This window comes from Eulemur rufifrons, chromosome 5, assembly GCF_041146395.1.
Source record: "Eulemur rufifrons isolate Redbay chromosome 5, OSU_ERuf_1, whole genome shotgun sequence".
In the NCBI taxonomy this organism is placed as follows: Eukaryota; Metazoa; Chordata; class Mammalia; order Primates; family Lemuridae; genus Eulemur; species Eulemur rufifrons.
In genome coordinates, this window is record NC_090987.1 from 38,078,177 (window position 1) to 38,222,355 (window position 144,179).

At 37.3% G+C, this 144,179-nt stretch overlaps 1 protein-coding gene across 2 annotated transcripts; it reads left to right on the forward strand.

Moving 5' to 3' along the window:
* Positions 1-6,549: 6,549 nt before the first annotated feature.
* Positions 6,550-73,503, forward strand: SS18 (SS18 subunit of BAF chromatin remodeling complex). 2 transcript variants are annotated; one of them, XM_069468169.1, is made up of 11 exons: positions 6,550-6,639; positions 9,494-9,570; positions 17,892-17,976; positions 36,633-36,786; positions 42,884-43,105; positions 57,845-58,012; positions 58,676-58,780; positions 61,900-61,992; positions 62,701-62,823; positions 65,014-65,147; positions 73,001-73,503. In XM_069468169.1, the coding sequence occupies exons 1-11, from the start codon at positions 6,571-6,573 to the stop codon at positions 73,025-73,027; spliced, it is 1,257 nt and encodes a 418-aa protein (XP_069324270.1). In that variant the 5' UTR covers positions 6,550-6,570; the 3' UTR covers positions 73,028-73,503. The 2 variants fall into 2 exon arrangements, with proteins under 2 accessions (XP_069324270.1, XP_069324271.1); XM_069468170.1 differs by lacking the exon at positions 61,900-61,992.
* Positions 73,504-144,179: the final 70,676 nt, after the last annotated feature.

Sequence of the window (144,179 nt, forward strand, 5' to 3'; positions counted from 1 at the left end):
GTTGCTTTGTTGCCCTGGCTAGAGTGAGTGCTGTGGCGTTAGCCTAGCTCACAGCAACCTCAAACTCCTGGGCTTAAGCGATCCTCCTGCCTCAGCCTCCCGAGTAGCTGGGACTACAGGAATGCACCACTATGCCCGGCTAATTTTTTCTATATAGATTTTTAGTTGGCCATATAATTTCTTTCTATTTTTAGTAGAGACGGGGTCTTGCTCTTGCTCAGGCTGGTCTCGAACTCCTGACCTTGAGCGATCCACCCGCCTCGGCCTCCCAGAGTGCTAGGATTACAGGCATGAGCCACCGTGCCCGGCCCAAGTTTTAATTTTTAATTAGGTAAATATTGAGAGCTGTAACTCACTTATACAAAGGGTCTTTGAGATACACCATAATTTTTTAGAGTGCAAAGAGTTTCTGAGACATGTTTGACAACCAAAGCTCTTGGGATTTGTAATATGCAGTATTTATCTCATCGTAGTATATTTATAAATAACATTCTACCAATTCATTTAAGATATAAGAACCTTACAATAGTGGAATTTTTCCTTAGTCCTTTGTGCTGGTTTTATCATATATTTTATCTCTATATAATCTGTTATAATCTCTAAAATATTGTGGTATTATTTTTCTTTTAAAGAAAACATGTAATAAATGTGATTGTTAGGTTATTTTTAATATTATTATGTATGTATAGTAGGTTTGTAATTTATTTAATAATTTTATCACTATTTTATTGCATATTGTCTAATTCAAACATAAATGTTATATTAGAGAACAACATTATATTCATTTCCTATTGCTCTTCTAACAAATTACCACAAATTTAGTGGCTTGTAAGAACAAATATTTATTGTCTTATAGTTTTGGAGGTTAAAAGTCTGAAATAGGTCTCACTGGGCTAAAATCAAGGTGTTAGCAAAGCTAGCAATGGCTGCTGGTCGAGTCTTTCTCAAGATGCTATTTTTCTGATTTCTGACTCTTTTAGCCGTACTATTTCCCATTTAAGGACACTTGTGATTTCACTGGGCCCATCTGGATAATTCAGGTTAATGTTCATATCTTAAAGTTAGTTGATTAACCACCTTAGTTCCATATAAAACCTTAATTCCACTTTGCCAGTGTAACCTAACATAATCAGAGGTTCCAGTGATTAGGAAGTGGGTTATCTTGGTGAGGATGAAAACATTCTGCCTACCACACCCATTCCTGAGGAAATTATTTAACAGATAGTGTATTATAATCCTCTCTATAAATTGTGAAATAGTTCAAAATCAGTTATATTCTTTTACCAAGGGCAGAGTAACTACACATCATGGACAAGGGCAGAGAACATGCTAAATGGGAAAAAAGAATATTTGATATCTGAATTATGGCCAGAAATTTTCCCAAGAGTAGGCTGCACTATCTAGTACTTTTGATCATTTCCAGTCTTGAAATGTGCATTTTTCTCCTTATTATATTATTATACACAAATCTTATCCTTGTTTAGTAATTTATAATATCCCATGTGTTTTAAAATATTTTATCTGTTAAAATTAGGGCAATCTTAATTAAAGAATCTAATGTAAGATAATCACTAGCACAGTGGCTGGTGCATAATAAATACTAAATAAATAATTAAACATCTTATTACTTCTAATAGCTTTTTAGATAGGGCAGCTGTTTTTCAGGAAGGCAAGCAAGGTATAGAAATGACCTGTCTAGTGTTATGCTATCAATAGGTAGAAGAATTGGGAGCTCCAAACCTGTGCATTTTTCACAGTGAGGTAAGTTTGGATAGCGCTTTCTCCATAGCAACTAATTTTTTTTCTACAACCTCCAAGTCACACATAAGAAACTAATTTTTTCAAAAAAGCAATACTTTTCTATATCACTAAACCCCAAAATATAACTCATTTAGTTCATTCTTACTCAATGTTTGATACTATAAGAAGAGATGAAAATGCCTTAGATAGGCTTTGATATACTCTATTTTGAATATAATACTTTAGAGTATCAAAAATAAAAGTCTTTTATGGAGAATTGGCAAAGGTGATTTGTTTTTGCCTAGAATGATGATTATATAAATATATAGATGTATGCTGCTGTCTTTATAGTCTTGAAATCTGTGGAAGCCACAATTCAAATAGACTCATCAAATGCCACAGAGACCGTGAGCAGAAATATTTTGAAAGATATTACCTGAGGGGTTTTGCTTTGAGCCCAATTATGAGCCGACAGACTTGGTCTCTGCCTTACCAATGTATTCTAAGAATTTATGGCAGTACAGGGGCTTAAAATATCAGTAGGCTTGGTAGTAAAGATATTTTATTAATTATAAAACAATAAGTTTTAAAGAATTGCTTGTATGAAAGCAGAGTTATCTCAGTTATCTATACATGCATGATATATATCTGTGGATTAAGAGAATTTTTAATGCCATGGTTACATAGTTTCACTAAATATTTAACATGCAAGGGTCATCCGGAAAGTATCCAGCCATTGTTAATATGATGATGACGGTTACATGGCTGGATACTTTCCGGAGGGCCCTGGTATTTCAGAAGCATTTCAATTTATCAGTTCATTAATATATATTTAAAGAATACAAACAAATTACTATGAAACAATTTAAAAATGAAAGCATTTGGAAATCAAACATGGGTAACTTTCTTATTTTATTTTTTAACCTTTTATTTTTGGTTAGATCTACCTACTTTATATTTAATAGTGTGACTAATCAAAAATTAACTGTTCACACAGATTATTTTACTTATTCTGAGCCACTGTATATATTCTATTAGGATTATTCCAGAAAACCTTCCACCTCTTGTTTGTGTGACCTCAGTTTCTTATTTAGATGTCTCAATCCAAGAGCAGTGTAAATAATGGGAGTGATTTTTCTGGTTGGAGAGATGGTTGCCTGAGTAGCTTAGTTTTAAATCCCAGAGTCATTTCACAGACTTAGGCCAACTTTCCGTATTCATTCTCCATTTCTTCCTTAACCAAATGCTGGGGACTCTGTTCTCCTTTCCTCCCAACTCTGCTGCCATTCAACCTACCTTGGGATTCCTCTCGAAACTAATGGTGAAGTCAGACAGAATTTATTATGTTCCTCTAAATACCACCTAGCTTAGGATTCTTAAAGTTACAAAGGCTCCAAGATTTTAAGAAAGTTCTTCCAGGCTTCATTCTTCCCTCTGAATTTTCTACTTTTCCAGATCAGGCTAAGTGAGTTTTAGCAAGTGCTATAGTTTGGATATTTGTTCCCCCTGCAGACCTCATGTTGAAATTTGATCCTCAGTGTTGGAGGTGGGGCCTAATTGGAGCTGTTTGGGGTCTTTGGTAGATTAATGCCCTCCCTGATGGTGAGGAAGAGTGAGTTCTTATTAGTTCCCTGCAGAGCCAGTTCTTAGAAAGAGCTTAGCACTTCCCCTCTGGTGCTCTCTTCCCTTCCTCTCTCACCATGTGACCTGTGCACATGGTAGCTTTCCTTTGCCTTCTGCTGTGAGTGGAAGCAGCCTGAAGCCCTCACCAGATACAGGTGCCAGTGTCATGCTTCTTGTACTGTCTGCAGAACTGTGAGCTAAATAAACTTTTTTTCTTTATAAATTATATAGCCTCGGGTATTCTTTCATAGAAACACAAATGGACTAAGGCAGCAAGGAAGCTTGAGGGTGAGGTAGGGTTCTTTTTAAGTGTTTTCTCTCAGAGAAATCATTTGTATTTCTGGCTGGTCTTTTAGATCAGTGCTTTCTTTTTTTTTTTGAGACAGAGTCTTACTCTGTTGCCCGGGCTAGGGTGCCGTGGTATCAGCCTAGCTCACGGCAACCTCAAACTCCTGGGCTCAAGCAATCCTACTGCCTCAGCCTCCCAAGTAGCTGGGACTACAGGCATATGCCACCATGCCCGGCTAATTTTTTTCTGTAGATTTTTAGTTGTCCAGCTAATTTCTTTCTATTTTTAGTAGAGATGGGGTCTCGGTCTTGCTCAGGCTGGTTTCGAACTCCTGAGCTCAAATGATCCGCCCGCCTCGGCCTCCCAAGTGTAAGATCAGTGCTTTCTAACTGATTTTATGTGATGGAAAACAGATACATAGAAAATAATAGTATTTTTATGGTGTGCATGGTATTACAGAAAGACTGGTTATCCATGCCTGTTGGCTGTGGCTACCTTAGGCCCCCCACCATGCTACTCTGAAGGAATAAACATCTCAGGCAGACCTGTAACCTATTCTCAGTGGATTTCCCTTTCCCACTACTGGGAAGCTGCAATTTAAACAAAGGGAGCTATCTTCTGGTGCTTTCCTGGAATGGGAGTCCCCTTAGACTACTTTTGTTTTTTTTCCCCTGGGATATGGAAATTCAAACAACTATTCCTACCGGTTCATGTTGCTCTTTAAGATTTCTGTACTGTCTGCCAAGTGGAAAAGAACTGGAGCAGTAGGACTAAAGATTCATTTTTCACACTGAAGTATTTTTCTTAACTGCTGAATACTAAGGTACTTTTGTATAAACATCAAGACATGGCTGTGCATGCCAGGTGTTGGATACATAGTTTTAGTGGGCAAGAATTGGTTTCTGTTCTGAATTCAATAGAAGTTTTTCCAATTTGATGCAATTACATTAAGTCCACATATACCAGAGTGTTTTCTTTTAGGCTTAGGATAGTGAAAGACAAATGCCTAAGAATAACTACTATTAGTAGAAGTATTAACTGTCTTCCTTTATTCTTTGGATGGCTTGAGTCTTTTTATCCTTTTTTTTTTTTTTTTTTTTAGACAGAGTCTCACTCTGTTGCCCAGGCTAGAGTGAGTGCCGTGGCGTCAGCCTAGCTCACAGCAACCTCAAACTCCTGAGCTCAAGCGATCCTCCTGTCTCAGCCTCCCGAGTAGCTGGGACTACAGGCATGCGCCACCATGCCCGGCTAATTTTTTCTATATATATTTTTAGCTGTCCATATAATTCTTTTCTATTTTTAGTAGAGATGGGGTCTCGCTCTTGCTCAGGCTGGTCTCGAACTCCTGAGCTCAAACGATCCGCCCACCTCGGCCTCCCAGAGTGCTAGGATTACAGGCGTGAGCCACCGCGCCCGGCCTTTTTATCCTTTAGGTCTCAGTTTAAATATAATTGAGACTTTCCGTGCTAACTCATGTAAGTGCCCTTATCGTCCTCTTAGTTCCTTGCTTGCTAGTCTTTCTTAGGACTTTACATACATACATATTTGTTTCTGGTATGTAAACCCTATTAGAATATAAGCTACTTGAGAGCAGGTTCCATGTCCAGCTTGTTGCCTAACACAAAGAATGTATCCAAATTTGCTAAATGAATGAAACTCATGACCTTTTTGTGAAAATCATTTATTTGAAACAAATTTTAAAAATATGTATCTTTCTTTTTTTAATTTATTTTATATCTAAACTGAAGTATTCATTTTTGAGTCTCATTAATGTTGAGTAACATTTTATATAAACTTTCCCTTTGTGTTATATGGAAGTCTAAATTTACGTAATCATTAAAAACCCCAGAGCAGCACCTTACCTACATTTCCCCGTGTTCCTTTCATAATTTTGAAACTTTGGCTTTTTCCCTTACTTGAAGTCTGGCAGCTTGGGCCTAATTTACATGCCACCAAGTATATAACTGGAAAAGAAGAAAATGAGGGTGCGGTGTATCAAAACTTAATTCCGAAGATCCAAATCGAAGAAATCGACCCACTTTTCTGCTAAGGGTTTGTCCTAAGAGGCGAGCTCTTCTCCTCTGGCCGCTCTGGCCAAGTTGGCCGAGTGCCCCTGAGTACTGGACACAGCCTGCGTGTCCCGAATTTTGGTCACAGTTACTTTCCGATTGTGAGGCACGATTTAGTGTGCGTTCGAGACCGTAGACTCGGAGGTGCGCATTTGGGGCGTAGCCGAGCCATTTAAACCAGCGAATCCGCGTTCATCCTTCACCTCTTGCCTTATCTCGGCAGATGCTCCACGGATTTGCACGAACTCCCGAGTCTTGACCTTCCTCCTCCCCTCTCCAGGCTGCTCGGACAACTCGGGGCAGCCACTTCCCAGGGGGAGTGAGGATGAAGTTGGAAAAACTGAACTAGGTGGACGACAGAGCGCCGAAACTCAGCTCCAGGGACGCCCCCGAGCGCCGGAGAGGGAGGCAAGTTGCACCCGCGCGGAGGGGGCGGGCCGGCTCGGGCCGCTCGCATTTCCTGTGACAGGGGCTGCCCCAGCCTCTCCCTCTCCCGCGGCGGCGGGACCATTTCCTGAATCGCTGAAGCGGAGGGAGGACTGGGGCGCGGCTCTACCATTAGCGCAAAGGGACGGGGGGGTGCAGATAAGGAAAGCGGGAGGGTCCTGGGACAGACGAGCAGGAGGAAGTTCAACCGGGGCTGGGCTTCCCCCCACACAGGCAGAAACGAGACTTCTGTGGGCCAGAATTCCTCCTTTAGGCCAGGCCAGCCGACTGTTCGCCCGGCCCTGGAGCATCCCCCCTCCCCGCATTCCCGAGGTGGTGCAGCCCGAGAGGCCGGCGTCTTTCCCCCAGTTCGCCGTTCACCCGGAGCGCTCGGGACTTGCCCATAGTGCTGACGGCGGCAACATGTCTGTGGCGTTCGCAGCCCCGAGGCAGCGAGGCAAGGGGGAGATCACTCCCGCTGCGATCCAGAAGGTGAACCCTCGCGGGGTCGGGGATGCCAGGCCCATCCCGCCTCTGGGAGAGACTCCGGGGGCAGGGCCGGGCGCGGAGGCGGAGGCGGGCCTGCTGGGAAGCGGCCGTGTGGGAACCCAAGCCGCGGGCTGTGCCTGAGTGGGTGGCGGAAGAGGACGAACCGGTTTTTTCACGGAGTCCTTCGTGCGTTTAGGCTTTTTCCTAATAGGCACAAAAGCCCCAACAACTGCCGCCTGATTTCTCTGGGGTTAGGGCGGCGTTCGGGCGGCGGGGCGCGTGCGCCCGGCGGCGGCCGCGCGGGGAAGGGCCGTGTGTCGGGGCCCGGGGCCCCGCGCGTTGCTCCGGAGTTACTTTGGCGGCGCCCCGCCCCACCCCGCGCGCGGCGGCTGCATGGTGCAGTCCCGACCTCGCGTCCTGGCGGACGGAGGGAAGTCCCAGTGCTGGTCGCCGCCCCGAAAACTCTGGCCGAGTTGGGGAGCTCTCGGGAGAACTTGGGGGACGCTACAGGGAACCTTAGTAGAGTCTGAGGGGCCGGTGAGGAAGAACCCCATGGACTTAGCGGTTCCACCCGGACCCCGCTGCAGCATCACTCCTTACTCATTTACATCTGCAGCAAGCATTTATTGAGCACCTATTCTAGGCGCTGAGGCTACTGTGATGAGCCATGGCCCCGCCTTCCTGTAGCTTACAGTCTAGTGGTGGAGACAGTCGTGACCAATTCTGTAAGTCGTGATACACAGGGCGCAGCCGCCTTTTTAGAGGGTAGTGCTGCCGCGGTCGTTGCCGTGTTACTGCCATTGGGAACACAAAGGTTCTTTATTGGCCTCTACCCCTCCTTGTTGCCTATGAGCAAGGCAGTATTCTAAAAGTTAAATTTAGCAATTTAAGTATTTTTGCTTTGTTTCACGCACAGGAGCAAAGATGAAGATAGAAAAAAAAAAAGTCAACTTTTAGTACCACTCAGGGCACCTAGATTATGTTAATCGGTTTCTGTTTGCCGTTAGGTTCTTTGGAGTGTGGCATTTGACATTTGCCCAACTGTTGCTTTATTTTATGAACAAATGGGCTTGGCAGTGCCTGGAAATGCAGTGTTTTCATGTAGTGCGCTGGACTAAGTCTGCAGCCTGGCAAACGGTTCCTAGTACACACGAACACAAAACATGTTTCTGGAGGGGTTCACTGTTTTTATTTCTGAGCTAGAGAAAAGTCCTGAGTTTTTCTTTTTTTCTATAAAGTTTTTCTTACATAAGTCCTAAAATATTTATCATGGGTGATTAATTCAGAGAATGCTGATCAGTTATTTTTCATCCTCAAGATGAGAAAAGAAAAATGGATTCCAAATTAAGGGCCTCATTCTATAGTGTGAGAGATTGGTATTAGATATGAGACATATTCTAATGGCGAATTTCGTTAGGTTGAGAAGATGCGTTGTGAAATCTTTAGGTTGGAGATTGGATTAATGCATTTTAAGGACAATTTCTTTTTGTCCTCTGATGACTCTATTTAAGAAATAAGTGCACCAATTAGAAGGGCATGTTAATATTTTTTCCCAGCAAGTGAGAATTGTGATTCATGTGCAGAAAAAAAGTCATAGTTAATGTTAAGTGGATCTTCGTTTTTTATTAAGAATTAACTAAATTTATTAGGATAGGATGATTATGGTATTGTGCCCAATACTTTTATTGAATACTGGTAGGGTAGGGCAGGTTCAGGAGGAGCATCTCCTGTCCTTTGATCTTACGGCCAAATCTGAGCCCCTGAAAACTTTAAGTGGTTTGCTCAGGCTAGCAAAGCTGGCACTAAGACTAACTGACCTTTTAATTGCTACAATCAGTATTCTTTCCTCAGTGCCACTTTACTTAGATGAATTATTTAACCCTTAAAGCCAAGATTGCTTTGAAGTATTATAAGATGATAGAATGATCAATGTTTTTATTTTTAAACTTTTGAGACAATTGTGAGGTAAACTCAATGTCTGTGATAAATATTATACATGCATAGAAATTATCATATTTTATTATTATGCCATATTTGTAGAACCACAAAACCATACTGTTGGAAACTGGTCAGCCACCTCATCAAGCCTCCTGGGCTGCAATTTTCATGTATTTACTGGATAAGGACAGAATTTTTCTTTACTACTACAAAGTGTTAGAATGATGCACACAACTTAGACTCTTTTAGTCTTAACTGGCTTAAGCATCTATTTCAGATAGCAGAGGTAATTATATGTTTGAATATAAAAGACATTCAAATTTTCCCTTCTGGGTTTCACATAATAATTCAGAGAAAGAATAAATGGAATAGAGATATTATAAGATTATTGATTAAACATGATATCATTTCAAAGGTATAAAATAAGATTTTTCCATGGTAAGCTATAGTATGTATAAAAAAGACCCAAGTAGATTGAGTTTCTGTGTAGCTGAAACGTTTCTAGAAATGTGAAGGAAAAATGTTAATTATTGAAAGTATGGTCCACATGAGCTGTGCGTGGCATAGTTTTATAATATAAGAGATTTAAACAGTTGAGTATGTAATGAAGTTTTTTGTGAGAGAACTAAGTCACTAATCTTCCTTTAAATTATGTTTGTTATTAAAGTGAATTTAAATGTATTTTGTAGCAGGTAGCAACATTAACAAATAATTTTAAGGGAATTTTGTTTTTTATGTTTCTGTGTTTGTGTAATGATTTTATAATATGCAATGATTGGTTTGGGGTAACAGTATTTTGTTAGGGGATCCACTTTAGGGTTCTTCTACAAGCAGCATTTACTAATGCCGTTCCTCCTTGTTTTCTAGTTTTGTATTTGATAAATTAGATTTATAATAAACTTTTTCTAATTTTTTTCAGATGTTGGATGAAAATAACCATCTTATTCAGTGTATAATGGACTATCAGAATAAAGGAAAGACCTCAGAGTGTTCTCAGTAAGACTGATACGAAATTTTTTTTTGTATTCATTTTTTCTGTATTGCTTAATTTTTTTATTTTTTAATAACAGCTTTATTAAGATATAATATATATACCATACAATTCATCTCTTTTAAAGTATACAATTCAGTGTTTTTAGTATATTCATAGAGTTGTGCTACTATCAACTTAATCAATTTTAGAACATTTTTTATCATCCTAAAAAGAAACCATATCCATTAGCAGTCACTCCTCACCCCTTCATCCCTCACCCCCTGACAACCACTAATCTACTTTCTGTGTAGATTTGCCTATCGTGATGTTTCATATAAATAGATTCATACAGTATGTGGTCTGTTTTGACTGACTTTTTTTTCCACTTAGCATAATGTTTCCAAGGTTCATACGTGTTGAAGCGTGTGTTAGTACTGCATTCCTTTTTATTGCCAAGTAATCTGCCATTGTACAGCTATACCACATTTTATTTATCCATCAGTTACGGACATTTGGGTTGTTTGTATGTCTCGGGTATTATGGATAATACTTCTATGAACATTTGTATACAAGTTTTTGTATGACTTTTCTCGATTTTCAAATTTTCAAAAGAAAAATTGGGAGGGAGGTGGGTGTCATTTTTTTTCTTACACTTCTTACCTTGCATTGTAAAATAATGATTTCAAATTTGTGTATAATCTGATCTGTGGAAAAGTTAGCTTTTCATATATGTAGGATATTTAGTTGCATTCATATATGTGGTTGAGAGAGCAAAGTTTATATTTAATACATGGAGAATTGATTATCATTCTTAGGGACCAGACTTTCTTATTTTGAAGTGATGTGTCTGATGTGGTAGAATAAGTTGACTATTTTATCAAAAGTCTTTAGGACAGCACTGTCCAGTAGAAATACAAATGTGAGCCACATATGTAATTTTAAATTTTCTAGTAGACACAGTAAACAAGTAAAAAGAAACAGATGAAATTAATGTTGTGTTTTATTTAACCCATTATTTCCAAAACAGTATCATTTCAGTATATAATAAATATAAAAATATTAATGAGATATTCTGCATTTCTTTTTTTCATACTAAGTCTTCAAAATCTATTGTGTGTCTTACTATGATAACACGTCTCATTTTGGATTAGCCACATTTCATTGCGTCCAGTGGCTGCTGTTTGGGCAATGCAGCTCTAGAATATAGTCATGTCTTGGTATCCATGGGAGATTGGTTCTGGAACCCACCTGAGTATACCAAAATCCACAGATGCTCAAGTTCCTGATATACAATGGTATAGTATTTGCATATCACCTATGTACATCCTTCTGTATACTCTCTATCATCTTTGGATTACTTGTATTACCAAATACAATGTCAATACTATGTAAATAGTTGTTACACTGTATTGTTGAGGGAATTATGACAAGAGAAAAGTGTACATGTTCAGTACAGATTGCAACCACCCTTTTTTTGTTTTTTAGTGTTTTTGATTAGTGGTTGGTTGAACCTATGGATAGGGAGGGCCAGCTGCATTTTATCCTCACTGTTGTTTTGGGCACATCTATCTTTCCTAGAGATCTCACTGGGTCTATTCTCAGGCAGATAATTCCCAGCAACCCTGGCTTAGTTTTCATGCCGTGCTGGTCTCTTGCTATCATTTGATTTACCCTTTATTTAACTTCAAGTCTCCATTACTTTTTCTTTTTTCCTTTATTAAAAATTATTTTTTTAAATTAAAACAATCATATGGTCATTGTAAAAAAAAAAAGTTATAAAGTATAAAAGTTTGTAGAGATAAGTCACTTACATCCCACTATCTTATATCCCTTCCCTTCACAGGGGTAACTGCTTTTAATGCTTTAAGTATGTATCCTTTCAAACATTTTTTTGGTACATTTACATATATACATTCATATCTTTGTAAATACATATATATAGATATTGTTTTTAATATTTATGTAGGTTACAGTTTTATATATCGAATTAATGGGTCAGCAATCATGCTCAATTGCCAAATTATCCTGCAGGAAGATTGCATTGGTTTGCTTTCCCCCAACCAACCAGATTTTCAGAGTCCTGGTTTTCAACCACTTCTGCCATAGTAGCCATCTTTAAAAAATTTTTGCACATCTTATTGGTGAAAAGTGGTATCTTTTTAAAAAATTTTTTGTTTTGAAATAATGTCACACTTAACAAAAAAGTTTCAAAGATAGTATAAGAAATTGCTGTGTGCCCGTCATTGAAATTTCTCAAATGAAAATCATATTAGCCCACTTGCTTTATCATTCATTTCTCTCCCATATTGTTTTTCTAAAACTAATTGTTTTTCTGAGAATAATTGTAGATACGATTCCCTCTTACTTGTAATAAGCTCGGTGTGTATTTCCTAAAAACAAGCACATATTCTTAAATTACCAGAGTATTATTGTTAAAATCAAGAATGCACAACTATTATCTAATCTTTAGAGTGTTTTGAATGTTGCCAATTGTCCTGTTAGTGTGTGTTTTCTGGTCCAGGGTCCAATGCAGAATCTAATGTTGCATTTAGTTGTCATGTCTCTTCAGTATAATTTAATCTGGAACTGTTCCTCGATATTTTGTTCCTTTTGTTTTTTATTTTTCACCTTTCATGATGTTGACATTGTTGAAGAGTATAGACCAGTTATTTTGTGGAATGTCCCTCATTTAGAATTTGACTGGCATTTCCCCATGATTAAGTTCATGTAATGCACTTTTGGCAGGAGTACCACAGATGTGATGTATCCTTCTCAATGCTTCCTTAGTAGGCATACAATAGCAGTTTGTCCCAATTTTGGTGATAACTTTGATCACTTAAAGTGGTGTCTGCCAGTTTGTTCACCATAAAGTTACTTTTTTTTTTTTTTTTTGAGGCAGAGTCTCACTCTGTTGCCCGGGCTAGAGTGCCATGGCGTCAGCCTAGCTCACAGCAACCTCAAACTCCTGGGCTCAAGCAATCCTCCTGCCTGAGCCTCCCGAGTAGCTGGGACTACAGGCATGCACCACCATGCCTAGCTAATTTTTCTATATATATTTTTAGCTGTCCATATAATTTCTTTCTATTTTTAGTAGAGACAGGGTCTCGCTCTTGCTCAAGCTGGTCTCGAACTCCTGAGCTCAAACGATCCACCGGCCTTGGTCTCCCAGAGTGCTAGGATTACAGGTGTGAGCTACCGCGCCTGGCCCATAAAGTTACTTTTTTTCCCCTTTATAATTCATATGTATCTTATAGGGAAGATACCTTGAAACACACATAGGCTGTTTCTCACACTTCAACACATTAGTTTAACATCCACCAATGATTTTTGCATGAAATAATTATTACTGTGGTGGTTGCCAAATGGTGACTAAATCCATCATTCCTTTACTTTAGTTTGAGTCCTACTGTAAGGAAGAAATTTCTCCTTCTCTCCCCCCATTCATTCTTTCATTCATTTTTATATCTGAATGGACTTACACATTCTTACTATATTCTCTGGGTTACAATGTTACCCTATTACTTATTTTCTTTCTCTAATTGACCTAGATTTGGCCACTGAGAGCCCCTCAAGCTGGCTTCTTAATATGTCTTCATTATTTTTGAACATTTTCTTATTTTCTTGTACCACAAAATGTTCCAGGTTCATTTTGACTTTTTCCTGTGCAAGTCTGGAATCGCCCATGTCTCCAAGCCCTAGTTCTTTTTTTGGGGAGAAAAAATATATAGAGAGAGATATATTTAGAAACTATATCTGAGTGTTAGGTTCTTATTGTCTAATCTCTCTTATGTTTGCATTTTATATGACCATTTCCATTTATGTATATTGTTTCTTTGATGAATCTTGTCTATGTATTTGGAAATATTCTTTAAAAAAGTAACTAGCTGGTCTGTTTCTTCAGTTTAATTATAAATAATTGTCAGTGATAGGGAAATCATTACCACAAGTCAGCCATGGAATGACAGAACTGATTATTATAGAATACAGTCATTTACCACATAACAACCTTTTGGTCAACGGTGGACTGCAGTGGTGGTCCCATAAGATTATAATACCATATTTTTACTGTACCTTTTCTGTGTTTAGATAATTTTAGATACACAAATACTTACCATTGTATTATAGTTGCCAACAATATCCCGTACAGTAATAAACTGTGCAGGTTTGTAGCTTAGGAGCAGTAGACTATACCATATAGCTTAGGTGTTTAGTGGGCTATCCCATCTAGGTTTGTGTGAGTACTCTTACACAATGCACGATGAGAATGATGTGCCTGATGATGCATTTCTCAGAATGTATCCCCATCATTAAGCAACATGACTGTCAGTTATTTTCACCTATGGATAGAGCGAAGGTGTTATATAGCATAGGACAGATTCAGTTTCTTATAGCACCCAGTAAGCAGTACATGTCACGGACAGTAGATGTTCAACTCTGGAACCAACTTTTCCAACTTGAATCAGCAAAAGTTTATATTCTTTTGTTCTTTATATTTTCAACTTTTTAATATATATATGATCATTTCCCCCATTCTCTGCATATTGAATCTGCATAGATCTCATTTTCTCTTATATTTGATACAAATGAGGCTTAAATTGACTTAGGTAGAATCTTAAATTTTACCCTTTATGATGGATTTAATTTCATTCTTAATGTTTTTCAGATATCTTTTCTTTCTCAAGTTATCAGGATTTGTTTGCGAGTAAAGAGAAAAATATTCCTCCTCTCAATCTTAATGGTCTTGTTTCTCATAGTAGGAGAAGCAAAAGAAAAACAGAGAAACATTAGTAAATGACAGCAATCTGGGAATTGATAGACTAATATTGATTAAACAATACCTTAAGATGTGATAACTTTGCCTGCAACAGTGTTTTTTAAATTAAAAGTAATTTTACATTCTATATGAAAGCAGTATGTGCATTGTAGAAAATTAGAAAACATAAATATGTAAAAAGTAAGAGAATTAGTACTATTTTCTTACCACCCAAAGACTTTTCACTGGTAATACTTTTGTGTATATTGCTCTTTCTGCAGACACACCCTAACGCACTCATATATTACACTGATAAAGTCAGTGGTCTGAAACACTTGTAGAGCCCGTGTGCCCAGATCCTGGCTCTTTCCTTTAAATTCTGGTACGATACTTGTGAGAATGTTATTGCTCTGCTGTGGTGTTTGGTTTGAGCATTTTCTGAATCAATCTATGTTTGCTTAAATCAGCCCTTATCTTTTTTATTTTAAGGTGGGTCCAACTATTTCAGAGTGTTTTATACATAATTCGCAAGCAAAAAAATCAGTGTTCATTGTAATTTAAGGGAATTTAGGATTAAATTTCTAGTTAGGAAGGTAATTTTGTTCTATAAAAAGTTGTTCCTAATGTGTAACAAATGTACTCTTCATAGCCTCTGAGTAAAGATTTCTTTTTAAAAATGAAATCTGACTTTTTCAGATTAATTGTGTAATTATGTCAATAAATTTAATAGAGGTTATTTGACCTTATTCAAAGTAATTGATGTCGTGACTCCTAGTGAAATCTTTGGGAGGTGAACTGTTTCTTATATTATAGTTTAATAATGATGGGTGTTTGGGAATATATGTCAGTAGTTATTAGGACAGTACCATCATCAAGCATAAAATATTGAATATATTTTATATCTGCTGCTAGCTTGTAAGACAGTTACCATCATCAAACATAAGATGTTGAGTATGTTTTAATATCTGCCCTTAGGTTATATACTCTTCTTTAATTAAGATATACTATTTTAGAAATAGTAATACATTAAGAAAGTAAACTATTTCAGTGACAAATGTAACAATATTTATGGAATGAAACAAGTTTCTCAGGAAATAACATTTTTATTTCAGTAGGCTCAGTTTAGTCTAGGTTCTTCTGGAATATTTGCTGATAGCTTTTTAGGTGACCTATGTACACAAACATAAGAGAATATGAATATTTACTACTTTTTTTAATTAATGTTCATTTTTGAGCCTGGAATCATCTTAGAATAAGCTTATATGATGAATGCTGTAAACAAATGCAATTTTATGAAAAAGAATACCTATTGAAATTAGAAAAGACCAATTATAATTTTTCATTTTTTACCTACCCTTTTTATATTAGGGAAAATGATTTGGAGGTATTAGGACACTTGGAGAAATTTGAATGGGTTCTGTGGATTAGATAGTATTGTATCAATGGTAATTTTCTTATTTTGATGGTTGTACTCTTGTTATATAAGGGAATAGGCTTGTTTTGGGGAAATCAACACTGAAGTATTAGGAGTAATGCGGTATTATGTCTGCAACTGATTCTCAAATGGTTTTGGAAAAAAATAAGTGTGTATGTGTTGGTGTGGTTAGAGTCAGAATGGTAAGACAAATGTAGTAAAACGCTAACAATTAGGGAATCTGGAAGAAATATATGGGACTTATTTAGTATTCTTGAAACTTTTCTGTAAGTTTAAATTTATTTCAAAATTAAAAATTAAAAAAAGATTTGATGGGAGAAGACTGAACCAAATGTCTTAAAATTAAACCTCATAAAAGATACTGCATTTATAGATACTTAAAGCTGCAAGGGACTTTAGAGATCTGTTCTAATTCCATTAGACCTTAAGAGTGTGGCAAATTAGATTTCATAGTAGTTTACCACTGGTTTATCAAGTATTAATCAGCATGATACTAAAATTTTTTCTTAAGGGGTCATAGATAAACCATGTCTCTTAGTATGGTTTGGTATTTTGATTTTTGGTGGGGTGGTTAGTGGTTCTCCATGAATCTCATATCTGAGTATAGTAATTAATACTCAGAAGAAAAGGAAAACTTAAAGGAGTAGACTTTGAAATGGGTATATATTCTAATTAAACATGGCTGGTTGGTTTTTAAAAAATGGGAAGATATGGAACTCTATCTTAAGTTCCATTCAGGATCTCTACAGGATAATGAAATAGTTGCAGCTAGTGGTCCCTGTTAGTGCTGTTTGAAGAATTTCAATAACATAATTTACTATTATGAATGATTCTATACAATGTAATAATTATTACTTTGTCCTATTTATATAAGGATCACTATCAAAAATGTATTAGGTCTGATTGGGCAACATATTGTACATGTGAGGAGGAACATTCAAAGTATTATTAGTGAGGAAACTTTATTTTAAGGTCAGTGAGAAATTTTTTTTTTTTACCTAAGAAAAAAGCTGTGAAACTAGTTGTTTGTAACAGGAAAGAAATAAGTAGCAAAGAACAGAATTTCTTTTATGGTGTCTATTTACTTCATTTGGGATCTGAATTAGAGCACTTTATTCAGCTGAATAAAGTTCTCTTTACTTATTTTTATTGTCTTAATTTGTATTTAGTATTTTTAGTAAATGAATTTTTAAGGCAGCCTAACAATTTGATGCAGGTTTTAAAGTTTGTATTTAAAGGGCTTACTGTATGCATACACTGAGACCCAGTACTAGTAATAGGATCACTACTTATTTTAATGTTTTTTCTGAGTTAATTTTTAAAATTATGAAGAGAGGCTTAGCTAAACTAATTCATAAATAAGATTACAGTAAGCATACATCATGCTAATAATGAGAATTTATTTTCTTCAAGTTATTCTTTAGCAATGTTGGTGTCCTATCATTTCTTCAATCTCTGTGTTTTAGCATATCTTTTTTTTTTTCTGTAGTTGGAGATTACCTGTTCATTGTCTTTGGTATATAATGAGTCCTTATAGATAGGTAGTATAAACACAGCAGGCATGAGTTGTTGGTCATTGTTGCAGAAATGAGAAGGGAAAAATGTGTGGTTCTTACCTCCATTTGCTACATTTTAGCAGAACATGTTGAGTGTGTTTGAGGTTTTTAACAAAATGAAAATGGCAGAAGGAAAGGGATAAACATATTTCATTGAATTCCTTTATTTTAGTTCCTTTTTAACAAAAACTAAATGTACCGGTATGGAGCTATTATATATATCAGTTATTCCATGTACTGTCTATGCAATCTTGTACAAATTATCAACCTCTCTCAACCTTAGTTTCCTCATCTGTAAAATGGAAAAAAGAGCTCCTACCTCATAGTGTTGGTTTGAGAATTAAATGAGTTATGTAAGCATATAAAACAATTATAACAACATCTAGCACATGGTAAGATCTGTGTGTTCGTTATTATCTTTAAATGTATTATTTATTATTTGGAATTATTTTGCAGAGAATATAGGAAAAATTGAAGTGCTATTGATGTTCAGGTAACAAATCTTTTATTAAACTTTAGAAATGATTAGAATGTTGTTTGTATTTAGGTATATAGGAAGAAAATTATTTTTTAATATTGATATTTGTTTTGTTTTAATAGGTATCAGCAGATGTTGCATACAAACTTGGTATACCTTGCTACAATAGCAGATTCTAATCAAAATATGCAGTCTCTTTTACCAGCAGTAAGTACCTTTAAAATAGTGTAAAGTAGACAGTATTTGCAGTTATATATGGTATAACGCATTTTTGTTGAATGATTTTTGAGTTTTGTCTAGTAAATCCTGCCTTACTGTGAGAACATGAAAGTATTCTATATTATCTTTTTAAAAAGCTTTGTTTTGCTTTCATATTTAATTTGAATTAATTCACGTAGAATTGATTCCTATCCTGAGGAGGTTATTAATATATTCATTTACCCATCCACTCACCTATTTATTTTAATTTTTATTTGCACAAGAAATTTGTTAATAAATCTGGAGTATTTCACAGTAAGTCTCAGACTTCAATTTCACCACTAAATACTATACTTCAATGTGCATCTCTAGCAATAGGACTATTATCCCACTCAGTGAGGTTAACTGTAATTTTGTAATGTCTTTCAATACCCAAGCTGTTTTCAATTTTTATTAATTATCTAAAAAACCTGAACGTTTTAAAAGTTTTTTGCCTCAGAATCTGAACAAGGTCCACATATTGCATATGTGTCTTAAGTCTCTTTTAATCTGTATCAGTTTATCCATTTAGATCTCCATTTATTTGTTGAACAAACTGGGTCATATGTTGTGTAGAATTTTTCACATTCTTGATTTGGCTGATTATATCCTTATGGTCCTTTAATATGTTCTCTCTCTCTTATTTCATTAAACTGATAATTAGACTGAATTAGAGTTAGGTTGAATTTTTTTGTTAAGAGTATTTCATTGGTGATGCTTTTTATTTCCTATTGTATTACATCAGTTTGGTGGTTCCATTTTTAGTAATGTTAAGATTGATCTGTGGATACAGTTGATACCAGCATCAGTACATTTTAAAGTTCCTATCTACCTTTCACTTAATGGTTTTTGTAGTCATTGATGCTTGTTGACCAGATCCTTTATTTCATAGAATGGGGAATTTCTAATTTTACAATTCCTCCTACATTTGTTAGCCATAATTCTTTAAAAAAAAAACCAACAAAAAACTTCTTTTCACCAAATGTTTGGTTATCCTGAAATTGGAGAGTCCGTATAGGAAAGTCATGATAAAGGCTTGATTCTCTTTGTCAATTTTCGGAATAGCTAGTTGGTCACTAACAACTTATGAAGGTGACCAGCGGTTTTTTTTTTTGTTTTTAATCTGAACTTACAAATTTTTATATCTTTAATGTGTTTAAATCCTTTGCAATAATTCTTTATGGTGTTCAAATTTTGTTTCTTTGATCAGCGTAAGCCTCTTCATTTGGCTCCTGTGTCCTTCTGATGTGACTCTACTATTCTTTTATAGCTTCTTGGCTTTCAGGATTTGAGAGAGATGCTAGGCTAATTATATTTTCTGCCTTAGAACAAGAATCAGCTATATTTTAAGGAGGTTTTTTTTTTTTTTTTTTTTTTTAAATTTAATGAGAATTGGTATTTAGAGACCATAATTTCGGTACTTGGGGCATTCATTACTACCAAGTTTTCATTGTTTTCAGGCCTTTTTAGTGTGCAGAATTAGTAACACATCTTTAAAGTAAACACATCTTCAAAAACAGAAAGAAAATATTGAGTTCTTAGTGATATTTCCACTTCAGGAAAGGATTTTTACTTAGTTTTGCTTTTATATACTAGTATCTCCTCCCTCTAATAATCTTGGTTACTTATTGACATTACTGTAGTTGCTCATTTGCTTTATATTGTTATACTATATGTAAAAAATACTTTCAATATAACAGTACCAAAATTACCACTAACAATAAGATGCTTGTCCCTAAGATACATCCCACTCAGGATATTTAATCAGTAAGATTTTTTTTGTACTTGAAATAGTTCTCCATGAGGATATTGTCATGAACTTGATTACCAGCTAGGAATAGGTTCCATTTCATTTGTTCCCATATGGATAGTTCTCTGTCCCATCTTTATTTATTGGAAAAACAAAAGAAAATATCTTTTCTCTGTTTTGTCATGCCACCTGTGTCACACCCGGTATCTGTATATGTTTGCTTCTTTGTCCGGTCTCTTTATTCTGTTCCATTGATCTGTTTTTATAAATTCCACTATCTCGTCACGCTTGATATATATTAGAGAAGTTCTTATTTGTTATTTTTTTCAAGACTATCTTGGCTAATGGTCCTTTGCATTTCCATATACACTTAAACATCAGTATGTCAAGTTATAGATACACATTGATAATCTTGTTGGGATGTTTATTGTGATTACCTTGACTCTAAATCTGTTTGGGGTGAATTGATATCTTTACAAAATTGAGTTCCAGATAATGAAAATTGCATAAATTTTCATTTATTTAGTCCTTTAATGTCTGTCAGTGAAGTTTTATGATTTTCTGTGTAAAGGATTTACACATCTCTCATTGGACTTATTACTAGATACTTCATACTTTTTGAGGCCATTTTACATGATGTCTTTGTCTTTATTTTCTCAATGCATTTGCTATTTACATGAAAATGCAATTGATTTTGAATCTCATAATCTTTTTCAACACTTATTTCTAACAATTTTTCTGTAGATACTTTCAGTTTTCTATATTCACGATCGTATCATTTATGAATGAGTTTTGTTTCTTTCTTGCCAATCCTTATACCTTTTATTTCTTTTTCTTGCCTTACTTTTTCTGGCTAGGACCTCCATCCAGTACATTCCTGAATAGAAGTGATGATAGAGGACATCCTTGTCTTGTTCCTGATCTCAAAGGGAAAGCTTTCACTGTTTGGCCATTAAGTATGATGTTTGCTGTAGTGTTTTGTAGATAACTTTTATCAGATTAAGGAAGTTCCCTTCTGTTTCTGGTGTTCTAAGTAAGAATTTTTATCTTGAATGGATGTTAAATTTTATCAGATACTTTGATTGCATCAAATGAGATGACCATAAGTTTTTTCTTCTTTAATCTCTTAATGTAAAATACACTGATTTACTTTTTAATGCTCAATCTTGCATTCTTGTAATTAACCTACTTGTTCATGACCCACTTGGCCATGGTCTTTTTAAAAAGTTGCTATATTCAGTTTGTTAAAATTTTGATCAGGATTTTTACATCTTTGTTCATGAGTGTAATTGACCTATAATTTTACTTTCTTATAATGCCTTTGTATGGTTTTTATCTTGAGGTTATGCTGGCTTTATAAAATGAGCTGGAAAATTTTCCCGCATTTTCTTGTCTGGAAGAATTTGCATAATATAGCTGTTATTTCTTTCTTAAATGATTGGTATAATTCTTTAGAAAAACCATCTGGATCTGGAGTTTTCTTTGTGGGAAAGCTTTATTTACTTATTTCTTTAATGGCTATCAGACAATTTATATATTCCTATATTTTATAAATTGCTTATTTTGGTATGTTGTGGTATTTACCATTTTAATAAATTTGAAAATTCATTAGCATGAAATAAAAGTTCATGAAATAATCTTATCTTTCTAATGTCAACAGGCTCTGTATTGATGTTCTTTTTTATTTTTGACATAGTTATTTATGCCTTCTCTTTTAAAATACTGTTTGGTCACTCTTACCAGGTGTTTACTATATATGTTTTTTAGTCTTCGAAGAATCAATTTTTGGTTTGGGTTGCAGCATTTTTCAAACTTTCTGGTTTCAGAAGCCCATTATATTCTCCAAAATAATTGAGAACTCCAAAGAGCTTAATGCGGGTTATCTCTATTAATAAAAATTATAAATTTTTCTGTTTTTAAATTAAAAATGATAATAAAAAAATTAGTTTACTTAACAGTAATAACCTGTTGCTTGTTAACATAAATAACATTCTTTAAAGGAAAAATAACTATCTTTGAGAATAAATTTAGTGAGATGAATGACATTAGTTTATATTTTTGTAAATTTCTTTTAAATGTCTGGCTTAGTAGAAGACAGCTGTATTTTCTTTTTTCTTTTCTTTTTCTTTTTTCTTTTTCTTTTTTTTTATACAGGGTCTCATTCTGTTGCCTGGTCTAGAGTGCAGTGGCATCATTATAGCTCACTACAACCTCAAACTCCTGGGCTGAAGAGATCCTCCTGCCTCAGCCTCCCAAGTAGCTGGGACTACAGGCACGTGCCACCACGCCCAGCTAATTTTATTAATTTTTTGTAGGTATAATGTCTTGCTATTGCCCAGGCTAGTCTAGGACACCTGGCCTAAAGCAGTCGTCCTGCCTCAGCTCCCAAAGTGCATGATTACAAGCATGAGCCACCATGCCTGGCCTACAGCTATATTTTCATAATCTACTTCTGAATTCAGTCTATTGTAATATGTTGTTTTGGTTGAAGTAGAAGAAGAAAATCCAGTGTCACATAGAGATTTATTTGGGGGAAGAATATCTTAATAGCCTTTTCAGATTTTTGTGGATAATCTTGTTTGATATTACAGTATATCTCAACAAGTACTTTTTTTTAAAGGTTAGTTGCAGTGTAGAATCTGAAATTATATCAATATGTTTTTCCTATTGTGGTACATTTAAGTCCATTGGTCTCTCTTATACTTTGAATTAATCTTTTACTCGTGCATAATTTTGTAACATACTTTGGTCATTTGGAAAATACAAGTTCACTGAGTTAGGCAGTTCTTCCAAATATTAACATATTTTATGTAATACCAAAGATCACATTTCTTAAAATTATCACTAACCTCTTTAGAAAATTCTCTTAAGTATTGAGATGCCATCTAGCTCAAGGTAGTTGATATATTTGGCACATTTACAACTCTTATGTGAAAACTCAGATTTGATGTTGGCAACAAATGCTGTCAGTTGTTTTTCTGGCACACTATATTCATTTTTTGAGAAAGTGTCTGCCAAATACTTAAACCTGGACAAATATAGTTAGCAATTTTTCTTTCTAGTAAAAATGGTGTTCCATGAAAACAGTTCTAGTTCAACTAGCAACTCAATCACAAAGGGCTGTTTCTTACTTTGGTTCTCAGCAGATAATGTTTATTATTTTCCAATTATTTCACTGATTATTTAAAAGATAAGGAGAATTTGATAAATTAATAATTTTTGCTGCCTCATTAAGTACATTTTTAAGTGAAACTGGCTTTTCTTTCTTTGACTACAAGTGTGTGGCAGTCAGTAATATAATAACTAATAATAGAGTTTGGTGCTGTTGTCTTGATGCATACTAAGTTTCCAGCAATTATATCCACTATTGCTTTTGCACCATCATTGTAAATATGCATCAGAAGCAAACATCATCTTAGTATTACTATGGAAATAGTTTTGATCTTGGGGACATCCTAAAAGGGTCTTTTCTTTTTTGTTTTTTTGTTTTTTTGAGTCTAACTCTGTTGTCTGGGCTAGAGTGCCGTGGCGTCAGCCTAGCTCACAGCAACCTCAAACTCCTGGGCTCAAGCCATCCTTCTGCCTCAGCCCCCAAGTAGCTGGGACTACAGGCATGCACCACCATGCCTGGCTAATTTTTTCTATGTATTTTTAGTTGTCCAGTTAATTTCTTTCTATTTTCAGTAGAGACGGGGTCTCACTTTTGCTCAGGCTGATCTTGAACTCCTGACCCAAGCGATCCTTCTGCCTTGGCCTCCCAGAGCTGACAGGGTCTTGAGGACCATACTTTGTGAGCCATTGCTCTGTTGTACGTTTTTGTATATGATAAATTTCTGATCTTCATTATTTCCTTCTTTTTACTTTCTGTGGTGTGTTTTGCTGTTTTTCTGACTTTTGAGAGGAATGCCTGCTACATCAATTTTCATCCTTCCAGTAGTATATTCATTTAATTCCAAATATTTTCTAATTTTTATTCTTATATCTTTTTTATACATTGCTTGATAAGTATATTTCTTAATTTCTAACCATGGGGATTTTATTGTTTCATTGGATTGTTAGGTAACATTCTGTATGATTTTAGTTCTTCAAAATTAAAGAACTGATTTGTTTTGGGGTCCAGCATATGGTTAGTTTTTATAAATTTTCCACATGTATTTGTGGAAAGGATTATGTATTCTGTAGCCACTGAGTGCGGAGTTCTCTATATGTCTGTCAGGTCAAGTGTGTTAATCTTGCTGGAATCTTCTCTGGCCCTACTGATTTATTTTTTAGCCTTTCTGATGTTTTGTTTGTCTGGTCAGTTACTGAGAGATCTATGTTTAAAATAATTGTAGGTGTACTGGTTTTCCTTGTAACTCTTTTTAAGTTTTTGTTTAATACGTTTTGAGGTAGTGTTAGTGGTGCATATAAATTTGGAAATGTTACAGCTTTCTGGTTCTTTGTAACATTTATCATTATGAAGTATCTCTTCTTATCCCTAATGTTTTTCCTCTTAAAGTTTGTTTTGTCTGATACTGTTATAGTTAAATTAGCTTTCTTTAGTGTTTCAAGTTATATCTGCCTTTCTGTTTCCTTATGTTAGAGATATTTGTATTATGAATAGCATGTGTATCTGGAAAAAATTCCCCAAACTATTTTTTTTTTAAGAGATGAGGTCTCACTGTGTTGCCCACACTAGGAATATAGTGGTGCAGTCACAGCTCATTGTAGCCTCCAACTCCTGGGCTCAAGCAGTCCTTCCGCCTCAGCCTCCTGAGTAGCTGGGACTACAGGCACAGACCACTACTCCCAGTTTATCTTGTCTTTTAATTGGAACATTAAACCTATTTATAGTGAATGTAATTACTCATAATGTCTGAGTTTAAACCTACCACCAACAATGTACTTTGTTTTGTCTCGTCTGTTGTATATTCATATTTCTGTTCTTTTTTGCCTTCTTTATAATTAATATTTTATTTTATTTATTTTCTTTTCCAATTGAGAAATTTTATGTACTTCTCTATTCTTTTAGTGGTTGCTATATAGATTATATTATAATATATATCTCAGATAAGACAAGGACCATCAGCTACTTTATTTCCATTCCTTCCTTCAATGACTTATCAATTGTTGTCATGTATTTTAAATCTGTGTATGTTTACCCACAAGTGATAATTATTACTGTTGTCTTTTTTTTTTTTTTTTTTGAGACAGTGTCTTGCTCTGTCACCAAGGGGAGAATGTAGTGGTGTCATAGCTCACTGCAGCCTCAAACTTCTGGGTTCAAGTGATCCTCCTGCCTCAGCCTGCTAACTAGCTGGGACTACAGGCATGCGCGACGATACCTGGCTCAGTTTTAAATTTTAGTAGAGATGGGGGTCTTGCTCTTGCTCAGGCTGGTCTCAAACTCTTGAGCTCAAGCAGTCCTCCCACCTTGGCCTCCCAGAATTCTAGGATTACAGGCGTGAGCCACTGTGCCTGGCCCCTATCATTACTGTTTATTTTTTAAAGTCAGTATTCATTAGACTCATCCACATAGTTACCATTTCTAAATGGAAAGAGGCATTAGATTCTGGAGTATTTGAAGTAGGACTAACAAGATTTGAGTTACTGAACAGATTTAAAGGGTAGGAGACTGACTGATAATGGTGCCATTTACCAAGATGAGTACATAAAAGCATATCTTTAAAAAAATTTTTTTTAAATTTCAGAATATTATGGGGCTACAAACACTTTTGTTACATATATTGCCTTTGTACTGCCTGGGTCAGAGCTATAAGCGAGCCCATCCCCCAGAAAGTACACACCACACCCATTAGGTGTGAATACCTGTACCCTTTCCCCCTTCCCACCTGCTGGACACCCAATGAATGTTACTTTCATATGTGCACATAAGTGCTGATCAATTAGTATCAATTTGATGGTGAGTACATGTGATGCTTGTTTTTCCATTCTGGTGATACTTCACTTTGAAGAATGGGCTCCAGCTCCATCCAGGATAATGCAAGAGGTGCTAGATCACCATTGTTTTTTATGTCTGAGTAGAACTCCATGGTATACATATACCACATTTGATTAATCTACTTATGTATCGATGGGCACTTGAGTTGTTTTCACATCTTTGCAATTGTGAATTGTGTTACTATAAACATTTGAGTCAAAAAACATGTCTTAATCTAAAAGGAGGGCTGAAAGCTGATTGGAATTGCTTATCCTATTTTTTACTTAGTTCATTATGAGTTTAAAATATCTCCAATTTAACTGAATATATTTTTTTTTTTTTTTTTTTTTTTTTTTTTTTTTTTTTTTTTTTTTTTTTTTTTTTTTTTTTTTTGAGACAGAGTCTCACTCTGTTGCCCAGGCTAGAGTGAGTGCCGTGGCGTCAGCCTAGCTCACAGCAACCTCAAACTCCTGAGCTCAAGCGATCCTCCTGTCTCAGCCTCCCGAGTAGCTGGGACTACAGGCATGCGCCACCATGCCCGGCTAATTTTTTCTATATATATTTTTAGCTGTCCATATAATTTCTTTCTATTTTTAGTAGAGGTGGGGTCTCGCTCTTGCTCAGGCTGGTCTCGAACTCCTGAGCTCAAACGATCCGCCCACCTCGGCCTCCCAGAGTGCTAGGATTACAGGCGTGAGCCACCGCGCCCGGCCTGAATATATTTTTTGAATTTTTAATTTATTAAAGACACTTTGAGTAATATTCTGTACAAAGAATAAAAGTCTGACTTATTAATAAGAGTTGATTTAGAGTGGGTAGTCTTAAGTTTTATACATTGTTTTTGATTTTCTAAGTGGCATTTTTTTGGTGATGTCATACTTGATGTTTTGATCAACCTTTGGGCAGCACTTAAATTAGCTGTTTCTTCCACAAGCTTTTTAGTAAAAATGATAATACACTGTATTAGTCTTCAGGTTCAGTGACTGCTGGCAGAGCATCTCTTTAAGGCTGTGGTCCCCAACCCCTGGCTGCAGACCAGTACCCGTGCGTGGTCTGTTAGGAACCGAGCTACTCATCAGGAGGCAAGTGGCAGTAAGCCAGCGAAGTTTCATTTGCATTTACAGCCGCTCCCCATCGCTTGCATCACCCCATAAGTTCCCTCCTGTCAGATCAGCGGTGGCATTAGATTCTCATAGGAGCGCAAACCCTACTGTAAACTGTGCATGTGAGGGATCCAGGTTGCATGCTCCTTATGAGAACCTAATGCCTGATGATCTGAGGTAGAGCTGAAGTGGTGATGCTAGTGCTGGGGAGTGGCTGCAAATATACATTATCATTAGCAGAGAGGTTTGATTGCACAATAAACGTAATGCATTTGAATCATCCGGAAACCATCTCCCACCCACCGTCTGTGGAAAAACTGTCTCCTGTGAAGCCGTTCCCTGGTGCCAAAAAGGTTGGGGACTGCTGTGTTAAGGTACTTCATTGACTAAAATTTGATATTGTAGATTTTCTTTTTTATAGATGTGATCCAAGTAAAGTGAAGGAACACATGCTTAGAGCTTGGAACATTTTGAAGATTAGCAAGGCATAATACAATTGTAAAATTTAACTAAATTTGTAGCATAGATAATTTTGATATGGTTAGAACATTAAAAAACTCCAAAAAAAAAAATCATACAGAAACCTCCTCTCACCTGTCTTCCACTTGCTTTTTATGCAAGTGAAAGCAAATGTAAATATATACCTTGCTCTTTTCTATACAAGTAGAACCTTGTCATGTACACTGCTCTATACCTTTTTAATTGTAATTTTTTAAAAAAATGAAAGGATCTATATTCTCATTTAAAGTTATAAAAAGAACTTTTCTTAAATATTCAAGCCATTTTTAGAATGTTTTAAGTGTTTGGTAAACGTGATAATATTTGGTAAGGATGATAATGTTGATTATTTTCTTCTTTGAAACTTGTTCTTTGGCTTCTGTGATAGTTTTTTTTCTTTCTTTTTTTATTTCAGCATATTATGGGGGTACAAAAGTTTAGGTTATGTATATTGCCCATGCCCTCCCAACCCCCCAAGTCAGAGCTTCAAGCGATATTTTTCTTTTTACTAAACTCTCTGGCTGCTCAGCTCATCATCTTTAACATGACCGTCAAATGTTGATGTTCTCTTCTTGAACATTTTCTCACTGTACACATTCTTCCTGAGAGATTTCATCTATACTCCTGGTTTCCCATATTCTCGACTTCAGGTTCTATCTGTGCATTCATGGTTCCCAAGTACGGATCTTTTTGCATGAGTGTGAGACACGAATGCAGCTTCCAGCTGACATATCCATTTGGATATTTCACAGGCTTCTCAACACAATACGAACAAAACTTATTTCCCCTCTGTTATTCCCTGCTGTAAAAAGAGAAAAATGTCTACAGCCAGCATTTTCATATTTCCTATCTCCAGTGAGTAGTGTAAACAGTTAGTTCCCTTAGTCAGAAGCATAGTGGTCATAGCAAGAGTTCTTTCTCCCCTTTCTCCTGCTACGGCTTGGTATCCAAGTCTTTTTGTTTCTCTTGTACCTACCATGGTACTGCACAATAAAAAGTGTCTCATTAAAACATTTTGATATGCAAAACTACAGATGCAATGTCTTTGAAGTGTTTATTTTTATGAGATTCAGTACAAATTAAGACATCAATATTTATCTGATCTTGAGGTGAGGGAGGCTTTGTTGAGAATAAAAGCAAAGGATTTAATTCCTTTAAAAATGTAGAACAAAACTTTCTTATATATACTAAAAAATTCTATAGTCTAAAGACAACAAATAGTTACACTGTAATAATACATGCTATTTTAGAAATACTATGTATTTGAAATAGAAGTGATTAGTTCTGCTGTTGAGAACTGGGGAAAGTTCCACAAAGAAGGTAACCCTGTATTTGTAGAGAATTGCTCTGTGGGGCACATTTTTCTGGATTGATATTACAGGGAGCATTTTACCAGCATTGTTGCCTATCTTTCATATATCTGAGGAAAAAAATCATGTTAACTGTTTGCTGAACTGTATATATAAAATTCAGATGACTATCTAATTTAGTCTAGGTAGGTAAAGAAATTAGTTATCTCTTACTGTAAAGAATAGAAATGTTTATGTGTGTGAAATTTCTTTTTTTTTTTTTTTCCCAGAACGGTAGTAAAATCAGTGGAATTAGTTTTCAAAGGTACTAGAGCACGTAAAGGTTGTCCTTTTGGCATTAATTGAAAAAATAATGTGTCTAGCTGCCCCCTATGAGGAACAGAATTTCTTTTCTGTTAGCTAAGAAAAAAAAAATTAAGCAATTCACTGTTATTTTTACAAGTACACAAAAGTATTTGCACAAAGCAATTGATTGAAGCATTGTTTATATTAGCAAAAAAAAAAAAAAACTAGGAACAAGTGTCAGTATTGAAGATGGGTTAAAAACTATAACAGCTTTTCAGGTGAATTCTATACTTTTGAATGAGGTCAAGATGTATACTAATAAAAAATAATGTCTACAGTAGAATAAATAAAAGAAATCACAGGGCCAGGCATGATGGCTAACACCTATAATCCCAGCACTTTGGGAGGTTGAGATGGAGAATCACCTGGGCTCAGGAGTTCAAGACCAGTGTGGGCAACAACATAGTGAGGCCTCATCTCTACAAAAAATTAAAGAATTAGCCTGTTGTGGTGGCATGTGCCTGTAGTCTTAGCTACTTGGGCTGCTGAGGTGGGAGGATCGGTGAAGCCCAGGAGTTATAGGTTACAGTGAGCTATGATGATGCTATTACATTCCGGCCTGCACTACAGAGTGAGCCCGTTTCAAAAAAAAAAAAAAAAATACTGTGACCCTGATTTTAAAAAGTAAATATATGCTGTGTATATGTATTATTAAAATGTTTCTGGAGATATGCATCCAAGCTTTGAGATTGGTTCCTGTTTGTATTGTTTCTGTTCTTTATAATGATTACGTATTACTTTTATAATCTAATTGGTATAGATATAAAAATAATATAAAAAATAAATGCAAGATTAAACAAATACATTCTGTTTCTTAACAGATGGTATTATTACAACCTTACGAAAAGCTTAGGGTCTTATCTTGCCATATTTTAGAAGTGGATTTATTTTTATATTTTGTTTGAAATATATTCCGGAGAATTCCCCTGTTCTGGGAAGAGTAAGGAATTTACTTTTTGTTATTTAAGATTGCTGTGTGTGAATTGGGAGCGACTTTTTAATAATTAACATCCTCAGAGTTTGTTAGAGATAAAGTATAATGTTGCATTTTTTTGTGGTCGAAATATTTGCTACTTATAAAATAGAGAAAGGTTGAATTCAGTGAGGAAACTGGTACTAAAACTGAGGGGAGCATATTTAGTAAATGAATCATTCTGGAGCCTAAGCCCAGAAATTTGGAGACTTATCATACTGTGAAAATAAGTGAGAACTATTATAAGTTATAGAAGTTCTGGTCAGGTTTTATGATAGGACTGAGTTCTCTACTAGCTATCTTCTTGGGGGACAAGATGGCATGATGACAATTGATGAGATTATTAAATTCAGGAAATCAATTGGTAAGGTCTAAAGCCTGCATATGATAGATTCAAGGCTACCCATGATGGCATCCTGAAATTTCTTGTGGGAATGAGTGAAGAATAGAGGGGACCTGTTTCACATACGTGTGGGAGATTGACTTAGGACTAGGAAGTGAGTATGATATTGATGGAGTTTTTGGATCCGGTCTTGTTGACTAACCAAGTCTCTTTCATCTGTATATATAGAAGTTATCTCTTTATCAGCTTTAGAAAGTTTTATTTTTATATATATCCTATTTTGAATAATAATTTATTTTTGAATCTCCTGTTTATTTCTGTATGTCATTTTAGTGCCTCCTTGTGGGGAACTATATTAATGACAGTTATGCTAATGACAGTTATAAAGATAAAGGATTATTAAACTAAAGATTATATTTTACAGTGATATGTTTATATTTTAAAGTAACATTGAAGATAATTTAATAAAATTATTTATAATTTTGTGTTGAATCATTTAAATTTAAGAGTTTATTAATTTTTTTACTGAATATTAAGTGTCTACTGTGTGTTAGTAGTAGTTAGGTACTTTTGGAACATCAGTGAACAAAACAGACATATATTTCTACTTTCTTGGGTGTCATGTACTGTCAGGTAAGACAAGTATAATACATAAATAAATCATATAGCATGTTGGATGATAAGAGCTATGGAAAGGGAAAAAAACAGCAGGACAAGTATATTGGGAATGTGTGATGTTGGATGGAATTTGCAATATGAAATAGAGTGGTTAGCATAGATTTCATTGAGAAGGTGATGTTTGAGCAAAGACTTGAGGAAGAGTGTTTTAGGCAGATGAAGCAAGTAGTGGGAAGGTTCTTAGATGAAGCTGTTTGTGCCTTGTTCAAGGAACAACATGAAGGTTGTGGCTAGAGCAGAATAAATTAAATTAAGGAGGTGATGTGTGGACAAGATCATACAGGGCTATTATAAGGACTTTGGCTTTTACTCTGAAACTGGAAGCTATTCGAATATTTTGAGCAGAAGCGTCAATTGATATAACACAAACTAATTCTGAATACTATGTGGAGAATTAATATAGAGTAGCATGGATCAAAGCAGGGGGCTACTGTAATAATCAAAATGAGAGGTATGAGTTGGCTCGCATGAGAGTGGCAGACGAGAGAAGTGGTAGTAGAAGTGGTCAAATTCTGGGTATATTTTAAAGATAGAGCCTAAATTTGTGCTGAAAATTGAATGTAGGGATGGGGGATGAGAAGAAGAGAAGTGTTAGGGATGACTTTATGGTTTTGGGCGGAGCAACTGGAATGGTGGAATTCGCATCACTGAGACTATGGATAAGGCAATTTGAGGGTGGGGACAATATCAGGGATTCATGTCTGATGGTCTTCCAAATGGAGATGGGAAGGTGGAGGAAGCAATTCTGACACTTAAAAAACATTATGAAAGTTAACAGAAAGATACTGGCCCCTAATTTAAATTTGAAGTGTTATAGGATCATTTTTCATTTAATAAATGTTTATTGACTACCTCTATTTGATACTAGATGACTGGGGGCTCCAGTAATGAGCAAATATAGTCATGGACCAATCCTTACAGAACTTAATGTATAGCAGGGAAAACAGACATTAAGTAATTACAAAAACACATTTGAAATTACCACTGTAGTAAGTGCTATGAAGACCGTCTGGAACTGTGGGATGAGACGGTGGGGGCCTTATTCTGGTGATCAGGGAAGAAGTAACATTTTAGGTATAATTCACATACAGTAAAATTCATCCATTTTAAGTGTATAGATGTATGAGTTTTGACAAATCCATTTAACCACCACCACAGTCAAGATTTATCATCCCAAATCAGTGCTATCATCCCAAAAAAGTTTTCTAAATGTCCCCTTTCTGCCCATTTTTTAATTGGGTTCTCTTTTTTTAAATTAGTGATATGTAGGAGTTCTGTGTTCTCGAACAAGCCTTTTGTTGGCTATATATATTGAGAATATCTTCTTCCAGTTTGAATATTGCCCTTTTATTCTCTTAATGGTGATGAGCACAATTTCTAATTTAATTGAGGTCCAATTTATCAATCTTTTTTTTAAATTGGTAATTCTTTCTGTGTCCTGTTTAAGAAGTAGTTTCCTGTAACAAGGTCATGAAAATATGCGTATATTTTCTTCTAAAAGTTTTTTTATTCATTGTGCATTGCAAATTAAATTTGTGTGTGATCTGAGTTAGGAGTCAAGGTTCATTTTTGTTCATACGCTATTCAGTTGATCCAGTACTATTTATTGGAAACATCATTTTTTAAGCATTGAATGTAAGTTGTTCTTACTGTAAGTGTGGGTTGTTTCTCAACTCTCTATTCTGTTCTATTGGTCTATTTGTCTATGCTTGCACTGACCACATCTTAATTATTGTAGCTTATAATAAATCTTGGTATTTGGTAGTGTTCTTCAAGATTGTACTAGCTATTCTATGTCCTTTGCATTTCCATTTAAATTTTAGAATCAGCTTGTGAATTTCTACAAAAAGCCTGCTGGGATTTTGATTGGGATTGCATGGAATCTCTAGGTCAACATTAGGGAAACTGATTATCTTCATAATATTAAATCTTCCAGTCAATGAAAATGATACAGTTCTTCATTTAGTAGACTCTGTAATTTCTCTCAACAGTGTTCCAGTATAGAGATATTGCAGATCTCTTGTTAGGTTTATTCCTGGCGATTTGATTTTTTTAGATGCCATTGTGCAATCAGTTTTGACACTTCACTTTCTCATTGCTTGTTGGAAAGAAATAGAAATGTTGATTTTTATATATTGACCTTGTATCCAGTTACCTTGCTATATTCATTTATTCTAATAGTTTTTATAGTTTGTCTTGGGTTTTCTATGTACTCAATCATGTCATCAGCATATAATGACAATTATAAGGCTTCTTTTCCAATGTTTATTTCTTTTTACTTTTTCTATTTTATTTTTATTCTTTATACCATTAATTTGTTTGCTGGTTTATTTATTTTGTTGGATACAAGTGGTGTTGATGGATATTCTTGTCCTATTCCTGAATTCAAGGGGAAAGAGTCTAATATTTTCATTAGTAAGATGACGTTGGCTGTAAAATTTTTATACGTTACTTTTTTTTTCTTTTTTTGAGACAGGGTCTCTGTTGCTCTGACTAGAGTGCATTGTCATCTGCAACCTCAAACTCCTGGGCTCAAGTCATACTCCTGCCTCAGCCTCCTGAGCAGCTGGGATTACAGGCGCGTGCCACCATGCCTGGCTAAATTTTATATTTTTTGTAGAGACGGTGTCTCACTCTTGCTCAGGCTGGTCTTGAACTCCTGACCTAAAGCAGTCCTCTTGCCTAGGCCTCCCAAAGTGCTAGGCGTGAGCCACCATGCCCAGCCTATATATTAGGTTTATTCGATTAAGAGTGCTCCTTCTATTTTTAATTTCTGAAAGTTTTTATTATGAGTGGGTATTGAATTTTATCATATTCTTTTTCTTAATCTATTGAGATGATTATATGGATTTTACTTTGATAATTTGGTGAATTACATTGATTAATTTTCAAAAGTGAAATCAATTTGCATTCCTGGAGTAGTAAACTTTGTTGGTTATAATGTATTATCTTTTTCATAAGTCTGGATTTGCTTTGCTAACATTTTGTTTAGTGTTTTTATATCTGTATTCATGAGAGATATATTGGCCTGTAATTTTCCTTCTTGTAATGTTCTTATCAGAGTTTAGCGACCTCATAAAGAATTGGGAATTGATCACTCTGGTTTTTCGTTCCTGAAAGATTGTATACAATTGGTGTTAGATATTATTTATTTTTTAATGGTTTAGAAGAATTCTCTAGTGAAAACACCTGAGTCAGGAGATTTCTTCAGGGAAGATTCTAGAAATTATGGATTCAAATTCTCTAACAGAAGATTTTTCAGATTTTCTTATTCTTTGTGTCAGTTTCTGTAAGCTCTGTTTTTCAAAGAATTTGTTTCATCTAAATTATCAAATGCATTGTCATAAAGTTGTTCTTAATGTCCTCTTACTATGTTCTTAATGTCTATAAGGTATGTACTGATGCCCTTCCCCCCTTTTAATGTCTCCAAAATTTGAATATTCTCTTTTCTTGATTATTCTTACTAGGGGTTATCAATTATTAATATTCTCAAAGAATTAGCTTTTGGCTTTCTTAATTTTCTTTATTTTTATTTATTTATTTTTTCTTTTGAGACAGGGTCTCACTCTGTTGCCTGGGTTAGAGTGCAATGGTGTGATCATAGTTCACTACAACCTCAAACTCCTGGGCTCAAATGATCCTCCTACCTCAGCCTCCCAAGTGGCTAAGACTACAGGTGCATGCCACCGTCCCCAGCTAATTGTTTAATTTTTTGTAAAGATAGGGGTCTCCCTGTGTTGTCCAGGCTGGTCTTGAACTCCTGGTCTCAAGTAAGCCTCCTGTCTCGGGCTCCCAAAGTTCCAGGATTACAGGTGTGAGCCACCACACCCGGCCTAAATTTATACTTTTAACACTTGCTGAAAAATACAAGCACCTTTTGACAATTTAACTTCATTTAGCTTGCTGTCTTTTGTGTTAGTCTAGTTCCATATTTTATATTTCTACATATGTTTAAGCCAAACAAATCATTGTTACTATTATTTTAAATGTCAATATTAATTTATATTTATCTACATATATTTACTTTTCCATTCCTCTCCATTAACTACTCCAGTTCTGTGCTCCCACGTGAGGTCATTTTCTTTTAGTTTGATGTTATTCTTCTAACAAGTTCTCTTACCTTTTTGTTCATCTGAAACTATTTTTATTTTATCTTCACATGAAGAATATTTTCTCTTAGCACCAAACTCTAGCTTGATTGGTTTATTTTCATATTTTCTTTTTTTGTCTTAGCTTTTTAGAGATGCCATTTTATTATCCTCTATTTCCATATTTCTCCAAACCTGGGTGACCTTGACCCTCTTCTGTACAAAAACAAAAATCCTCCTATATTCTTGTGCAAATTTTGTGTTAAAAATTCATTTTTCACTCTCAATGGTGAGGTCACTTTTTTTTACAATTTAACTAATAAAATATCATTAGTTGCTGTTGCCATCATGATAAATAAAAAGGTTAATTAAAAGTAAGATATGTGACACTGAGTTGACTTTTGTGTGTGTGAAAACTTAACAGGTTATTAAGTGTTTAAAGAATACAAGTTGGATAAAAAATTTAAGATGAGAATTGAAGAAAAAATAAAGAGCAGCTATTATCTGGATTTAGTAGTAAAGAAATTAAAATTCTGATTTTTGAATGGGTGCTATTAGAGTAGCACTTGGTTGTTTTTTAGATGTTTGTGATTATTAACTGATTGACGGTTTGAGTGTTTACATGTAATGGCTAAAGAGCAATGTATATGTATATTAAGTGTGCCAGAGAGAATTGTGTTCAGAAAATCTGGAAAGGTATACAGTAATTAAATGACCATCTAAAAATGTGGGGGGAAGAGAACCACTGACAATATAGGAATTGGTATTAGATTTCGCACATCGAAGTAGAGAAAGAAGACAGGTAGATTCGTAAAGAATAAAGCCTCCCTCCTGCAGGATTAAAAATGGGGGTCTGGAAAGAAACTAACCATTCGCTTTTGCTACCAAAATAACCCTAAGAAGAGAGCCAGGTGTTGCAGTCCATCTTATATTTATGTTTTTCCTTTCACCCTTTTGTGAACTCTCAAGGTTAGTCAGTGGTTTTCTTCAAAATTTCATTAGGAAATTTGCCAAAGGCATCCTTTTGAGGCAGCTGTCTCTGTACCCTTGGAGGCCATCAGTAACGTTTCCAATCTATAGCGGTAATCGGCACCAAAATGTTGAACTGAACTGTTGTCTGTGTTTTAAAACATTCCTCTGCTGCCACTATTCCCCCCCCCCCCCCCCGCCCCAAACAGTATAAAATATATCACATTTTGGGACTTATGGCTCTTCTAGTTGTTATTGTGACTTTTCAGGTAAAATCCATGATTAATAATAATAAACATATCCAAATAACAATAGTGAAAGGAGACTTAATTTTTTTTAACATAATTTAAATCATAACAATAGACACATTAGAAATTTTCTATATAAATAAAGAATTCTGTTTGTATAGAATGTTAAAATTTTTATATTCAGTATTGAGATTTTATAAGGTAAAATATACTGTAAAGTTTCGGGTATTAAATATGTTATTATATTAAGTTCATGATTAAAATGCATTAGAGGAAATTGAAAATGCATTTGTGTTTTTATTCCTATGCAGTTTAATAATATAGGTAACTGTTATACCATATGCATCTTTAATATATTAGGCTAACTGTTTCTCTTGTTTTACTAAACTGTGTTCTTTCAGCCACCCACACAGAATATGCCTATGGGTCCTGGAGGGATGAATCAGAGCGGCCCTCCCCCACCTCCACGCTCTCACAACATGCCTTCAGATGGAATGGTAGGTGGGGGTCCTCCTGCACCACACATGCAGAACCAGATGAACGGCCAGATGCCTGGTAAGTTTTTCTCCTCTAAGACATTAACACCAGAGTTGCTTAGCAACTGAAACGACATGGGGGCTCAAGGGATACTAGATTGTTGATGACAAAACTGCTTTGAATGCCCCCGAGTACAGGCTCTCTTAGAGTTTGTTAGCTACAGAGCTACGTGACCTGTATTCAGTGCTTATCAGGCTGCCCTTGGGCTTTGATGTAGCTGACACACAGCATTCCTCTGATGAACAGAACTGGCTAAATTTAGTCTGTCTGAAACTATGCAATACAGTTGGTTAGAAGCTTTTTGGAAAAAAAAGGCATTATGCCATGGCTTAAGAATTAAAATTTGTTTTTAAAAAAAGTACTGTAATATTTCCCTGAGTTTTTATTTACTTAAAAATTGATTGATCTCAGAAACAGTATCAGTGGGAAAAATACATGGGGGAAAAGAAACATACAGTCTCTAAAGTGCTAGTGTATTTAGTATTTTTCTCATTGATATTATGAAGCTGATTTTAGATTTGTTTGAATGCGTATGTTTGTAGCATAACATAAAAATGAGAATTGATTTTTAAAGCAAAATTAAAAGCTGAGAAATAATGTGAGCTTTCTTACACAGTGAGCCATTTCCTTTTCATTTATCCATTTTAAGTTTGGAGTCACTAGAATATCTTTAGTCCATTGGATGCTTATTTAGTTACCTTTTGCTGGTTTGAATTTTTAGTTTAAAAAGTATCTTTAAACTATTTTGTTTTTCTAACAACAACAACAACCCATACCCATAATTTTTGGTGGAGTATTCTCTACATTTAACATGAGAATATTTTTACTTTCTAAAGACAAAAGTTGTTTTCATTAACAAAAAGAAACAATTGCCAATAATGGAAGCAAATTAAAATAACAGAACAATTTATTATTAAAATTAGTGATTAGAGGCCGGGTGTGATGGCTCACGCCTGTAATCCCGGTGCTTTGGGAGGCAGAGGCAGGAGGATCACTTGAGCTCTGGAGTTCGAGGCTACAGTGAGCTCTGATCTGGCCACTGCACTGGGCAGCGAAGCAAGATCCTGTCTCTAAAAAAAAAAAAAAAAAAAAAATTAGTAATTAGCATCCTTAAGATAGTGTTCTTTTCTAGCTGATTGTGTTGTTTGATAGTATTGGTGTCCAAAGATGATGAGCATAATAAAAAAAAAACGAGAGCACAGTACAAAAGAGATAAGGTAGCTTGATTTATGGAAGATTGACGTGTGACTGATCTTGTAGGAGGGCCGTGGTATTCTGGTGGCTGTCTCCTATTTCCTTCTAAGGCTTGCAACATTGAGGGCTCACACTCACTGTGGAAGACATAACTACTTTTCAGCTTATAGTCAGATTGTAGTCAGGAGAAACTTTCTTGCCAAATCCACATTTAGCTCACCAGAACACTTTGTTTTTAGAACTGGAAAGGTATTGCTAGTGCAGGTTAGCTAGTTAGGAGTTTTGTGACTTTTCATGGTGGTACCTTTAATTAAGATTTTGACTTGTCTTCTCCATGTACCATTCAAGCCTGAGGCTGAAGAAGCATTTGAGCAGCAATGCAGTTACTGTTAACATGACATTCTGTGTTTTGTGTAAGGCCATCTGGAGTAGTTATATTTTTTTATAAGCCAGAGATTATAAACCAGTTATGACCTAGGTTGTCCAGAATACTGTAGAGCTTCCAAAACAATCGTTGAGCTTCTCCTGACAATATTTAATGAAATTATAGTTAGGTGTACATTTGCATCATGGCTCTTTATTTCCTATTTTAGTTTTGTTTTTAATATTTCACTTTATAATCTCAGTTTCAGAGATACTTGTTTGATCTTGGTCAAATAACCTCTAAGTCTCAAGTTCCTTTTTAAAATAAATTAATTGATTTTTTTTGAAAACTAGATAATACCTGCTTGTGAAGCCAAAATCAAAAGGTATCAAAGGGTATACAGCTAGACTCTTAGTTCCAGAGAAGCATTGGTTTCTAGTTATTCATCAGGAGATACTCTATGTACAAAAATGCATGTATGTATTTGTTTCTTATTCTTTCTTTAAAAAACACAAATAGTACCACCCATTAAACAGTGTTTTATATCTTTTCTTTCTCTCTTAAAGATAATCTTGGAGACCATCATTACATTCAGTATTTAAAGGGCTATCTTATTGGTGACTGCATTACATTCTTTTTTATGGGTATACTTTAATTTATTTGAACATTTCTCTTAATGATAGGTTTTTAGCCTTTTGATATTATAAATTATGCTGCCATGAATATGCCTGTAAGTATATATAATGCATATATATATATATTTTTCATCCCTACACAGATGCACACAAATACTTATGTATCTGTGGGATAAATTCCTAGAACTGAAATTGCTAAATTAGAGATATAGATGCATTTTAAAATTTGATAGTTATTGCCAAATTGCACACCACAAATACAGTAACAGAGTATTAATTTTAGCAGTATGTTTTAAACCTTGAAAAGTTTTCTTTTGCACATTAGTGTTTTTTTTTTTTTTTCTCAGGTTGATGATCTCCCTTTAGCATTTCTTAAAAGATGGGTCTGGTGGTGATGAATTCTCTCAGCTTTTGTTTGTCTGGGAAGGACTTTATCTTTCCTTCATATTTGAATAATAATTTTGCTGGGTGTAATATTCTTGGAAGATAGTTTTTTTTTTTTTTTTCCTTTGAGCACTATGAAAATGTCATTTCCACTCCCTCTTGGCCTATAGGATTTTTATGGAAAAGTCTGTTGCCAGACGAATTGGAGCCCCTTTATATGTTATTTGCTGCTTTTTTTCTTTCTACTTGAGGATTCTTTCTTTGTTCTTGACTTTTGAGAGTTTGATTATTATATGTCCTGGGATAGTCTTTTTTTTTTTTTTTTTTAATTAATTAATTTTTTTTCTTTCCCTGCTCCTCCATGGGTTGGAGGGATAGTCTTTTTTGAATTGAATCTGTTTGGTATTCTAGGACCTTTCTTGTACCTGGATATTTATATCTTTAACAAGTTTTGGAAAGTTTTCTGTTAACTTCTTTGAATAAGCTTTCCACCCCTTGCTCTTGCTCAGTTTCCTCTTGAACACGGATAATTCGTAGATTTTGGTTTTTTTTTTTTTTTTTTTTGAGACAGAGTCTCGCTCTGTTGCCCGGGCTAGAGTGCCGTGGCGTCAGCCTTGCTCACAGCAACCTCAAACTCCTGGGCTCAAGCAATCCTCCTGCCTCAGCCTCCCGAGTAGCTGGGACTACAGGCATGCGCCACCATGCCCGGCTAATTTTTTCTATGTATATTTTTAGCTGTCCGTATAATTTCTTTCTATTTTTAGTAGAGACGGGGTCTCGCTCTTGCTCAGGCTGTTCTCGAACTCCTGACCTCAAGCGATCCTCCCGCCTCTGCCTCCCAGAGTGCTAGGATTACAGGCGTGAGCCACCACACCCGGCCAGATTTTGTTTTTTGAGCTAATTTTCTATATCTTGTAGGCAGTCTTTTTTCCTTTTTTTTTCCTTTTTTTCCTCGGCATATTTTCAGATAGCTAGTCTTTTCTCAGTGTGGTTCATTCTGCTGTTGGGAACTTTTAAAGAGTTCTTCAGTTCAGCAACTATATTTCTAAGTTCCAGGATTTCTGTTTGATTTTTTAAATTATTATTTCAATCTCTTTGTTAAATTTCTCTGATAAATTTCTGATTTGCTTTTCTGTGTTATCTTAGAGATCACTGAGTTTCCTTAAAACTGCTATTTTGAATTCTTGGTCAGAGACCTCACAAACCAACATTTTGTTAGGGTCAGTCACTGGATTTTTACTTTGTCCTTTTGGGGAGGTCATGGTTTCCTGTTTGTTGTTGTTTCTTGTGGGCGTACATCTATGTCTTTGTATTGAAGGATTCGTTAGTTATTCCAGTTTTCTCTGTCCAGCTTATTTTTGTTTTTATTGAATATATTTGCTAAGCAAATTTTTGCCACTAGGTTGCTGCCATCTTTTCAGCTCTAGATAGTGCCTTAAGCCCAGATTCACCTTGGCTCTAGTAAATGGTTGGAGTGTTGCCTGTCCTGAATGGGAGAGGTGCCAAAGGGATTATCTGAGCAGTGTGGAAAGGCTGGGTAGGGGTTTGTGCCCAGGGAACCTGTAGAATGTACCTCCTATAGCGTGGGTGCTGCTGAACAGCCACTCCGATTTGGCATCTCCTTTGACCAAGTTTCCAGGGCTGGGGATGGTAGCCTCCCTCCTTTATCTCTGCCTGTCCTCAGGAATATCTCTCCCTTTAGACAGTCATGATGATTCCCATGGACCAAGGAAATGACAAGTTTCCTGCCAAGGAACTCAAGGATGTGGGGAAGCTGGTTTACTACTTCAACTTCCTTTTTTCCAGTGTAGAAACCATGGGTTGAGGGGAGAGTTCTCCCCTGCGCTTGGTGCCAGGCAGGGAGGTGGGGCGGGGGTGGGAGGGAGAATGTGTTGTGAATATGGAAGTCTGAGTTTCCTACTGTCTTCTCAGAGTTTTCCCACTTCTCTGTCGCCCTGGAAACTGCATCATCCTCATACTTGAGCTCTGGGTGGTTGTTGCTGGTGAAAATTTAGGCACTGTATATCTGTTTTTCGTTTTCTGTTGGGGAGAGTGTGGCCAGTTTGCTCCTTTGCCGCCATCTTGGAATCCCAAATTCCTCTATATAAAAATAGTACAGTCAGCCCTCCCTATCTATGGGTTCTACATCTGTGAATTCAACCAACTGTGGATCAGAAATAATAGGGAAAAAACAATTCTGTCTTTACTGAACAGGTACAGACTTTTTTTTCTTGTCATTATTCCCTAAACAATACTGTATAACAACTATTCACATAGCATTTACATTGTATTGGGTATTGTAAGTAATCTAAAGATGATTAAGTATACGGGAGGATATGTATGGGTTATGTGCAAATACTATACCATTTTATACCAGAGACTTGAGCATTCACATATTTTGGAATCTGTGGGAGGTCCTGGAACCAATCCCCCACAGACACTGAGGGACAACTGTGCTTCATTTGAATTGCTGTTTGTCATCACAGATTTCCTTAGGCTTGATTCCATCCTTGGTTCCGCATGGAATATAAATAACATTTTTATTCCCTCAACAGTGTTTGAAAGTGCTTCTTTCTTCGTAATATAGTTGGAACAAACTTTTGATTTTTGAGAATCTAGAATATGGATGTTGGTTCTTGTAGTTTTAATTTGCCTTTTTGTTATAAGTGAAGCAATCAATCTTTTCATGTTTACAAACCTTTTTGTAGTTTGAACTTTATGAACTAAAAGAACTTTATGTCCTTTGCCCATTCTTTTACTGATGGTGGTCTTTTTACTTTATATCTTAAGTAATTAGTTTGGTCTGTGGTATGTGTTGTAATTTTTCCCCCAATTTATCTTTTTATTGTTTTGGGGGGTTTTTTGGTCATGTTTACATTTTTTATTTTTCTAATTAATATTTTATGGCTCTGGGTTTTCTGGCATACTTAAGAAGGCTTTACTATTCCAAGATTATTTTTAAAATTCTTCTTTTTGAAATTCTTTTATGGTTCCTTGTTTTCTTACTTTTTTCAAGTTTAAATTTTTTATCAATATGGAATTAGTGGAAGGAATGAGATGGCAATCCAATTTGTTATTTTTCCAGATGGCTACCCAGTTGTCACAACACCATTTACTGAATTAGTTTTCTGTTGCCCGATACTTAATGTCACCATTATTATCATTTACTAAACTATGTATTTGGTTCTATTTTTAGACACTATTCTGTCTACTCATATATGTTCTAGTATTTACACTTTTATAATAATTACTCCAACTTTATGATAATGTTTTGCTATCTTATAAAGCTAGTCCTCCTTCATTATTCTTCTTTTTCAGAATGTTCTGGCTTTTCAAAATGATCAGTTTCTTAATCTGTACAATGGGAATAATAACATCTGTTTCACAGTATTTGCTGTCATTTGTTGCTGTTGATTAAAAACTCAAGTTATCGTTTAGTATTATAATAATGCAAAAAAATAAAAAGCTTTTTAAAGTACTTTTGTATGGACCATCTGTTTAACTTTCATATTTTGGTTCTGATCCTTTTTCTTCAAAGGGCCTAACCATATGCCTATGCAGGGACCTGGACCCAATCAACTCAATATGACAAACAATTCCATGAATATGCCTTCAAGTAGCCATGGATCCATGGGAGGTTACAACCATTCTGTGCCATCATCACAGAGCATGCCAGTACAGAATCAAATGACAATGAGTCAGGGGCAACCAATGGGAAACTATGGCCCCAGACCAAATATGAATATGCAACCAAACCAAGGTAACTAAGCTTCATGTCTTTCTTGACTAGAATGCTACCGTTAGCATTTGAAAGTAAAACTATTGTATCAAGTTCTTAGCTGATTCATACAAATGTAAGCTTTCGGTGAGTGAAAATCATACCCATAAAAAGGTAATGTTGAGTTTGAAACTAGTTTAAATCTCTCTTTTTTTTTACATATAGCTTTAGCTTTTTAAATTTATTTATTTTTATGTCATTTGGGCATTTTTAGGGGGGGAGTTCGTATTGTTGAATTGTTTTTTAAAGCCAATCAATTAGTAACCAAACACATTTGGTTTAGAGCTAGAAAATTGAGAAAAATAATAATTTTACCTTTATAAGTACAACCTCTTAAAAAACATCTACTCTATGGCTCATTTTACTTGTTAAGGATGTATTTATATGAATTTTTCTTGATTTATATGGGTGTTTTCTGATACTATGTTTCGACATTGAGAGGTAATTCTAAAATAATTTTTAATCAGAATACTCAGCAGAAGTACTGCTGTACTCTTGTCGTAGAGTGGTGTGAGCCCATTAAAATTTATTACCGAGCTCAGAAAATGAAATTGTTATATTTTTCTTTTAAGTACTCTGTGAATAATAACTAAAAGCCAGTAAGTGGCGCTCTGTTCTGCTAATTGTCTTTAAAACATTCGGCATATTGCCAGCTTAAAGCTATTTCAGTTACAAAATGTGATGAGGTTAAGAGCATAAGATAGAATGAAATGTATTTGTAATAACATTTCCTAGATTTTGATTGTAAAAAACAGATCACTGAAATGTACTCAGATACAGGAAGTTAATGTTAATCTGTTGATAATTATTTATGAAATAATATAATTTTAAAATATTAATACAGATATTTATAATTTTGATGATACACTGAAAATAAAGGAATATAATAAAATAAATTGTTAATCAGTGTAGCAGGCACACAACTCAAGCACACAAATTAGTGCTTGTCTCATTTTTTTTTAACCCTCAAATTATTTAGTGGTGGAAATGGTGGTGGAAATTTCCGTGGTGGAAATTTTTTATTTTCTTTTTATTAGGTCAATTAAAGTTTCAGAACAACAGCAAGATCTAGTCAGTGCTAGATTAGAAAGGAGTTCAGATGTTTCTCCATACATTTTGGTTACCAAGAGTGAGAGAGCAAGAAAATTGATACTGATTCTGACAGCAACTACAGTTATGATGGCACACTTCTTAGAAACTTATCATAGTTAAAAAAAGGCATGGTGTGCACAGAAATGGATGTTGCTGCAGCATAGTTTGCTATGATAGCATAAGATTTGAAGAAGAAAAAAATAATGCATACAGCAATGTGCATAAATAAAATAATTATTATTTTTGGAGAAAAGTGTTCAGGTGTTTATAGATATTTTTTGTCCTAAACTGAGGGACCAACTATTTTAAAAATGTCATATTTTGTGAGAATGTATAGGTTTTTCTTTTATTATAGTGCAGTAACTACTTTTTGCTTGTTCTCATAATTTATGAATTTCTAGTAGAAAATAGAGACTATATAAAAATAACTATGTAGAGATCTGATTTGAAGAAGTAAAAGACACTTTCTTTTTTTTTTTTTTTTTTTTTGAGGCAGAGTCTCGCTTTGTTGCCCGGGCTAGAGTGAGTGCCATGGCGTCAGCCTAGCTCACAGCAACCTCAAACTCCTGGGCTTAAGCGATCCTACCGCCTCAGCCTCTCGAGTAGCTGGGACTACAGGCATGCGCCACCATGCCCGGCTAATTTTTTCTATACATATTTTAGTTGGCCAGATAATTTATTTCTATTTTTTTTTTAGTAGAGACGGAGTCTCGCTCTTGCTCAGGCTGGTCTCGAACTCCTGACCTTGAGCGATCCACCCGCCTCGGCCTCCCAGAGTGCTAGGATTACAGGCGTGAGCCACCGCGCCCGGCCAAAAGACGCTTTCAAAAAGAAAGTAGGGTGAAAATCATTGAGGAAATTTTCATTGCTTTAAACATCTCTTCAAGGACAAATGAAAAAAATTTCATTTAAATTTTGCTATTTCAGACGACATCAGGCATGTTCAGGGTGGTATGGCCATAGACTGAATTTTGGTATTTCAGAATCAAAAGAATACCACAGAAAATTATAGTCTCAGAAAAAAAAAAAAAAAGGAAGTTTTACAGTGTTCTGGCAGCATCCAATATTTTAATCATATGAATTCCTTATAAAAGTATTTTAATGACAGGGGAAATGGCGCACGCCTGTAATCCTAGCACTCTGGGAGGTGGAAGCGAGAGGATTGCTTGAGGTCAGGAGTTTGAGACCAGCCTCAGCAAGAGTGAGACCCTGTCTCTACTAAAAATAGAAAAAATTAGCCAGGTGTGGTGGCACATGTCTGTAGTCCCAGCTATTTGGGAGGCTGAGACAGGAGGACCACTTGAGCCCAGGAGTTTGAGGTTGCTGTAAGGTAGGTTGATGCCACAGCACTCTACTCAGGGCAATGGAGTGAGACTCTGTCTCACAAAAGAAACAAAAAGACAAAAACAGAATTTTACTAATTATATATTCAAATATAAGAAATTTTACAAATCGTCATATTTGTGTTAAAGAATGTATTTCAGACAGGGCATGGTGGCTCACGCCTATAATCCTAGCACTCTGGGAGGCTAAGATGGGGGGAGTGCAAAACCAGCCTGAGCAAGACCGAGACCCCATCTCTACTAAAAGTAGATAAAAATTAGCCAGGTGTGGTGACATGTGCCTGTTGTCCTAGCTATTCAGGAGGCTGAGGCTGGAGACTTGCTTGAGCCCGAGAGTTTGAGGCTGCAGTGAGCTATGATGACACCACTGTACTCTACCCAGGGTGACAGAGTGAGAACAAACATCTTTGTGCCTATATCTTTGAGTACTTGTGCAAGATTTTTGTAGGATAAATTCTAGAGATAGAGTTGTTAAGATAAAATATATGAATAATGAAAAAAAAGAATGTATTTCACAAATTCCATGTATGTAATTCTTCAGACTTGGATTCAAGTGTTGGCCCTGTAGCTTACTGTACGTGGGACATTTGACCAAATTACTCAATTTCTCTAAATAAGATTAAGTGAAGTGATGCATGTAAAAATCCTGACTCAGTAATTGTTTGCATAATTTATATAAAATCTGTTGGTCAGAGTAATCAAGGATTTTTAAAAAAATGAACACAAAAAATTTGAAATTGGTTTATCAGCTTTTGTCTTATTTCAGCATCTAGTTTTTTTCTGGTTTTAGCTTTGTTTGACTAGCATTAAGAAAGTATTAATTCATTTAGCCAAGTGGTAAAGGATCATACTTTAAAATTATCATGTGTTCTATTAGTGTGCTCTTTGGTTAGACTGATCTAGAAGCTTGACATTAGAGAAGTAGGACCTTTTTCTTTCAGGACCTAAGTTGACCACATTCGTTACATAAGTATGAAGGGCAAAGAGTATGTATTGTCACAGCTTGGAGTGTTATATTTCTTCTTCTTATTATACAATGGATTATTATCTTGTAAGAGATTTACCAAGCTGAGGTGCTTCAGATAAGTCTAGCATCTAATTGTGCATATGTCTTGTGGTTGTGTATTCGTTATACCTGTTTGCTATCAACATATGTAGATCTTCATTTTTCAAGTGGCAGCATTCTTTATATGGATGTACCATAATATATTTAGTAAAACTGTATCCACTTTTGATAGATATTTCTAGACTTTTACTATCATAAATACTTCTGGAACAAACATCTTTGTGCCTATATCTTTGAGTACATGTGCAAGATTTTTATGGGATGAATTCTAGAGATAGAGTTGTTAGGATAAAATATATGAATAATTAAAATATTTGAGGGACATTGTCAAATTGTTTTCGATAAAGGTTGCATGAGGTCACATCTCTACAGAGTGTGGAAGTTCTTATTTCAGTACATATCCAGTGGCACTGACTATGTCTTTCTAATCTTTGCTAAATGTATAGGGAAAAAATGTAGTCTTGTTTTAATTTGTATTTATTCGATTATTAGTGAAGCTACATAACTTTATATGTGTTGCCATTTGCATGTTTTCTCTGAATTGACTGTTCATGTTATATATTCTGTGGTTTGATTATTATTAATCCGAAGGAGTTCTTTATAGATTATAGATCAAGGCTATTCACCTAACATGACTTTTCACATGTGAAAACATTTTGTTAGTTTTACGAGATAGGAATTTAACTTTGAAAATGGTTCATTTCGTGGTAGGATTCTGAAAATGGTAATATTATTTTCATAAAAAATATAACTATTTCCTAATTATATTAGAACTTTGATCCAGCATTTGCTAAATTATGGTCCAGATAGATTTTAATAATTATTGGTAAAATAATATTTTAAAAATTATTGGTAAATTATTGTAGAAGATTCAGCATACTTATTAGGATATTAAAAGGTCTGAGAAGTTTTATAGTAAAGGAACTGATTTGCTTTTAATTAATATGATTATAATACATCATGGGGCTTTTTCTTTTCTTTTTTGACATATTATCAAAAGTAAGAGCTAATATTTAGTGAATGCCCTTTAGTGCCAGGCACTGTATTGAAATGTTTTATATGTCATCTTTAATTTAATTCTCAAAACATCTTTGAGATAGTATTATCTCAAAGTAGTATCTTTGAGATACTATTATTATTCTCATTCCATGCATGAGGAAACAGATATCCTATGGAAATACAGGCAGGCCTCGCTTTGTACAGTTCTGATACGCGTGAATTTCATTTACCACAGTTTAGTTAAATAACACCTGTTCCCCCAACACCACCATTAAAATTTCACTTACCATGGTATATTAACTGAGTAATTGCATAAAGTACAAACTTAGCTGTTATGTGTTCAGTCCACAGATCACTATGTAAGTAACAGATGCCTGTCATGATTAGTGACCATTCATGCCACTTTAGATTTTGTCAGTGATTGGTCACTGTTTATCTGTCAGTTCATGCACATATAACAAAGCTTGTAGTGATGTTGCTTCCTTTGCTCCCAACAGTAAACCTATATGACATTTTACAAACTTGTGTAATTGAAAGAGGAACTTTGGCCAACAAAGATAAAAATGTAACAAAGAAATGAAAAGTGATAGTGCTGGAAATGAAATCCGTATCCAATGTAAATAGAATTACAGAAGAAATTGCTGACCATGGGAATGTTGACACTGCTGCTATTTGAGAGAATCTGGATATGCACTGCAGGTGCTTAATGAAGGCAAACTCATTGATACAAATGAAAAAAGTGATTGTGATGAAAAAGATGAAGATGTTTCAGAGAAAGTGAGACTGGCAAAATACTTCACATTAAAGAAATTCTTGGAGATATTTCACAACATTAAAAGTGCAAAGGAAAAAATGTTGGAAATTAATCCAAACATATTCCTTCTGAGTATGACAATTTGCTAAGCTAAGGAAAAGATGCTCACTCTCAATTGTCAGTGATAATATTAGCATAAGGGAACCACTGTTCAAACTACTCTTGATAAGATTTGTACAAAGAATTAAAACACTTTAACTAACTTATTTTTTATTTTTTAGAGACAGAGTCTCGCTAGATTGCCCAGGCTGGCCTCAAGCGATCCTCCTGCCTCAGCCTCTCAGATAGCTAGGATTATAGTTGCGAGCCACCATGGCTGGCCTTAAAACACCTTCAGTGTTTTTAATGTTTTAAATTATAGTGAAATAAATTTTTTTCATTTCCCTGTGCATTTGTAACTGACGGTTACAGAGTTTTTAATATTTTGACAAAAATTTTTAAAGGCCATGGGATAATGTCCCATTTATTATTGTTTTGCATGATTTCAGCTTTCAAGGTCATTTATTCAGCCCCATACTAGTATATAAAGTGAAAACTGTTTATAAAGTTTTATAGAATACATTTTGGGAAATGCTGTTAAGTTCCTAACTTTATATAAATGTTATCAGCTTAGGAGCTTCCTATTTATATGAGATACAAATACGTCTGATGATGATAAACATTATGCAAAGAAATATGCAGAGTGAGGGGAAAGAGAAAAATGCAGTCTGTATGCTATTTTAGGATGGCGAGCAGACACCTGGAAAAAGTGTTGCACAGGCAGAAGGACTAGCAAGCAAGAGCCCTGTGGCTGGCGCATCTGAAGTATAGCAAGGAGACCATTCTAATTGGAGCTGAGTGAGTGAAGAAGGGGAGTCATAAGGTCCAAGGGATAGTTGAAGGCTAGACCTTGAAAGACCTTATATTGTAGCCATAAGGATTTTAGATTTTATTCTGAGGGAGAGGGGATGCTGCTGGAAAGTTTTGAGCACTGGAATAATATGATCTGAATGTATGTTTCTAAAAACATACCTTTGGCAGCTGTATGCAAAACAGTTGAATAGCCGTGCAGCAGGGAAACCTGTTAAAAGGCTCTTGCTGTATTTGAGTAAGAAATGGTGGTGACTTTGAATAGTGTGATAGCTATGGAGGTAATCCAAAGTAGTCAGTTTGGGATATTTACCTTTTTTTTTTTTGAGACAGGGTCTCACTCTGTTGGACAGGCTGGAGTGCAGTGGTGTGATCAAAGCTCACTGCAGGTTTGAGCTCCTGGGCTCAAGCAGTCCTCCTGCCTCAGCCTCTCAAGTAGCTAGGACTACAGGTATACACCACCATGCCTGGCTAATTTTTTGCCATCTTTTGTAAAGATGGGGTGTTACTATGTTGCCCAGGCTTTTACTATATATTTTGAAGGTAGAGCTGGTATGATATCTAGGATTTGCTTATAGATTGGATGTGGAGTACAGGAGGACAGAGTTAAGGATGACTTCAAAGTCAAAGTAATTGGATGAATGGTGTTGCCATTACTGAAATTAAGAATCTAGGGGAACAGCAGATTGAGGAGTTTGGCTTGGCACCTATTAAATTTGAGTGACCTATTGTTATCGAAGTGTGGATGTCTCCAGAAGACAGTTGGGTATATTAGTTTGGAGTTAAGGGGAGAGGTCAGGGTATTAAAAGTCATGATATTGAAAGAAGTCACTTAAGAAATGAATAAAGGTAGTAAGAAAAGAGGTCTGAAGATTCAGTCCAGGAGCCTTCCAACATTTTGACATTGGGAACATGAAGGACTCCTTCCAGGAAGACTTGTGAGACTGAGCAGGAGTAGCCTGTTGAATTAGGAGGGAAGCCAAGAGAGTGTAAAATCTTAGAAGCTAAGTGAACAAAGTGTTCTAAAACTGAGAGAATTATTAACTGTATCAAATTTTGCTGATTGGTCAAGTAAGATGAGAATTGAAAACCAGCCTTTGGAATGATTGATCAAGATGATGGGTATTTTTGGTGGAAGGATGGGGGCAAAAGCCTGACTGGAATACGTTCATGAGAAAAAGGGAAGAAAAGAAGTGGTAACAGTGAGTTAAGACAGTTCTTTCTCATTATTTTTTGATATAGGAAAACAAAAATGGGTTCATAGGTGGAGGAAGATGTAAGGTCAAGAAAGATTTTTTTTTTTTTAGAGATGGAAAGATAGTAAATCATGGCCGTACACGGTGGCTTACGCCTGTAATCCTAGCACTCTGGGAGGCTGAGGCAGGTGGATTGTTTGAGCCCAGGAGTTCGAGACCAGCCTGAGCAAAAGCGAGACCCCATCTCTACCAAAAAAAATAGAAAGAAATTATCTGGACAACTAAAAATATATATAGAAAAAATTAGCCGGGCATGTGGCGCATGCCTGTAGTCTCAGCTTCTCGGGAGGCTGAGGCAGGAGGATCGCTTGAGCCCAAGAGTTTGAGGTTGCTGTGAGCTAGGCTGATGCTACGGCACTCTAGCCTGGGCAACAGAGTGAGACTCTGTCTCAAAAAAAAAGATAGTAAATCATATTTATATATTGATTGGAATGAATAATTAGAGAGGAGAAATTGATGAAGCAAGAGAGGGGGGTAAGAAAGGGACAATTGCAGGAGCAGTGTATTTGAGGAGTTCAAGGTCACAATCCCTAACACTGGTACCAACCCTCTGATACCAACTATAAGAGTTCAACCAACTGTGAAGTTATAGGGGACAGTCTCTAAGACTGGCCTCACTGACAGCAGTTGCAAATTTGGGAGTTCCCAAAACCACCCTGAAGTTTGATAATTTACTGGAAGGACTCATAGAACTTGCTGAATGCTATTATGCTCACAGTTAAGATTTATTACAGAGAAAGGATACAGTTTAACATCAATCAAGGGAAGAAGTGCATAGGACAGGGTCAAAAATTTCAAGTACAACAGAAAATTTATAAATGGCTCTTTTTTTTTTTTTTTTTTTGAGACAGAGTCTCACTCTGTTGCCCGGGCTAGAGTGAGTGCCGTGGCGTCAGCCTAGCTCACAGCAACCTCAGACTCCTGGGCTAAAGCGATCCTCCTGTCTCAGCCTCCCGAGTAGCTGGGACTACAGGCATGCGCCACCATGCCCGGCTAATTTTTTGTATATATATATTTTAGTTGTCCATATAATTTCTTTCTATTTTTAGTAGAGACGGGGTCTCACTCTTGCTCAGGCTAGTCTCGAACTCCTGACCTTGAGCGATCCACCCGCCTCGGCCTCCCAGAGTGCTAGGATTACAGGCGTGAGCCACCACGCCCGGCCTAGAAAATTTATAAATGAAGAACTTCAAATATTTTATTTTATAGAAGTGTCATGTTTGATCCCTATAGTGGGTTTGAATAAATGAGAATTATGTGTACTCTCATCTTTCTTTACTGTTAAAATTGGTTAGTCTATGAAATATTGTTAATAGTACAAGTTTGGATTATAGTTTTAGGTATATTTCAGCCACTACATTGTAGTTCAGACTAGATATTTTGTTATAACTGATCAGTATTGCTAATAATGGATGAGTTTTTCAAGGATGTAAATTTTCTCCAATAACATTTTTCTGGTTATAAAAATAACTAATATTTAATATGAAAACCTGGAAAATATAAAAAAAAATGGAGCATAAAATAAAAGTCACTCCTAATCTTGCTATGTAAGTTAATTACTCTATAGACAAATCCACTTAAGTATAGTAGCTTTTACTTAGGATCCTCGTAGCAGCAGTTTGAGTACTTACAATTACAAATTATTTGTAAATATGTGTTTAATTATTTTTCTCTAGACTCTTCTAGTTCCATGAAGTCAGGAACTGTGTCTTGTTTTGTTCACTACTTTATCCTATATGTCTACTGACTGATTAGCTAGATATATATCCTCCTGCCAAAACAAATTAGAAAACCAGCATCCTTCTAAGTGATATTGTCATCCATCAACTGTCATTCCAGGAATGAAACAAAGAAGGCATTGTTGGTTACTGTCGACAATATAGATGACTGTCAGGTATACCAAGACCTTTTGGGTTTGGGAAACAAAATCCAGGTGATTTTCAGTGTAGTAGATGATAAAATTTAGCTTCATTATTTTAAAACTTTTCTATTTTGAAATAATGATAGGTTACAGGAAGTTACCAAGGTATTATACAGTAGTGTGCACTTCCCCCAATGATTTCTAATCCCTGGTAACCACTATTATATTTTCTCCATTTCTATCATTTTGTCATTTTGAGAATATTGTGTAAATGGAATCATACAGTATGTGACCTTTTGAGATTGACTTTTTTCATTTAACATAACTAATACTCTTGAGTTCTAGCCAAGTTGTGTTATATCTCAATAGTTTATTCCTGTTTATTTGCTGAGTAGTATTCCATGGTATACATATACCAGTTTGTTTAGCCATTCACTTTTTAAGGGACGTTTTGGCTTTTTCCAGTTTTTGGTTTTACAAGTAAAGGTGCTATAAACAATTGTACATATGTACATGATTTTTATTTGGACATAAGTTTCATTTCTTTGGATTAAATACTTAAGGGATACAATTGTTGGATCATATGGTAAGTTTTAACAGATTACATTTTAACAAATATCCCAAGTCATGCATATTTCCCTCAGATTTTTCTGGGCAGGGCAATCTTCTGTGCCAGACAGTTCATAACTTTTAGCTTTCATAGTAAGTAACACAAAGCTAGATGTTCTAATGTAGCCCATCTCCTTGGCTTTCTACCTGGGCAAGTTAGAGTCTTTACTCACAGCAGTTGTCACTTGTGCCACATAAATCTAGTGCTTTTGGAGTTCATCCTACAACATATGTTTATAAGTGTCTTTATGGTTTATTATTATGATATGGTATAGTTGAAACTATTTAAGAGGGATCATTTTAAGGGGGTTGTCTAATATCCTAGCTTTTTATTTTGCTGGATTTATTAAGCCACAGCACATCCCTTTTCTACTTCTCAGTCACCAGAAAGCTAAATACATAATCTGATTCCCAGACTAGTTTGTAAATATGCCTGTAATTTAAAATTATGTCGTGGAGAAATCCATTATTTCTTAACTCAGACTGCTGACATTTTGAGGTGGATAATTGTGGGGGCCTGTCCTGTGGAATGTTTAGCAGTATTTCCGTCCTCTACCCACTAGGTGGCAGTCGCAACTCCCGCCCCACTAGTTGGAACCAACAATGTCTCCAGACTTTGGTAAATGTCCCCTGGAGTACACAATTGCCCATGGTTGAGAATCACAACTTAAAGAAGTGGTTAATGTGAATAACTGCATATACAGATGGTTTGTGTCACTAAAGAAACAAATTACATTAACAAAACTTATTGATACTATTGTTTTAATTTATGAGAGTTTCTCTAAAAATGAAAAATTTTATATGTTAATGAGCTGTTATTGTTTTTAATAGCTAGAAACAGGGTTCTTATTTTTCATTGGTTGCTAGGAAACTTAGCTAAGTTTGCGCTTAGTTGCAATGACTTTACTAAGCTTCTGGGATAATCACCTTACATTTTCTTAATTACTTGGCTCTTGTTCGTTTATCCTTGGTGTTATATATACACATGTTATTATGAGTTACTTAAATTCTTAATGTGGACAGGTGTACAATTTAGGTAAGTAAAGAATCCTATTCCTTTTAAATGGTAATTTAAACATAGTAGGTCAGCTAATTGAGTTTGTTGTAATACGGGATTTTTCTCTTGCAAATAAATTATTAGAAATACCTTCAAATAAGAGTATAAATCTTTCAGCTTGAGATTGAGTGGTTAAGGAACAAGTAGTAAAGTGTGAGCAGTAAAGGATGAAATATGGACATGAAAATAGGCATGGGGAGGGTATTATCTATGCAATTTCATGGTCTAGTTCTTATTACAGCATATAGGTAGAGTGGACAAATTTCTTGTATTTAATGATTTTTATCTTACAGTGATAGAGATATACATAACTTTTGTGGGAGATGATGACATGGGAAAAGTATGATTTGACTTTGGAAAGGAGGTATACATAGTGGTTAAGAGCAGGGGCTTTAGAATTATCTGCATTTAGTAGCTATGCAACCTTGGGTAAGAGCCTTAATATTTGTATGGCTTAAATTTTCTTGTTTATAAAATGAAGTTGATAATACTACCTGTTTCATAGGAGAGGGGAGAATAAGTAATACATATAAAGCTCTTAGGTTACTGCCTGGCTCATAATAAATGCTCATTAAATGTTAGCTATCATTTTAACCATATTATTAATATTTAATGATTAATGATCATGTTTATGAAGTTTCAGTGTACTGGTTTACATCTGAAGATGTGACTATATGTGTGTATGTGGATGTATGTTGTATATATGTAGAATGTTTTTAAAGTTACATCATTCAAAATTCTTCACAGATTAATTAAAACAATGTTTTCTTTATAGTTGAGTTATTTTTGGTCTAATTGTAAGTCACTATGTATGCTGACAGTGCCCATCTTTGTATTACCATGGCTTCTGGCCTAGTGTCTAGCACATAATAGATACTGAATAAATTTGATTTTGACTTAAAAAAAAAAATCCTTCCTTTTGACCACTGACAAAAACTAAGTATTAACCATGTCCTTGATGCAAATCCAATAATGTAAAATACGGTAATTTGGATATATTTTGCATGTGTTTAAAATAAAGGACATTGTTTCATGGAGTATCTATTAGGGTATAAAACTCAAAATGGGAAGAAATAATGTGGTTATGATGAGTATTTGTAATATGTCCTTGCAAAATACTTGCAAAAATATATTCTAGGTAATTAAGACATTAATAGGGTTTTCACATGTGTATTACACTTTGTAGTACATCTTAACATCAAAATGGTTTATGTAAAAGATGAAAAAAACCTTTAAGCATGTAATGTGTGATGCCATTGTTTGTAGAAAATGGTTATAATAGATTCATTTTTTAATGTTATTTCACTGTGTAGTACAAATTTTTAGAATGTATTTTGGGGTAACCTTTTGAGATTTAGCACTCTTATTTCCATTAGTGTCTCAAGAGATATACATTGCCAGTGTAGCATATTTCATTATCATAAGGAAAATAATATGCTTCCTAAACAAGCAGAATTGAAGTCATAAAGTCATAATTTTTTTTCTTTAATGGATAAGACTTCAAGGAAAATGATGAAAAGTACCTTGTATTAGTAGTGCTCGCTGACTCCATTCTTTCTCTGGTTTTAGGCTTGATCCTGAATGATGTCGGGATCCTCAGAGGGAGGGAAGTGACAGAGAATAAAAGAAGGGTGGTAATTGAGCTCTTTGGGATTGGAACTGCTGACAGTCCCAAAAGAAAAAGCATAAGTGGCATGGTCTTTTCTATCTAGGGCTTAAGCTACAATTACTTTTCTCCTTCAGAGTAAAGCTTAGAATTTTTTGTTATGTATTTTTTTTCTCTTGGCTATTATGGTTTTGCTTTCTTTTGAATTTTGGTTCCAATGCGTATTATATGCTTTAGTTGTGTAGTTACCTTCTGTTACGATGAGATCTTTAGACAGTGTTGGAGAAGACAAGGTAAAACCTTCATTTGCTGAAAATGAATTATATAAATGCTCAGTCACGTTAACTATTAAATTATAAATCTTAATGTTCAATACTTTGAAATACATAAAATATATTTTTAAATTGTAACCTTAATTAAACTAGTGTTTTAGAACTTCTTTATTGCAAAATTTGCTTCTGAACTATGAAATTTGAGTTTATTTTTGAGTAGAGACCATGGAAAATAGCAGAACAAATATGCTTTGAAATCAAATTTGAGGTTCGTCTAGTTCCCAGTTCATATCTGTTAGTTGTATAATCTTGGTCTTTGGATTCCTTTGCTAAAACTTGAAAATTAGGATCCTCACCCCTGGTAGTTGTTAGTGGTTGATAGAAAGTGACTGTGAATGCACGCAGCTGGCAGTGTAGATGTGCATTCAATGTTAAGTTCTCTTCCCCTCCACACTTGACTGAACCACCTTGACTCTACATGAAGAATTTATTTCCTTGTTGAAAGAAAGGCCCCAGAGTAACTTTTGAGAGGCTTATGTTCATAATTTAAAATTAGAAGAAAAAAAGAATTTGAAGCGAAGTAGATGCACAGAAGGCGGCGAATAGAAGAAAAGGTTAGCTCTGATAAAGGTGTTCTTCAGATAAAACAGTTCTTCAGATTGGAAACAAGATGAAGTCTTCCTGCTTACATTGTTGCTGCAGTTGTATGTCAATAATATATGTAAAGAGGTGGGCTTGTATTTTTGTTTATTTAAATTATTTTATAGCGAGCTTTTGGCTCATCTGCAATTTTTCTGTAAAAATTTTCTAGACTCTATAGTCTTTGCCTTTTGCACTTTCTTCTTAAATTATCCCCAAGTCAGTCAAGGGAGAGTATGGAGCTATATAAGCAGTAAATTGTGAGATGCCTTATACGTACTTCTGAGACAGTAATGGTTATAATGGCAGAATGATGAGCTCCCCATACCAAAACTGGCCCACTGAACCTCTAAGGAGGTGCTTACATTGTTAGATGGCAGCATGGGACTTTATGGTTGTTGTTGATTATTTCATGTGATATATTTTTACTATTGTCAGTGTGATACTATAGCAGTGGTAGTTTGGCTATGCTGGTATTACTCACTTTGGAAACTGCATAGTTCAGATTTCTGAGACTACAGCTTATTGCAGTTCTCTGCCTAGGTGTTTTTAGGGTGTGTTTGTTGTGTATGTCTTTTAACTTCATAAGAAGCACTATAGCCCTTTGATTTCAAAAAGACCTTTGTAGTTTATAATTCTTGTAATTGGGAAAGGAAAAGAAGAACTTTAAAATTTTATCCCCAAATTAAAGTTTATGAAATTCTACCAATGTAAGCATATTAAATGTTTGTATAGTTTACCTATCTATCATTATATAATTAATGAGTATAGAAAAAGAGAACAAAGTGAGAATCTAGAAATTTGGTTTCTTTCCCTTGGTTTGGCTATTGATAGGCTGTGTGATTGTTGTGAAATTTGCTTTTGTTATGTATTCTAGTGTAGCATAAGGACTTATATCTTTTCCAGAAAGATTGTGTAGGTAAATATTATATAGTGCATAATGGAAAATATATACATTCAGGATGTTCACATATATTGCATTTATTTTGTTTTTTAAAAATAACTAAGAATACTATTCCAGTGGATTTCAAGCTAACTACCATGGATCATGGATTGGTTGTTTTCTTTTGTTTGCAGATTATTTTAGGCATATGAGCTTTAATTCAAAGACTTGTTTTTATTAATATTATTTGAAATCAGATTTTATTGCATTTATGTATTTTGGGGAGTATATGATAAAAGATGCTCATATTTTTCTTAAGATGTTAAAGTTATATACAAAAAATTGTATGTCTGTGATGTTGTGTCTTGCTTTCAGGTCCAATGATGCATCAGCAGCCTCCTTCTCAGCAATACAATATGCCACAGGGAGGCGGGCAGCATTACCAAGGACAGCAGCCACCTATGGGAATGATGGGACAAGTTAACCAGGGCAATCATATGATGGGTCAGAGACAGATTCCTCCCTATAGACCACCTCAGCAGGGTAAGATTCCGTTTGGGAAATTTTCTACTTAATGTAAATAACAGTAATGGAAAGGCTTTAAATTTTAATGATCTTTTCATCTAGGCAAAGTTAGGATTTTTTATTTCTTCATTTTTTTTTTTTTTTCCCCCTACAAAAGGGGATATAGTAGGTACAAAGGGTCACAAGGTAGATAGGAACTTCGTGGTGTACAATTTTCTCTTACCTGTTATTTTCTGGGAAAAGGATATGTGAAAATTTTGTATCAAAAGCTCACTAATTCATAGCAGAAAATACCATTTTGTTTTTGATAAATTACTAAATATATATTCAAAAACTCAGTTTTATTTCAGAGAACTCTAATATCAAAATCAGAAGCAAATTAATTTTCTACCAGTTTGAACCTCTTTTTTAAGATGTTGATGTTTCAGATGAGTTTCAGATGAGTTGATATTGTTTGATGTTGCATGGATGGTCTTAATTTTAGTAAATGTCCTATGTGGAGATGCTGTGTGTGTATGTATATGTGTGTATATATCAATAATTAAAAGTATCTGAAATGCCAAAGCATGGGAAGGGAATCTACAGCTGAGAAATAATCTCTCATAACATCAAATTAGAAAGAAAGCCTTTGATGACATAGAGAACAAATTATTTACATCTTGACTGGTTGTGGTTTTTCAGGCCCACCACAGCAGTACTCAGGCCAGGAAGACTATTATGGGGACCAATACAGTCATGGTGGACAAGGTCCTCCAGAAGGCATGAACCAGCAATATTACCCTGATGGTAATCTCGCCTAATGTTAACTTTCCCATTTTATACCCCTGCCCAATATTAATATAGAGAACTATATAAAACATTTTAATTGAGGATGAATAAACTAACAACCTTTCTTCTAAATTTAGAAACACTTCAGTACTCGACCAATGATAGCACTAGTTTATAATCTAATTCAGAGTATATTTTGTGTAACTATTCTGATAGTACCATCAGGAATCACGTTCTATCTTTGGAACCCTTATACAAAAGAGGATCCTTTTCATTTGAACCAAAGCAAATGTTATCATTTACTTTTTTTTTTAACAGCAGCTTTATTGAGTTATAACTCACATATCATAGAGTTGACTCATTAGTTTACTTCTGTGCACTGTATAAATATGTAGAGAATATAGAGCTTGAGTATTTTTCTAAGTCTTGTCATTTTAATTAATGTTGCATACTTCTCAGGAAACTATAGTTTACATTCGCGTTTGCATTTGAGAAAAGTTTTGGCGGATGAATTGTATCCGTAATACAGCTATCCAGAGATTTAGCGGAATGGGAAAGGAGATTGGAAACCAGATTTTTAGTTAGTTAGTTAGTGAGTTTTTTTAAAGTGGGAAAGTAGCTTATGAAAAAGTATTCAGTAAAGATGTACTGCATTTTAAGAAAATCTAAATAGTAATAATCCAAGCATATAAGTAGGTTTCCACTGTATAGTTCTTTCAGTTTTTCTGTATGTTTGAAAATTTTATACAATGTCTAGGAAAAAGTAATCAAACATACATTACAAAATGATTTGTATTGTTATGAAAGGATATGCCAAAGGTTTATTTATGTAAGCTCTTTTGGTGTAAATGTAAATTAACGAACAGAGAAACTAAGAAACTTAAAACTAAAGTAATAGCCATTGATGAAAAGCCAGTTAAGCCAGCAACAAGATTTAATTTGGTATATTTGAAAAATCATTTTGCCTATTATTTTTTATCATTATGTAAAACATGAAGGTATATCCATATTCAAGGACATTTGTTTTTACTGGAGAGGCTGTGACTACGGGGGCAGAGCAAATAACTGTCAAATTTTACATACACTAAATGTTTATTAGTGATAATGATGACATGTATGGATAATTCTGTTTAGAATACTATGTATTTTTTTAATCTCAGATTTTCTTTCCCTGAATTCAGAATATTGTATTTATTTCTTTTTCCTTTTACATGTAGACATGGTATTATGATTTTTTTAAGTTAAAAACTTTAGTAATTTATAGTATACTATAGATATCTTAAAGAGGTGAAATCTACTTCATTAAATTATATATATTAAGAAGTCTGCTGAAAATAAATGATTATTTTGTTTATTTAATTTTTAAATAATTGAGTTGAACTTGACATTGTTATTTAGGTCCTTGACTATCTCCTGAAATGTGAAATTTGTATTGTTATAAGTATGACCCTTCTAGTCAGAAAAGATAGGTTTTTTGGGAAACATCAAAACATCATTTTACTACATTAGTGGATTTTTACTTAAATGATATCAGTTTTGCCTAGATGTGTATTAATTTATGTCTGACATTTACGTAGAGTATTCTATTTATATCAACAATTAATTTTCTTAAATAGCTTTGGATATTTTCTCTCATGTCCAGATATTTATGCCAGTAAATATGTTGATTAGGAGTTTGCAAACTTCTATAGAGGACTGTATAGTAAATATTTAAGTCTTTGTGGGCCAGATGATCCTGGTCGCAACTGCTGAACTCTTATTGTAACGTGAAAGCAGCTATAGACAGTACTTTTTTTTTTTTTTTTTTTTTTTGGAGACAGAGTCTCACTCTCTTGCCCGGGCTAGAGTGAGTGCCGTGGCATCAGCCTAGCTCACAACAACCTCAAACTCCTGGGCTTAAGCAATCCTCCTGCCTCAGCCTCCCGAGTAGCTGGGACTACAAGCATGTGCCACCATGCCCGGCTAATTTTTTTCTATATATATTTTTAGTTGGCCAGATAATTTCTTTCTATTTTTAGTAGAGACGGGGTCTCGCTCTTGCTCAGGCTGGTCTCGAACTCCTGAGCTCCAGCAATCCGCCCGCCTCGGCCTCCCAGAGTGCTAGGATTACAGGCGTGAGCCACCGCACCCGGCCTAGACAGTACTTCATGAGTGGGCATGACCATATTCCAATAAAACTTTATTTACAAAAACAGGCCAGTGGTCTTATGAAGAAGACTACAGGCCATAGTTTGCTAATCCTTGATGTAGATATTTATGGGGTGGTTTGGAACATTTGAATACTAGAGCACTGAGTGTAATATTTATTTGTAACTATATTCCTACTTCCTTAATTAGGCATTCTTGTAAAATTTAGTTCAGATTTTAGCTAACCGAAAGGTTATTTCTGACATTTTCTTGGTGAAACTTAGTTAAAAGGGTGGGAATATTATATTCATTAAAGTCCAGTTATCTTGCAGGTAAAATTTATTATGCCTTAAAACTAAAGGTATACTCTAACATTGAGTACATTGGTAATTTTATGAAAGTATATGTTTATGATACTTGAGGTATTTCTCAAATGGTAGCAATAAGATATTTTTTTACATCTGAAAGTACTTTGAGGTATATATATATACTTTATGCAAGTAAACGCTAGAATGTGAAAGACTTGTTTCAGTTTCTTTCAGGGAAAAAAAACTTATGGAGCTCTTTTATATTTTGCATTGTTTTTAGCATATGCTGTGGAATTGGAGACCAGCAGAACAGGTGTTTGACAAAATATGATAATTGCTTTCTTTGTTCATTCTAATTTAATTCAAGTTATTTACATGTGAAAGACCTAAATGCTTTTATTCTCTCCTTTTTTTTAAAATGGAAAATAAAGTTTTCCCCCCCTCAATGAAGGATTATCAGATTTAAGACAATAAGTGTAATGTTTTAAAACTACTGCTTTTTGCTTTTAAAAAAATTTGCACGTTATCTCAGTATGAAAACAATCACATTGGTAAATCTTTGGCTAATGCAATTGAAATTATTTTTTATGTATTTCCATTTCTTTTTCTTTTTTTCAATTTTATCTGAAAGTTTAAATATTTTTAGGGTTTTCACTCAGTGGCCATTAACGTTTCTTCCTGTCTCTTGTCGAATTGATGTAGGTCATAATGATTACGGTTATCAGCAACCGTCGTATCCTGAACAAGGCTACGATAGGCCTTATGAGGATTCCTCACAACATTACTACGAAGGAGGTATCTATATACCTTCACACACATACACATATATATCCCCTTCCACGGGAATGAAAATTCTTGCATAAGACAACTTCTACCCATGCAAAGCTCTTGTAGAATACTAGTTGCTGGCTGTCTTGAAAGTTATAGGGAGCCCAGAACAACCAAAATAATTTCCTTACAAATATTTAAAATGTGTAACCATGACTTGCCATTTCTAACAACAATAAAAAGACTAAAACATTTAAAGATGATTTTTTCCTCAGTGGAAATTTTCTATTTGAACATAAATTCATTGATCCAATTTTTTTTTCTCGTGTGTTTACATATATATAATTTTACATATAAGTATAGTGCCTTTAGGAAACAGCTTGCTGATTTTGTGTAGCTAGTGTGTGCTCTTGTAGCTGTCTTTAATTTTGTCTTTTTTATTTTATTTAGCATAGTCATGATCTTATGACTGTGATGTTCCAGTAAATGTAATGCTCGTATGGCAGAGACGCTGAAAATGCTGCAGTTCAACCTTGCAAAATTGGCTTTAACTGCAGTTTGTTTGGCCGAAATCCTTCTGTTTGGTTTGAGTTTTTTCTTTGTTTTGTTAACTTTTAAAAATCAATATGGCATTTCATTTTGTTCTTGTGTTGTTGGCTATGCATCTTAGAGGGAAAAAAGTTAATTAAGCAAACTTCTCAGTTTCTTTTTTCCTCTTCTTCAATTATCCTGTAGGAAATTCACAATATGGCCAACAGCAAGATGCTTACCAAGGACCACCTCCACAACAGGGATATCCACCCCAGCAACAGCAGTACCCAGGGCAGCAAGGTTACCCGGGACAGCAACAGGGCTATGGTAATAGTTTATTGTAGTTTATTTTTGTCACCAAAAATATGATTACTGTTTTCAAATATGGAAGTGGATATTTAGTATTTATTTTTCCAAGAATTATTACTTTTGAAAATTCACAGTTTTAGCCCAGTCTACTATTAGAGTGTATATTTAAAATGTTGCTTTTAGATAAACTAGTAATCCATTTAAAAAGAACCGTAAACTAGAGATGGTTCATTGATCAAAAGTAAGGTGTAAAGTCATTTGAAAGGCAAGAAAAATGAATTCTCAGACCTGTTTGGCATTCATGACCAGCCAGTAGCTTTGTATGTGCTTAGAAAACTGATGATTGGGTAATTATTAGCCATATGTATATGATGCGCTTAGAAAATTTATTTCTAAAAACTGACAGTTACTACAAAAAATAACATTGACTTTTTGAGAACCAGTGAAGAGATCTGTTTAGAATGCATAAAGAAAATGTTTTTGTCATTCTCTATTTAAATGGCAATATAAATATCCATGGGGTAAATTTATTGCAGGTGTGTATCATATAGAGTTTAAGGGAAGTATAACTGTATTTTCCTATTGTATACTCACTATATCTGCTACCTGAATATCTCACTTTAGGTATGAGATAGGGAGTGGGGAATGATGAGGGCCTGATATTTCAGTCTTCAGGCTACTATAACCATTTTAGATATAGGAAAATATAGTTTTAACAATAGAGAAGTAGCTACTTATTAATACTGACTCCATCTCTTGATAACATGGTCTCTTTTTCACATCATAATGTCTTATTAGTTATTGATAAGAGCCCTTTTATTACCGTGGGCACCTCTGTCTACCTGTGATAGCAAATCTAAGAACCCAGGTCAGGCTGAAATTCTCTTGTTCCTTCAACATATGAAACTGAGATATTGGAAATCAGGTATTTTTCCAAAAAAAAATAAGTTTCCTAATTCTAGATATGACTTTAGAAATATTCCATGGATTTTCTTTTCACAAAGGTTCTTTCCTCCATTTTCCAAATGGCATTTCTCTTTCATAACTATTTAGTATTTGTACTTTGAAGAAATAGAATATTCTGGTTTTATTGCATTTGCATGAAGACAAATATATGACTAAATCAGGTAATTTCATTGACGATAGAAATATTTTCAGATGGAAGAGAGGGTGAAAGAAAGTTTGATTAATTTTTGGTTTAAGTAGTTAAATACCGTTCTGTTAAACATCAGGAATCCTAAAGGAGAAATTCCCATTTTGTTTATCCATGGGCTTCAGTTGTGAAACTTTCTTCTAATAGAAAATTTAAAGTTTTAGTAATTGAACATATAATAAATAAATAATAGACTGATAGAATTTATTTAAGCTTGAAACTTTTTGTTCTCCTTGACACTTCCCTCTGCAGTGAGTGTTTTTATGGCAGGTTTTGAATGGCTGTGGTAAAAAACATTTAAGTGTCAAAGCTTTTCAGCTTATGCTTTTTAAAGCATTCTTTACAATAGGCAGTAGAGTTTATAAAACAGACATATTTGTTTAGCGAACCAAATTAGTCCCTTGCCAACTCTGGAATTTGAAATCATTTTTATGGGTAAAGTGTTAAAGGTGATTGGTTCTCAGAATGTAACTTTTGAATCAAGTTTTTTCACATGCAACCTGTGGCTTTTCTTTACTTTCTATTTTAAAATATTGTGGTAATAAATTTATCAGTATAGAGTGTAGCCTATGACTCTTTTGGTGATTGACCATGTGAATTTAGACTCATACAGTTGTAAATATCATTGATTCCCACACTTTATTCAGAAATTATTTTAGTATTTTTCTTTAAGTCAGTCTCTTGCCTTTTCTTTTGCTTCTTGTTTGTACTGGTTAACTCTCCAATAGATATACTGATTGATTTTCTTATCAAAATGGAATTAACCTGCTTTACAACTCGCTGCGTCTTTTTGTAACCATTTTGACCTACAAATTTTGTACTGGCTAGCGCATATTATAATAGTTACGCTGAAGTAGCATTACACTATTTTCACTCTTATTATAACCATTGAAATTTATTTCAGAAAGCATTTGAGAAAATCATGGTACCAAACTATCCCTTTTAGTTTAGATATAAAAATGTAGTAATTTCCATCTAGTTTTAAATCCTTTCCTTAGTTCTAGGGATTTATTATATTTTTATGTGGGCTTCTATTTGTGTTAATTATTTTGCAGGTCCTTCACAGGGTGGTCCAGGTCCTCAGTATCCTAACTACCCACAGGGACAAGGTCAGCAGTATGGGGGATATAGACCAACACAGCCTGGACCACCACAGCCACCCCAGCAGAGGCCTTATGGATATGACCAGGTAAGTTATTTGACCAGCTGCGGAATTGCCACATTGTCTGTTCACTCTTGATTAGGTTAACTTTTTTCTTTTCCCCGCTTGAAGCCTCATTTTTCCCTCTTCTTGTTTGTGGCACATTTGTTAACAGAAAGTATATTACTTTTAAGTCTCCTTCATAGAATGCTAGCACAGTCGATGGTACGTAGTTAACTCTATCATGTAAAACATGTCTTAAGACACCAGCATATTCTCTCTCTTTCTCTTTGATCTTTAACCTCAGACACACTTTCCTTAACTATTTCTGTGATCCTCCCTCATGTTTATTGCTGAAAACTTTGCCTTGACCTACTGAGAAATGGAGTCCATTTGTGTCAGTGCTTCATTTTGCTCTCCACTTAACTTCAACATGTCCACCACACTTGCCTTCACACCCATAATATCCCATCTCTTTAAATTCAAACTTCCCATTCTGTTGCCTCCTTCCACACACAAATCCATCATCTCAAGTGTTATTTCTCTCCTCTTTTTCCTTCTACCTTCAAATATGTAGAAGTATATCTTATCCTAAGATGATTGTATTCCCTTGAACCTAGTTTCATTGAAGTTTCTTCCTTTTGTCATTAAACTCCTCAGACTTATAATCTGTGCCACAGTCATTATTTTGAGTGTCCTCATATATACTCTGAATTATTGTGGAAATCATTTATGATGACAGCAGTTCCTTAGGATTGGTTTCAGGTTTGTCTAGGCTTTTCATTGAGGGTATTCTAGTCTGTTCACCACTTAAGCTGTCTAAAATAGGTTAGTGTTAACATGCAACTGTCTTTAATATTCAGTTAGTGTTCCAGGGTCAATGTGGATGATGTGGTTTGAGGAAGAACTCAGATGCAGTGATAAATAGAATTTGAGGCACGAGTAGTTCTTTTATCAACCGTCTCTCAAGCCTACAACTCCCTTGTATTGACACTTCTTATTTAAGGCAAAGGAGATACAATAGACTTAAACTAAAAGGGTAAGGACAGATGAGTAATATCTTTTAAAAACATGCTAGAACCAAATCAAAGGATCAGTCAGAGGTGCTATTAAGTTTTAGAAGTAAACTAAGTCTTCACTAGTGAGTATTTAAAGGCAAGATTCCTGAGCAGATAAAATTTAGGCTCATTCTAATCCACAAATGAACTTTTTAAAAAGTAAGATTCTAGTCATATGTTCACTCATTCAACAAATACTTACTATTAATAATTCTCTACATGTATTTGATACTACAGTAGATCCTAGAGAGAGAAAACAAACACAGTCCTTGTGGCTTATAGAACATCCAACTATATTCTTTAACCTTACTTTAGCATTTGGCACATACTCCTTTTTCATTTTTAAATGGTCTTGAGCTTCTGTATTACAGAATTATTTCGTTCCCTTGTATTTACAGTGATTTCATTCTTTATTTTTACTGGTTTCTCTTCTTTTACCCAAGTATCAGTCCTGACTCTGTGTTTTTCTTAGTCTACGAATCATTCTTCCATATATTTTCAGTATTCTTAGCCCTTATTTCTCAACCCAACTTCAGCTCTTTTTTTAACAATTGTATACAGAACATTTTTCTTTGTATGTCTTGCCATTCCCTCGGCTTTCGCATGTTGTGGATTAAACTGACCGTTTTTCTTTCTAAGTCATTTCTAAATCTCCTAAACTATCAAATCATTCATTAAACAAATGTTTATTAAACAACAATTATATACTAAGTACCATGCTAAGATTGGGGATATATTGGGAAATAAGAGACATAGACTCTGCCTTTGTGAACTTAAGTCTAGATGGGGTACAGACAAGTAAATATAAGATATAATAAATACAGTGTAATAAGTACTTGGATGAAGAAAGCAAAGATTTATGTGGAAAGGACTTCCAACCCAGATATTGAGAAAATCTTCCTAGGAAAGTATTTTATAAGTGTGAAGGGATGAGTTGCTATTAGCCATGAAGAAGAGTATTCACAGGGGACTAGTATTAAGATGTATGGTTCAGTAAAGCAGAAGCATGGGGAAGAAGCAAGACTGAAGAGATACATTGCAGTTAGATTAGGAAGCCTCTTCCACTCCATATAAGGGGACTTGGCCTTTGTCCTGATATAAGTGCAGAGCCATGAAGGGTTTTATGCAATGTATATAAAGAATTTAGCAGTGGCTGGCACTTGGGAGCTATGTTAGATAAACGATTTACTTCTCTTTTTATCATAATTACTGCAGTCTCTAATGTTTCTCAGGAATTTTGGTACTATACTGTGGATAAAGACCATGGTGTTTTGGTACTTGCCAGCCACATCTCCTTCCCCACTAGAAAAGAATATGAGGAGGGGACCATTTTAGCTACTCTGGTGTCAGTAGTCTTTCCACATTGATCTAATGTTTCATCTTATCTTTATCTCTCTACCTGAACACCTGTTGGTCTCTTTTTTTTAGGAAAAGTAGTTTAGTCACCTCTTGAAGATGGTTAGGGCAATGGAAAACCAATGTAGATCCTTAAACCCAACAGAAATATAATTATAGTGGTAGTTAAGGCAGATTAATCTTTTAGGCAGTGTGCAGGATAAATTAAAAGGGGAAAAATTGATAAAGCCTTGTTAGGGTGCTTCTCCATCAGTCTTCCCTATCTCAGTAAACAACAGCTCAATCCTTCCAGTTCCTCAGGCTAAAAACTTGGAGTTATCCTTGACTCCCCTCTTTGCAAATCAAACACGCAATCAGCACATCTCATCATCTCTTCCTTTAAAATATTAAAGTTGTTAAGTGTGAAATGTCCGATTTCCTTAAGACTAAGTTTGGCAGTTGATATCTCTGACATTTCACTTTGACACTTCTCGTTTTATTTTTAGTGTGAAGGTTCCTCAGTCTTTCAGATGCACATTTTGGCCTGTGATTATCTTTCAAATTTTTTTCTATTAGAGGAATTTTTGTGAAACCCTGGATAAGTTAAAAATTTGTGTTAGTTTTGAATGTGAGTTTCGCCATGGAACCAATACAGTGTAGACAGCTTGAAATATCAACAAAGTGTCTGGGAAGGATGTAGCTAATGAACACATAGTACGTTGATGGTCTGAGAAGGTCCGTGCCGGTGGTTTTAATCTTGAAAGGAGGCATGTGGGTTACCTGAGACCATGGTGGATAATGATGAGCTGAAAGCTATAGTGGAAGCGAATCCATCTCAACCTATGTATGAATTAGCAGCAAGGTTTGATGTTACTATTCCAACAATACTGGACCATTTAAAACAAATTGGCAAGGTAAAGAAGCTGGATAGATGGGTTCTATAGAAGACAGAAGCTGGATTAAATGAGCATCAGAAGAGAAATCGTCTCAAAGCTTGCCTTTCTTTGCCGTCATGACATAAAGTCGAACCATTTCTACACCGTATTGTTATGTGTGATGAAAAATGGATTCTTTTTGACAATCACAAGCATTTGGCACAATGGTTGGATAAAGATGAAGTGCCAGAACATGGCCTAAAACCAAATATTCATCAAAAAAAGCTAATGGTATCTGTTTGATGGTCCAGTGCTGGTATTACCCACTACAGCTTCACGAAACCTGGTCAGTTGATTGCAGTGGGTGTCTACTGCAACCAGTTGGACGAAACGATGAAATGCTTGTGATTAAGTAGCCGAGGTTGGTCAATAGAGATAGGCCAATCCTCTTGCAAGACAACGCTTAACCACATGTGGCACAAACAATGCTGCTGAAACTACAGAGGCTGGACTTGGAAACTCTCTGTCATCTGCTGTATTCACCAGACCTTGCACCAGCCGACAGCCACTTCTTCCAGGCTTTGGACCACTTCTTGTAAGGAAAAATGTTCAATTCTCAACAAGCTGTGGAAAATATCTTTTGCTATTTCATCGCCACTCGCTTTCCAAGCTTCTTCGCTGCTGGCATAAACAAACTATAGTTAAGATTGTAAAACTGTGTGGATAGTTCAGGCACGTGCTGTGACTAATTGCACTGCTTCTTGTTTGAGATCCAATAAACTACACTTTTGATTCAAAATCGGACATTTCATATTTAATAATATATCTGGTATCTAGCCATTTTTTCATAATCTCCTGTCACCCGAGTCAGAATCACAACTATTGCTCATCTGGGCTGTTGAAGTAGCCTCCTTTTTGGTTTTCCTGATTTCATCCTACCTCCTCTATAGGACAGGCTCCTCGTTAAAGGACCCAGAGTAATGTTTTAAAAACATAAGTCAGATTATGCCACCTCTCTGGTCAAAACCATGTGGTGACTTCAGTCTCAGAGTAAAAACCATACCTTATGATGGCCTATAAGGCCATATGTGATTTATGTTCCCACCGCCTGTCCTACCCTGTCTCTGTGTATTTATATCCCAACCACTCACTGTCCACATTCACTCTACTTCAGTGACATCTGCCTATTTGCTGTTCCTTATACACGTCAAGCAGGTTTCTACCTCAGAACATTTGTGTTTGCTGCTCCCTTTTATGCCTGAAACTCTTCCTTGGATGCCTGTAATTCTTCCTACCCACTTTTTTTCAAATCTCTGCTCAGATGTCACTAAACTGTATCCTGGAGTCCTTCACTGACCACCTCTCTAAAGTAGTAATACCCTCCATTACATCATTCTTTTTCCCTACCTTTATATTTTTTCAGTAGCTTTATTGAAGTATAATTTGTATGTAATAAACTGCACATAATAAAAGTGTGCAATTTGGTGTATTTTGACATGTGCATACACCCATGAAGCCATCATCAAAATCAAAATAACGAAGCATCTGTCATGCCCAAAAGTTTTCCCTGTGCCCCTTTGAAATCCTTCTTTTTGCCGCATCCCCTCCCCAGATGACCACTGATCTGACCACTGTCCCTGTAGATTAGTTTATATTTTTCAGAATTTTATATAAATGGAATCATATAGTATATAGTTTCTTATGTGGCTTCTTTGGCTTGCTATAATTGTTTTGACATTTATTCACGTGTATATAAACAATTCTTTATTGCTAAGTAGTGTTCCATTATATGGCTATACCACGTTTGTTTATTCATTGATTTACAGATGGACATTTGGGTTCCCGTTTTGGGCTCTTACAGATAAAGTACTATGAACATTCATGTACAAGTCCCTGTGGACATATGCTTTCATTTTTCTCTGGTAAATACCCAGGAGTGGAATGGTTGGATCGTGTGTGTATATTTAACTAAGAAACTGCCAAACTGTTTTCTGAAGTAGTTGTACCATTTCACATTCCCACCAGCAGTGTATAAGAGTTCCAGTTCTCCCATATCCTTGCTAACTCCTTGCCAACACGTGGTATGAATCAATCTTTTCAATTTTAGCTATTCTAATTGGTGTGTTATGATATCTTGTGATTTTAATTAGCATATCCCCAAGAACCAGTGATGTTGACCTCTTATTGTGCTTACTTGCCATCTGTGTTTTTTTTCTGAAGTGTCTAAGTCTTTTGCTCATTTTTAAATTGTGTTTATTTTCTTATTGAATATTAAGAGATTTTTATATATTCTGGATACAAGTTCTTTATCAGGTATATGATTTGCATATATTTTCCTCCAGTCTGTTATTTGATTCTCTTAATAGTGTCTTTCAAAGAGAGGAAAGTTTAAATTTTGATGAAGTTCAGCTTATCAATTTTTTCTTTTATGGATTATGCTTTTGGTAGCATATGTAAAGAATCTTTATAAGCTAACTGAAGGTCACAAAGATTTTCACCTATGCTTTCTTCTAGAAGTTTTATATCATTTATATTTGCAACTCACTTTCATTGTTTGCATCTAATTTTATACGTTCAGTGGGGGAGCATTTCCCTCCAGCGTTGAGACTCACTGGTTTGTAATTCTAAAAGGCCTCTCTCATGTCCTCTCTTATTTAAGTGTCATAACAAACAAATGTATGAATTAATGTAGCCGTTAACAGAAGGGAGATTGCAATCCAGAGATGTAGATATTACTCCCCCACCTTATGGGTGAATAAACTGAGTCTCAAAGAGCTTTTTAAAGACTCAAATAGAAAGCACTTAAACTCAGCCATGGTATTTAGATAATCTAATAATGGGATAATAAGCTCCAGTATGTAAGCATTTTCTTTCTTATTTTAAACTTTTTATACTGGAAATCTTTAAATAAATACAAAAAAGAGAGTGTAGCATAATGAACACCTGTGTGTCCATCACCCAGCTTCATCAGTTTATCAACATTTTGCCAATGTTGTTTTATCTACCCAGCCGCACTATTTTTTTTTCTTTTTATGGTATTTTAAAGCAATCTTAGATGTGATACATTTTACCCATAAATACTTCAAGATGAGCATTGACTTTAAATTTGGCTAAATATAACTGTGTAAAGTATATTAATGTAAAACACCCTAACTCTGTTTAATTCATTATTCCATTATGTATGTGGTGACATTCAACAGATTATTACTGCATTGACTTCTGTGGAAATATAAATTCTTAGGATACTGTTTCTTATGGTACAGAAATATTTCAACTAGAATATTTTTTTGAGTCATATTAATATGACTGGGAGGGGGAAATTTAGCTAAAGGAAACAAGTAACTAATTATATGCTTCCAGTGAATGCTGTTTTTCAAAAATAGATACTTTTATGAATCTATTTTAAACTGATTTAAGAATTCTTTAACAAAATGTCTATTTTCTAGTATGTTCTCCTTTTTTTCTACTTTTCTTCTTCTGTTTTAAAGGAAAGGAAGTTCCTTCCTTTCTTCTCCAAAAGCTAACCTGAACAGATGTCTACTGGACATTATTTGCCTCCCTTATAGAGTTTTGCTACTTCATCTTGTCTTTTCTATCTGCATTCTCTTTTTCTCTCCCATCCTGTCAGCCTATAGGTCTACAAGTCTAGCTAATTAAAAACAAAGAACACAAAACAAATTTTCCTTGATTTTATGTCCTTCCATCTGTCTGAATACCTTTGGAGACACTTTGACCTCAGGGAAAGGCTCCGATTTTTTATCATGGACAGAAGGGTCTTTACCTTTCACCTCCCAGTTGCCTTTACATTTTCACTTGCCACTTATTCCAAATACCTTTGATGTTAATTCATAATAATGATTATAGTAAGCTAAATACTCACAAAGCTGTCGCCTCATCATATTATTTATACACTTATGTATACACCACATCAGAGTTTAGAACTAGAACTTACCACTCATTCCTGCTCAATTCAGTTCAACAAAATTCACCAAACATTTGAATTCTCACTATGTGACAGGTATTATTATTGTAGGCTCGCTTGCTAATCCCTAGCATGTTTTTTTTTTTTTTTTTTTTTTTTTTTTTTTTTGAGACAGAGTCTCACTCTGTTGCCCGGGCTAGAGTGAGTGCCGTGGCGTCAGTCTAGCTCACAGCAACCTCAAACTCCTGGGCTTAAGCGATCCTACTGCCTCAGCCTCCCGAGTAGCTGGGACTACAGGCATGCACCACCATGCCCGGCTAATTTTTTGTATATATATATTTTAGTTGTCCATATAATTTCTTTCTATTTTTAGTAGAGACGGGGTCTCACTCTTGCTCAGGCTGGTCTCGAACTCCTGACCTTGAGCGATCCACCCGCCTCGTTCTCCCAGAGTGCTAGGATTACAGGCGTGAGCCACCGCGCCCGGCCTCCTAGCATGTTTTGGACTATGAAATCCATTTGCAATTGGGTATAATATCAGAAGAAATTACACAGTGATACTTTTTACCTAAATACATAAAAATTTTTGTTTGTTATAAGTGCAGGTGCTTTTGTAGTATGACAATATTTAAAATGATTTGTGTGTAATTTTCTGTGCCAAACTATTATGGTCCAACTATTATCTAATTATATTTTTGATTTGTCTTTTAGGGACAGTATGGAAATTACCAGCAGTGAAAAGTACTTACATTCCAATAGCCAATATCTATTAGCAGCCATATTGTCACCTCAGCACTGTGGACACCTTCTTGTGAAGAGATCCTTCCATTCCATCTAGTTTTTGGAAAAACCTTGTGGATAAGTGGCTGTTTCATCAATAAGCAGCCTTTGTGGTTTAGTTGTAAAAGGCTTTAGTAGCTCAAAAATACTCTTGATTTCACATTTCTACTCTAGATGGCAACATTGGACAGAAAATGCAATGACATAACCAATTTGCAATGATTTCAGAACTGTGTTTCAAATGGACTGTTACAGACTGAAAGGTGTGAACAGCTTTGTATGTTTATGAAGGTTAAGGGAATTTAATACTTTTCCACAGATTTTTTTGTAAGGGGAAGAGGGAAATGTACACTTTTTACGGCAGCAATATTTTGTATATTATGTTTATTTCATGTGGTGAATATGCAAGGCGGTACACTGCGCACTGGACAAAATCAGAAATCCTCTGTTAATGTGGACGGGAGCATGGTAGATGCTTGATTGTTTTGGTCTCAAAATGGTGTACCATAAAGATAAAGGTGAGAGAAGACAAAGCACACCATATGTCCACTGTTCTGTTCTTATAGAGGAAATTCAAATCCCTTTTATCTATTAGATAATCAAGGGCACTGTGATACAGTTTTGAGTAAAAAGACATTTTTAAAAAGCCTTCCAGTTTTGTGGATTAAAACCTTTTTATAAAGATCATTTATAATACTGTTTTAAAATGTGAGGCAATAAGAATTACTTTATGTTGGATCTGAAGAATCTTTGGTAATGGTTTCATATAAATGGAGTTGTAATCCTCTCCTAAAATAGCAATAACTGAAAATGAAAGTATTAATTTTACCTTGTTTGAATAATCAGGGAACTTAGTAAGTGATATCAAAGCATTTTATAAATGATATCAAAGAAGAGTCAATATTGATCCAGTGATTTTATTTTTTAACATTAGAAGGATAATTGGTCATATAAACAAAATAGTTCAGGAGACTTTACAAACCTTTGTTTCAACTTTCTTAACTGGAAATAATGCCATTTATAAAGGGACGCTTTTATGTTTATCCCTTTTTTTTTATATTGGTTAATATAACACACAGAGATGTTTAGGAAAATGCTTATTGATGAGGTTTATTCTGTCTGTTATAAAAGCACAGAGGTTGCATTCTAGATCACCTTGTTTATTAGCATAGCATATTTAATCGTTTTTTGAGGTTGTCCTGTCCCTGATTATTTTAACTAAATTCAGGGATATTGCATTGGGCAGGAAGGCATGCATTGAAAATTTTCTAACCACAGTTATTTAAGCATAATCTGAAAACATCTAGCCCAAAGGTAAGTTACTATTTTCATCACAGTTGCCTATGCCCAGGGAATAAGATATATTCTTTATAATTGAATTCCTTTTTCCCACTTCTGACTGGGAACAAAACAGAAGGGGTACCATAAATTTGAATAAGCAGAATATACTGTTCTCAACATACTATAATCAAAAGGAGGAATTTCAGTGTGTCTCTCTGTATATGAGAGAGAGAGTGAGTGAGAGTGTGTGTGTGTGTGTGTGTGTGTGTTTCAAGGTCAGAATAGGTTTTTTTTTCAACTTGGTCAGTAGAAAATGGACATCAAGTTTGGACAGATAAAGCATGGACAGCCTTATTGTGATTGAAATGCTTACAGGTTCTGTGCCAATTTTCCACCACTGTGTACTTTGTTGCTATTTAAAACTGTATCAGCTCTAACGGAAGAATAAATTATTTGTGATTTTAATTTTCTCATTTGTTTCTTTAAATTAGATCTTTTTGGCTGTCTTGTTTTGTCTGGAGACTATGCTGTGGGTTTTTATATAAGTTAGTCCAGTATAAGCAGACTATATTTGTATTCTAGGACTTTATCAAAATTCTCTTGCCATGCCCAAGTTAATTAGAATTAACTGTTCAGTAATCAGCATGTTGTGTAGGCTGTTTGTTACAGAATTCTTTCTCTGAAAATGAAGTCCATGAGGCTATAATCAAGATGACTGAATTAGATAAATGAGTTGAGGAGACAAAATTGTACTGAACCCAACCTGGTGTAGATACGTTATCTCATTTGAAATAAGCTCAACTGACATTAAGAAATAATTTGTCTTGCCAACCCATCTTCTGTTGTCTTATTCTCCTTTTAATGGAAACTAAAATTGCAATTTTAATAAGCAGAATTTCCTCCAGGACTTTCTTCCTGGAGACTAGTGCATTTGCAAGGTTTAATTGTTTTATAACAGTCCTATTTCGTAAAAGTTTTTAATTGGTGGTGACAAAAATTACCTTACTCCTTTGATACCTAGTAAGAAGAATAACTTTACCGGTAGCTGTCTACTAAATTTGACGTTTCCATACAGACTGTATGTTCTACAAGTAAAATTTTCATTTTATCAAAAGGTTATTTTAATGCATAAATAACATACTATCCCATAAAGTTCCAGAAGCAAAATATTACTAAGAAAAGAGCAGGGTGATTATTAATAAACATTTCAAAATATTTAAGTGTGCTAGCTTTGTTGTTTGAGAATATGTTAGTATTATTCTGTAGCATTATTCAGGTGGCATGTTGTTTTTATTTTTAAAATTTTTTAACGGAATTTTTAAACATACACACCAAAGTGGAAAAAATGGGTTAAGTGAGCCCCCATGTACCAGTAACCCAATTTATCTGCTTAGTAACTCATGGTCAGTCTTTGTCCACACACTGACCCACAAATTGAGACTAACACTATGTTATTTAATCTCTCTTTCAGTAAGGATCTCTAAAAGATAAGTACGTAAAAAAAAAAAAAATACCTTGAACCTTAAAGACTCTTCCTGCTCCTGAACCTTTTGTATTTTCAGTGTTAACACTAAATTAGAAACCGTCTCAGAATCTGTACTTATAGATCACTGCTTTTCCTTTAGTTTAAAAAAGTCATTCTTGTTAAATAAAAGATGAACAGAAATACATTATACCAAAGGTGAACAGTTTTCGTAATTTCATCCCTTAAAAGTAACAGTTATTAGAGGTTTGGTACATTTCTTCCTTCTTGATTTTACATGCATAAGCCAACATATATTCTTTGGGGTTTTTAAAACAAAAATGGAATTATATACTCTATACCATTTTGCAACTTTCTTTTGTTTTTTTAAACTTAGAAATATGTTAGGTGCTTCTTGTTCCTTTGTTGCCTCTAATTTTTTACTGTTGCAAAAACAAAGCTTTCATAAATTATCTTGTAGGGCTTTTTGTATGCTGTTGGGGTATTTCTATACAGTAAATTTCTAATGTTAGGTGTAAGGCTATGGACATGTAAAACAGTGTCACCCTGAAAGGCGTATCCTTGCCAACACATTTTTTAGCCTTGTTAGCTTTTGCAGTTCTAGTAGATTTTTTAAAATGTTATCTTTGAATTTAATTTGAATTACATTTGATTTGTAAATTGAGCATCATTTTAAATGCTTAATGACACTTTTTTTTTTTTTTTTTGCTGTGAGATGCCTTTTAATGTCCTTTGTCCATTTTTCTGGTGGGATGTCTGTTGTGTAAGAGAGAGGAATTACTATATATACACACATATAAAATTATATATGGCCCTGTATGCACATATTAATCCTTTGTCTCTTGTGTCCATTATTTTTTAACTTTGGTTATGGTGTCTTTCACTATTAAAGTTTTAAGATTTTATATAAAATTTATGACTTGTGATCTCCCTAACTTGCAAATTTATAAAATATTCCTCATATTTGCTTCTGATTTTCTAGAATTTATTGTACATGATATGATTTGGGCATTAACTTTTCTCCTATATGGATAACCAGTTGTTTAAACATCATTTATTGAATAAAGCATTTTTCTTCCAGTGATTTGAGAAGCCAGTGTATTTGTTTTATTTAAAAACTTAATTATAGTTAAGGTATGTTTTATTCATTTCAAAGACTAGTTAGATCCACTTAAATGTAACTTCTTAATTTAATTGGCATAAAGTTGTGAGTTGTTTTCCCCTCCTTCTGGCCCCCCACTTGGTGTGTTTTTATTGGTTAAAAGTTATCTACAAAGTTATAAACAATGACTGGCTTCTTGATAGTAAGAGAATTATTGAAATGTGTTTTTATATAGAATGACTAGAACCTTTTAGAGATTTTTGCTTTTTGAAATTTATAAGCTCTTTAATTTTTGTGCCCTGCTAATTGATTATCTCTGTAGCTGCCCCAAAATATCGATTTGATTACTAAGAAAAAACTTAAGAAATCAGTAGAAAATCTCATTATACTGTTTACAAATCCAACTCTCAGAAATAGACAATGCAATATAATTTTCATGAATTCAATAAAGACCTATAAATAGGGTTACCATGTAATTTATTGCTCAATCTGGGAAACTTTTCAGAAGGGAAAGGATGTAGTTATACACACACATGCATACATGTATATGTATAAACACAGATATATACACATGCATATTATGTGTATATTTATGTGTTGTATACATATGTATTATGTTATCTATATGGATGAATGTATATATGTTTTAATCTTTTTCCTGGTAGAGATCTATAGTTAGATATATGAGTGATGCATTTGTGTTTGGTTCTATACACACAAACACATACTTTTTAGAGACAGGATCTCGTTCTGTTTCTCAGGGCATGCAGTGCAGTGGTGCCATGATAGCTCATTGCAACCCTGAATTCCTGGGCTCAGGCGATCCTCCTGCCTCAGCCTCCTGAATAGTAGCAGGGACTACAGGCACATGCCACCACACCCACCTAGCTTTTAAAATTTTCTGTTGAGACAGGGTCTCAGTATGTTGCCCAGGCTGGTCTTGAACTCCTGGCCCCTCAAGTGATCCTCCCACCTCAGCCTCCCAAAGTGCTAGGATTACAGGCATGAGCCCTGCACCTGGCCCAGGCTATAATTCTTTAACTGTGATAGCATACGAGTAGTTTCTCATGGTACAGTACATTAAAAACATTAATATTGAAATAAATAAGAAATCCTGAATATTCTGAGAGGTTGTCATTATTTTTGGTCTCTGCACGGATTACTGATTAGCCACCATTATTTTTTCTTTTAAAAGTAGCCCCCATGTTTTGGATGGGTGCATGGCTGTCTACCTGGAGACATTTATTAATAATATCTCCTTTGCAGTTTGATGTTGTTATGACTTTAAATTCAGTCTGGGGGATGTGAACCGAAGTGTGTAGCTTCTAGACCACATTCTTAAGTGTGCCCTATTCTCTCTTTTCCATTTCCCATGGGATGGAACATGACATATCATTGGGCAGCTTTGACCTTATAGATACAAAAATACTTCAGAGAATGGCAGTACAAGTAGATAGAATCAAAAGTCCCTTGAAAATGGGCTCCTGGAGCCTCCTCTTGTATAGCCTATCAACTTGGACCTTGACATTAGAGATTTCTCTATTATTAAGCCCTTTGTTATAGCGGCAAAGCCTCTACTCTAGTCATGTAATGGAGGCTAGTTCATACTACCCTATGGCATATTCTCTCTGAAATCATATTTTTTAGGAATGACGAGTACATTGTGTCTAGTGTACTTCATAATCATTCAGTTCATATTCTTTTTTTTTTTTTTTTTATTTCATCTTATTGTTATGGGGGATACAGAATTGCAGGTTACATACGTTGCCCATGTACCGCCTTTCCCCCCAAGTCAGAGCTCCAGGCGTGTCTGTTCCCCAGGTAGTGCACGTTGCACCATCATGTAGGTATCTACCCCTCCCTTCCCCACCCCCCCTTCCCGAGTCAGCACCTTCAAGCGTTACCATTCCCCAAACGGTGCACAATGCACTCATTGTGTAGGCATACACCCATCCCCTCCCCCACCCCCCTCCTCAGTCTGATATCCGATTGGTGTCGTTCCCAGATGTGTATTTAGGTGATGATCAGGGAAACCAATTTTCTGGTGAGTACATGTGATGCTTGTTTTTCCATTCTTGGGATACTTCAGTTAATATAATTGGCTCCAACTCTCTCCAGGAGAACCATAGAGATGTTGTATCTTCATTATTTCTTATAGCTGAGTAATATTCCATGGTATACATATACCACAGCTTACTAATCTAATCATGTATTGATGGGCATTTGGGTTGTTTCCACCAGTTCATATTCTTGACTAATGAAGTAGGTCAGAATTCTTTAAGATTATCCTCTGCTTTCCATCACTTGAATGAATTGGAATGTCACATAACTATAGATTTAGTTAATTTGAAAGTATTGGTAAAAACAGGCTTTATAATCTTTTTGGCATCTGTAATTATAAACTTTTTTCCTAACCCCACCCCCTGTTTTTTAATATAAGTTTTATAAAATGTTTTCTGTGTACTTATTTTGGGCATTGTGTAAGTAAGACCTCATAAAATCTCTTGGGTTTTTAACTTTATTGTGGCTTCTATCTCTTTTGTTTCTTTTTTGGTTTTTCTCTAACACTTTCTTGCTGTTTTCTTAGTTTCATGGCTTTCACTATATGATGTGTGTACTTTGATTCTAGTTTCTCTGCCATCTTTTCTTTGGGGAACAAAAAAGATGTACCAACAGTATTTTGATTTCACCCCAATAGCAGTTCTTATTATTCAGCTTGAGTCAGATGTAAAGAGTTATGTCTGTAGGAGATGTAACTACAGGATGTCCCAAAAGTCTCCATACAAAGGAAAAATTTTGTAATAAGTATTTTGTAAATACAGATACATTTAGCTACAATTTCCCATTTTTCCTATGTAAGACAACTTTTGGGACACCCTGTATATTAACTGTGCAATGATATTTAGGAATAGTGTTGTTTTTATATACTATTTAATTATGTGATCAAATTTTGTAAGTTTTCAGGACTCCTGATATCAGTGGACCAAAATATCATTGACAGCTATCAAGGATTCTACCTTCTTTTCTATCTATGATTATACTATGGAATTATATCTGTTTGAAGAGCAAGGAAGTGTGATTGTGGTTTTCTTTTCAGTGCTAATATTCTATCCAAAGAAATCCTATTTCCTATTCATTAATTTCAGCATTCCATTCTTTCCCAAGATCTTGCTGCACAGCAAGCTTTCATACTTCAAGCACTACATGTTAGTGCTCAGTCCTCATTCCCACATAAACACAACCATTTTGAAAACATGAACTGATATTAATTACCCCCTTGGCACCAAAAAGTCAGGATTTCCTGATGCGGCACGCTAATGTAAAATGCATTAGCACAAATGCTGGCTCCAAGGGGTAATACTCTCTAAATAAACACGGCGATGGTTTTTTTTTATTCACGACTCTTGGGCTATTCTGAAAGTCATTCATCCTCCACACCCCCAAAAAGCATTTTGAGTTTTAATAAGTTATAGCTGGATTTTCATCAGAAGGAATTGAATTCCAAGCTGCAAATTAGTGGCACTTAACTCTTTTTGGTTCTGTGAAATAGAATCTACCCAAATGTTCCAGTGATTAAATGGCTTTGAACTATAATTTGCAATAGTCTATTGGAATATAATAACAGTTTATGGTTAATCATTAGTATCACTAAGTGTGTATTTCTCATTTTTACTTGATAATTTCTTTAAAAATAGAATAAGAACATCAGTTATTTAAGGTCAGAGAGTATGAGTATGGGATTTTTATGTTTGTTTTGGTGTATATGTTTATTTGAATATTCCATGTAGAAGATCAAGAAGGCATTATTTCATGCTTTGATGTACCCTCTGCAAACACATAATACTGCTACTAGGAAAAAATGAAGAGAATTAAACTAGAGATAGCCAGGCTCAAACAAACTAAGCATCTCTGTGGACCAAAATGGAATAAAAATGTAAATTGGTAAGGCTGAAGCCATGGGCGTCCTGGGTTCTGAGTCTAGAAGCTGGCAGTGGTACCTGAGAAATTGGTTCCTATGGAGCAATAGAGACTGAAACCACTACACAAGATCAGATGCTGGAGCCAGGTTTGAGACTTTAAGGCAGAGGCTAGAATGAGATTCTTTCCCACTTTTCCCCGTTGTAAAAGGGAGCTTTAAAGAAAGCTTGCTGCCTGCCAGCCACTGCCTAGGACCTTATTTTGAGGAAGGTGGACATAACAATGCTACAAAGTACGTATTTAGCCTCTTGATGTAGACCTGAACCAAACTATTTTGAAGCTTAGTTTTAGATTTAAAATAATTCCTAGAATTCTCAAAAGATGTGGTTTCTAGACTTGATTTGAGATCCAGGGGGACAATGGATGTACAGAAGAAAGGAAGAAGGGGGCACAAGAGAAAGAAAAGGGCAGATAAAACCTCCCACTTTAAATAAGCCCATGGACCAAATTTTCAAAATATATTAAACTCACTTAGCAGAATATGCATTTACAACATGTAAAATTAATTTTATATAAAAGTCTGATGGATTTTAAAATATATATGTTTAGGATGTCCAAAGAGATGATCCATTCATCCACATAGATCCTCAGATGTGAAATTATAAAACAAAAACAAAATAACAGGTACATATAAAAACTATTTAAAAATCTTCTAAGTAAAAGTAAAGTAATTGAACAAGCTCAATTGGCATAAACTATAGGCTAGACACAATTGAAGAGGAATTTTTTTTTTTAATTTCAGCATATTACGGGGGTACAAATGTTTAAAGAGGAAATTTTTGAATTAGATGAAGGTAGGAGAAATTGTCCCATACCATGGCACCAAGAAACAAAAGGATTTTTTGAAAAATATGTGAAGGAACAATTAAGACATATGAGAACGAGTGCAGAGGTTTAATATGGGAACTCAAGAAGAAGGAAATGGAGGCAGTGGCCGAAAAGCAAGAAATAAAACAATGAAGGTTGACAGCTTTTCACAGCTGAGTCTATGAATACACAGATTATAATTTCACCATCCTCCAACTGGGGCAAGTAAAAATGAATCCAACACATATCCAGACGCATTATACTGGTGTTCAGGAAAGAAAAAAAACCTAAAAGCTGCCTGAAAAAAATTACCTCTAAAGAAATGAAATTTAGACAGAATTCTCTGCAATGGTCAAAAGATATGGGAATTAAGTCCTGAGGGAAAATAAATCAGTCTAACTGTTACACCCAGCTAAACTATAATTCTAAAATGAAGACAAAATAAAACATTTTCAGGCTTACAATGACAAGAGAATTCATCATCCATAGAAGGTGTACTTCAGAAAAAAAAATAATTCAGAAGAAAGGAGTAGGATATAAAAAAGATGACATAAAATTTGTCAAATATAATTATTGATAGGAAACATTACTTTTTTGGGTGTGAAGAAAAGGTAAAGTTAAATGTGACAGATTGGTTGCGTTGATGACCTCAAGTTTTTACCCCTCTGTAAGTCTGTGTCCCTTGGTCATGTGATTTAACAGTTCCTCTCTGAAGGGGCAGAGCTGATTTTCCTGTCCCTCAATTGTGTGTTTGACCATATGACTTGCTTTGGCCAATAGGATGTTAGTGGATGTGACTCATAAGGAAGTTTGTAAAAGCCCTTGTGCAGTTCTGCTTCCACTCTTGTACCTCTGCCTTTGCCATGGGAATCTGCCCAGGCCAACCTGGAGGGATGTGGGAGACATGGGGCAAAGCCAAGTTGACAAGCTAACCCCCAACCAAAATCAACAGAGCCACGGAGCCCACCAGCCCCCTGAATGCAGTTGCATAAGCAAATCTAGCACAGATCAGCTGGACTCTGCAGGCTCTTACGGTAAATAAATGTTTATTGTTGAACAAGCCTCTGGGAGGTGTGTGTGTGTTTCTTTGTTATGCAGCATTACTCTAGCAATAAATAGCTGATCCAATAAGATACAATAACAAGATAGGAAACATGATAAATGAATAGATTATAGTATGTTAAGTAGTTGTCATGATCAGAATAGGAATACTGAAAAACTTTAGACTTTGTTGGGAAATTTTCAGGTAAAATAATAAGGGTAATGTTAAAAGTATTAATATAAAAATTGTGAATTAGATATAAAATGATAAGGGTAATATATTAGATATAATATATGTAAGTAGAATAATAAGGGTAATATTAAAAGTATTGTAAAAAGTTTGTGAATGTAAAAAAATAAGAGTCATTAAAAGAAGACAAAGACTATTCAGAAAAGAGCCAGAAAAGAGAGGAAGAGGAAAAAGGAAGAAGAAATAGAGAAAATGTACTCATCCAATGGAAGGAAAGAAGAAAGAAGTGGGAAAAGTAGTTAAAAAATATAAAAAAGAAGATGATAGAATTACATCTAAATACATCAGTAGTCACAATAAATGGAAACAGATTAAACTCACTTATTGAAAGATAGATTGGACAGAACCCAACTTCTGCTTATAAAGAGATATTACTAAAATATAAAAAAATGTAGAAATGGTGTAAGTATATTAATATCAAAGTATAATATAAAGCAAAATAATAGGAGTAAAGAAGGATCTTAAGTAATAACAAATAAAAAAATAATTTAATATATAACTTTGGATTATTTAAAGCCAAAACAGAATTACAAACAAAAATTTTAAATTCCAAAATTATAATGGATTTTAATCCACCTTTAGCAGAAACTCAGTTTACACAGCCAAAACACATTAATAAAGGTATAGAACAGTGTTAATAGAAATACAATATCAGTTCCATATGTGATTTAAACGTTTCTAGTAACTACATTCTAAAAGATGTAGAACAGCAGAATTTTATCTTAATAATATATTTTATTTAACCCAATATATCTGAAATGCTGTTTCAACATGTAAATTTGTGAGAGCTTGTACACCCTTTGTTCCATAGTAATTCTTAGAAATCTGGTTTGTATTTCATCCCTACAGCACATCATTAGCCGTGTTTCTAGTGCTCAGTAGCCACATTTGGCAGGGAATGTGGCATGTTGGATAGCTCTGATGAGAAAATCTAATCAATAAATATAGACTCCTGTACCTGACAGAATATACATTCTTTTCAAGTACATGTAATATTCGAAAAAATGCACTTCATGCTAATTCATAAAAGTCTGGTCAAAATTCAAAGGATCAGTATTAAATCATTTCCTTTACAGCAGTACAGAGTGAGGAACTTTCAACATGTACGAAGCAGCTTGTGGTTAAAGAGAAAATCAGCAGAAATCTAGAAAATTTAGAAATGAGCTACAAATAAATGAGTATAAAACTTATATTTATCATTAACAATAATATACTGTACACTTAAAAATTTAAGAGGGAGAAAAAACATGAGATGCTGATAAAAAAGTTCTTAGAAGTAAATCGATAGCTTTAAATGCTTTTTACTTAAAAACAAAAAAGACCAAAATTCAACTCAAGAGTATAGATGAGGAATTCAGAATCAAATGCAGAATAAAACTAAAACATTAGCAAGAATTTTGAAGGAGATAATAAAGAGCAGATATTAATAAAATTAAAAAATTAGAGGATCACCAAAAAGAGCCCAAATTTGGTTTTTTATTCATTTATTTTTTTGGTATATACCCACCTCTTCCTCCCCCCTCCCATCTGCCCAGCACCCAATGAATGTTATTCTTATATGTGCACTTAGGTGTTGATCAGTTAAAACCAATTTGATGGCGAGTACATGTGGTGCCTATTTTTCCATTCTTGGGATACTTCACTTAGTAGAATGGGTTCCAACTCTATCCAGGATAATACAAGAGGTGCTAGATCACCATTGTTTCTTGTAGCTGAGTAGTACTCCATGGTATACATATACCACATTTTATTAATCCACTCATGTATTGATGGGCACCAAAGTTGGCTTTTTAAAAGATTAAAATAAATTGATGAAGAAAAGTTGTTAAGGCACAGGTGTCTTTGTATGTTTGAGCTGCCATAACAAATTACCATAGACTGGGTGGCTTATAAACAACAGAAATTTATTTCTCACGTTCTGGAGGCTGGGAAATCCAAGATCAAGGCACAGGCAGATTTGGTGCCTGCTCAGGGCCTGTTTCCTGATTCACAGATGGGACCTTCTTGTGTCCTCACATAGGGGAAAGGGTGAGGGAGCCCTAGGGGATCTCTTTTATAAGGACACAGTCCCATCCATGAGGGAACCCTTGTGACCTAATCACCTCCCAAAGACACCACCTTCTAATACTATCGCTTTACTGATTAGAATTCAACATAGGAATTTTGGGAAAACATTCAGACTATAGCATTCTGTCCCTGGTCCCCCCCGAATCCACGTCCTCATGTGCAAAATTCATTCTAACCCACTAGCCCCCAAGGTCTTAACTCATTCCAGCACCAACATTAAATTCTAAGTCCAAAGTCTCTTCTTAATATCATCTAAATCAGATATAGGTGAGACTCAAGGTACAATGTATCCTGAGACAAATTGCTCTCCAGATGTGAACCCATGAAATCAAGTCACGTATTTCCAAAATACAATGGTGGGGTTGGCATATAATAGACATTCCCATATCAAAAGGGAGAAATGAGGAAGAAGAAAGGGATAACAGGTCTTAAGCAAGTTTCAAACCTAACAAACAGGGTAAGCAACTTAAAATTCCCAGAAAAATCTTTTACTGACAGTCCTGCCTTCTAACACACTGGGGCAGGGATTGGGCCCCTGCCCGCAGTGCAACTCTGTAAGGTTATAGTCAGGCTATAGTTGGGTGCCTGAGGCTCTCCTAGGCTGGAATTGCATGCCGGTGGCTATACCAGGCTACGGTTGCAGGGGTGGCAGTTTTAGGGAGGGAAAAGGGAATATGACTACCTGTGTACTATATATTCTGAATATTTGCTAAAAGTATAGCCTAAATGAGTTGGATGGGAAGCCTGATTAATATCACAAAATATAAATAGCTGTGATGTACGATGTGATCTCTGGTCCTTTTGGAAGCCATGACTAGATTTAGGAATCAAACATTGAATTCTTTAATCATCTATAGCTCATTTATTAATTTCTTCACTTCCCAAAGGGAGTCATTGTCTACTGCTGGTCATTCAGTGCCTAGAATAATGCCTAATGTGTAATGGGGATACCACAAATATTGGTTGGAAAAATGAGTATGGGAAATGTGGATTATTAATTAAGATGTATACAGATATTTAAGATTCAAGTATTAGAGATGAAACAGTAAAATAGATGTGTTAGAGATAAAAGTTGGGGCTTTAACCTGGGTCCACAGTGCCTTAGCCACAATTCCAAAATCCTGCCCTGCCCTGAGGTCATTTGGCTGCCAAACCTGGCCTGACCTATGGTGAGGTCATTAATAGCTTGTCTTTATCTGACTCGGATTCCCCTGGGGGTGCCAGGTAACACTGTATTTGCACATGTCTGGCCCCAGGAGGTAGGGCACGGGACTGTGAACCTGTACAAATGTCTATACTTAAGCTGTCTAAGGACACATTTCATTCTGAGCAGGCCAGGAGTAGTTGTCTGGTCACACTGGTGATTTGTTAATGAATTACACCATTGCAATAATTTTATGTTTATAAAATGATAAACATAGTTAACTTTGTCCCATTTCCCCTTGTTAATTAAAAAAAAAAGTCTCCTTAGTGGAGTATATTTTGTGGGAATGCAGATGGAATGATGAGATTGATGAGTTTTTCTCTCTTTACTTTGGTCTCGGTCATTCTCTAGTCTGTGCCCAGAGCTAGACCGTTAGAATCCTACTGGCCAGGAAAGCATGTGCTGTTTCACTCTTTCACCAATATCGCCGACTGTATGATACATATAATGATCTTACCGTCGTGAACTTCCTTCTGCCTCTCCTCCTCATATCACTCTCGCAGCCTTGGCTACGTGCCAGTCCTACCTTAACAACGCTCCTTCTATTTCCCAGTGTTTCTCTCTCCCTCTGTATAACCCTCCCCAACAGTCTGTTACATTCCGAATGGCTTTCCTTACTGCATAGTATTCACTCAACCATGTTCGATCAAGCCGCCTGTTAAACCTGTTTCCTTTTGAACATTTTAGGGCTGCTAAGAATTTCCAAGTTCCTGTGGTAGACAGTTCCCTTAGGGGTGATGCATGGCTTCTGGTCTGGCGTGTGTAATTATTAGTAATAACTTCTCCTCTTCTATACCAAATAGATAGCAAGAGCTCCTTGGTAAGCATGCGAGGCATTTATTTACACTCATAGTTGAGCTAATGCAGCCATCGATAAGATTGCCACAGTGGGGAAAAGAAGATGTATGGAAATCCAGGCTGAAAAGAATAGTCATACTGTATCGCCTCATATTTGGAAACTCAGATCAAAATTGTCTTCGGAAAGAAATACCCCCTTAGTCTGAACTAAATGTACTGTATTTCATCTAATCTAAGATCCGTTTAGTTCACATTTTAGTATCTCTGAAATTGGCAATTTTTCCCTTTCTTTATAACACATAAACTAGTAATATGTCTTTCTCTTACAATTAATATGCTTTGGACTAAATGAATTCCAAGATAAATGTTTTCAAAAGTACACCATATTATTTTCATCATTTTTATTTTCTTAATACACTAAAGTTTCTTAGAGTCATAATAACCTGAATAATAAACACCTATAATTTAAAAACTGTATCTTTTAAAAACAAGCACACTATATTACCTATACTATCTTTTGTTTAATCATTTCCCCTATTGCAGAATATTTGCTGTTCAATGGAAATTCTTATTATCAATATTGCTAAGGCAAACATCTTTGTATGTGTGTATACTATTAGTCCATTTTGTGTTGCTATAAAGGAACACCTGGGGCTGGGTAATTTATAAAGAAAAGAAGTTTATTTGGCTCGAGGTTCTGCAGGATGTACAATGGCACTGGTTTCTGCTTCAGGGGGCTTCCAATCAAGGTGGAAGGTGAGGGGGGCAGCAGGTGTGTCACATGGCAAGAGAAGGACCCAGAGAGAGAGGAGGTGATGCCAGTCTCTTTTAAACAATCAGGTTTTGGGTGAACTAACAAAGTGAGAACTCCCTCATTACTGAGGGGAGGGCACCAAGCCATTCCTGAGAGATCTGCCCCCAAGACCAAAACACCTCCCACCGGGCCCCACCTCCAACACCGGGGAATCAAATCTCAACATGAGATTTGGAGGGGCCAAGCATCCAAACCCGTTATCAGTATGCTTATTCTGAGAGTCAATATAGCAGAGTGGTTAAGCACATACAATTTGGGGTCAGACTGCCTGAGTTTGAATCTTGCTTTCTTAGTTCCATCACTAACTAGTTATGAAATTCAGCAACAACTGACTCTCTCTGTGCTACAGTTGCTATATTGCTAACTAGAGATTATAACATACTTGCCTACCTCAGGGTTGTTATAAGGATTAAATGAGTTAATATACATATATTACTCAAAATGTTATTACATGTTGATACATTGGATACAGTAGTGCCTGGCACGTGTTAAGGGCTAAATAAGCATACAGTATTATTATTTGGGGTTATTTCTTTAAGATAGATTCCTAGAAATAGGATTATCTTGTCAAAGGATACAAATATTTTCCTTTTTAAAAAAAAACCAGACTACCGTAGAAGATATAAACATTTTCTAAGGCTCTGGATAAATACTGCCACAGTTCTTTCCAATGAGATTATGTTAATTTACACTCCTAGAATAAATTGAGTATATATTATCCCACCCTTGTCAATTTTTAGCATTTTTAAAAAGCAAATCTTTGTTTATCTTACAGATAAAAATGGTACTTTATTCTAATATTTATTTCTTTGGTTATTAGTATGGGTTAAATTGAGCATTTCTTGTATGTTAGCCATTTGCATTTCCTTATTTATTCATATCTACCTATTTATCTATTGCTTAATGTCTTTAAAGCGTTCCTTATATATTTAGATAAGCTCAAGAGATAATAAGTTGTACTATTATAATATAGTTATTTGGAAGTGAATTATGTAATGAGTTATACTTTAAAAGTATAATAGTTTTCATTTTGGCCTTTTATATGTATATAAATTTGTTCCTTTGATGTAGGCAAATATATCTACTTTGTTGCTTGAAAGCTTTTAAACAACCTCTTTTAAACAACCAGCTTTAACTTTTAAGTTTCACTTATATTTTCTTTGTTTTATAATGTTTAGGTTTTTTAACTTACAACTTTAATCTGTAATTTTCTTAATAAGCTATTTTTTCTTAAATAGTTTATCAGTTTAACCAACACATTTATTGACTAATTCATTGCTCCTAAAGGTATTTTTTAAGCAATATATGCTAATTTTGGAAAAATTAGAAAATATCAGAAAAGCATAAAGAAGAAAAGTAAAACTGTCTATAATTCCACTACCTGGCGATCCCCATTGTTAACGTTTTGGAGTTCCTCCCTCCTTTTCCCCCCTTTACATGATGTCATTCTGTTTTTGTTGCTGCTTCTTTTACCATATATTAGAGTCTTTTTCTGGGCTATTTATCTTGTTTCATAGTTCTATCTTTGCCCAAACCCCACCCCTTTAACTGTTTCAGGTTTAAAGTGTGTTTTCATGTAAGGAGGTTACACATGTCTCCTTGTTCTCAAACATGCCGATCCCACCTGTCTCAGGGCCTTTGCTTGTGCTTTTCCCTTAGGCCTCTGTGTGGCTCTCTCCGCTCTCACCTCTTCCCGTCTGTGCACAATGTCACCTCGTGAGTATGATTTTCCCTGACCACCCACTTAAAAACAGCAGCCTCTTCCCTCAGGAACTCCCTGTTCGTCTTCTTCAATTTTTTTTCAAGTTCTTATCATCAACTCATGTGCTATGTATATAAACTTGTGACATATACACATATACATACAGACACACACACACACACACAAATATGTTGAGTTTTATTTACTGACTGTTTCTCTCCACTAGAGTGTAAGCTTCTTGAGGACAGGGATTTCGTTTTCCTTGGCATGCAGGTACAGTCTCAGAGTTCTAAAGGGTGTGAAGTCCAAAATCAAGGTTCCAGCAGATTTGGTGTCTGGTGAAGACTTGCTCTCTGCAAGACACCAAGATGGTGCCTTCTTGCTGTGTCCTCACATGGTGGAAGGGAAAAGGGATGAACTTGCTCCCTTGAGCCATTTTATAAGGGCACTCATCCCATAAATGAGAGGAGAGCCCTCATGTTCCAATCACCTCCTGAAGGCTCCACCTTTAAGAAGGCTCCACTATTAAGAATAGTGTCCATCGGGGATTAAGTTTCAACATAGATTTTGGAGGGACACAGACATTCAAACCACAGCAACATCCTTCATATCAGTAAAATATATAAAAATGTAAGTACATATGTATGCATATTTGCTCCTCTCCCCAGAGAACCAGTTAAATGTTTACCAGCACATCACTTCTTGACACCCTCATTATCAACTGCCTATTAGACATTTTAAATTTAATATGGTAGACATCTCAGACTTAACATGTCACAACTAAATTATTTTTTTCTTAAAATCTTTTTTTCTTCAAGGACACTGTGCCTTGGAGAATTATACTACCCTAAGGAGGTTAAAAAAAAAAAAAGTGAAAACAATGGCTATAGATAGATTGCTTTTTCAATACGTCTTGTCTATGAAGGCCAGAAAGAAGGTGAGCGGGGAATGAAGGGCTGGTGGAGTGTTTTGTTTAGTTCAGTTTAGTTTTCAGAAAGGGTGGTCTTGTATATAGTCATATGGGAAAGGGACTACGGGAAGAGGCAAATTGCAAACTCAAGGAGAGAGCAGGGAGAGATGGCAGAGCCAGGTCTCTGATGAGGCTGGAGAGGCAGGAGCCAGAGCACGCTGGTCCTGGGCAGAGAAGTGTCATCTCTTCCCCACGGACAGGAGGAAAGGAAGGGAGGGTCAGTGTGTGTCTCTGCAAGGCTTCCCAGGAGCAGAGGCTGGGCCAGACATTCCTGTTCAGTGATTTGGGGCGAGTGCTCTCTGGAGACGGGGAATGACGGAAGTGGGATAGGGCAGGGGAAGGAAGCTAAGGAAGAGTGTGATCTTGCCTGGAAACTGACTTCAGTCTGATTCTGGAGGGAGGCGCTGTGTCACCAATGGCACAAGGTTATCCCCACCTCGAGGCAGGGGATGGCCTTTCACCCTGTGCCAGTCACTTGCAGGCTGCAGTCTGCCCAGCAGGGGAGTGGGACTTAGCCTTCCAGGCTGGGTGGGTCCTATCTGGCTGGGGACAGTTCTCCAGGGAAAAAGGTAGCTGTGAATTTTAAACAGCTAGCACTCAGAACAGCTGAGGGACAAGAGCACCTGCCAGGAGAGGGGATTCGCATGGAGGCACCAGCCACATCCACTAGAGTGTGACACATAGTTATAAGCTGCAGGAGAGGTGGACCTGGGAGAAGGAAATGACACAGTTCCTGATGAGTGGTCTCTCGCCCTCAAAGAGTGACCCAAAATGAACTTCGAGGGGTGGGGAGGATGCTGGTGAGGGGAGGGAGCTTGACTAGGATGGGAAGGTTTGGAGCCACTGCTATATCTAGGCAATAAGAGAGGAGCTGTCTTGTGTAGTGCTCAGGGTCCGGTTACTGTTGGAGACCAGGGCGTGGGTCAGGACAGCAGTTTGCATTGCTTTTACTCTTCCGCAGCGTTAGCGTACGAGTGCAAAAGGCAGGTAGTTGGCTGGATCCAGTGCTGAGATTTTGCTGGGTAAGCTTAGTGCAAGCAGAAAAGGGTAAGACATCTGAGGATGATGGTGTGAAAGTTATTGAAGTCTCTTACTGCCTTCTGGGAAGGCAGACCCGTACACAACAAACTACAGGGCGAGACAGTGTGTTCTCGGTGTAATGTCAGAAGTACGAAGTAGTGGGGAAGATCAGAGGAGAGTGAAGCATTTTGTCTGAGTTCTATGCCTTCACGTAAATGAGACCACATTTGAATTGGCTCTTGAAGGGGCAGTGGAAAAAAAACATCCTCTCTGGAGAAATATGGAAGAGAATGGGAAAAGTGCATGAAAACAGTCTGGTTAGGGATCTATGGTTCAGAAGTACCGTAAAGCCTGCAGTAAGGCACCCACGGTAAGTGAAATCAGATAGAGTAGTTGGCATGGCCTCTTATTTTCATTCAGCCTCCATTCTCAAACAGGGGCAGGCTGAGTTTCTTACACTGGGGAAGAGGGGTTTCTTATACAATGGTTTGGGGAAGAGCCTGGCCCAGGAAGGGGCAGGGAACACATCTTTGGATATGAGAAAGCAAAGTGTATGTTATTATATCCCTTTAAATAAGTCTTCTACACTTATACCCATGGACATTAAATGGATAGCAATTAACCAGGACATAATTGGAATTGTGGGCACTACCTTTGAAGTCTCAGTCAGCCACAAGGCCCAGAATTGTCCTTATTAATGTTTAAGCCAGAGTAGACACTACCGCTAGTGGACAAACCAAACCACGTTTGGCACCTGACCCGGAACTACCCGGGGCCAGCTCTGTGAGCTCTCCCACCCTTTCATAACTTTGCAGCCACACATTTTACCCTGTTGAATATTTTGGTTTCTGCATATGTAGAATTTTGGTGGGATTTCATTGTGTTTAGATGGTATGGAGGACAGAAGAAGTGGAAAAAGTTGAAAGATTATTTTTTAGTTGAAAAAAATGTATAAAGTAATACATATTGTTTATAAATAATCCAAATTATATAGTAATATATGAAGAAAAAACAGAAGTAACCATCATCCCACACCACCAAAACAACCCTCTCTTCTAAGAGATTATTACTGTGAACAGTTTGGTACATATATACATGCCCATATGGAATTTATGTTTATATATGAAAATATACATACATATTATATATACTATTCTGGTCTTTAATCTGTTACTCTTCATTTAGTAATACATCTTGGGTATTTTAACATAATTAGATACATAGTTATGCCTTTTCCCATAGCTAGTAGTCCATCATACAAAGTATTATTACTTATTTAACAGATTCCTCTTTGATAAGAATTTAGGTAGAGATTCTGCTTTTTCATTATTGTAAACAATGCAACAATAAACATTGCATTTATACTTCTTTTTGTACTTAGCTAATTATTTTGGATACATTCCTAGAATTAGAATTACTGGGTCAAAGGGTATGATGTTTTCACATATCAGTTAGCTACATTGCCAGATTGCTTCCCAAAAATTTGTATAAATTTACTTCTCAGCCAACAGTGTAAAAGAATGCTCGTTTCTTTACCAAAACAGAGCACTATCAATATTTCTATCTGATGGGTTAAAGTTCTATTTTAAGAAGTCATTTTTAATAATCCTGGTGACAAAAGATGAATATTTGCACCAGGACAGTTGATATTGCAAATGGAAAATATTCCCTGGGTAATTGAGCTTAAAAGTGTGTTCAGTAGTTAATGCTTCTGAGAGCTTATTGTGAATTTTATTGGGTTGATGAAGATGGTACATAAATCCTGGGGCTGCTGCCTCCACTCCTCATTGACTTTAAAACACTCCCAAAATTCATGGAGGTGGAATTCACCTCTGTGGTTAGAGGCAGCAATGTGGTAGAACCTTTTTAAAGAAATTACCTGTAATATGCAGAAATAACAATATCAAAACCTCTCAATATGTGGGAATGCTTCTCAGATAATCTAATCTCTCCATATTATAGAACCATTATAAGTTCTTTAATTTAAAAAGAAAAATGCCTTAGATATTTTTTTATTGATTAGAAGAGAATAGGTAGTGTCAGCCATTATAATTATATGCACATGAAAATATACACTTAGATGAAAGGCAACTGAAAATCTCATCATTATAACAAATATTTTGGTAAAACTTTATGTCTTTGTATCTCAGGTCCATCATAATCTCTGTCTCTGAACCGTTTTTCTAGAGCTTTTTTGATGTGTAACTTTGAAACCAAATGTAGCTGACTGAATTCTTGGGTTCAGTTCTTTACCTTTCCTGGACCCTCATGATGTGGGTGGAGTGTACTTCCCTGATCATGACTTTGGGCTTGGCCATAGTCCGTACTTTGGCTAATAGAATTGGGTGGAAGTTCCAGTTTTGAGCCTAGACCCATGAGGTGAACATGCCCTGGCTAGCCCACTCGTCCAAGTAGGATGAGAGACACATGCAGCAGATAAAATCTCCTGTGTGAAGCAGAACTGCCCCAACTGATTCACAGAACCATGAAAACAAATGCTTATTGTTGTCTGCCACTGGTTTTGTGATTACTTGTTATGCAGCATTGTTTTGACAGTAGCTAACTAATGCACAAAACATTTTCTTTAGGTTCTTAGTGCTTCTATAAATTTTCCACTGATTATTGTAATAAATTCATACCTACCTCGAATATGTTTTGTATTTGATGCTTCTGGTCTTTATTTTGTACAAGGATTTCTAAGTCTAACCATAGTCCACGAGAATATTCACCCAACTTTGTTCTCTCCTATAGTGGTAAAAATGAGAAAGCAAGGTTGATTTTTATTTTCCTCAAATCTCTACTAAAGTGTAAATAAACTTTACCTGTCCTTTTAAATTCTGTGCTGGGGTCATGACAATGAGAAATGGATACTGAAGTTCTTAAAATGTTTCCTTTTTGCATTCAGTTTTCAGAATTCTCTTTATGTCATGTAGGTCTGAAAGGTTAAAAATAACTGTACCTCCAGAGACTTCTGCTTGGGCTGTATTCTTCCTTGGGATTCTCTAAGCTTTTCCCACCCAAACTGGGTCATCCTCCTTGCCTAATTTTAAAATCTCCCAGATCCAATGCCCTACAAAAATCAATGAGATCTTTCCCACCAGATAATCCCAGCAGCCACACGTTATATTCTCTGGTCTGATTCTGCATGAGTTTGATTTTATATACTCTATTGTAATAATTTATTAACTTGATAAAATCTGCTGACTCCTCATGGAAAATATTCTGTTTATATTTTATATTTCCTGCAGCTTTCATTCCATAGCCTTTATTATAGAGTATTTACATGAGAATAGGGCCTTTGTTTTTTAAAAGTTCATCTGTGCCTGCTGTTTATTGTGTCCCCTGAAGTCACAGCCCTCTGTCTGTGACATACATCGTGCTTTTCATATTGAAAGCACTCAATGAACCCTGAATAATTAATCTTCCCATCCTGTCTGAGTTATGTAGGTGAGTTGAATTAGCCTCTTTTCCAAGCCAAGGCAACCTAGAGATATATAAAAGGTGACCATCTGAGGATGTCCGAGTCCAGATATAGAGACCTTGCGTCTCTTGTACTAGATGAAGCCCCTCTCCTTGGTTATGGTTAATTCTGCTGGGTTATGATCATGTATGTTATGTTACGTTTGTTTTTCCTCTGCAACATTTCCGAAGGAAAGGTATTTCAGTGGGAAAGGGAAGATGCACATTAGATGATGAAACTTCACAAATAAATACTCATTACTAATATTTCTCAGGGAAGTAGTTACTGGATAACCTGTTGGGGAAGTTGAGGCAGTAGCCTTACATAATAGCATGTTTGTATGAACTGAGAAGTGAATTCTGACTTTGAGCTCTCCTTACGTGTTGTCTGTTCCTGGACCACAACTTTGGGGTCAATTAGCAAATGACAAATTGAATCATTAATAGGAGATCCAGTGTATTCCTATTAGCCATTAAACTAGCTTGATTTATTCAGATTCTACTTGATTGTTATGCTCACTGATTGAAGAATTGGCTTACTGATTGGTGATCAACCACAGTGATGGTTAAAACAAAACAAAATTTAAAAGATCTACAGAGCAGTTTTGATACTCAGTTTGGTTTTGCAAGAGAGGATAAGTCATGCAGTTCTTATAGATCAATAGGGTGAGTATCCCCTGCGTTCCTGCCCTCTGGGATGCCCCCCACAGCTTTCTATTCCCCCGACGCCCCTCCGCAGGTTCCTATTAAAATCCTTCAAGGCCATTATCAATTGCAACAATCTCTATCTCTCAACCAATCTTTTTCTTTTGAATACACATTATATTTTGTTTGAAGCTCTCTTGTGTAAGTTATCACAGACTACTGCCTAAATCTCCAGCTAGATTATACACTTCTTGGGGGCAAGGACTATAATTAATTCACCTTGATGTTCTCTGAAGGCCTGGGATTCCAGAGGTATTCTTCTATTCTTTCTATTTGGATAAGGTTCAATTCAATGCTAAAGTAATGAAATGTGATATTTAAAGAAATATATGTCCCCTTTCCCCAGTCGGGTTAGACTTGGATGGAGAATGGAGTCTTGGGATAAATCCCACGAGGAAAACCAACTATTAACAAAATTGGAATAATTATGTTATTAGGAGCTTATCCAAACCAAATCCAAGATGACAGTTTTGGTGTATTTCACAATTTTTGTAGCATCCTTGTAATACAGACTATAAGACCTTTTAGTTCCAATTTTTAAAAGGATCAGGTTGCCTTGCTAAGAAACCAGGGACTGCAACTGGCAGCTCTGCCGAGTGTCACCTCGAATAAAAACACACTGGGACATAAATAAGGGCAGAGCATGTTCTCATAGGTACTCAAGAATTAATTCCACTGCTATTCACCAACCTCTAGGAGTCTGGAAATAATATGCCTGTTGGCTATTTGTGTTAGAGCAGATGTAAAATTAATCGGTCTAGCTAACTACCACGTCTGCCTTGGCCAGTGAAAGATTTTAAAATAGTTCTCCCAAAACAGGAATCATAAAAAAGTCCTCAAAATCACATTCTTATTATTAGGCCAAAATATTGCCATTGTGTCATATTTATTCATGTTTCTCCCTCTTGTGAATCATTTTTACCTTCTTCCAGGAAACAAAGGATTGTTTTCTCTGCATAACTCACACTTCCTGGGAGGCAGTTTTCTTGCCTTTTTTCTTTTCTTTCCTTCCTTCCTTCCTTCCCTTCTTGTCTTGCAGGAAGGATTGGTCAGGGTCTGACCTGAGCAGGTAGGTCTTAGCTGCTCTTCCAAGTACTGGGACCTTGGTCCCTGGCAAGACTAGGTAGCAGAGGATGGCCCTGTTTGAGGCCAGAGAACACAAGGTGCACCCCGTTAGCAATGGTATTTGAAGCAATATGCCCCCTAATTCCTTTCCACCTCCTCTGCCCTTCTGCTGCTAACATAAAAATGGAAATAAGCATTTTAGTAAATATTCTATTTCTACGTTGATTCCTAATCCTCTTCCAAGATTGAGCTACACAGCAAAGTTATTAATTAAACTCTTAGATGAGAATGATGTCTACAATTCATAAAAGTGGATTAAGGAAACCAAGAGCTTTCAACCTTAAAAACTGATGTAAACAGCATTTGACGTTGAGGGAGAGGACCTCTGCTCGAGTCCTAGCTTCAACATATTCAGATCAATCCCCCCAGTTGCCAGTAAACATAAATCTTGGACATGCAAACAGTTCTGTTGCTTTGTGGCAATTATCCAGAACCTTCCTTGCTTAGTTTACGCCTACTTGCTCCTAATCATTCTATTTTTCTGTCTTGTTCCTCTCTTAACTCCCAACATTCTTTAGAACCTAGATTCAAACTCATTTCATTGCAGTTGAAACTCACTTCGCCCTGGGACTCTTTTAGCTAAGTTATCCTAGCACGAAGCCTTGGTGACCCAGTGCCCACTCTGGCTCACCCAAGACCCTGTGACATGAGAGTTATGCATAATTTCTAAGAGCCTCAGTTCTCTCCTTATATGTATGATGGAGCCAACGATAATCTACCTCTTACGGTTTTGTGAAATTAAAGCACCTTGTTAGCTCAATTTTAATCCTCACTCTCACTGAGCGCCACACTGGATCCTGGGGTCCTCAGATGAACGAGTTAGTTTGCTGGTGAAGTAAACAAGAAGTCAAGGCTTATGGAGGAGGATCTAGGAATTTATGGGAGGGGAGGGAGGGTTGCCCAGTGGAGTATTAGTTTATCAGCTTGGGTAGGAGAGAAGGTGCGTATATAAAGGCTTCCAAAAGAAAGTCACACTTGAGCTGAGTTTTGAAGCACATTTTGGACTTAGACAGCCGCAGAGATGGGCCAAGACCATTCTAAGGAAAGGGAACAGAGAGTTCAGAAGTGGTGGCCACACCAAAGAGAACTGGCCTCTGTGATTCTAGACAAGTGGTTTCACCTCTGTGAGTTTTAGCTGCCCAAACTGTACACATACAAAAAAGGATATTATTTGTGATTATAGTTTTATATGGTAGGTGTTAGTTATTTTTGTTAGTTTTATTTCTCCTCCCTTTCTTGTTACACTGTGTGCTAACTTTGCTTTGGGGAAACCTCCGTCTCTCATGTTGAGCGAGCTGTGAGGCAGGGTTCAATCTCAGCTTCGAGGGAGGCACGTGTCTTAGGCCTGGCCTCTCCTGGTGGCAATGATCCGTTCAGGAACAGGCACATGAGGGCCAGCAAGACTCAATTTTGAGCATTTTGTTTGAACTCTCTTTTTTTCAGTTCTCTTTTTTGTCTGGAGAGTCTTGAACCTAAAATTTTATTGGGCTAGACCTTCTATACCTATCTGAATCCCACAGAAATGCCTATGGGAGTTTGGAGACAATTATAAATATAAGGAAAGCAGAGCTCAGAGTGGGAAAAGGAAAACTGGGCCCCAGGGTCCTTGCTGGTATCCCAGTGAGGCCGAGCCTGACACCAGTTTTGCCCCTGGACTCTTCTGTAATTAATCAGTAAGTCTTCTTTATGCATAAACCGGTTTCTGTCTCTTGCCATAAAAACAAAACTTCTGACTCAGATAGATTGTTTTGAAGACTGAATGAGATAGTATATTAAAAGTACTTGGTACCATATTTGACCTATAACAGGACTCAAGAAATGCTAACTCCAGGCCGAGCATGGTGGCTCACACTCTGGGAGTTTGAGGCGGAAGGACTGCTTGAGGTTAAGAGTTCAAGACCAGCCTGAGCAAGAGTGAGACCCCATCTCTACAAAAAATGGAAGAATTGTCCCAATGTGGTGGCACATGCCTGTGGTCCTGGCTACTTGGGAGGCTGAGGCAGGAGGATTGTTTAAGCCCAAGAGTCTGAAGTTGCTTTGAGCTATGATGATGCCACTGCACTCTAGCCTGGGCAATAACAGAGTGAGACCCTGTCTCAAAAAAAAACAAAAAACAAAAAAAACAAACAAAAAACCACCAAACAACTCCCTCCTGCTAAGGAAAAAAAAAAAAAGGAAGAAAGAAATGCTAGCTCTTGTGTGAGCAAAGGCCCAGAGAGCTGAGGGCCTGCAGTGCATTTGGGGGATCATGGTGGGGACGGATTGTGCACACAGGGAAGTGGCAGGACGTGAGTTGTGCCCATGAGCAGCAAAGACTAACATATTATACTTCAGTAAAGAGTTTAAACTTCATCCTTAAGCAGTTTTAGGAGTGATAAGGACCATAATGAAGAAAGACAAGACACTATGAGGACATCTGACCTGGGCACCCAATCCCACCTAGAGGGTGAGGAAAACCTCTCCTAAGCATGTGGCATTTCAGGTGAGGCCTGAAGATAAGTACAAACCTGGGAACATCATTGTGGAGAATGAATTAAAGTGAGTTAAGACCCATTAGGATTTAACTTCCATGAAGGGAAGAATTTTTATTTTTCGGTCTGTTTTGTTCACTATTATATCTTCAGATCCTAGAACAGTGCTTAGCACAAGGTAGGTGCTTAAATATTTGTCGCATGATGCTGTATGAATGGTAGTAGGGAAACCTTTCTGCAGGTGAGGAATTCCAACACATAATTCAGGCAAGAAATATTAAGGGTCTGAATTGAGGTAGGGGAGGAAGGAGGTTGGAATGGATTTAATAGGTATCAATAGGGTAGATTTCATAGATCTTAGCGACTGGGATAACAATGGAAATAGCTTCAATTTATTGAGCAACTACCATGTTCCGGGCTGTGTTAGATTAGGGATAAAATGCTTTACTTTGTTTTCTCTTAGTTTGCCAAAGCGTATGTTGCAGAGAGCAGGCAGCTTATTTTATTTGCTGCTGAACCCTATTGCCTGGCATAGCCCCTGACACACATCTTTTTGTAAAATGATTAAATGAGCCTTTATGATAATTTTAAAGGCAGGTATTGTTATTAGATAGTAAATATCTCCATTTTACATTTGAGAAAGTTAAGGCTCAGAGAGTTTTTTATTTGCCTAAGGTCACTCAGAGTCCAGATTTGACCCAGGTTTGGTCGCCCCAGTAAAGCCTCTGCTCTCCCCCTGGTTTGCTGGCAGCCCTCGCATGCAAGGAGTTTGAGGGTGTGAGGAAGATCCGAGGTTTCGAATTGGTCAGCCGGGCAGATGGTGATGCCCTTTGGCAAGAGAGCAGGAGATGAGCAGGCCAGCGTTCTGGGCACGTGGGCTCTAGGGGGCTGGGGGCAGCAAGGGAGATGAGAAGGAGCAGATAAAAATAAAAGTGTGATTGAGAGGCAGGAGCTGAGCTGGAGGCAGACATTTGGGCATCATCGGTTACAGGCAGTAGGTTGAGCCCGGAGCGCGCTAGCATTTAACAGGTGAACACAGGCAGCCGCGGAGAAGTAGACAGAGAGCAGGAAGACGGTGTTCAGAAGCCAAGAGCATAAGGCCTGGGAGGTGGAGTGAGCTGCCAGCCCCAGCCATTGGGGCATGTTGGCAACAAAAAAAGAGAAAGAGAGAGAGAGAGAGAGGAAGGAAGAAAGGAAGGAAAGAGAGAAGGAAAGAAAGAAGAAAGAAAAGAGAGAAAAGAAAGAAGGAAGAGAAAGACACAGAAAGAGAAAGACCAAGAAAGGAGGAAGAAAGGAAGAAAGGAAGGAAAAAAGGAAAGAAAGAAAGAGAGAGAGAGATTATCTATTCAGAGATTAAGCGAGAGTTTCAGCGGTGGTACACAGCGTGGTAGACACAGAATCCAGGCTACAGGCGTTGAACCTGTTGAGGAAATAAAGGCATAGAGCAGCCATTTAAGGAGCTTGACTAACTGCTTCCAGTAAAGTAAAGAGTTGAGGAAACGCATTTTCTCCCACCTCAAACCTTTCTATAGAGATGAAAGCAGGTTAGAAGGAATATCAAATACAGGCTCCATCCCAAAGAGGCAAAGTCTAGGGGAAAAGTGAGTATTGCAGTGTGGGATTTACACCGATGGTGTGGTTGTGGGAGTGTGTTTAGATACATATTGTTTATGGATTTGTATGCATTTTATTATCCAACAAATATTTATTGTGTGTCTCCCCCATACTAGGAACTATTCTAGGAACTGGGGCTACAGGAGTGAACTTTAAACAGGACAAAACTCTCTTTCTTCTAGGAGCCTATATCCTAGTGTTGTGTGTGTGTGTGTGAATGAGTGAGACACACGCACACAGTAGCCTGGGGGAAAATAAAGCACAGAAGGAGGATTGGGATTTCCGTGTAGATGGGTTGCAATTTTAAGCAGGCAGCCAGGCAAGGTTTCCCTGAGAAGGTGCAATCAAGTTACCTGGGAGAGGTGAGGAGTGAGCCATCATGACATCTCTCTGAAGAGCATTTTAGGTGAAGGGAACATAATCACATGAACAGCTTAGAATTTTTTTTTTAACATTAGGTCGTAGAACAATTTCCTCTCTCCTTGAGTCATTCTGCAGAACCAATGCAGGGTAGTTTAAAGTACTCTGAAAGGAAATAGTTCTACTGAAAGGGATCACTGAGTCTTTACTTCCACTAGTCAAGTGTGCTGGCCTGTGGGGTTTTCAGTGTAAAACTGACCAAAAGAGAGAGGCCTAGTCCCCCTGAAGGTGTTAGAATAGCAACTATAAAGGCGGATAAAATGTAAAATATCAATTTTCCCTTCAATGGTTATGTTTACATTTACGATTATGTTTTACTAAGTATAAAATGAGTTCATTTTTGACTTTGCTTAGTACCAGTTTATGAGAGACATGTTACCGATCATCCTTTTGTATTTGCCAAATCTGGACTTAATTCCATGTTTCAAGAAATCGTGTTTGCAGAAATAAGGCCACATGGAAATGAACAAATAATGAAAAATTGAATATAACAAACCCCTGAAGTCCTAGAGAATTAAAACTCTGCCAGAATTATTTATAAAATATGCACCAGTTTCCAAAAGTATTTACAATTTGCTCCATGGCTTGTAAAATCTGGTGCAATCCAAACATACTTGGTAGTTCCATGAGACCCAGAACATGTTTCTGAAATCCCACGTCCAACTGCAGTGCAAAGCAAAGAGCCCCATATGGTGAAATCATAATCCTGACATGCAAAATTCTTCGTAGCTGGAGACCTTCAGGGCCATTCAGAATCGAAGTAGATTTCTGCAAGTACCTCTGAGCTGCTGTCTAGTAAGTCTATAAATCTAGATGAATATCCAATTTCTTATGATGCAGCGGAGCTGGTGTAAGGTAGGGAGCGAGGAACGCTGAATCTGGGGTCGTGGGGGTAAAAAGGGTGAGAATGCACAGAAATCAGAATGTGGCAAGAAAAGTGACTGAACATCACAAGGCCCTTTGAAACACAAAGGGGCCTCTCTCCACTAAGCAAATGATTTATTAATGTTTAAGCAATGGAGACTCAGATCAAGCGTTAAAGGTTCCCCAGCATAGAGCCTTGGCGGGAGGGGCACAGCAGAGGGATTTGGTGTCCCCTCCACTTGGTTGAACTGTACATTCCTTGCTCCTGTGGCCCATTCAGAGGGAGGCAACACGATGCCATCCATCTGCACCTCTTTGAAACAAGAATCTCACATTCAAGCATCCCTTTTAAATGGTGGATACAAGAGCCAACTCTTGCTGCTATCACGAGGTCTCACAAGGCTGTTAATCATCAAGTGCTGATAGCTACTGTTCGGCATTGGATGAATACCAATTAGAGAGATGGGGCGGCCTGAGGATCGGAGAGGAGAGAGCAGTGGGGGACTGGCTTTGTTGTTTTGGGGAGGGGTTGCCAAAAAAATATTACCTGGGGCACCGGTGCTCTTCTAGCCAACCCTGAGGGGCCACTGATGAGCGCCAGCAGCCTCGTTTGCAGAGTATAAAGTAGGGCATGCATCAGAGGCACCCTATTATTATTAATAAGGTTGTTTTTCTGGATAGTAATGGCTGGATCTGACTTGTTTTTAGTATTAGAATCAGGAAGCATTTGTCTAAACTTTGTAATTCTGTTTGCATAGTCTCTCATGCTATCTCCTGTATAAAAGAGGTTGTGTGGAGCTCCAGGCAAGCTTAGGAGAAAGGGCTCTGGAAACCAAAAACTCACCATATGCAAAAGAAAGAATTTACCAGCGAGCATTTAGGAAAACTGAATAATGAGTCCTTCCAAGTTAAAGAACATCTTAATTGGACAAAGAGTCCACACTGGAACAGATATCTTAAACTGATAAGGCGTTTGTAAAAATGAGATTTCATTTGTTCATGTGCATCTCTCTCCTCAGCCAGTCACTTACAAATCCCGTATTCAGCATGGAGACCTGCTCTCTCGAGTGCCCCCTCCTTTGTCTCTTGCAGCTCCCTGTCTGGTATCAGAAGTCTCTCAGCATCTTTGGATGTATCTTAGGGGAGATGATTCTCAATATGATGATAAGGTTTTACGACTAGCTACTATATCAGAAGCAAACTTGTCGAGAACCAACTACAGACTTGGGAATAGGAAGGAAAAACATATTTTCCCCCAGTTTATTTTAGAGCTGTCTTCCACTGCCCAGAGTGCTGAGAGCACAGCGTGGAGCTGCTCGGAAAACCTGATTAGGTCCCACAGTGCTAAGCACATAGAGTTTCAAGAGGCTGGGAAATTGTTCATACCATCGGAAGTCGTATGAAAAACGGTCCATGGCGAGGGGGAGGGGGAGGGCAAAAATTAAACTGAGATGACTAAGAAACATATTAACTAAAATTATGTTTGATTTGCCATCAAGAGCTCTACTCTTTTAGATGGTGGGGAGAGTGCTTCCATGGGGAGATGAAAAGCCACGTTCAAGTCCTCTCCTGAATTGATAGCATTCCCAGGGCTGATGTGAACAGTTCTAGCAGTGAGGAGAGCCGCAGAGACATTTCCCTTGAATGGGAAACACTTGTGATGGATGTGAGAAGAAAAGACTTGAAGAAATAAGACAAAATAGCTTAGCTGTAAGAGTTGCTCCTTTGTTCTTTTGTTCCTTGCATAGAGTAGGCATTCAATACATATTTATTAAATAAAGGAATGTTTATTCTAACGTATTAAAATAGGATGCAATTTGAAACCAAGTGGTGAATCTGGCCAGATGTTGTTCTCAGATTGTTATCCCATGACAAGAAACACCTCACTCTGTGTGAATCTAGAGTCAAAAGATAGCTTTGTAGAAATTTCCCCAGGATTTGGGCTCATTGGCTCATTATTTTCTCAAGTGATACATGATCTTGAGATTGTGGAAGTCATAGTTAGGCTGAAATTGCCAGGTAGAAATAAAAGCAAACTGTATATAGCAAAATCTTGTATTAAATATAATCATGGTGGAAACTGAATAGCAAGTATATTTTGGGGGAGGAAGGGAAGAATCTACAGAGGCTGCCTCAAGTACAAAGCTGACTCTGACCTTGTGTTTGATGTACTAGTTACCATAGTGGTTGATTAGATTGTGCTGTAATTATTTTTTTTGTATCTTTATGAATATAATGCAATGGATCTCATGTAGCTAGGCTTGTATTTTTGTTTTCCTTTTTCTTAAAGGAAAACATTAGAGGATGTATGCCCTCATGTATTGATATCTTTTGCAACGTTGCAACAAAATCACAGAGAACGTGAAACACTGTTCTATCTCCGTTGATAAGGTAGAGTGAAAAAGTGGGAGCCTGAGGAGGCCGTGGAAGAAAGCCTTTGGGATCATTCTGGGGAAGACACACTCCTAATTGTCCACATATGTGTAGAAAGGACAAATGTTACTTTACTAAGAGTTTCCCTTTGTGAAAAGACTATCTGATCCAAATGGATTAAACCCAGACTAATAAAGAAGAAAAGCAGAGTAGTATCTGTAGAAGAAAAACTGAAAGAAGAATAGAAAACTTCATAACCTTAGGCTCCCAAATGGCAGCAGATTGTTAGAATGGGGAGACATGTGACAGGAATGAGGAGAAAAGCAATTAGTCCTAACGACAATTCAGGTGCAAAAAAAGATTAGTCCAAGGACGATATCAAAAATGTTTATAGCATCAATATCTTGTCAATGTTCTCTAAGAAGCTCAGTGAAAGTAGCTCTTCTGAAAAGAAGAGAGGATATTCAATCCTGTGGACCAGTGGGTGTTTGTGGAAAATTCTGGAAAGCTGGAGAAATGAAGTGGGACTTTTAGGAGATCGGCGGTATGGTCAATGTCAAGGAAGGGATTGACGAGTGGGGAAGTAGACAAAGGATGCCGTGGAGACACCACTGTTGAGTGACTAAAAGGCTTTGTGAACTTAGGCTGGATTAGGGACCTAAACACAGGTAGGAAGCAAAGGGTCTAGATCAGTACATTTCAAACTTAAATACTCACATTTAATCACTGGGGGATTTTGTTAAAATGTAGATTCTGATCGAGTAGGCCTTGGGTGGGGCCTAAGATTTTGCATTTCCAGAAAGCTCCCAGACTATGCTCATGATACTGCTCCAAAGACCATTCTGTGAGTAGCAAGGGGCTAGATAACAATTATCTCTTAGTCTGGTCAACTTTAATTGTCTTTGGAAAGAGGAGTTCAGCATGATGGCATGTTCAAGATTATATCTTTTAACTTTACCAGGTAATTTGACATGTTTTTAATTGTTAATATTCTGAGGATATTGGCTTATTGGTTGCTTACACTCCCTTTGGTGACAACTGTTGTATCAGGGTCTTGTTCAGATTACTGACAGTTTATATTTTTGGTAGTTGGGAGTGTTTGTCTCTCTCCAGATAGTACTATGCAAGGAAAACTCCAAGAGGTGACATTTCCTTTATTCAATTCTAATTGCAACAATATATACTAGCACTCTTCCCTCACCCTGTTTCTTTCTCTTGATTTCTTTTCTTTTTCCTTTTTTTCTTTTTTCTTTTTTTAACCACTACTGAGTCAATGGAACCCAGCCAAATCCTTGGAAATTATCCAGACCTATACATTTCTCTTGCCCATTACAGCTGAAACAGTAGCAGCAAAATAGAAATAGCTCTATTTACAAAAACATTTTCCCCCTACAATTTAAGATTACAACTGGCATGCCAAATCAATATTAGGGACATGTTTAATACACTTATGTATTTTGGGGGTGGGGAATAGAAATAACACCTTTTATTTCAGAATCAATTTGAAGGGAGCTGCCTTCATACACTGAATAGAGATCTCAGCCCATAATCTTGGGTTCCTGAGCACACAGCACCAGTTTAGCTTCTAATTTACTCTCGGGTGACTTAATGGTATTGCTCAATTATAACAGTTGCAAATTCCATCCTCCAAAATATATCACAGGCAGCCAAACATCTGCAGGGTTTTGTTGTAGGGAGGATGCCAAAATGAAATGCTCATTTTTTGTATTATTTTGCTTTTATTAGTTTTTAATACATATATGTAATAAACAAGATGAGCAAGACAACACTTAAATATGCACCAATGGTAATCAAATATAAGATATTAAGTTGCAAAAATGCCCCTTCTATGGAAAGGAATATGCTCCTCAGGAGAATTGAGGCTGTGACAGGGGACATTTTAAAATAGCATTAACTTTTCGTGATATAATAGAAATAGGAAGACTTCTCAACATGGGAAGTGTAGATCAGAGCCAGAGAAAACCCTGCAGAACACACTGAACACCAGCAAAATGTCTGGTTTTTCTGCGAAGAGGAGGGCCAAGGCTAATTGAAACACCTCTCTTGCTCAGTACTGGGTCTTCAAGAAAGGTTTGGAGAGGCAAAGGGGTAGGGACAAAACTCGCAAAGTTAAAAATGAACTTAGCTCTGCTTTGCCTCAAGCTTGTGACTGACAAAGGATAATAAAAATAATCTGTTTTATTTTTAAGAAGAGATGTTTTCAAGATGAGCATAAATATATAACTATCCTATCTAGAAATTAAACTCGTACTTTATGTGGCAAACAAATGATACAGTTTTACATATGCCGTAGCATTGGGAAAAATATTTGGGGGCTGTTTTTTCTTTATTTTGTTACACACAGATATCCCCCATTGTTAAAAAAAGTATTAACTATTTCTGAATTCTACAGTTTTAAAAAGAGAAGAGTATTCTTTACCATAGTGTCTTAAAAACATCCTAACAAACAAAACTTCAAACTTCGCCAATGACTCATCTCCCTCGTGCAATAGTATGTGCGTAAATTTTTAAAAAAGAAAGAGAAAAGAAGAAGAAAGAAAAGTACAAAATATATATAAAAAAATAGGCAATTAAAAAAATTGCTTCTAAGTATGCTCAGCAGGGATCTGGTAAAAATTAAGCTGAGGCTAATGAAGCTCCAAGCCCCCGCACACGCCACAGAGGGAGGAAGACTGGATATTGCCTGCTAGGAGGCAAACTGCTTAAGGAACTTGGTGAAAGTCTCACTGAAACCGCCTCAGCAAATGCTCCTGTCCCACGGCCTTTATGAAGATCATCTGCAATCGGATAATATTGCTGCCACCACGGAGCTAGGTGCGACTCCAGCGCATGCTTACAGCTTAGTCACCTCAGTGAGGTGCTAACTTGAAAGTCAAGGGAGATTGGTAAGTGGATCTTATTAAACAACCCGGGACTCCAGGCTCTTAGCAATGCTCAGGCGGGTGCTAGGCATATAGATGGCTCATTATAAGACTCACCCATTCCCTGTGCTAAAACCCAGTTGTGTATTTTTTTCAAACCCAAGCAGCTTCCAGCAAAACAAAATATTTGGTTCCTTGCCTTTTTTTTTTTTTTTTTTTTTTTTTTGTGGATTGTGACCATATTCAAGCTCTTCCTAGAGGATTTGTAGAACTTCCCACCTTAGGAGTCCCCCCCAAGTCCTGGTCTTTCTGAGTCCGGAGCTCGTGCTGATGCCTCATTGTCACCAAATTTATGCCTGGTGTTCTATTTTCTCTAAGTCTTTTCTGGAGACTTGCTTGCTAATTTCGGAGAGGCCACTCAAAGTGTGGTCCTCAGCCCAGCAGCAGCATCATAACAACTGAGAGCTTGTTGGAAATGCACACACTCAGGTGCCACCCCAGAACTGCTCAATCAGAAGCTATTTTGGGCCGGGCGCAGTGGCTCACACCTGTAATCCTAGCACTCTGGGAGATCGAATCAGGAGGATCGTTTGAGCTCAGGAGTTCGAGACCAGCCTGAGCAAGGGTGAGACCCCGCCTCTACTAAAAATAGAAAGAAATTATATGGACAGCTAAAAATATATATATAGAAAAAATTAGCCAGGCATGGTGGTGCATGCCTGTAGTCCCAGCTACTAGGAAGGCTGAGGCAGGAGGATCGCTTGAGCCCAGGAGTTTGAGGTTGCTGTGAGCTAGGCTGACGCCACGGCACTCACTCTAGCCTGGGCAACAGAGTGAGACTCTGTCTCAAATAAATAAATAAGAAGCTATTTTGTACCAAGAACCCAAGGTAAAGGCTACGCACAGCAAGTTTTGTAAAACACTGTTCCAATTCATTTTGAGGGTTTTAATGACTGAATGGATTGGCCCATATGTCCTGCTATGATGGAATGACTGTGGTTGTGTGGGAGCCAGCTCCTGCCTTTTGTTTCCCAAGACATATCATGCCACTCTCTTTTAAGAAATACAGGCACCAGTTAGAACTGTGGGCACCTTAAGGGAAAGAATGATACATTTGTCCAAGAGACAATTCATTACTCTTGATGTCAGAAGAAAGTGTAATGCAATAAATAACATTAAAAAACAAATGAATATTATCCAGAAAAATTGGATATGTAAAAAAAAACTAAAAAGTGAGTAAACTGGAAAAAGCCTACTTGTAATTTCTATGCTTAGGGGTTAATATACTTATTAAGAACCTTTGTAAATCAACATCCAAAAGATGAATCCCAATAAAAACAGGCAAAAAATAAGTAGGCAATACATCAACTAATACATACAAATGGCTAAAGATTAGTCAACCTCAAATTAAAACAACAGCAAGGTACCATTTTAAAATTTTCAGATAAGTAAAGTTAAGAAGAATGCCAATTCTTGTTGTAAGGGTGTTGGGCAAAGGGCTAATTTTTGTGTTACCAAATGTTTGGTACTTGTCCCCAAGGCCGAATCAGTGAGAACAAAGAACAAGCACAAGTGGTTTGAGGAAAGGGAAAGAGAAGTTTATTAATTTGCCGGCAAATGAGGAGGGTGGCAGACTAGCATCTTGAAAAACCATTGTCTTGCCTTTAAGCAGAAATACAGGGCTTTTTTAAAGGGGGATTTTCAGAGGTTGGGCTTGGGTCTGTGTGACCAGTGTCACATGTTGTGGCCTTGGGATATTGTTGTTTAACTGTGGTTGGTGGTTTTGGTCGACCTTATCTCCCATGAATATGATCCCATGAGCTCTGGACAATTCTGTTGAGCCATCTCCTGTGGTTTAAGATACTAGAAAACAAAGAATAAAGAACATTTTTCTGCCCCTTTGATTACTGGCCTTGGGCAGGAATGCAGCTTTTAATTCCCAAAAAGGGTAGAGGGGTTAAAGAGACAAATTGTAAAACATTTTACCCCTTTTTCAGACCTTTACCTCTGTTTCACATTCCCCACTGTCAATTTAATTCTTCCATCTCTACGGGAGAAGGGGCGATATAGTCATCGAACCACTTCCTGCTGAATTGGGGCACTGTTTTAGATGGAAGCTTTGTACTTTATGCCATTGCTCTTTCTGGTTTATCAAAGCTTTGACAGTGAATTTACAAAAAATAAGGAATGCAACAGATTACCAGGTGAAAAAGGGCATAAGCAACAACTACAACTGTGAGGATTGACAAGGTGAAATTGAGGATACCTAATAAGAGAGAGTTTACCCTGGTATCTAAGACACTGGTAGGACTGTGGGTCCTTCCTGTCACCTTGTATAATACATAATGTCTGATATGGGGCTGGGTAGGAAAGAAACATGGGACCTCTGAGTACAGAGCTATTAGCCACAATAACAAACCCCAGCAGCGAGACAGATCAGCAGAAGAGGCGATAGTTTGGGAAATCCCCACTAAGGAGTTGTCTGTCCATATTACAGACAGAACAAATAACCAAAGAAAGGTTAGCAAAAGTGTCAGGGTTTTTATTTTCCTTTCTTATTAAACAGATACTTTAGATCACCAAAAGGCTGGCCCATCCACTGGGGGCTTGTGTCCTCTTCTTCCATGGGACACCTCTTTACTCTGGTATGATGGATCCAAGGTTTTACTCCTGACAATTTCAACGAGGTGTGAGTTGTTAGAAGCACTTCATAGGTTCCGTTCCATTTCTCTGCCAGTTGTTGTTTTGGTCCTTGGTCTTTCCAGGCTTTAAGCAACATCCAGTCTCCTGGTTTAAAGGAGTGGAGGGATGCTTCCAACTGGGGTGGAGACCTGGAAGAGGCAAACTCGTGTACAGTGGTTAGCATTTGATTTATTTGTTTGACATATTGCTTTCTTCTCTTTTCTTCACTTATGGTTCTATTACCATACTTGGCTCGGGGTGCTAGGAAGGGTCTCCCATAAATGACTTCATGGGGGTTTAACTTAAGCCTGCTTCTAGGGGCTACCTTTTTCTGGAGGAGAGCAAGTGGCAACACTTTATCCCACTTTAGATGGGTTTCCTGTATCAATTTTGCTATAGTTTTCTTTAAAGTATGACTCATTTTCTCTGTTTTTCCTATAGATTGAGGTCTCCAGAACACATGCAATTTCCATTCTATATGCAGAGCTTTACTTGTTGAGTTACCTCCATATAAAGGAGGGTCCATTATCACTCTGTATGGAGGAAGGGAGTCCATACCTCAGAATGATTTCCTTCAGAAGGATTCGGGTAACTTCAGATGCTCTCTCCCTTTGGATAAGATAAGCCTCTACCCAGCCTGAAAAGGTATCTGCTAATACAAGCAAGTATTTGAAGGTTCCAGTTGTTTTAGGCATATGAGTGAAATTAATTTGCCAATCATTGAAACGATGGACCCCCACATGTTGGATTCCCTGTGTAGCGGGTTGCTTTTTTGTTTTTGGATTGTTATGAGCACATAAAGGGCAGTTCTGAGTTATTTGTTGGTTAGTTTGTTGCAAATAGGCACCTCTTAAATGAAGTCCCACCAGATCCATTAATTGATTACGCCCATAATGTGTGCATTCATGTAGGAGCCTCATAAAGGGTTGAACCAAGCCTTCAGGTAGAAGGATGAGTTCATGAGCATTCTGTCTCCACTGAGCTGTGTGATCCCAAGTGTCAAAGCCCCAGTCTTTAGCTCTTTTTCATCCTCATCAGTGTAGTGGAGTTTATATTGATCCAAATCTAGCTGGGCTGAGGAACAGATCACCTTTAGCAGCCTTCTTGGCAGCCTTTTCAGCGGCTTGATTTCTTTTTGCAACCTAAGTGTCTTCTTTTTGGTGACCATGACAGTGCATGATGGCCACCTGCTTGGGCTCAGCCATGTCCTGTATCAGGGCCATTATTTTAGTCACTTACTTAATATCCTTATTTCCTTCAGTCAGGAGACCCCCTTCCTTCCAGATGGCACCATGAGCACGCATGACCATAAAAGTATATTTAGAGTCCATATAAAAGTTTACCTTTTACCATCTGGATAACTGAAGAACCCTGGTTAAAGCAACCAGCTCAGCCTTCTGGGCTGAAGTCCCAGGTGGCAGTGCCATTGTGTCTAGTACCCACAACCACTGCATATCCAGCCCTTCATTGTCCATTGTCCATAAAGCTGCTCACATCAGTAAAAAGATTCCAGTCTGGCTCTGGCATTGGCTGATCTGACAAATCCATCCTGCTAGAATAGACAGCCTCCAGAATCTCTAAGCAATCATGCTGTAAAGGCTCAGTCTCACCAGCTGGTAACAGGATGGCAGGACTGACAGCAGACACAGTCTTTCATTGAACATTTGGATTATCCAAAAGGATGCCCTGGTATTTTCCTAGCCTTCCTGAAGTCAGCCAATAACCCCACTTCTGTCCTAATAAAGTCAGAGCCTGGTGGGGGGCAACAGGTTGTCCTAAGGTGAATTTTTTGGCCTTTTGTAACAAGTTACAATTAGCTGCTACTGCCTGGAGGCAAGGAGGCCATCCTGGCACAGTGTTGTCCAGGTGCTTGGACAAGTTATGCCACAGCTGTGGGATGTCTCCCGGCATCTGTAATGAGATGCCAAGGCTCATTCCTTGTTTTTCATGAATATATAATTTAAATTCTTTCTGCAAGTCAGGCAACCCCAAAGTGGGGGCAGGCATAAGACTCTGCTTTAGTTTTTCAAAGGCATTTTGAAAATCAGTGGTCCAGATCAGGGGGCTCCACATCTGTCCCTTTAAGGGCCTTCTCCAAGGGCTTTGCTTTTAGTCCAAAGTTTGGGATCCAGATGTGACAGAACCCTGCCAATTCCTAGGAACCTGCACAGTTGTCTTCTATCTTTGGGCATCTTAAGATTCAAGATGACTTGCTTTCAGTCTGACATTAGGCTCTGGGTTCCCTTGCTAATTTGGAATTCCAAATAAGTAAACTGCTGTGTGCAAATCTGTGTCTTTTTGGGTGATACTCTGTAGCCACATAAAGCCAGATGACTTAGCACAGCCACTGTATTTGCGAGACAATGGTCATAATCAGAGCTGGCTGTAAGTAAATCATCTACATATTGTAACAGAATCCCTTGGTCCAATTGCAGCTTCCCCAAGTCTCTCGCTAAGCTCTCAGTAGACAGGGTAGGAGAGTTTTTAAATCCCTGAGGCAACACAGTCTAGCAGTACTGTGAGATCATCTTAGTCTCAGCATCCTGCCATTCAAATGCAAAAAGGAGTTGAGTCTCTTTTTCCTAAAGAATGCAAAGGAAAGCATCTTTTAAATGCCATACTGATTACCAGTCATAGCCAAAAGAGTATATGGGTTTGGCACAATAGGGTGTATGTCTTGGACAATATCATTAATGGCACATAGATCCTGTGTGAATCTACACTCATTGGTATGGGCCTTCTTTTTTTTTTTTTTTTTTTTTTTGAGACAGAGTCTCACTCTGTTGCCCAGGCTAGAGTGAGTGCCGTGGCGTCAGCCTAGCTCACAGCAACCTCAAACTTCTGAGCTCAAGCGATCCTCCTGTCTCAGCCTCCCGAGTAGCTGGGACTACAGGCATGCACCACCATGCCCAGCTAATTTTTTTTCTATATATATTTTTAGCTGTCCATATAATTTATTTCTATTTTTAGTAGAGATGGGGTCTCGCTCTTGCTCAGGCTGGTCTCGAACTCCTGAGCTCAAACGATCCGCCCACCTCGGCCTCCCAGAGTGCTAGGATTACAGGCGTGAGCCACCACACCCGGCCTGGTATGGGCCTTCTTGATAGGTAAAATTGGCATATTATAAGGGAATCAACAGGGACAAATTAGTCCGTGCTCTAGAAAGCTGTTCAATATAGGTTGAATTCCTTCCCACACTTTCTTTTTAAGGGGGTGTTGTTTCTTATGAGGGCATGAGACCCCTTGTTTAAACAGAACAGTAATTGGTGTGGTTGCTATGGCACATCCTGGGGGCCCGTTGGCCCATACGGCCTTACTCGTTTTTTGGTAGAGGTCAGGGAGAATAGAATTTGTTTTTTCTTCTTTGTCAGGGAGTAGACATTGAAACCGGAGAGCATTTTCAGGTGGAACCTGCAGGTGGAGTTGTTGCTTCTCTGGAGAGAAAGTTATTTGGGCGTTCACCTTGCATAACAAATCACAGCCTGGGAGAGGTATTGGGCAGTCTGGCATATGTAAGAAACTGTGTCTCAGCTTTTGTTCTCCCAGTTGGCACTCAAGAGGTTGGAGCATGTGTTTTTGTTGGCTCTAACCAGTTACCCTGACCACTGCCACCATGTCCTTGCTAAGGGAAGTTAGTTTAGAGTTTAGAACAGAAAAGGTAGCCCCAGTGTCAAAAAGTCCACTAATCAAGTCCCCACTGTCAGTTGTACCTGGGGAACCTGTGAGGATATTTGGATTGGAGCCACTAGTGAGGCATGGAGCCCTGGGCCCCCTCATTCATCACCTGAGTCCGGGACTTGAGAAACTATTTGCTCTCCTGGAGGTTTCTTGTTACCTGCAGCCCTTTGCAATTTCAGGCAGTGTTCTTTCCAATGTCCTTCTTCTTTACAGAAAGCACACTGACTGAACTTCAACCTAGGGTGGCTTTTTCCACCCTTTCCATTTGACCATATCAAAGGACCCTTGGTTGGCACAGTTACTAGAACATGTATAGGTTTCAGTTTTTGTTCTTCTCTAGCATTCTATGCTTTAAAGGCAATATCAACAAGCTGTGAGGGGCCCAGCGCCGTGCCTCACGCCTGTAATCCTAGCACTCTGGGAGGCAGAGGCGGGTGGATCACTGGAGGTCAGGAGTTCGAGTCCAGCCTGAGCAACAGCAAGACCCAGTCTCTACTAAAAATAGAAAGAAATTATATGGACAGCTAAAAATATATAGAAAAAAATTAGCCCGGCATGGTGGCGCATGCCTGTAGTCCCAGCTACTCGGGAGGCTGAGGCAGAAGGATTGCTTAAGCCCAGGAGTCTGAGGTTGCTGTGAGCTAGGCTGATGCCATGGGCACTCTAGCCTGGGCAACAGAGTGAGACTCTGTCTCAAAAAAACAAAACAAAACATAACAAACAAACAAAAAAGCTGTGAGAGATTCATGCCAATTGCCCCTTCTACATGCTTTAGTTTCTTCACTACATCTGGAACACTCTGCCCTATAAAAGTCATATTAACCATGCACATACTTTCAGGGGCCTCTGGTTCTGCATCTGTATATTTCTGACATGCCTGATAAATATGGTCCAAAAATTCAGAGGGATCTTTATTAGCTTTTTGTTGTAATTCTTGGACCTTGTTTAAACTCTTCTGTCTAGGTACTCCCCACCAGAGGCCTGCCAGAATACACTTTCAGTAATGATTTATTCTCACACTGTCTGCATCTGCATTAGGATCCCAATTTGATTCTGCCACTGGAGTGGCCGCATTGGGGTCTGGGGTCTGATTAGTATCCTCACCACGAAGGTGCTATGCCTCTTCCTTGGTCTTGTCTATCACCAGTCTATGCTCAGCTGCAGTAAGTAACATATTCAGTCGGGTCTGTATGTCCACCCAAGTGAGGTGTTAAGTCACAAAGATGATTGTGAACAATTCTGTCATTTTCTGAGGGTCCTCTCTATAGGTAGAGTTTGAGTTTTTCCAGTTTAATAAGTCAGAGGTGGCAAATGGGGTGTAAGCCCAATAATACCCTGCTGGCTGTCCTTGCGCATTCAAGCCGTCTATCAGATATTGCTGTAATGGAAATTGCTCTGCCCTGGCTATGGGTGCCCTCTGGCCAAACTGAGTTCCCTGCTGGGTCTTGGAAGGAGAGACTGTTCCCATTCCCAGGTCATAACCCAGTGGGCATGGGATGGAAGAATCTCCCTTAACTAACTACTTGAATTTTTCAGTTGTTTTCCCCAAATGGTGGATATTCTGCACATCAAAGGAGCTGAGATTCTGAAGGCCCCTAGACAGACTTCCTGATGCCAATATTCACCATCCATCACAACCTGCCTCCAATGTATGAAGCCCCTCGTTAGTTACCATGATCTGCCTTAAGGCGCATAGGCCCTCCTTCAAAATCCATCTCTCAGTCTTAGAGACAGATTTGAGGCTTCTACAGTTCTCCTGACAAGACATCTGTCATATTAAAAATTTCCGTCTTCCTTGGCAATCCCCATTGTCTCAATAATTGGATCTTTGTTCAATGAGGAACTGGCTGTAGACCAAAACCCCCTTGTGGTTTCAACAACAGTGATATATATTTTGTTAAACTGGTGTAACAGAATACTACATAGTGATTAAAAATAAAGTGAAAGAATAGTAACTGACATGCAAAAACAGTACATACATATGGTGCCGGTTTTTAAAAACAGATTATGTATTTGAAGATGTATTTTGTAATATTACGTAAGTAAAAACAACATCAGAAGTCATTGCAATGAAGGGGACTGAACTCACCTGGGAATCAGGACATTTATTTTCTTGTGTTGACTATATTTCTAACTAGTTGCATGACTTTTGGGCAACATTTCTTCTTTTGGTCTCAGTTTCCTCATTTTTAAAATGATAATCCTAAATGTCCCTGTAAGAGGGAGACAGAAAGGAATTTCACACAGAAGAAGAAGACAATATGACCACAGAGGTAGAGAATAGAATGATGCAGCCACAAGCCAAGCAATGCCAGCAGCCCGCAGCAGCTGGGAGAGGTAAGGAACAGATTCTCCCCTAGAACGCCTGGAAGAAGCAAGGACCTGCCAACACGTTGATTTTGGCTGGTGATGCTAATTTTGGATTTACAGCCTCCAGAACAATGAAGATACTAAACTTCTTTTTAAGCCACCTCATTTGTGGTAATTTGTTGTACCAGCCACAGAAAACTTATATAGACAGTTTGGAACAAATTATTCCTAAGGATTATTTTGTTCTAAAAATATTAGAATCATATAATTTCCTTTTCAAGATGGAGAGAAGTTAAGGGATAAATATTTCCATGCAATAGTTTGGGTAGAATAGATTCTATCCCCATGATATGTTTTGTCTTTCTCTTAAAGTAGAAGAGAAAGAAATTACATATTATAAGTACATATATATCTATGGAAGGAAGCAAATAGCTTTTTTTTTTTTTTTTTTTTTTTTTTGAGACAGAGTCTCACTCTGTTGCCCGGGCTAGAGTGAGTGCCGTGGCGTCAGTCTAGCTTACAGCAACCTCAAACTCCTGGGCTTAAGCGATCCTACTGCCTCAGCCTCCCGAGTAGCTGGGACTACAGGCATGCGCCACCATGCCTGGCTAATTTTTTTTTTTTTGTATATATATATTTTAGTTGTCCATATAATTTCTTTCTATTTTTAGTAGAGACAGGGTCTCACTCTTGCTCAGGCTGGTCTCGAACTCCTGACCTCGAGCGATCCACCTGCCTCGGCCTCCCAGAGTGCTAGGATTACAGGCGTGAGCCACCACGCCCGGCCAAATAGCTTTATATTAACTTATTTTATAGAGAACCAAATTGGGCTGTGTTATGATTAATCTTAGGGCCAACCTTCTTGCAGTCACTTACAGGGCACATTTAGCTACTTCTAGACAAATTGGAGACAGGTGAGAAAAAACATAGAGTAGAGTAGTTTTCAGAGATCTATGCTCATTCCCCAAATCTCTGGTGGCAAGGAAATTCTTTGTTTAGTGCCATTTGGGGCCTATGAATTCTTCTGAAATGGTTCCATGGAGTTCCATGGATGGATGTGAATGCATTTGGTCAAGGAGGTAATTGAAGAGGGAAGTCATACACCTGGATATGCCACTTTTAATGGCATGACTAAAATTTTGCATTGTGATGGAAACTCTCAGGTGCATTAATATTGGTGTGTAAATGTAATATATATTTTTACCTCCTTTTAGATTTACTTGTACATGTAATATTGCATCTAAAAATATTACATTAAAACAGTATAAAGTGAATGCTTACTACCACATTTACAACACTGGCTTTGTTACATTCCAATGTGTTTTTAATTATCTCAACAGGTATTGCAAAAATATTAAAAACAAGATGTTAAAAAAATTTGATCAGTTCTGGCACAGCTCATAAGACAATAGGTGCTACTTGTTCCCAAGTTCCAGACCACCAAGGCAGGGATTGTAAAGGGGTTTTATAACCCTTAGCTGATCTCCAATCTCCAGCCTATTGGAGCTGTTGGGGAGACTTAAGAAGAGAATTGGACATAAGAAAAAGTAATTTTGGAGCAAGCTTAGTATCTTGGTCTATTTGGGCTGCTCTAACAAAATACCAGAAACTGGGTGACTTATATACAACAGAAATTTATTTTCACAGTTCCAGAGGCTGGGAAGTCCAAGATCAAGGTGCCCACAGATTTGGTGTCTGCTGAGGGCCTGCTCTCTGGTTAATAGATGGCACCTTCTCGCCATGTCTTCGTATGGTGGCAAGGGGAGGGGTCTCTCTCTGGCCTCTTTTATAAAGGCATTAATTCCATTCAGGAGGACTCTGGCCCCAGGACCTAATCAGCCCCCAAAGGTTCTACCTCTTAATCTTGTCACCTCAGGGGTTAGAATTTCAACAGAAATTTTGGAGGACACAAACCTTCACCCCATAGCATTTGGGAAATATTCTACAATTTTGAAGTGGGAGGAGAAAGGGATATTTACTCTCATCTTGTGCTAGGAAAAGGTACTTCAACAGGCCTGGGACTGGTTGCTTGCTTTGACAGGTGTTGGTTACTGGGTGGGGGAACAGCCTGTACACTCAGGATTTATCCTGTAACAAATACCTGAAGGTTTCTCTGGAACTCGTAGGGGCCACAAGAGAGGGAGAAGTGGTGTGAGTCTGACCACATCCCTGCACATAAAAGTTTTACCTGGAAGGATGAGGAGACCTTGGCAGGAAGATCTGAAGAAGTGCAGCCAGAGTGCAGAGATTGAGGAGGAGGTTGTAAGCTCCGAGTCTAAGAGGATACTTTTTCCAGGACATGGAAATTATAAGTAAGAGATCTCTTCTTGCCCAAGAACCCACTGAAGAGCCCATGAGAGACTGAGTCAGCTATAAACGCCTTTCAGAAGACGGTTTTGTACCATATTGCTGCTCTCACTCCTTCTCCTTTTCCACCCCCCTCCATCCCTGCGAGGTCTGGAGCCTCTGCTGGAGCTGACTTGGGGGTGTTGGGAAGGGAAGGGATCAAGCGGTCGAGGAAGTCAAGAAGCCAGTCGTGTGCAACTTTGCCACTGCAGATGTTCAGCCTGAATCAGGCCTAGTTGCAGGAGGGAAGAAAACTCCACCTTAAACATAGCTGGAGAATTTGACAAGTATCAGAGACTGCACATTTTATTAATAAACTAAGACTGTTTGGGGGATTAGAATCACCAGAGAAATTTTTGTTGCCTGAGAGTGTCCAGAAAGCCACGGAACCTGCCCAATTTCATCCAAGGAGGTGGGGAAACTGAGTTAAAGAACAGTGGGAAAACAAATACACTTGCAGTTGCAGTTTATATCTACCTGCCTTGTTTGTTCAAATTAACAGTTTTACCTAAAAAATTAATTTATTAGTCCATTAATAGATTCACTTTTTAAATCTACAAAGGGTATTGCAAAATCAAATAAACAACAATTCTGTCAAATTCTTGAACTTTGTAAGATAAATAAATGGTCACATATGTTACTATAAAACATGTAATCAAGGTAATTTGAGAATATGCTACTAACATGTCTCAGATTATGGATGACATTCTCTTAGGTTAAAACTTTCCAAAACAACTGGTAGGTAAGTGTTTTTAAAGCATCAGCTGGGCCACTTTTGCCATATTTGAGTCATGTGAGGGTGAAAAAACACACTTTCTTCTCTGAAAAAATGCTTTGACCTTTTTGGGCTTATATAACTCAAAGAGCTGAAGCCATAAACTTCAAACTGAATGGGAGTAGAGTTCTCATTGAGAAAGGACAATGGAGTCAAATTAGAAGAAAAATGGTTTCATATTTTTTAGATGGGAATATTAAAAATGTAAGCCTGTGTCCAGACATTTAGACAATTCATGCAGCTTTTAGAGCTACTCAGGTAAGGCTGAAATAAAGCACCATTTGCGTTGACTTTGAACTTTGTTTTCTACTGGGGAGTTTTCTAATTCAAAAATTACATGCAAATATATGTGTTAATAAAATGTTTAGGTTGGAAAAGGAAGCACTTGAGTTTGAAATTTTATTGAAACTGAAAAAAAAAAAAAACAAAAAAAAACAAAACCCAGAATTGGTAATGTGGCCATATTACTCATATTTTATTACAAGTTTCCCTTATATTACTCTGGGGAACTTTATCCAAAGTGGTGAGGAGACCAACCTGTTCTTCTACACATTTATGTAAAAACTAGGGACATTTAAAAACTCATGTTATTAAAAGCTTCTGACCAAATTACTGATGTTAAATACATAAAAACACATAACACTTAGGGTTATGCTCTTCTTGGTTGTGCTGGTGGATTTTGCAGACAGCCTAGGGCCATTACTTGACTTCTTTGTTCACACTCCTGGAGAACTCTTTCTTTTTCCTTTTCTTTCTTTCTTTTTTTTTTTTTTTTTTTTTTTTGAGACAGCATCTCACTCTGTTGCCCGGGCTAGAGTGAGTGCCATGGCGTCAGCCTAGCTCACAGCAACCTCAAACTCCTGGGCTCAAGCAATCCTCCTGCCTCAGCCTCCCAAGTAGCTGAGACTACAGGCATGTGTCGCAACGCCCGGCTAATTTTTCTATTTTTAGTAGAGATGGGGTCTCACCCTTGCTCGGGCTGGTCTCGAACTCCTGAGCTCAAGCAATCCGCCCACCTCGGCCGCCCAGAGTGCTAGGATTATAGGCGTGAGCCACAGCGCCCAGCCTGGAGAACTATTTTTTAAAGCAAAAGAATCAGTGAACCTAAGCCTAGGACCCAGTTTAGGGGCATTTTTGTGTTGGGACTTAGCAGTGGGTCTTGTTGCTGTCATTGCTGTTAGCTCCTCATGGAACTGTCTCTGTGTTTAGCATACCAGGGAGAGATCTCGCTCTTTTAAAAGGTACTGGTATTTTGAAGGGATAATCCATGTCTTTGGTACTTTTTCCCTTTTCTGAAATAAGTAAGCCTCAGCTTTTAAAATATGGTTATTGCTAACACATAAGAAACCTGTCCATATTGTAAGTCTCTTTCCAGATATCAGGCTCTGAATACAGTGATCTATGGTTTGTTTGTTTTTTTCTAACTTATTGTGAGATATTTCCTTCTCAAAATGTGCTCCCTTACACATACTTTTAGGATAAAATACCCTAGTAGAGTCTTAACCCTTTAATGTGTTCCTCTTAATTAAACACAGTTGACCCTTGAACAAGATGGGTTTGAACTGCACGGATCCACTTATATGTGGATTTTCTTGCCCCTCTGCCACCCCCGAGACAGCAAGGTGAACCCCTCCTCTTCCTCCTCTTCCTCAGCCTCTCAATGTGAGGACAATGAGGATGAAGACCTTTATGATGATCCACTTTCACTTAATGAACAGTAAATATATTCTCTATTCTTTATGATTTTCTTAATAACATTTACTTTTCTCTAGCTTACTTTACTGCAAGAATACAGTACATAATACATATAATATAAAGAATATGTGTTGATCAACCTTTTATGTTATCAGTAAGGCTTCTAGTTAACAGTAGGTTATTAGCAGTTAAGTTTTGGGGGGACCAAAAGTTACACACAGATTCCCAATTGTGTGGGAGTCAGTGCTCCTAACCCCTGCATTGTTCAAGGGTCAACCGTACTGCTAAAGGCTAAAGGCCATGTAGGATTGCATGGAATAAAAATTTAATCTCATGTGTTTTTATTTTATTTATTCTTTATTTTGACATAATTTCAGATTTACAGAGACTTTGCAAGCGTCATACAAAGAATTCCCATATACTCTTCACTTAGGTTCTCCAGATTTTTATGTTATATATGTTATAATATATTATTTTTATATTATACCACATTTGCTTTCTGATCCCCCCCCACATTCTCTGTGTGTGTGTGTACAATGTGTACATATACATATGCATTTAATTATTTCTGAACTCTTTTCTGAAGAGTAAGTTGCAGACACAATACTGCTTTCTCCTTAAATATCTTAATGTATATTTCCTAAAGCAAGGACATTCGCTTACATAACTACAAGGCAATCATCAAAATCAGAACATTAGTGCTGATATAATACTATTATCTAATCTACCTTATTTTGCTAATTTTCCCAATAATGTCTTTTTCTAGCAAGAGAAAATCCCAGATGATGCGTTGAATTCAACTGTCAAGTCTCTTCGGCCTCCTTCAATCTGGAACATTTCCCAGTATGTCTTTGTCATGGCCTTGACATTTTTGAAGAGTATAAATCAGTTATTTTGTAGAAGGTCTCTCAATTTGGGTTTGCTTATATATTTTTCAGAATATAAAATATTCACTATGAAGGAGTTGGCAAAGTCTTATTGCTCTAGAAACTTACAACTTCAAAATTTACTGACTTATGTGAACATAATTACATGAAACACTAAAGGGACTTAATCTCTGAATTTATACATGTGGTTCCTGAGCCATTTGTACACACGTGTGCATTCTTCAGATTCTATACACTTCATTCTTAAATAAAAATAATAAATGACCAAACTCAGGATCTGAAAAATTTATATTTCATTTTTAAGGGAAAAGTTATATGTTCCTGATTTTATTAGTAAGTGTTGCTAATAGAAATTCTTTTTCCTGTTTAGGCTATTTATCTCACTTTGGCTTGAGCAATAGAAAGGAGTGAAAAGTTGCAACTGAAAGGTTCAGAAGAGGTTTAGTAGATAATTGAACTAGTTTTCACAAAGATGTGCTCTTGCCAGAAGGACTTTTTTGAGGGACATTTCTATCTAGGGATTCCATGTCTTTTCATTCCCAAACTTCTCTTCTTCAGTCATCTCTTTGTTTTGGTGAGTCTATAATATTCAGGCCTGTTTGGTAAATGTGACTTCCCATGTACAACATTGTAGGATTTCTTTTTTAATCATCAGATCAAGTTTTGGAATCTTGAGGTCCCTTTGAAGTGCAGTGAGGGCTTGAGAGATCGACATTCTTTCTCCTCTGCTGCCGTAAATAAGCTGAAGCAGGAGACTATCTCAGGAATCATGGAAGAATAGATTTTTGTTGCACAGCTGAGGAGGGGGCTGGTTGGGTCACACAAATGTTGTTATTGGTAGGCTACCATATAAGCATAAAGCTCTTTCCTGCTAAGATAAAAATTTGCCTCCTAGGATGCAATATGTTGATTTTTTTCTAGAAAACCAAAATAGAAGTGATGATAAATAAATTTAAAAAACATAAATAGCGAGTGATACTCAAGTCCCAGGTGGCTGTTGACTTTGGTAGAACTGTCAACTAGACGAAGGAACATTTTTGTGCTGGAACTTCCCCAGGTCTTATGTCTCTATGACCATCAATTTCCTGTCTCCAAAGATTTTTCTCTATAACAGCAAACAGTAAGTGTAAGAATTATCGAATAACTGTCTTGGAAAAACAATTGTAGCCCTCTTTGCCATTAAAAAAATGTGACTGGTCACTTAAAATACTGTACTTGTGATTAAAAACAACAATCACCTATCGTGTACACCTTTCTTTTGGATTTATTCTTCTTTGCAAGTGCAGCAATTAATATTAGAGTTTTTTTTAATTGGGCTCAAACATTGCACTGCTTCTCTTTCAGAAAAATCAATGTAAAAAAAAAAAAACTTTGTTCTCTAGTTAATTGCTACCACCTGCCTTCTAGATGCACCTGAATTATTTTTTTGGTGGCCTTCATTTTTACCTGATTTTGAGCAACAGTCGGTTAGTTTGTCACTTATTCACTTCTCACCACTGAGTGTCATCCAAAATTTTCTTGCTGAATCAACTTTTTGAGCTCTCAACTTTCTTTTCAATCCTCTCACCTCGGTTGCTGATCTGTCAGGCCTAGGGATTCAGCTTTGTTGCACCAACGCACACTTCAAAGACGTTTCAGAATTCGCACTTCAAAATTAACATATACATTTTCTTTCCAGTGACTGAGCCATGAAGCAGAATCGCATGGGATAAGGAAGTGGTAGAGTAGAACAGAAAAAACTACAACGTAGAAGCAAATCCTTCCCAGGGAATTAACTTTCTCAAACATGTGTTTCCCAGAGCTCAGGAAACACTAATTTCTGTGTTGTTGGTATTGTTTCTTTGTTCTACTCTGCCACTTCCGTATCCCACATGATTCTATTTCACGCCTCAGTCACCAAGTAAGAAAATGTATATTTTAGGTTAGATTTTAACTTTAAGCACATTTTTAAAGGGAGCCCCACTATGAAAAATGCTGGTACTTGGAGTATTAGCTGCAGCTGGATGGTGTGATCTGGAAGATTCCCCACAGTCAGAGAAACAGGCAGAGCTATGTTGCCTGGAGGCAGAGACAACGCGTCCTCCTCCAGCCGTTGATCCTTGAACTGCAGCCCCCGAGTTGCCTGGTGTCTACCATGAAAGTTCCACATTTCAGAACGTTGCCCAGTTCCAAGGCTGTTGTAATGGGGATGATTCGTATGTCCCACCGTTGTGTTGATGAGTGGCTGGTTTAAAAATGATTCCATGTGGTTCCTGCCTATCGGGGACTTTGCCTTCCTGTCACCCCCCTGAAGATGATCTCAGTCACTCTGCGTTTGGAGAGGAGCTGACTAGTGTCCTGAGTCATCATGGGATAAGGGCTGTGTAAGAGGATGGGTAGGGACAGGAGGATGGCAAAATTCTGGTGCCCTTAGGAGAACTACCCCAACTCAGAGAATGCCCGAGTGACAGGCTGGCTGCTTTCAGCTTGGGGTCCTCACACACAGGAGTGAGAAAAATGGCTCAAGCCACGGGCTTCACAGTTTTCTTCTCAAACTCTCCCAGCATAGTCCCTTCCCCTTCTTCTCCCTATTTCCCAGCCGGGAAAGAAACATTTTTTAATTTCTAAGAATAGAACATCCCACTTTTCAAGTGTGCACTTGAGTCTTTCTCCTTGGGTTTAGTTGAGTAAGTTTCTCCTCACCCCCAAAAATCAAGTGACTAAAGCTTTCCGTTCCAGTTCCTAGTGACAGACTTTTTCTTTTTTTTAATTGTAGATATGGGGTCTTGCTGTGTTGCCCAAGCAGGTCTCAAACTCCTGCCTCGTGCGACCTCCTGCCTCAGCCTCCCAAAGCACTGGGATTACAGGCATGAGCCACCATGCCAGATCTGAGAGACTTTTGACTATTTCCATGAGTTGAAGAGAAAAGAGCCTGTTGTATAAACAGAAGAATTCAGTGGGCCTTGGGTAGGAACAGGGAGAAGCAGGGAGCAATAGAGAGAACTATTTCAAACTACTTTCCTTCCACATGTTCCATAACACAATCCCTCCCATCCTGACTTATCACCAGTGCAGGTCTTCTGAAAGATTAACTCTAACAACTCTTAATCTAATTTAAGGTATGGTAGGCAGCAACTGAAGGATGTAGACCCTCCAAGGCCGTCTGGGAACCCAGCAGATTCCAAGTATAACATTTAGAATTTTTAATCATACTTGACACTCTTGTTTAGATAGTTCAACAAACCCTATTTAAGCCCCTAGAAAATGGTGAGCCCTCTGCTAGGGCACAGCATTATGAAGGGTGGTAAAAACCTCTGCCTTAGGGATTTCAGAGCAGAGCTAGAGAAATAAATAATACATGAAATGATAATGACAATAATAAAGTCTATACAAAGTAAAGAAATAGTACAGAGCTGGGGGTGATTTATTTTCAAGGAAAGAGGGGATTGTCAAGGAAACTGATAACGTCTGACCTGGGTTTTGAAGGATGAATAGGAGTTTGACAGATGAACAAGGGAGAGGCAGGTCCATGCAAGTGGAAGAGGCTCACGTGTAGGAACAGAGATGTGTCTCCACCTTTCAGCCTGTGTCCGTTGCTGGCTACTGTCTGGATTTTTGAGGCTCAGAGGGACTTGGGAAGAAGAAGTTTAAAGCCCTCGGGGGCTCTCTGCATCTGCTTCGTGGATCTAGGGGAGTCTGGAGATTTCAGGTGAGAAGTGGGTTGTAGATTCTCTGGAAAACTCTTGGGAAATCAAGTTTGGAAAGTGGTTGTTAGAGTCCTGTCTTGCTCCGGAGGGCTACTTTTGGGGTCCAATTTCCTTGGCTCTTCAAATGGTGCTGACCATTGCTGCCTCTTTAGGGATGAGAAGCCAGGTGGTCCCTGGGCAGATGCCTGGGGATCAGGCTTAGTTGGACTGAACCTGAGGTGTCCAGGGGACTAGAGAAATCCACAGTCTTGGACCTTTGGAGAGAGAACAGAGAAGCATCAGCAGCCCTGATCTGCCATCTGGCGCTGTGGAAATGCTTCTGGTCCATTCGGGAAAGTTACGCGGTGCTGCCAACGGCTTTCAGAGGAGTTTTGTCAGGGCACTCGGCATTCGGGATGAGCCAGCAGAGAATGCAGGCTGTTTCTGTCAGGGAATTCTGTGTGAGGCCCAGTCTGTCTGGCCTTGGCCAGGTGGTCAGCAAGTGTTGAGTGAGGATTCCCTGAGAACCCCTCGTGGTCCTCTTGCAGGGTTCTAGGTCACACCAAGTGTATCTGTGCAAAGTTACAGTGTGGACGGGCCAGCAGCTGAGCTCAGGACATTCAATTTTCCAGAAGAGTCTTAGGACAGGACCTTCATTCCTTCTAAAAGTAGATTTCTGTAGTTCGCAGCAGCATTATTTTAGGTAGTTCTACACAAACTATAGTTGGATTCTATGTTTTGGTGTTTTATTAAGCATCAAGTTAAGATATATTGTATTTATAAATTTGCTGTTAAGTATATTCTGCTCGAATTGATCAATATCCCATGCATAAAGATCTATACAATGAGTTCTTCTCAAAGTTAAAAAAGATAAAATGATGTGCTTCTTTTTATCAATTACTGAGAACTATGGAACCCAGGATGTTTGCATTTTGCCTTAGCTACCAGGAAGCTCACAGGAAAATGCTCTGACCAATCTGTCATTCTAATTTATTTTTCTGGTGCAGCCTTTTGTTTTCTTATTCTTTACAAAATCCTCCTATTGTACGGATGTCTTTCATTATAATAGATTTTGAATTCTTTTTTAGGAATAGGTGGGGGCATACAAAATAAATGTGTGCAATGAAACCATCACATTTTATTAAATATTATTGGCTTATTTTCTAATAAAACATATACATGCAAACTCTTTTGCGTTAAACCTAAGTTAGGGTTCTCATCGTGGCTGTTACTCGCTTGGAAGCATTATTGACAGGAAAACACGCTCATTGCTACTGGAATTCCTGTGTTGGGGTTCGTCTGTTAAACCCTTCTAGATTAACTCGCTCATCTCTAGACATTCCAATCCCTCTAAGCACTCATGTGTATGTGTCTGGGTAACCATAACTGTCCTTAGTTATGTATTTCATAGAACACAGAAATTTAGAGCTGGAAGGAATGTAATCACCCAAATCCCATTTAGCTAAAACGATTGATGGGCATTTAGAAACCACTAAGAGGTTACCAGAGAAGTTAGCATGATGTAGGTTATTGCATGGGCTCCGTGGGACTCTCCTCAGAATGTGGAGGCCGGGCCGAAAAGACTCTGGGTGGTGTTTGCATTGTTCTTCCTTGGATGGCAAACAGGAACTCGGCTTTGGGACTTTCTCCTTGAAAATAAATTTTCATCTAGCTATTTGTTTCTGGTTTCCCTTTATATACGTGTATCATCTCCTTTGGAAGCGGTGGTCTCTGTGGGTGGGGACCTTGTCTCTGTCATCTTTCTGTCTTTGGCACCAGCTTAGGTCCTGGCATCCAACAAGCACACAACTAAAGTTGGCTAGGTGAATGAATGAATGACACACTGTCTCTTTGGTAGGACTGCGGATCACTGGCGGAAGGTCCTACCCTTGCCGTGTCTCTCCTGCCTTGTAAGATGCACTGCCCACAGAAAACTCAGTGAACCGTGGCTGACAAAAGCAAAGGATACAACCAAGCCAGTGAGCAAAGAGTCACCTTATAGGTTGGAAAGTGGCTTTAGTTGCTGCTGTCACTATCACTACCCATCAGATGGCTGCTCAGGCAGAGCCGGGCGAGGAGGGAAGAGCCAAAGGATGTGGCAATGAAAGAACCAGAAAGACGTGGTGAAGGATTTGAGATTTCTGGGAGAAATAAGGGAGCTGAAGATGATGCCAAAGTTAAGAGTAGTTTTGTGTCGTGAAGGGTCGTGTGCAGCACCTGGAGATTGTGGGAGCTGAGAGGGAGGCATTTTTGGGGAGGAGGGGAAGAAAATCATTGTGGGCAGTTGTGAGAGGGGTCAGGCCCGTGTTCTTTCCTTGAGCGTGTGGTCCCTAAGGCTGCTAGAGCTCTGGCTCTGGCAGTGGAGTCCGACATCAGCAGGGAGGAAGAGCAAGGTGGACGCCAGCTTGTGATGAGCTTTCCTGGAAGTCACACACTTGTGCTTAAGTCCTATTGGCCAGAACTTTGTCATATGGCTGTGCCTTGCTGCAAGGAAGTCTGGGAAGTGGAGTGTTTTAGTTAAACACAGGCTGTAAATAAAATCGGGGGTCTCTTCACTGTGGGAAAGGTGCGGCCGGATATTGAGGGGCCACAACCAGCCAGGTCATATAAAGCCAGGCATAGAACACAGTGTCCTACCCCTAATTCAGTGCTCTACCACCCAGCCGAAGGTTGGAGAAACTGGGAAATGTCTGAGGCTTAGTGCTCAATGTCTCGGCTCTGCCATGTCTGGTCATCTTGGACATAACATATAAGTTCTCTGAATCCCTGCTTCTACATCTGTAAAATGGTTTGTGGATAAAATGACTTCTGAATTTCTATCAGCTAAAATATTTTATGATTAAGAAATATGTATATGGTAGCTGAAACCCAGTGAGCAACTGAACAAGTCAAAGGAGTCTGCCTAGGTCTCTCACGGATGGCGATTCCAGTTTGGTATTTAGTAGAAGGCCCCATGATTGGCTGGATTGCAAACCCGCCTCTTCTCCTCAGATACAATCTGTAAAAATGAAGGCTAAAGTGGCTGCCTACTCAACAGCTATTTCTCCGCTTTTTCCTGTCGACAGGATCCTGACTTTACTTGAATTTCAGTCAGCAACCCTGCAGTAACCTGATTCCAAAGAGGGCTGCCATGAATTCCTGCCCTCCCTGCTTACTCATGCTGCTCCCCTATTGAGAAGTGGAGTCCCGGGAGTCTAGGCTGGACAGGTTTGACCGATGAACATGGGAGAAGAATATGGCATAGTAGAATACAGGCAGTTCCAGGCTTAGCATTCCAGAGGAAGAGCAGTTTCTGCTGCCTGTCTTTTGGAACCGCAGGCTGCCATGTAAGAATTTTAGTCTCCTTCACTCCAGAGAGAGGCTGTGTGATGGGCACTGAAGGGTCAGATGAGCACGGAGGCCACCTCGGGGAACATTCCAGCCTTGCAGAGCCTGCAGGAGACCGCAGCCCCAGTCACCTGCTGGCAGCCCCACGAGAGATCCCAGAAATGCCCAGCTGAGCCCGGTCAACTCCCAACACTGTGAAATATCAGAGCAAATTGTTTTAAGGCACTACATTTTTGGTGGTTTGTTGTGTAATAGACAACCAGTACAAATGTGCTCAGGAAATATCCCCTTCCCAGTCCTGGAGGTGAATCACGATTGGTCTGAACCCATCTTGGTAATTCAATTCTTCTGCCAAACTATTTTCGGGGGATACATGTGACCCAGTCCCAGTCAATGAGATACTGAATGGCTTTTCCTTCCAGATAAAAAGAGACTCAAGGGAGGAAATGTCTGTTTTTCAGCCTGACATTGTTGTGTCTACATTGATTTTTGGAACTACGGCAGCTCTGTTGAGTGTAAGGGGACAGCTCTAAGGACAAAGCCAGTAAGCTGAGGATGACAGAGCAAAAACCATAGAGCTTGTGTCCCAAAGTAAATTGAAAAACATCTGAAACTCTAGACTTCTTGTCGCATGTTATCATGAACTTTTTGTGTTTAAATCCATTTGAATTCGGTTTTCTATTACTTACAGCTGAAATCATCTTAATTGGTACAGTGGAGACATGAGTCTCTGTACTGCTCCCTTCCACTGATGGGAGAAAGAAAAAACTGAAATTACAAAGTGTCTCCCCTTTCTTTTATGCTATTAAAGCATGGACCCCAGAGTGGATATTGGCCTTGCAGAGCCTGGGAGATGCAAAGGTAGCAGCTGAGTTGTGGGTGAAACCTAAATTGCTTTGCCTAATGAAACGAAAGAATTGAGTTTTGAGGGAAGGGGGCCAGAGAACAGAAGCTCAGGGAGGTAGGAGGAGACTTGGGCCAGGATGTGTATAATATGTGTGTGTTGGGCGGGGGTGTGTGTGTGAGAAATGGGAACAGGAAGGGAAGCTGGATCCCAGGGAACAAGGCCACTTTTAGTAAAGTCTGGTATGCACAGAGCCTTCTTTGCATGTGAGGATGAGTCTCATGCTGAGTTTGGTGTGGAGCAGAGGGGCGCAGAGGAGGTTTAGGGTGAGCGAAGTGGAGAGTTAGTGGAAGAGGAAGTCGGAGCCAGAAGTGGCTGTGGGGAATTGAGCCCCGTCTGGAAGCTGGCATTCCAAGGGGGGAGCGGGCATGGCAGTTACAAAAAAAAAAAAAAAAATCTTTAACTCTGAAAGTGCAAAATGACGTCTTCTGACATATTGAAGACTAGCTTCTTAGATAGTAATTATGTACTAAAACATGTTTCTCCAAGTTTCAAGTATCCAAATTGCACATTCAGTGTTCTTCAGATCCTCGTTGCTGTTTAACTCTTTGGCCAGGATGGCGGGAATTGCAGTGACCAATCTGAATGAATGGGGAGTGGCACGATGCAATGGAAAGAGCTGAGCTTTGTCAAGAGACTGGGTTCTGGCTGCAGTTCTCAAACCACCTTCCTGGGGAACCCTGAGCAAATTGCTCAATGATTCCTCAGTTTCCTTGCCTATGAAGTAAATCGCTAACCTACATCATTCCCTTTTTTAAAAGTTAAAAAAAATCATTTTTAAATTCTGAAAGTAATACATCATTGTTTTTAGGGGGGGCAAAAAGCAATCTACATACTGGAGATTTGCCTCTACCATTTGCACGTCCCGGCAAGAAAGCAAATAGAGGTCTACACATAATATGCTTAAATATCTACAGGTTATAAATTAAGGTAACAAACCATGAAGTAAAATATGTTCTATCTGTAAGGACAAACAAAAATTAAAAATAAGAGCCTGATTCTTCCTGTTAGAAGTAAAGGAAGAGATTTCCCTCCCCTCCTTTTTCTTAGAGCGTTTACTTTAGAAAACTTCTAAGTTCTTTCTCTGTTCCTTTGAAATGGAGGTATTTTTATGGAGGACAGATGCACCTCAACTTGTGATGGGGTTACATCCTGATAAATCCATTGAAAGTTGAAAATACTGTAAGTGGAAAATGCATTTGCTATACCTGACCTACCAAACATCATAGCTTAACCTAGCCTACCCCAAACGTGCTCAGAACACTTACATTAGCCTATAGTTGGCCAAAATTATCCAATACAAAGCCTGTTTTATAATAAAATGTTGACTATCTCATGTAATTTATTGAATACTGTACTAAAAGTGAAAAAACAGAGTAGTTTAATGTGTACTCAAATACAGTTTCTAATGAATGCATATTGCTTTTGTACCATCATAAAGTCAAAAAATCTTAAGTTCAAAGCATGCTAAGTTGGGGACAATTTGCATTGTTTTATTTAATAGCTATGTCTTCAAATGAGCAAATATAAAGAGATTTTTACTTTATGTGTGTTGTGTATACATAATTATAGTAAGTTGTCATTTTTCTGTATTTTCCTCCCACCCCCCCTTTCCCTTTTCCCCTTCTCCTTTTCTTGGGTAACTTACAAATGAAAATTATATTTCTGAGATGGAATAAACCTAAACTGACAGACTCTTCTAAATGACAATAAAATTGGAATTTGAATGAGAAATGAGATTTTTGACAAAATTCCAATAACACAAAGAACCACTTGACTCGAATTCAACCAAAAGAATGGATGGGGATTTTACAATCATTTGGAGACTTTGAACAGAAGTTAACATGCTGTAGGTTATTATATGGGCTCTGTTGGGCTTGCTCCAAAATGAATAGACAGAGCCCAAGAGATTCAGGTGGTTTTCCCATAGTTCTTACCTATGTAAAGAAATGGAATTCAGCTTTAGAATTCTGCTGTGGGAAATGTGTTTTCTGTATAGGTTTGGACTATCCCCCAAGCACCCTTCCATCTTTCTCCTTCCTTTCATGACCAGACACTTAAAAGAGAAGAGTCTATCCTTTGTGTCTTTCCTTTCTCATCACCACTCACCACTTACCCTCTTGCAATCTAGCTTTAGTTCCCATCCCTCTAAAGAAACTGCTTTCTTGATGTTCACTGGTAAATTCTTCTTAATTGTTAAGCCAGTAGCATTGGCTTTATTCTTCTCAGCCTGGTACTGTCTGTAGTGTTTGGTATCCTTGTTCTCCTGTTTTCTTCAAACTCACTTGAAAACCTTTGTTTTGTTGATAATGCCCGATTTTCCTCTTTGCATGTATCTTGCCCCTGGGTTGTCTCCTTTACAATAAGTGTATTCCTGAGACTGTCTGTATTTTCTTTTCCCTCCTTCCTTATAAAGATGAGTTCCATATCTTTATATCCAGATCTGATTGGGCTATGGTCCAGCATTTGCTGTTTGCATAACATCTCCACTTGGCTACCTCGTCCTCAGCCCTGCACCCAGGTGTGTCCTGTTTCCATTAATGGCACCAGTATTCTCCAAGTTACCCTGAGCTCAAAGTTATATTTGACTTCTCCCTTCCTCCTGACCTGCTGAATCTGGTAAATCACTAAGTCTTTTTGCCTTTTTTCCTTCACATTTCTCTCTCATCTCTTTTTTTCTTTTGGCCTTCCACTAGCTAGGGCATCTGTACATCACGATTTGCTAAGGGCAGTTGAGATTACACCTGGCATCCCATTCCATTGGCACCCACTTCCACGCACAAAAGTGTCTCTGTTATCATCATACATTGGATAGTCACCCTATAACTGACATCACACTAGATCAGATTCTGAGTACCTCTTGCAATTACCTTCTAATTGGTCTTTCATCTCTAGGATTTCCCTGAGTGTGTGCCATCCTCATTGCTTGCTTCTCTCTGAAAGGAAAGTACAGGACACATCTGGGCCAGCACTTCACCATGGTTGACAGTGTAAGCGCACAGAAGGTGTTTAGGGACTGCCAGAGTTAGGGTTGGGTCCACTTCCGGGTAGAGACTCAACTTTGGTTCTTTTAATAACAATGAGACAGAAGTTTCAGGGCTCCAAGAGACCCACCACTCACTTTATTCCCAGTCCAAGACAATGTGAAGGTACCATTTAAGACAATCTGCTAAACTGAATGCTTTGCTGTCCCCTGTGGTTGAAAGGATGCCCACAGAGGACTTGCCAATAAAGTAGTTTCGTGGGCATGACCTGGGCAAGTATTTCTAAGGCCAGAGATGTTCTGGCCTCCTGAGGCTGATATAGGGATTGAGTTGACATCTAATCACAATTTTCTTTCCTCATTTAAGACTGGCTTTTAAATTCTCTAATGGAAACATTACCCAGAAAGCAAGTACACTTTCTGCACAAGGGTAGACTTGGCTTTCTCCCAAGGATTTTGGATATCTTCCCTTGCTGCTGTGCATGATTTTTTCATGTCCTGAGTGGGGCTTTTGTGCATAGAAAGAACCACTTATAGTACTTGAGTTTTAAGTTAATAGTTTATAAAATTTTAAAAATGTTAACTCTATTTTATTAAGTTTTAAATTTTAATTTACAAATCTTGTTCCATATAAAAATCTATTAAAATAAGAACAAATAACTTCACTTTTTCTTAGATTAGCTACTTAATTAAATCAAGTTAAAAAGACTGAAATTCCTTAAACAACCAGTCCTATTTACAAATTTAATTTAATTTAGTTTCTTGAACTTTAAAACAATACACCAATAACTTTAATAGATTTTATTTTCTTTTATAGAACTTTGAATGCCTGACAGGGCAAATTATTGACTAACAAAGAGAAACTTTCCAAATACTTACAAAACTCTTATAAATATAAATGCATTAAGTTCGCAAACATAAAACAAATGATAAAGATAGATAAATTCTCTGAAACATTCCAACATTTTTTATATGCTTTGTAAAATTCTCTTAATTCTTTCAAAACAATTCTAAAATTAATAACACATTTTAAGTTGGAAGCACAAAGCTTAATAATCTGACAGAATCACTAATATGCCCGATTCTTTTGAAGTTACAAATACTTTACAGATACATATGGATTGTTTTAATGATATAAAAACTTTTTCCTGAATTAAACACAGAATTTTTAATACAATGTGTTTGATTTCTTTAATTATATTTATATCTCATTCTAGCTCTTCCCAATCTTGAAGTGGATGAGCTGAAGTTGGTTACTGGGAGTTGACAAGTCATGGCTAGGATGTGGTCAGAGGTAGAAGATGGGATGTGGGGTTTGAGGGTGACATTCTTCTATGATAACTTTGTGTCACCAATTGAAAGGTTAACTAATCTTCCAAGCGTTTATGTCAAGCGGAGAACTCTAAATCCACTGTTGGGGCTCAGAAAATGATACCCTAAAGTATGACACTTTGGCCAACACTTTAAAGGAAATTAAAAGACCTTAGAGGCAGCCTCAGAACCAAGAACTTTCTGACCTTCTTCTGTTTCTCCTCCCAAGCACAGGGCGGACCTCTCTCTCTGAAGTTTCTTTATCTGAAACTTCTCCAGAAGACACACAATTATCCTCCATTCCCTCCCTGAAATTTCATTAACCAGAATGAATTAAACTCATAGCACAGCGAGGAAGACGAGGGAATGTCACCACATCTAGACAGACTTTGTCATAAACTATTATTCCTTGTTCTGTCCCATGCAGTTTCCAAAGAGAATCATTTACAAACTATTGTCTGCTCTTTGGGGCCCACCCAATTTTCCTAAAAATCATTTACTACCTTTCAAAATTGCCTAGATCACCCCACTGTCCCTCTCCCCTATGAAAAGGGTGCTATTTAAGCTTCAGCCATCTGATCCTTTTAGTCTCGTATTTTGTATGGCTCCTGTGCACACTTGCACAGTAATAAATTTGTGTGACTTTTCTCCTGTTGACCTGTCTACTGTCAGTTAATTTCAGCCAAATTCCAGAGGGTAAAGGGAAAGTTTTCCATACGCCCCCACAGATTTGGCATAGTTGGCAGGATATTCAAAACCGCTGCTCCTCTGAAGCTCCAGTGGAAAGAACCCAGGACCTGACAAGCCAATAAAAGGATAAGAAATTCTAAGCAGTCAGCCTCCTGGATCTCCGCCTGTGGAATCCAGTTGAGCAGGCTGTAAAAATCACCATCTCTTTTTCCTTGCCAAGTTCAGATTAGTAAGGGAAAATCGTTTGTGTGGACTAGTTCTTGGGTATGGTACTCTGGTGTATGTTTTTGGTATTAGAACTAATATTGGATGATGCCTTTCCTCCCAGAAATGGTCTTTATTTTCCTTTGTCTCCGTCTTTCATATCATTTGTCATAAAAAGGAGAACCATAGGGTAAAACATGGGCCTAAAGCCATTATAAGTCCATTGTTTGAGCCGGCCTCACAGACTGGTGAGCTCATGGTTCTCATCAGACCAGTGTAGAAACTTTGCTGTGGGTCCCTGAAACAAAAACAGAATAAGGTTCCACTTTTGTCTTGTTTTATGTCCCCAGAGCCTGGCTTTGTGACCAAGCGAGAACCTCTCTTTTTTCACCTTTCCCAGCCGGGAAGCACAATTGTCAAGTTGCGCAAAGTGGCCAGTATGAAAAGAAACCCAAGACACAAAGTGTCATTAAGCGGTATTGTCTTTGAATGTGCCAAGCTCTCGGGGAAGTTTGTGTTAATAAGAAGTTCCATGCGGGCCGGGCGCGGTGGCTCACGCCTGTAATCCTAGCACTCTGGGAGGCCGAAGCGGGAGGATCGCTCGAGGTCAGGAGTTCGAGACCAGCCTGAGCAAGAGCAAGACTCCCGTCTCTACTAAAAAATAGAAAGAAATTACCGGCCGGACGCGGTGGCTCACGCCTGTAATCCTAGCACTCTGGGAGGCCGAGGCGGGTGGATCGCTCAAGGTCAGGAGTTTGAGACCAGCCTGAGCGAGACCCCGTCTCTACTAAAAAATAGAAAGACATTATATGGACAACTAAAAATCTATATAAAAAAATTAGCCGGGCATAGTGGCGCATGCCTGTAGTCCCAGCTACTTGGGAGGCTGAGGCAGTAGGATCACTTAAGCTGAGGAGTCTGAGGTTGCTGTGAGCTAAGCTGACGCCACGGCACTCACTCTAGCCTGGGCAACAAAGTGAGACTCTGTCTCAACCAAAAAAAAAAAAAAAAAGAAATTACCTAGACAACTAAAAATATATAGAAAAAAAAATTAGCCGGGCATGGTGGCGCATGTCTGTAGTCCCAGCTACTTGGAAGGCTGAGGCAGGAGGATCGCTTAAGCCCAGGAGTTTGAGGTTGCTGTGAGCTAGGCTGACACCATGGCACCCTAGTCCAGGCAGCAGAGCAAGACTCAGTCTCAAAAAAAAAAAAAAAAGAAGAAGTTCCATGCATAAGGATCTTCTGCCATCTCTACCTCTGTTGCCTGGTTAGTTCTGGGAAAGTCCAATCCCAGATGTGCATACCCAGTGTGACAGATTAGTGAGTCTGTGACTTGTGGCATTCCAAATTTTTGTAGGAGACTGGAGACACTGTTCTCAAACACCATTCTTAACTGCCTGTGGTAACAGAAGTCTTTACACTATCTTAGTCTATTTCTGAAAGTCAATTTTTGGGGATCATAGGAGCTGCATCTTCTGTATCCTCCTTGGGAACACCTCTTACTTCCATGCTAAAAGTTCATTCTAAACCTGGAAAATTACCTCCTGGTCTTTCTATGAAGAGGCTTACTGGATTGAGTCGCTATTGGAATAAATACACCACTGGAGATCTCGATTGTTAATGGCCGGATGATGGAGTCTCTGAATTGGAATGACTTCTATATTTGAAAAAATATTTGGAGAACTCTCATCCTAAGCAATTGCCCTATTTGCATTTACAAAAAGATCAAATTGAAAGAAGAACATAAAATCAGTTTCTCAGCATTATAATAGGAGCAGCTACATAATTCTTTGAAAGTAGCTTGAAGGGGAAAAAGAAGAAGGAAAAAGAATTTTTTAAAGAGCTCTGTGGCAAAATATCAGCCTAATTGGAAGCTGATATTAAAAAAATATGTATTTTAAGGCCTCTCCTTTGGATCCTGCTTCTCCTGTGGGAACTTTTCAGTCACCTGAACACCTTTTCTCAATCCCCTGCTAACTAGGATGTCATTGACATTTTTGGGAAACGTTAAGATTTTCCCAAATTGGCTCTTCTACGACCTGATCTTTCTGTTTGTTCCTGTCCCTCCTTCCTTTTGCCACCTTTGATCTTTCATCCAGTTCTCTTTACTCTGATATGTTCCCCTCCAAGCCCCTACCTCTTTCACTTGGTGGTCAGTAAATAAAAAAATTACTGAGAGGAAACATCAGATTTCTGACTATCACATTACAGGATCTAAAGGGATTTTTGGTGACCCTGGGACCCCTTGAAGAACACAGAAAAGGCACCACTGACCCCCTATGTGGGGTCCTCTGAGAGAGAGAGGAGGGAAAGAGAACAGATTCTGGGTGTCTCATGTTATCTTTATTAGGTCTTTCGAGTACTTGGGAAAACTGAGCCTCCTCTCTATCAAAGAGTAAAGGTTTTTTTTGTTTTGTTTTGTTTTATTTTACAACTATGTAATTTCCTGTATTTGCTCTTGAAGTCTCTTAATTATCACTCTGGTTAAATGAGCAACTGTTATTTCCCCATTGCAATCCTATAATCCTATTTTGATCAAGTGTTTTAAACCTTTGATAATTTACAAACTTGTCAAAAATAAAAATTAAGTCTTTTTGACCCCAAACTCTCTTTTGGACATTCCAGAGGGCCTCTGGAAGTCAAAAAGAGACATATCAAACTAATTAGGCTTATTTGGGTTAAAATGATATAGAAAACATTGTCAAGCAAGGAATGATGTTTAACTTTCTTTGAGTTAAATTTTTATGGATATGTTATTGATGAATGTTGAAAAATTGTATGAGATTCCTAAAAATATGTTATTAGTCATAATTTTGTTTACCTTGTTAAATTGTTATAGACTACAGAAATTATCAAATTTCTTTGATAATTGCATCATTATTATAATAAACTATCATTAGACCTTTAACCATGGTCATTCTAAGTCTTGTCCACAGTTATTGCTTTATTCTAATTCTTTATTTGGAAGCTCTTTGCAAGCAATTATAATCCTAAAGTGCTGTGTCTTTAGAGATATATGGAAAAAATGAAAACAGCTCTGACAAGCACAGGTTTCTAGTAATTTTGAGTTCATACCATTGGGCTGAATTTTTAGAACGCTAATAAAAAACTGGACTTACAAGACTGCTAACCCAACATCAAGTAGAATAAGAATTAATTACATGGAATTGAACTAATAAAGAATTATGATATTTTATGGTTTTTGTTATTTGAAAAACAGAATGCAGAAACTATTCATGAATATTCATAATTGTATGACAATAGAGTTATTTGCATAAGTTCAGTAAGAATCTGTTCATCTTGGAATAGAACACAATTGTAAATACTGGCTATGTTACCAAAGCTTTGACTAAAATGTCATACTTTCAGACATGACCGGTTTTAAGGAACTGAGATTGGCTTAATGAATCCAATAAAAATCTCCTGGAAAAACTGGCCTGGTACCTTGAATAAACAGTTTACATGACTGTCTTGCAGGTAAGTAAAAAACGTCACTTTTTGATAGTTCTAGGAGCCTCAAGATATTTTTGGTTACCTCAGGAAGAGAGGTATTCACCCAAGTTTACAGATATTACAGGCACAGTCTGAGGGCAAGTCCTTGGCCCATCTTCCTAGCCTTGAGAGGCTTTTAAAAGTCTAATATCAGATTTCTTATGAAAAATTCCTGCAAAGCAGACTCAAAAGGAACTTATATTAGTAATCACTATTTTTGCTGAACTTATGTAAATAATCAGGCCAAGTTCAATAAAACTAAACTTATTTTACAAATAAATTGGATTTACTATGAATATCTTCAGTAAAATTGGGGGAACTAGAGAGAAAAAAATTATGTTTCAGAAGAAAGCTATAGTGTACATGTTAATAGACTCTAGTTCATTGTTTTTGAGATGTTTCTTCACCTGCAATGTAGACTGCATTCTGAATTCTTTCCTGGCTGCAAGTCTCCAAACTAACGTTTCCAATTTTCTCCCATTTCTCTCACTTGGAATCACTGAAACTAGATCTACCTTTTTCCTGAAGCCCTATAAGCTGACACTGGTTGATGTGACATAATCTTCAGAGAAATCGATATGACAATATGACAGCTTATATGTAGATAGTCTTTTGTAACATGCAAACTATAATCCAGAAAAATCTGTCAGATTGGCACTGCCTGCTTCCACTCCTACTGAAGATGCTTCAAACCAAAATGTAGGACTCTTCTCAACTGCCACCCTTTAGACTCTAGAGAAAGTAACTTACGAACTGCTCCAGACATTAACTTTTGTTTTTCTTCTGTTTCCTTAGAAATTCCTCTTTAATTAAAGACTTGTCTGTCCCATATAGAGGCTTACCTTTGGTAGGAGCCTTACAAACACTACGTCTTGAAATGAGACGCAAGTGTTGAATTGGACTGACCTATTCCTAAGAACGGGAGACTGGTTTAATGAGATTATTTTCCGCTCAGCTACTAACTTGATTTTTCTTTCCACAGCCACCAACTCAGCTTTTAATGTGCGAAACTTCTAGGGAAGTTTCAGACAGGGGAATGTTGGGGCTCAGAAAACAATACTCCCAAATATGGCACTTCGGCTTGCTGAGCACTCTGAGCTAAAGAAAATTAAAAGGTCTAAGACGCAGCCTCACAACCAAGAACTTTCTAATCTTCTCCTATTTCTCCTCCTACTCACAGGGCAGACCTCTGTCTCTGAAGCTTCCTCTTCCTCTAGAAGAAACACAATTGTCTTTAATTCCCTCCCTGAAATTTCATTAAGCAGAATGAATTATACTCGTATCACAGGAAGGAAGACTGAAGAATGTCTTCACATCTAGACAGACTTTGTCACAAGCTATTGTTTTCTGTCCAGTCCCCTTCAGTTTCCAAAGAGAATCATCTACAGACTATTGTCTGTTCTTTGGGGCCCACTCAATTCTCCTAAAAATCATTTACTATCTCTCAAAATTGCCTAGATCACTCCATTCTCTCTCTCCCCTATGAAGAGGGTGCTATTTAAGCTTCAGCCATCTGGCTCTTCTTTGAGCCTCATATTTTATATGGTTCCCTTGCGCACTTGCACATTAATAAATTTGTATGACTTTTCTCCTGTTGGTCTGTCTATTGTCAGTTTATTTCAGCAAACCTTCAGAGGGCAGAAGGGAAACTTTCCCTTCACCTCTATACCACGCTTTGACACAGTACTGTTATCTGATGCGGGGTCTTCACCTCTGTTTAGATTGCAGTTAACGTCATTCAATTAATTTCTTTATTGCTCAGTTTAAATCAGCATCCTTTTTGTCTAGACCTTGAAAGCATCTAGGGTAACACTGTCTAATACAAATATAATATGAGCCACAAATGTGAGCCATACATTAAATTTTCCTGATTAAAAACATTAACAAGGCCGGGCGAGGTGGCTCACGCCTGTAATCCTAGCACTCTGGGAGGCCGAGGCGGGTGGATCGCTCGAGGTCAGGAGTTCGAGACCAGCCTAAGCAAGAGCGAGACCCCGTCTCTACTAAAAATAGAAAGAAATAATATGGCCAACTAAAAATATATAGAGAAAATATTAGCCGGGCATGGTGGTGCATGTCTGTAGTCCCAGCCACTCGGGAGGCTGAGGCAGTAGGATCGCTTAAGCCCAGGAGTTTGAGGTTGCTGTGAGCTAGGCTGACGCCACGGCACTCACTCTAGCCCGGGCAACAAAGTGAGACTCTGTCTCAAAAAAAACAAACAAACAAAAAAAAAAAAATTAACAAAATAAGAAACAGGTGAAATTAATTTTTCAAATTAATTAATTTTTAAAGATAAGGCCTCACTCTGTCACCCGGGCTAGAGTACAGTGGCGTGATCATAGCTCACTGCAACCTCAAACTCCTGGTCTCAAGTGATTCTCCTGCCTCAGCCTCCCAAGTAGCCGGGACTACAGGCACATACCACCACAGATGCGTGTCACTACGCGCGGCTAATTTTTTAATCTTTTATAGAGATGGGGTCTTGTTACGTTGCCAAGGCTGGAGTACGGCAGCACAATCATAGCCCACTGTAACCTTGAACTCCTGGCCTTAGGCAATCCTCCTGCCTGGCTTCCCAAAGTGCTAGGATTACAGGCATGAGCCACCACACCTGGCCTGGAATTAATTTTAATAGTATGTTTTATTTAACTCGAAATATCTAAAATATTTCAACATGAAACTCATGTAGAAATTATGTTCTAAATTGCTTTTGCTTTACTACTAAAGCCAGGAGGAATGAAATTAGGATCAAGGTAGGGCCTGGATAACTGTAAACAGAGTGTGTTTCAGAATCTATTTTAATGGAAATTCCAGAGATTGCTGCTAGGATCTGTGTGGCTGGATAGTTTTCCTGTCCTCTGGAAGACTAACCATTCTGAAGTTAAGAACTTATTTTCTTGTTGCCTCCCCCAAACCTCATTTATTAGTTAATAAATTCCAAGTAAATGTTTTGAATGAAGGAGTGAAAGCGAGAGAATGGCTTCACTCCTTCGGAGTAGACCGCATCAGGCCACAGAGGAAGGATGCCCAGAGGCCAGGAAACCTGCCCCATTGCTACATATTAGGGGCAGCCACGACACGTCTCTTTATCAGGGTTGCAGGTTCACATTCTGGGTCTTAGGCAAATCCTGGCAAGCAGCTCTCCTCTAGCTCATTGTCAATGCAAATGTCGCATTCAGGCTCATGGAAGGAAAAAAAACCTTTGAAGACTGTGGGAACCACTCAGATGGTAGTTAGTTAATGGCTAATCCATTGTTGGTGCTACTGAATGTTGAGAAGGTAGGTGTTTTCCATAATTTATTGTCACCGAATGTGATAACTAAAGAGTAGCCAACGTTCTTCCCCTTGGATCCAGTAAATTCATTTCTGGGAAGGCAGCATAAGGAAATATAGACACCACTTGTATCAGTTGACTTTTGCTGTATAATAAAACACTTTAAAATAAAATGATTTGAAACAATAACCATTTAGTTGGCTTTTGATTCTGTGTTCCCTGGGCATTTCTCCTTGTCAGGGCTAGCTCTGCCAATTTCGGCGAGGTTTGCTCAAATCTCTGTTTTCAGCTGGCTGGTGGCTGATGGCTGGGTGATGTAGGGTGGCTTCACCCACATGGGTGGTGACTGGCAGGTCTGCAGAAGGATAAGAGCAACTGGGCCTTGTGTCTTACCATCCAGCATGTGAGCCCACATTTATTCATATGGTGACAGTTCCCAGGAGCAACAAGGGAACAAATCCCAATGTACAAGCACTTGTGTGCATCAGGTTTACTAATATCTCATCTGCTAAGCAAGTCACATGGCTGAGCTCAGAATCAGAGCGGGAGTGTATTGGCAGTTACGTGGGAAGACGGCATGGACACAGGAAGAGGAAGAATTGCTGGACGTTTTTGCAATCAGCCTACTATACAATATATGCATTAAGATGTTCATCACAGTGGTTTTTCCAGTGTAGCAATACATATACGTAATTCAAATGTCCAACAAAAACAATAAAAGTTAGTACACAATGGAGGGACTATTTGATAGCTGTCATACAGTAACATTAAAAGTGCTTTTGATATTCTGTTAAATGAAAAAAGAAGAATACACAATTTTATGTACTCTATGATAACAACTATATAATAAACATTAATTCAAATTAGAACTATTAGAAAGAAATACACAAAAATTTTAATAATTGTGTTGAGGAAAGACATTATGGGTCTGTCTTCTCTTCATTGCTCAAAACGTCTAAAATATTGTACCACATCTATATTTATAAGATTTATTTTAAATTTTATTCAAAATCAACTTTCCATGTTTATTAAGAAGTAATTTTGCACATTTCCAAATTAGTAGTGTGTCATATTTTAGACACTAAGAAAATGTGCTTCAGCAACATTTTCTCTTGGTATAAAGGAAAATTTTACAATTTCTTCTTATGAAAGAATAATATCAGACTGTAAGAGCAAGAAGTAATTTAAACATGTTCAGGGACCATTTTCATCTTCAGAATTAAGGATTATTTTAATTTTACATCATTGCCTGTTCTCTTTTACTTTCCTTTTTAGTTTTTATCATTTTAGGATTCCCTATTTTTAATTTTCATACAGAGATTTCTTTAATTGATCATTATAATTAAGCATAAAGTCATAAGTTACAAAGCTATATTTTGCTGGATCCTGGAGTTTTAAATTATTCATTCCGCTTACTGTTTTTAGATTAGTTTATCTGAAAATTTCCCGTTTATTGGTTTTGTTTTTAATTTTGTACAAATAAGAAAGCACAAAAAAGGAAGGACATTATAAAATAGATCTTAAAGTTTGTTGATCTGAAAGTTTATGTTGTTTGATGTTCCTATGTCCAAACCAGACGTCAACTTTCTCCCGTAAGCGCTTGACTTTATTTTCTATAAACCTTGATGTGCTCAATGTATTCCAGCAAATCTTCACTGTTGCTTCTTGGACCTTAACTTCGTAACTCAAGCGATTTATTGATATACTACTATTTTTTTTCAGTGAGCTAGCAAATCAATAAATTAAAGATGAGTTCAGTGTGTCAGCTTTCCTTAAGCATTCTGGGGCTCATTTACTCATTTAGTGGACGAGGAGGTCCGGGTGGCAGCCTCGCACACACAGTGATGGGTTCCTTGTCAGACATTTCTAGGTGTTACCTCTCATACTCATTACTGAGTTTCAAACTGTTTTAGACGAGAAACTTGGGTGTGGATTTTAACTTTGTATGCACTAGCATTACTAGTTAAGAAATTATTTTCAGTCCATCTCATTTTATATTACACTACCAGGCTTGGAGCCAGTTTTAGGAGGATTCTTTAGGGAGATATTTGTTCATTATATTAAACAAGCCGGCTGCCATGGCCTGACATAGCATGTTTTTGTTTTTGTTTTTAGCACACACATTTCCATAAGATAATCCTATTTATATAACTGTGTAGGTGGGATGTATTAGCACTGGGCTGGATTTCATCAATCTTATCTCTTGGAATCTGTACAGTCTATTTACTCTGATGTTGTTCTGTTCACTCCTGCTAGCTTTTCCCCAGCTCTCATTCCTCAGAAGTCCGTTCAGGGATCTGAGCTGTTTACTCTTTAGATCTTCCTATTAGCATCACAGTCATTGCAGCGAACTCTCCCCTCAGCTGAGAGTTTTACAATTCAAAACCTCATTATATTTTATAGAATCATGTTTGGAATGTCCATCTCCAACTGCTTGAAATTGCCTTTATTTTTACT

What these genes read in the sequence shown, in the direction of transcription:
- SS18 (XM_069468169.1), top strand. Translation starts at nt 6,571, where the DNA reads ATGTCTGTGGCGTTCGCAGCCCCGAGGCAGCGAGGCAAGGGGGAGATC. An exon ending in GAATATGCAACCAAACCAAG is followed by an intron (nt 43,106 to 57,844) that starts GTAACTAAGCTT and finishes TCTTGCTTTCAG; the next exon opens with GTCCAATGATGCATCAGCAG. An exon ending in CCAGCAATATTACCCTGATG is followed by an intron (nt 58,781 to 61,899) that starts GTAATCTCGCCT and finishes GAATTGATGTAG; the next exon opens with GTCATAATGATTACGGTTAT.